The sequence below is a fragment of the Eubalaena glacialis genome, chromosome 16 (genome assembly GCF_028564815.1).
Source record: "Eubalaena glacialis isolate mEubGla1 chromosome 16, mEubGla1.1.hap2.+ XY, whole genome shotgun sequence".
Taxonomy (NCBI): domain Eukaryota; kingdom Metazoa; phylum Chordata; class Mammalia; order Artiodactyla; family Balaenidae; genus Eubalaena; species Eubalaena glacialis.
The window spans coordinates 27,692,051-27,836,229 of NC_083731.1; the positions used below are offsets into that span (position 1 = coordinate 27,692,051).

General features: G+C 36.5%; 1 protein-coding gene and 1 long non-coding RNA gene across 8 annotated transcripts; one reads left to right on the forward strand and one right to left on the reverse strand.

The window, feature by feature from the left end:
* Positions 1-16,242: 16,242 nt before the first annotated feature.
* Positions 16,243-21,538, reverse strand: LOC133076246 (uncharacterized). The gene is made up of 2 exons (XR_009697515.1): positions 21,292-21,538; positions 16,243-16,610 (listed from the first exon to the last, which is right to left on the reverse strand). It is a non-coding gene; the product is annotated as an uncharacterized LOC133076246 (long non-coding RNA).
* A 127-nt stretch (positions 21,539-21,665) lies between these two features.
* On the forward strand, positions 21,666-103,557 carry RBM26 (RNA binding motif protein 26). 7 transcript variants are annotated; one of them, XM_061170773.1, is made up of 22 exons: positions 21,666-22,167; positions 47,379-47,497; positions 48,112-48,248; positions 51,539-51,627; positions 52,307-52,524; positions 54,386-54,646; positions 55,352-55,591; positions 56,008-56,178; positions 56,527-56,682; positions 60,447-60,558; positions 61,620-61,779; positions 64,296-64,460; positions 65,130-65,261; positions 66,499-66,570; positions 81,986-82,111; positions 82,463-82,537; positions 83,991-84,158; positions 86,323-86,427; positions 90,548-90,748; positions 93,466-93,552; positions 101,233-101,346; positions 102,967-103,557. In XM_061170773.1, exons 1-22 carry the CDS (start codon positions 22,097-22,099, stop codon positions 103,054-103,056), a joined length of 3,069 nt encoding a protein of 1,022 aa, XP_061026756.1. In that variant the 5' UTR covers positions 21,666-22,096; the 3' UTR covers positions 103,057-103,557. The 7 variants fall into 7 exon arrangements, with proteins under 7 accessions (XP_061026756.1, XP_061026757.1, XP_061026758.1 ...); XM_061170774.1 differs by having other exon boundaries at positions 56,542-56,682; XM_061170775.1 differs by having other exon boundaries at positions 56,038-56,178.
* Positions 103,558-144,179: the final 40,622 nt, after the last annotated feature.

Below are 144,179 nucleotides of genomic sequence, written 5' to 3' on the forward strand. Positions count from 1 at the left end.
GAAAACAACTCAAAAGTTTATCAACTGGGGACAGGTAAATAAATTGTGATATATTCTTAAAATGCACTTGCTATCCACTATACAAATGTCGAAGAAAAAAAGGAGTAAGTTTTCTACAATAGATATATGGAAAGATTTCCAAGATATATTAATAATAAAAGCAAGATACAGAATAGGGCATATGATATGGTGCTTTTTGCATAAGAAAAAAAATAGATTAGAATGAGACACATATATATCTGTATATTCATAAAGAAATTCTGGAAGGATACATAAGAAATTAATAATGAATGTTTATCCATGAATGTGGAGGGGCTGAGCATTGAGCTGAGGGAAACATGTTTATATTATGTTTTATTACATATGCAAGAATTACATTTAAAATGTGTCATATTTCAAAGAATAAAACCCAAAAGATTGGGGAGGTGGCCAAAAGGGGATAGTGCTAATACCAACCTGGCTCCTTTGCTGGGAACTCTTGTTATCTTGTTCTGTATTTATCTAGCGCCATATTTAGAAAAGATTAAATCAAAACTGTGAAATTAAAAAAAAATACAATTGATAAGCCTCTATCCATATTGGTCAAGAAAAATAGAGAAAAAAAATAAAAAATAAAATGTGTCATATTTTACCTATCCTATTTTATATTTGCAACTGGAAGGTTTTCATTTTAGTTCAGTCTACCTTACCAGAACCATAAATCTTGGTAAGAAAAAAATTTTTTTTAAGTAAAGGCTATTGGAAAAATAAATGGACAGAATTAATTTTAATTGCCTGCCATTTCTAAGTAAAATAAATGATAATGATATCTTTTTTTGTTCGGGAATATATTTATTATTTTAACAAGAAATAGGATATTCTTTTTAGTAATACATTTATATTATTTAAATAATAACTACATCATTTTTCAGAATCCAGCAGCTTTTAAAAGAGAAAATGAGTTTCTTTAGTTAAAAAACAAAACAAAAATGTTTGAGCTCCCTCTGCTGGCTCTGTAGTAGCATATCAGAGTAAATTTTGGTTTTATTTAGAAACAAACTTGCACATGATTAATGCCATTAATTCATTTGCCAATATTTAAGAGAGTAATTCTAAACTGTGTTTTCCAAAATTTTATAAATGTTAAGTTCTGCTAATATGTCACTAATATTGCCAAGTAAAATGAGCATTTCAATACAAATCTTAAAACGTTATTCAGTATGTGCCTTTAATACATCCTTAAATACGGTACCACATAATTGGATTGTACAGGAATGAATTCTACATACACCACAATACGTAAAGGAGAATTTTAGTTTTTAAATTTATTATGGCTTTCAAGCTACAGTAATCATAAAACCTACCTGTTGGGTTAGTATATTAACATTTAATTGATTTTAAATATCATATGCATATTTTGAAGTTAGAAGGAATATAAAATATTTGCATAGTTAAACAATGATTAACACGACAATTTAGAGTAACTGTAAATATTGTTTTGTTCTTTGTCATGATAGCATAATCTATGATTATGATGTGCCGTGCAAAACTACTAGCTACTTCTCTTCTCTTTTTATTTCTATATTCCAGATCATTGATTAGTGTCTCAGTGGTGACTTTTATCCTTCTATTTATCTACTAAATTATTTAATTATTTTCTGTTTTACTTAAATTTCTTTAAGGATGCCTTTAAAAAGCAATTCAGGTTTTCATCTTTCTGTTTTATCAGTTGTATTTTCCAGTTGTTTGTTCTACTGACATTCCTCTTTCAAACTACTCATGCTTCTTACATAAGATGTTGTTTTTGTTGGTTGGTTCATGGGTTCAATTCCGATTGTTGAAATGTTGGGAATTCCCCATGTGGTGGAAGATAAAGGTGTTTCTAGTCAATGGTGTGCTGGAGTCAGCTGTTAGCAGCTTATGAAACGTGATTGTTAATTTTTCAAGAATTTTGCAAGCTAGTTGTTAAAAACAGCTTCTATTAAAAATGAAATTATCTAAACTTAGAATAACATTAATTCTATTAAAAAGGCAAAAAAGTACTCAAAACTCATTTCCTAATTATTCTACTTTATTATTATTTATGCTACTCAGGTTACTTATATCTATTGTATCTGTATAGTGAAAATACTGTATAATGGTGTGTTACTGCAAATTTCTTTCCAACTCTGCATTCAGTGATATCATGTCAGTAACTTGAAATTGGCTATGGTGGGAGCATTTGGAAATGGCAAGTGCTACAGAGCTGGGCTTGATTTATTGTTTTGTTGATGGTCTAGATGTAAGAAAGTGATGCAGAAAATGTTACACATATAAGCACTTGGCAAAAATCAACTAAAACGTTTTGTGAGAACCAATTTGTTGTACGGAATTTATAATAAAGAGTATTGTATATTTCATTATTTGTAAATTGTGTGCTACACACCTTTTATATCAGTACAACTTATATACATACATATGTATCTATACATTTTGATTTCTAGAAAGGCAGTTGATAAACATTGACCAACATATCATTAAAGTCTCTATCCCCAAAGGCAGTATAGGCAGGCAAACAGCCAATTCTCTGCTGAGGCTGCTGAAGGAATCACTGATGTGGTATTCACCCAGCCTCAAGGGTAGTGCCATGGCTTTAAAATACGTCCACAAATTCTTTCATACATCTCATTTCTGAAGGTGAGTACTAATTCCTTCCCCCTTGAATGTGGGCTGTACTTGACTCTAATGAGTAAAATGTGGTGAAAGTGAAAGTATTAGACTTCCAAGGCTAATTCATAAAAGATATTGTGGTTTCCTACTTGCTCTCTCTTGGATTGCTTGCTTTGGGGGATGCCAGCTGCAATGTCATGAGGTACAAACAAACATCCTCATGAAGAGGCCCACGTGGTGTGGAACTAAGGACTCCTGCCAACAGCTATTTTGGAAGAAGATTCTCTAGCTCCAGGCAAGGCTTCAAAGACTGTGGCCCCAGCAGACATCTTTACTGCAACTTCATGAGAGACCCTGATCCAGAACCTCTCAGCTAAGCAGCTCTCATAGATCATTATTGTTTCTTCAATTCCCGGTAAGTCTTTCACAATGATAATTTCCACTGGTTTTGTTTGGGCTATACGGGTGCTTGTGTGTTTTACTTGTGATTTGAACTTGCCTTTTGGACATACAGTTCCCAAATTAACTTAAATTAATATCCATCTTCTGGAAAATTACATGCAAATAAGGTAATTATTGAAGAAAAAGAATCAGAATTTGATTCCCATTAAAGTGTTATCTGTGATTACATGCCCTGTCCTCCAATTTACGTTGGTAGTAAATCCCTCTTCCTTGGTGAAGAGATAGGCATAGACTCAAGCTCAATCGATTAGCTTCTCTATCCTGATCATTTGTATCTTGAACAGAGAAGCCCAGGGTAGGTGGTTGCTATTGTGTCATTGGAATGCAGGAGCACTCTATAGAAAAAGTCCATGAAGGAACAAACATTGGCTGCTCTGATTCTTAGAGGTGTGCTGGTTCTTGTTGCCTAGGAGGCTTGCTGTTCAGCACTCTTTGATGCCATAAGTTACCTTAATTTCATTCAAAACATGAATCTCCTTTTATAAAAGTAAATCAGCTATGAATATTGGCTGAATGAATGATAGAATGAAAGTTAGAGCTGTGTCATAAGAAAAATACATGTTGATAGAGACCACAAGCCTCAGCACGTGTTTGTTGGGCTTTGTGTCAGTTAGCGTTCACTACATAACTAACCACCTCAAATTAATGGCTTAAAAGCATTTATTATTTCTCATCACTCTGTGAGTTGCTGGGACATCATAGTTTGGGCTGGCTGGGCAGAAGCTGAGTGGTTTAGGATGGTCTTTCTCACACGTCTGGTGGTTCGCAGCCTGGATCTAGTTGGGACTTCTTCACATGGTGGTCTGGGGTTCTCAGGGTTCAAAAGGATGTGCAAGTACTTTTCAAGTTGTTGACTTGTATCACATTTATCTCAGCATATTTGCTTTAATCTCATTTAGTCAAAGCAAATCACATGGCCAAGTCCAAAATTGCTGTGGGAGGAAACTGTGAAAGTGGATATGGAAAGTGTGAACAAATTGCAGGGCCATTACTGTAGTAATTTACCATGGGCTTGAAAATATGAGTAGCGATAGCCTTTAAACTCCTTTGACTTTCTAGCTCCTTAAAATACAAGACAAACCCCAAAAACCTTTGTTAATTCTTTTTTAAACCAGTTCATTTTATTTTTTCCCCTTTTTCTGGGAGAATGACAAATATCAAAGAAAGGCCATTAAAAAAAAACCAAACAATCTCTCTTGTGACTACTGTTTCATTTTCTGGTACCCTGAGAGATAGACAAGTGTCAGTTACCATCATGAGCACAATACCATCACAATTACTATACAGAACAGCCCCCCCCGCCAATGATAAATGACAATTTAAAAAAATGTATTATCTTCTTATTCCCATTTTAGAAATGAAAAAATTAATGTGCAGAAAGTTTAAATAACTTGTCCAAGATAAATCAAGGCATCAGGATTCAGACCCTGCTGGCCTAACTACAGCTTAGGCTCTCATTGGCCACACGCCTACCATTGCCCCTGGTAGGGACAAACACAGGGCCAAAGGAACAAGTCAACCTTAGGTTAAGTTAACCAGTTAATACAATTAATCCATGAGCATACTCTACAGAAAAAAATAACAATAAATAATTTCCTTCATCTCCAGAATGTACAGTTAGGGCTCACTAGCTGCTGCCATTACCTTTTCCATGACGCTGTGAAGCAGTGGAATGCCATACCCAAAATTAACAAAGATCATCACTTGTCCAGAGACAACGAAGATTTCTCTGTGCCCACAGCTCCTAATGAGGCTACCTGTCATTAGTCAAATAAGAAACACTAGGTTGGTAACAGAAAGGTCAACACTAACACATCTGCTAATTGTCTAATGAGCCCATGTCCCAGAAAATCTGAGGGAAGCTCCATTGCCCAAGGGGGATCAGAATTTTATGTCTTAGTTTTTTTGGACTATTTCTTGCTGTCCAAGGAGTAACACTGGGTTACTATTTTACTGGACACTATTTAATCGATACCAGTAAATCCCAATGATGTATGCAAAGAGGGGTGGGTCTGATACAGAATGCGTGTGGATTAAGGTCCAACAAGTCCCCTCCTCTTGGTCCCACCACTGCTCTTCCCTCTCCTGACTACTAGCTCTCCATGGCATTTGACTGCCTGCTGTGTTTGGAATATTCTGCACTTTCACAAGCTAAAAGAACACAGACTTCTTGGGGCTGTATGGCAGAACAGGCTCTGGAATCGGACAAACCAGGTTGAAATCTTGGCTCTACCAGCTCCCACTGTGTGACCTGCCCAAACTCCTGAGTCCTCTGAGCCTCAATTCTCTCATCTATACAGTTGGGTCATGAACGATACCTACCTTATGGGATTGACGTAAAGAGTAAATGCGTGTCAGCTCCCAGAACTCCATAAATAAAAGCTACTATTCAAGAATCTGGATTGATTGAAAGCGGTGACATAAGAATATCTCTAAGCAGCACTTTTCCCCTAAAGTCTCCTTGCTTAACCCACTTCTGGACCTTCTCTTTTGTAACTGCCTCCAGCATGAGTACCTTTGGTAATGACGTTATCTGTTTCCTTTGGGGATGCATTATGACCAGAACTGTTTTTCAGAGCCAACAGTGGTACTGAGAAGAGGAGCATCCTTTTAGTCAAATGTGAGGGGTGACTGTGAAGTCCAAATCTGGTCCCAATACACAAGTCTATCAGCTGTCACCACTCCCCATCCTATGCATTCAGAGTTCCTCAAACCTCACCATTCCCCAAGTGAGCAGAGACTTTCCTGCTCCCAGGGCTTCTCACAGGGCTCCTCCTCTGAATAGAATGGCACAGCCTTGTCTCTCTGACCCATTCAGAAATATCCTACTTATCCACCACACCAGCCCACTCAACCCTTCTGTAAAGCTTCTTCTCTGCCAGGGAGGCACAATGGCACAGCGGTTAAGAACAAAGATGTAACAGCCCAATAACAGGGCTCAAGAGAAGCATCAGAAAAGGTGGTGATGTGCATGGACCACGAAGCCAGGCTGCCTGGGTCTGAATCCTGCCTCTACAACGTGGTCATGAGCTCTGTGATCTTAGATGAGTTACTTTATGTCCCCATGTCTCAGTTTCCTCAATAGTTAAGATAAAGAATGGTGGTTACTTCAAAAGTCTATTTTGGAGATGAGATAAAGCACCTAGAATAGTACCCACCAAATGTTTGTCTAATAAAGTCCTCAATCTATCACTTCTTAGCTGGGTGACCTTCAACAGTTTATTTAACCTTTCTGTATCTCAATTTCTTGACTTTAAAATGAGGATAAGAAAAATAGCACCAATTTCATAGGATTGTTGAGACTTAAATAAAATAATATATGTAACTTGCATATATTTGTTGCAGGATTTCAACAAAATGGTAGTTTAAAAAAAAAGTTAGTTATTTTTCCTGAACTCTGTAATGCCTTACTCATATATCTATTAAGGCACATATCAGATTATATTGTAATAGCCTAGACTGGGAACTCCTTGAGGACAGGAAGTTTGTCATTATTCTTCTGATAAAGGGAAAGCCAGTTCAGCTGGCAACTAGGATGTAAGGGGGGAACTGAAAATTGAAACAGAAACCACAACTTGCAAAACTATATAATGAGTCACAAAATAGAAAAACTGTACAAAACCATGATATACAAGACAAACTAAGTTCAGACCCTTAACAACACCTCATGGTGTTCTAAATAAGACAACAGACAAACTAACCTAACAATAACTCCACACAAAGGCATGTCTTCTAAAGATAAGACCGCTGATTGTTCCAACAACTTCCTAGTTTACGAATTCTGACCTATCTCTGCCAAGGCCATCCAATGACTAACTACAGTCCTGCAAACTCTGTAGATAATCGTCCTTAACTTCCACCTGTTAAAATGTTGAACTCTCCATTATGTGTGCACCTCCTTGCTGCAGCAAGCTAATAAGCCTTTGTTTGAAAAAAAAAAAATACTACCTATTGTATGTTGGACACTGGGAATAAAACTGTGAATGGAAAAAAGCTTTTGCCTTCAAGGAACCTAATCTTTTAATGTGGTAATAGACAAATATTAACAATACAGTGTGATATAATTATAAGCAAGGTAAGCACTGTGAACACTTGGCTTAGTCAGGGAAGTCTTTCTGGAGGAAGTGATTTTTAGGATAAATCCTGAAGGGTGATTAGGAGTTAGGTAAAGAATATAGGGTTGGGCATGGTAAACATTCTAAACAGCAAGGGCTCCTTGTGCGAAGAACAGAATAAAGGACAGCATGCTTGGAATAGAATAAAGGACAGCTAGGAATAGATTAAGGACTTTATAGGCCCCATGCATCAAAAATATTGCTATGTTCTTCCATTTGAAATTCAAAATAAAAATTAATGCTAATTATAAAACACATGCAGGGAAAAAGGCACACAAGGCCCAGGGCGCCACCTCCAGGCACTTGGAGGAAGGAGGGTCGGTGCAGAGCCGGAAGAGCACGCAGCCAGGTGGGGGGTCGTGGCTCCTACAAAGGCGCAGAGAATGTCAGTAAGAGGATACTCTGTGGCTGAGACCGCTGGTAAGAGGCTTCTGGCACTTATAATATCAGAGCCATGTGGCTGACAGGGTCTTGGTGCTCCGGCCGGGTGTCAGGCCTGTGCCTCTGAAGTGGGAGTGCTGAGTTCAGGACATTGGTCCACCAAAGACCTCCTGGCTCCGTGTAATATCAAACGGCGAAAGCTCTCCCAGAGATCTCCATCTCAACGCTAAGACCCAGCTCCACTCGACGACCAGCAAGCTACACTGCTGGACGCCCTATGCCAAACAACTAGCAAGACAGGAACTCAACCCCACCTATTAGCAGAGAGGCTGCCTAAGATCATACTAAGTTCACAGACACCTCAAAACACACCAACGGATGCAGCCCTGCCCATGAGAAAGACAAGATCCAGCCTCATCCACCAGAACACAGGTACCAGTCCCCTCCACCAGGAAGGCTACCCAACCCACTGAACCAACCTTAGCCACTGGGGGTAGACACCAAAAACAACGGGAACTATGAACCTGCAGCCAGCAAAAAGGAGACCCCAAACTCAGTAAGTTAAGCAAAATGGGAAGACAGAGAAATATGCAACAGATGAAGGAGCAAGGTAAAAACCCACCAGACCAAACAGATGAAGAGGAAATAGGCAGTCTACCTGAAAAAGAATTCAGAGTAATGATAGTAAAGATGATCCAAAATCTTGGAAATAGAATGGAGAAAATACAAGAAACGTTTAACAAGGACCTAGAAGAACTAAAGAGCAAACAAACAATGATGAACAACACAATAAATGAAATTAAAAATTCTCTAGAAGGAATCAAAAGCAGAATAACTGAGGCAGAAGAACGGATAAGTGACCTGGAAGATAAAACAGTGGAAATGACTACCACAGAGCAGAATAAAGAAAAAAGAATGAAAAGAATTAAGGACAGTCTCAGAGACCTCTGGGACAACATTAAATGCACCAACATTCGAATTATAGGGGCCCCAGAAGAAGAAGAGAAAAAGAAAGGGACTGAGAAAATACTTGAAGAGATTAAAGTTGAAAACTTCCCTAACAAGGGAAAGGAAATAGTCAATCAAGTCCAGGAAACGCAGAGAGTTCCATACAGGATAAATTCAAGGAGAAGCATGCCAAGACACATATTAATCAACCTATCAAAAATTAAATACAAAGAAAAAATATTAACAGCAGCAAGGGAAAAGCAACAAATAACACACAAGGGAATCCCCATAATGTTAACAGCTGATCTTTCAGCAGAAACTCTGCAAGCCAGAAGGGAGTGGCAGGACATATTTAAAGTGATGAAAGGGAAGAAACTACAACCAAGATTACTCTACCCAGCAAGGATCTCATTCAGATTCAATGGAGAAATTAAAATCTTTACAGACAAGCAAAAGCTAAGAGAATTCAGCACCACCAAACCAGCTTTACAACAAATGCTAAAGGAACTTCTCTAGGCAGGAAACACAAGAGAAGGAAAAGACCTACAATAATAAACCCAAAACAATTAAGAAAATGGTAATAGGAACATATATATTGATAACCACCTTAAATGTAAAAGGATTAAATGCTCCAGCCAAAAAGACACAGACTGGCTGAATGGATACAAAAACAAGACCCTTATATATGCTGTCTACAAGAGACCCACTTCAGACCTAGGGACACATACAGACTGAAAGTGAAGGGATGGAAAAAGATATTCCATGCAAATGGAAATCACAAGAAAGCTGGAGTAGCAATTCTCATATCAGACAAAATAGACTTTAAAATAAAGACTATTACAAGAGACAAAGAAGGACACCACATAATGATCAAGGGATCAATCCAAGAAGAAGATATAACAATTGTAAATATTTATGCACCCAACAGAGGAGCAGCTCAATACATAAGGCAAATGCTCACAGCCATAAAAGGGGAAATCAACAGTAACACAATCATAGTAGGGGACTTTAACACCCCACTTTCACCAATGGACAGATCATCCAAAATGAGAATAAATAAGGAAACACAGCTTTAAATGATACATTAAACAAGATGGACTTAATTGATATTTATAGGACATTCCATCCAAAAACAACAGAATACACTTTCTTCTCAAGTGCTCATGGAACATTCTCCAGGATAGATCATATCTTGGGTCACAAATCAAGCCTTGGTAAATTTAAGAAAATTGAAATCATATCAAGTATCTTTTCCGACCACAACGCTATGAGACTAGATATCAATTACAGAAAAAATCTGTAAAAAATACAAACACATGGAGGCTAAACAATACACTACTTAATAACCAAGAGATCACTGAAGAGATCAAAGAGGAAATCAAAAAATACCTAGAAACAAATGACAATGAAAAAATGACTACCCAAAACCTATGGGATGCAGCAAAAGCAGTTCTAAGTGGGAAGTTTATAGCAATACAATCCTACCCCAAGAAACAAGAAACATCTCAAATAAACAACCTAACCTTACACCTAAAGCAATTAGAAAAAGAAGAACAAAAACCCCCCAAAGTTAGCAGAAGGCAAGAAATCATAAAGATCAGATCACAAATAAATGAAAAAGAAATGAGGGAAACAATAGCAAAGATCAATAAAACTAAAACCTGGTTCTTTGAGAAGATAAACAAAATCGATAAACCATTAGCCAGACTCATCAAGAAAAAAAGGGAGAAGACTCAAATCAATAGAACTAGAAATGAAAAAGGAGAAATAACAACTGACATTGCAGAAATACAAAAGACCATGAGAGATTACTACAAGCAACTATATGCCAATAAAATGGATAACCTGGAAGAAATGGACAAATTCTTAGAAAAGCACAACCTTCCGAGACTGAACCAGGAAGAAATAGAAAACATAAACAGACCAATCACAAGCACTGAAATTGAGACTGTGATTAAAAATCTTCCAACAAACAAAAGTCCAGGACCAGATGGCTTCACAGGCAAATTCTATCAAACATTTAGAGAAGAGCTAACACCTATCCTTCTCAAACTCTTCCAAAATATAGCAGAGGGAGGAACACTCCCAAACTCATTCTATGAGGCCACCATCACCCTGATACCAAAACCAGACAGTGATGTCACAAAGAAAGAAAACTACAGGCCAATATCACTGATGAACATAGATGCAAAAATCCTCAACAAAACACTAGCAAACAGAATCCAACAGCATATTAAAAGGATCATACACCATGATCAAGTGGGGTTTATCCCAGAAATGCAAGGATTCTTCAATATATGCAAATCAATCAATGTGATAAACCATATTAACAAATTGAAGAATAAAAACCATATGATCATCTCAATAGATGCAGAAAAAACTTTTGACAAAATTCAACACCCATTTACGATAAAAACCCTCCAGAAAGTAGGTGTAGAGGGAACCTACCTCAACATAATAAAGGCCATATATGACAAACCCACAGCCAACATTGTTCTCAATGGTGAAAAACTGAAACCATTTACACTAAGATCAGGAACAAGACGAGGTTGTCCTCTCTCACCACTATTACTCAACATAGTTTTGGAAGTTTTAGTCACAGCAATCAGAGAAGAAAAAGAAAGAAAAGGAATCCAAATTGGAAAAGAAGAAGTAAAGCTGTCACTGTTTGCAGATGACATGATACTATACATATAGAATCCTAAAGATGCCACCAGAAAACTACTACAGTTAATCAATGAATTTGGTAAAGTAGCAGGATACAAAATTAATGCACAGAAATCTCTTGCATTCCTATACACTAAGGATGAAAAATCTGACACAGAAATTAAGGAAACACTCCCATTTACCACTGCAACAGAAAGAATAAAATACCTAGGAATAAACCTACCTAAGGAGACAAAAGACCTGTATGCAGAAAACTATAAGACACTGATGAAAGAAATTAAAGATGATACCAACAGATGGAGAGATATACCATGTTCTTGGATTGGAAGAATCAACATTGTGAAAATGACTATACTACCCCAAGCAATCTACAGAATCAGTGCAATCCCTATCAAACTACCAATGGCATTTTTCACAGAACTAGAACAAAAATTTCACAATTTGTATGCAAACACAAAAGACCCCGAATAGCCAAAGCAATCTTGAGAAAGAAAAACAGAGCTGGAGGAATCAGGCTCCCGGACTTCAATACTATGACACTACAGTAATCAAGACAGTATGGTACTGGCACAAAAACAGAAATATAGATCAATGGAACAGGATAGAAAGCCCAGAGATAAACCCATGCACATATGGTCACCTTATCTTTGATAAAGGAGGCAAGAATATACAATGGAGAAAAGACAGCCTCTTCAATAAGTGGTGCTGGGAAAACTGGACAGCTACATGTAAAAGAATGAAATTAGAACACTCCCTAACACCATACACAAAAATAAACTCAAAATGGATTAAAGACCGAAATGTAAGTCCAGACACTATAAAACTCTTAGAGGAAAACATAGGCGGAACCCTCTATGACATAAATCATAGCAAGATCCTTTTTGACCCACCTCCTAGAGAAATGGAAATAAAAACAAAAATAAACAAATGGGACCTACTGAAACTTAAAAGCTTTTGCACAGCAAAGGAAACCATAAACAAGACTAAAAGACAACCCTCAGAATGGGAGATAATATTTGCAAACAAAGCAACTGACAAAGGATTAATCTCCAAAATTTACAAGCAGCTCAATATCAAAAAAACAAACAACCCAATCCAAAAATGGGCAGACCTACATAGACATTTCTCCAAAGAAGATATACAGATTTCCAACAAACACATGAAAGAATGCTCAACGTCACTAATCATTAGAGAAATGCAAATCAAAACTACAATGAGGTATGCCCTCACACCGGTCAGAATGGCCATCATCAAAAAATCTACAAACAATAAATGCTGGAGAGGGTGTGGAGAAAAGCGAACCCTCTTGCACTGTTGGTGGAATGTAAATTGATACAGCCACTATGGAGAGCAGTATGGAGGTTCCTTAAAAAACTAAAAATAGACCTACCATACGACCTAGCAATCCCACTCCTGGGCATATACCCTGAGAAAACCATAATTCAAAAAGCTACATGCACCCCAACGTTCATTGCAGCACTATTTACAATAGCCAGGACATGGAAGCAACCTAAGTGTCCACTGACAGATGAATGGATAAAGAAGATGTGGCACATATATACAATGGAATATTACTCAACCATAAAAAGAAACGAAATTGAGTTATTTGTAGTGAGGTGGATGGACCTAGAGTCTGTCATACAGAGTGAATTAAGTCAGAAAGAAAATAGCAAATACCATATGTTAACACATATATATGGAACTAAAAAAAAAAAAGGTTCTGAAAAACCTAGGGGCAGGACAGGAATAAAGATACAGACGTAGAGAATGGACTTGAGGACACGGGGAGGTGGAAGGGTAAGCTGGGACGAAGTGAGGGAGTGGCATGGACATATATACACTACCAAATGTAAAATAGATAGCTAGTGGGAAGCAGCCACATAGCACAGGGAGATCAGCTCGGTGCTTTGTGTCCACCTAGAGGGGTGGGGTAGGGAGGGTGGGAGGGAGATGCAAGAGGGAGGAGATAGGGGGATATATGTATATGTATAGCTGATTCACTTTGTTATAAAGCAGAAACTAACACACCATTGTAAAGCAATTATACTCCAATAACGATGTTTTAAAAATAAATAAATAAATAAAATGAAATAAAATACATGTAGGAAAGTCCTTCTGGTTTTTCTCATCATGTGTAGTTTAATACTTTAAAAGAAATCTTGAATTCTCTGAAAAATATACTCATGTTCCTGCTTTGGCGCTTCAGCATTTATCAGTTTGTCTATTGCATTACGCACTACTGTTTCTTTAGGGAACTACAAATACTTTAGTGTGGCAGCATTGTAGAGTGTGAAAGGTAATGAAGTAAGAGATAAAGCTGGAGAACTAGGCAAGCACGAGTTAATGAAAGACCTAGTAAAGATGTAGTTAAAAGATGTGGTCTTTGTTGTCCTACTGACCTGGGTTCAATCTCTGCCATGCTTGGGCACTCACTGTATATGACTGGGCAACTCAAAGCCTTAATTTCCTCAGCAGTAAAATGAAAATGCTAAGCTGTGATGATTAACATAATAAATATAAAGCGCTTAGCACAGTGCTTAATATCGTGAAACACACTAAATTTCAGTTAGGTATTTTTGTTAATAAATTTGTTCTTCAGCCTGAGAAATGGGGAGTCAATAAAGGGTTTTAAGTAGTGATATGATTAGAATAGGATTTTATGGATTTCTTTGCTGCAGTGTATAGTCTAGGTTGAATGACAATGAGTAGATTCTAGGTGTACTTAAGAGGAAGACTCAATAGATAATAATGGGGCTTCCCTGGTGGCGCAGTGGTTAAAAATCTGCCTGTCAACGCAGGGGACTCAGGTTCGATCCCTGGTCCTGGAAGATCCCACATGCCGCGGAGCAACTAAGCCCATGCACCACAACTACTGAGCCTGCACTCTAGAGCCCCCGAGCCACAACTACTGAGCCCACGTGCCACAGCTACTGAAGCCCGCGTGCCTAGAGCCCGTGCTCCACAACAAGAGAAGCCACCGTAATGAGAAGCCCGCGCACCGCAACGAAGAGTAGCCCCCGCTCGCCGCAACTAGAGAAAGCCCACGTGCAGCAACGAAGACCCAATGCAGCCAAAAACAAACAAACAAATAAATAAATAAAGTTATTAAAAAAATAATGATTGGATGGAGGTTGAAGATATATATGCATATATCTATATGTTGCATATATACATATATTACATATTCATACATACACACATTTACAAAGTCTCCTATATAAACTGCCACAGATGATGATAGGTGTAAATCTCAGTTTCCAGAGGAATCAAATATGTAATATTATTAAAATCATCTCTCAGTGAAATGATGTGATAATCTGTCAAAATAATTTAAAATGGGCTAAGGAGAGAAGATGGAGTGTCAATGAAATAAAATTGACCAGGAGTTGATTACTGTTAAAACTGGATGACAGGAAAGATTATACTTTTTTCTGCTTTTGGATACATTAAAATTTTTTCATAACAAAAAACATTAAAAAAAATACACTAAGGTAGGGAGACCCAGGAAACAAAAAGATCCCTGGGGGGCCTAATAGAATGGCTAGAATACAAGTTCCATGAAGGCAAAGACCTTGCCTGTCTTGTTTACATCTGTATCTCCAGGGGCTAGAGCAGTTCATAGCCACACAGTAGTCTCTCAGTATGTATTTGTTGAAGGAATGAACACTGGAGAACAAAAACCATAACCTAAGTGAGTCTGACAGCTTAGACTGAGAGCCAAGATTCCTGGGGATCATCTTTTATGCTACATATGATATCTCCCTAGCTACTGTAAGGAAAAAGAGCTCGAGAAAACCATCCCAAGAGAGAGCAAAGCAGATTCACAAACTTCACTTTGGTATTCCATGAGAAGTAGGTATTTACAATGGTAATATGCATATGATCCCTAGAAAGCTTCTTCGGGGACTCTGTCGTATCATTTCATACCATTGCTTTTTAAAAAACAAATATTTATTGTGGAGATGTCTTTGTCTTGTCTTCAAGCCAAGAATCAGAAGAAAACTATGTATACCCTATCCTCTCCTTCCCTCTCTTATGGCTAATACTACTATGGCTAATAGAAGAGAGGGAAGGAATAAACAGTCTTTTGAAGAAGGTTCACCTCTACATTTTGTTCTCATTTCCTTAGTAGCCTTACGACAAAACTGTCTATTACAAAAGTAATGATGTAGAACCTTAAATAGGGCTTTTGAAATTCAAGCCCACTCTTATGGGGGGCAGAACCTGAGCAGAGGAAAACGACCAATAACACTGAAACAACAGGCATCAGGTACAATTAAATGCCCACATGAGGCACCCTCTAAAGTTTTAAAGCTGCACTGTCCAGTACCATAGCCACTAGCAATGTGTAGCTATTGAGCATTTGTGATGCAGCTTGTCTGAATTGAGATGACCTGAAAGTATAAAAATACACACCAGATTTCAAAGACTTAGTAACAACAACAAAGTAAAATATCTCAATTATTTTTATATTAATTGCACAGTGAAGTGAAAATATTGTGGATAAGTTAGACAAAATATATCATTAAAATTAATTTCACTTTTTTTTACTTTTTGAAAAAGTAGCCACTAGAAAACTTAAAATTACATATGTGGCTCACACTATATTTTTATTGGACAGCATTTTTTTGTTTTTTTAGTACTTTTCCTCTCCTTATGTGGAATAAAATAAAGAGCTCAGGGTATTAATAGCACAACTCCTAGTCTTCTTACTCTATACTGTTTTGGGTCCCTTCTATAAAAGTACTGCTATACGGAGTCATTATAAGCAATTATAGGTATAAATGGAGTGCCCACTGAAGAACTGGTGATTGTCCCACAAACTCTTTTTTTACTAGAAGTGCTCTGAACTTATTAAGGGGGAAATGATAGAATGTCCTCTGATTCCAATTTACACTATTAGCAATTGCTGAAGTGTTTCCTCTTAAATTACCTAAGGATATACCTTACCACAGCAAGCATTATTTTTCTTTCCAAGTCATCAGTGCCTAGTCTCAGATGAGAAAACTGTATTCCCTTTATTAACATGCTCTTGATTCACTTTTTTTAAAAAATAAATTTATTTATTTATTTTTTGGCTGTTGGGTCTTCTTTGCTGCGCGCAGGCTTTCTCCAGTTGCGGTGAGCGGGGGCTACTCTTCGTTGCGGTGTGCATGCTTCTCGTTGCGGGGGCTTCTCGTTGCAGAGCACGGGCTCTAGGCGCACAGGCTTCAGTAGTTGCGGCACATGGGCTCGGTAGTTGTGGCTCACGGGCTCTAGAGCGCAGGCTCAGTAGTTGTGGCGCACGGGCTTAGTTGCTCTGTGGCATGTGGGATCTTCCCGGACCAGGGCTCGAACCTGTGTCCCCTGCATTGGCAGGCGGATTCTTAACCACTGCGCCACCAGGGAAGTCCAGCTCTTGATTCACTTCTAGCGAAATAAAAATCCTGGCATTATTATGTTAAAAGTGATTTGCCTCCCTTCTGTTTTTATTTAAAAATTCCCAAATATAATTAAACTTTTTCTTTTAAAAGAAGTATGTACGTATGTTCATGTTTTCAATTCATCCTGTCATGCTGAAAAACTTTCAATGGTTGTGTATCATATTTTAAATAAAATCTAGTTCAAAAATCTTAATGTGGCTCTTGTTTACCTTATTTGACCTACAGCCATGTTTCCCCCTAACTTGATACACTCCCACCTCTCTGGCTTTAAGAGCCTAGCTCTTCCTTACCTCTGGAACATCCCACAAGCTATTATGTCTGCCTTGAATGTTCCTGTCTCTATTTTGTTTCACATGGCTAACTTCTACTCATTACTCCCTTTCTTAACCATTTAAACACTGTATTCTAAGAGAAGACATGCTTGAGTCTTTCCAGTCTAAATTGTTATAATGGTTCATATTTCTATTTTCTTTCATAATACCTAATATAATTTGTATTAAAATTTAAAAATTTAATTATAAAAATTAAAAATTTTTTCCTATATGATTTTCCGTTAAATGTCTCCCTTTCTAAATTAGGCTATAAGCTCCATAGGGCAGATACCATGCCTTGTTTGTCCATCACTGTATTCTCAGCAAGTAGTAGTATATCTGAAACAGAGCCGACCTTTAGTAAACATTTGTTGAATGATGAATTGGAAAGACCCAACAGAGTACAAGAGTTGCAAACATGAGATAAGGAAGTAACTGATGAAACAAGGTACTAAAGAGGCCACAGGGGATAAAGTATATGTGCATTAAAAAATAAAACAATAGGGGCTAAATCAATGATGGCCATAGAAAGTCAAAGGTTTGTTAGAATGTATGTCCTGAGAGACATCATATTAAATGAAGGTGGCTAGGGATGGTTTCAAAGAAGTAATTGGGCCAGAAGGGACGGTTAGATTTTATTAACTATAATTAAAAAAAAAAATTTATAAAAATAGAATGAATCAGATGACTTGTGTCATAGGTTAGGTTCTCTGGGAAGTAGATGTTGAGGTGGAGTTAGAAGCACAAAAGGTTTACTGGAGGATAGCATTTGTGAAAGAGAAGGGAGAAAGTAGGATTAGGCAGGGGGAGCCATCAGACTGCCATGCAGGCCTGAAAAAGCCTCTGTCATCCTAATGTTGACATTAGGTCCTTATACTATGCCTTACTCAGTCTTTAGTTGAGGATGGGCATGGGAGAGAGGGGTAGCCCTGAAAATAGTGTAACTTCAGTTTGGAAGATGAGGTGAACCCAGAAGTTAATGACTGAAGGCTGTCAGCTAACTACATGCCTTGCAGTTGGGCAGTGAGTCCTTTCTCGAAGGTAGATCTGAGCAAAGTACCTCTGTGACCGCCAATTCAACCCAAATTAATCTATAAATTCAATAAAGGATCTTTTTTTTTTTTTTTTTTTTGCTAAGCTCAACAATCTTGTTCTAGGAAGTATTTAGACCAAGGGTTCACAGTTAGCTAAGTCAAATTTGAAAGACAAGAGCAAAGCGGAGGGATTTTTCACTATGACATATTAAGACAGTCTATAAGACAATGGTAAATAAAAACAACATGGTACTGGCGTCATCATGGACAAAGAGACCAACTGAAAAAGAGGTCAGAACCAGAGCCATACATAAATGGAAATATGAATATATGACAAAGGTGGCATTGAAAATCAATGGGGAAGGGAGAGACTGTTCAGTAGAATTATAGAGAAGAATTGCCCTGCTGTTTGGAGAAAAAATAGGCTAGATCCCCACCTTACACCAAATAAAGGTATGTATTCCAGAGAGAATAAAGACCTAAACGTGATTCTCGGGACAGAGTACTGACTATAAAACAGAAGAAAAAATACAGAATATGTTTGTGATGTTGAAATACAGGCTAAGTGTTTAATCAAGACCCCCAAAGCACCACTGAGAGTAATAAGATTGTCTCCATCAGCTAGGTGAGAGAACTGAAGAACCTAAGGAGTTAAGTATACTCTAGAGAATATTCCTAGGATCAGGGCAGCTAAGTAAACTATAAGGAGACGTAGGCCTATTGGGAGATATATCATTATGACTTGCCTATCGAAAATATTTCCCCTGCCTCTACTTCCTTCTTATATCCTTCAACAAACATTTTTGAGTTCCAGACACTATGCTACGTGCAGAAAGAACAAAGAGGAATAAACTTGAGTCCTAGTCCTTAAAGAGCTCATAATCTAGTTAGACAGACAGATGAAAAACTAAATAAGACGTTTTAACTCCTATTCTACAGGTAAGAACCAAGAGGCAACAACCTTTGCTTTGAAGGAACATGGTATGTTGGAAAATGTTAAGGAGGTAACCTAATAATGGACATTCTGAAATGTTTGTTACTGAATACATAAAGTAGTCTATGGGGGTTGTTTTAGTCTTTTCTTAGTTGCACTGCTTATCACATTAGCTAATTATCACCTCTGAAGACAAAGCCAAAGAAGATGCAGCACTGAAGCGATGAGGGATAAATGATAATAGTTAAGAAAGAGAATCATGCTAGGAAGCACTGATGACTAGTCGTGGAGTGATAACAAGCACTGTAACTAAGGATTTAGAGGAGGAAGAGATTGCTATCAGCTACATCGTTCAGGGAAGATTTCGTGGAAGTGGCAGGGCTTGATTTGATTATGCAAAAAATTGAGAATTGAGAATTAACTGTATATATCAGGGGCTGTGCATGGAACAGGAGATTCAAAACCATAGTCTACTAATGAACAGATAATCAGATAATTGCAAAAATAAAGCAATGAGTGTTATAATAGATGCAAGCACAGGCTGATGTGATAAAACCTCAGAGGGACTCCTGCTTTAGAGCAGGGAGGTCAAGGATGGTTTTCTAAAGGTGATGCTGTATGCACTGAATTTAATGGATGGGTAGGATTCAAGTGCAAGGGAGGGAAACACATTTTGCAATGGATCAGTTTAGTGAGAGAACACACCTCTTTCAAGGAGCATGAAATAGTTCAGGGTGGCTGAAGCGAAGGCTGAAAGGCAGTGAAAGAAGTTTCTAAGGCATATAGGAAGAGTCTGATTTTAAAAGGTCCTTTATAGATGTTAAAGAATGTAGATTTTTATCCTGAAGACAACGTGGAAGTTGATGAAGATTTTAAGCAGGGAACTAACATGATTAGATCCAAATTTTACAATAACTGCTATTAAAGGCAATGATGATGAAGGAAACTGAAGATGAACTGATAAGGCGGCAGCTAAGAGGCAGAGAAATTAAAAGGCTGCTACTATTGTTTAGGAAAAATAAGGAAGGATTAAAAAATACAGTAGCAGTGGTACTGAGAGAGAAGGATGGGCAAGGTTTGAATAGCCAGAGAAAGAAGTAAGTGGAAGCATTCCCTGTGGAAATGATGTGAATAAATGTTTGGAGGAGGGAAAGGTGAGCAAATCTGTTTCCCCGGATTATATAGCATTTAACAGAAGAATGATGATTAGCTGGAGTGGAGAGCCAGAGTTACCCAACAGTTGGTGAGTCAGTCTGTGGCAAGGCTATTAAACAGACAGGCTGAACAATTAGGATTTTACATTTTCCCTAGCAATATTAAATTTATAAATCATTTTTTTATTGTGGCAAAATATACAAAAATTTTAACCATTTTTAAGTGTACAGTTCACAACACTCACATTGTCATGCAACCATCAACACCGCCTATCTCTAGAACTTTTTTCATCATTCCAAACTGAAATTCTTTACTCATTAAAAAATAGCTCCCCATTCTCCCCTACCCCTCTTGCCCCTGGCAACTAACATTCTATTTTTTCTGTCTCTAGGGGTTTGGCCACTCTAGGTACCTCACATAAGTGGAAACACAGAATAGTTGCCCTTTTGCATCCAGCTTATTTCACTTAGCTAAATCACTTGTTAATCAACACCCTGGTTAATCAGTAGCAGGCTTCTAATTTGCATACTACTTTATATGCTATATTTTAAAACAAATGTCAAGCTTTTCTGACTTTATCAAATCTTTTCCACTTATTGCTTAAGGACACTTCACTCTAGCAAATTATAAACTCAGATTTCTTAACAATTTAGTCTACCACTGTGTCTGCCATAAAAAGCTTTTTATTGGTCTACTTTAAGTGTCTATATTGTGAATTATTTTCATTTCATTACCGTTAACAGGCACTAGACTTTTTGTAAAATTCCACCTAGTACCTTAATGGAAGTAAATAATAGCAAATAGAACAACTGAGGCAGGAATCAAACTTATTTGACCACCCAGGAGAAAGGAAGTTACTTTATTTAGGATGCTGATATGAAGGCTCTCTCTTTTGATATTATGTAATTTCCCTATCTGGGGCTGAATCGGCTCTAAACGGATAGAATTAAAAACACAAACACTTATTTCTAGCTGGGGAAAAGTCCGGAAGTTTCAGATGTTTGGAAACTATTTCAGAACTGTCAAGGGTTGGAGGAATCCCTAGGTCATTAGTGCTCTGCCCATGCACGAAGTCGAGTAATTCTGGACAAGACTTAACTATGCTTCTGGAGGTCTCAGTGCGTTACATGAGACCAGCCCGTTCTTCCCAATCTTGTCCACAGCACAGCACATGCAGAATATAGTACTGCAGGACCCTGAGGTAAACGGAGGAGGCAGCACAGCGCAGCACACCTGTAACCCCCAGGTCGCCTGCATCCCGCCACATCCGAGTGGACGCTCTCAGTGGAGCGCTCCCGTCGCAGGGTCGTTCCAGCCGATGCGCCACGCCGTCTGTTACAGAGGACGGGCTGGGGTTCCCGCTGATCCTGAAATCAGCGGACTTTCCCTCCTTGCAAAAAAAATAAAGTCTTTATTCCTTAAGAGAATCAAGGTGTGAAAAAGCACAGGGCCCACAAGCCACGGAAAGACGCAAAACTCGCCGTACTTGCCTAGCGCGCTCTCCGCTGATCTTACGTCTCTTCCCAGCAGGCTCCGGGAGTCACCGCGACACTTCAACAATTCTCGCGAGATTTATCGGCAGCCATCTTCTTGGGGGTGCTGGGAGCCGGGAAGACCCCCCGAACCGTTCCCATTCAGCTGCCCTTCGTCTTCGCTTTCTTCACTTTTGCCTCTTCTGCGTTGCCAACCAGCACCTGGTCTCAAAGCTGAGAGAAAGCCCGGGTCTAGGAGCGTGTCGCTCTCTGGTCCAGGAAGATTCGCTGGCGTGGAGAGAAGGGGGAGGGCCCGGGCAAACCGTTGCTGCCTCAGCCGGGGTCGGGTTCCGGAGAGGGGGAGCTCCTGGCACCCCGTGGACTCGCGGCCTGTGGCCGTCTCCCCGGAACTGTTGGCCCATCGGGGCTCGCGGGAGCCTGCCACCGGCGCCTCCCACCGCGGCCCACGCGGGCGGCGCGCGGAGGAGGGGGCGGGGGCAGCGGCGGCTGTAGCGGCCGCGACCTGGGCGGGCGGAGTAGTGTGACGGGCCTCTGGGCCGCTGTGGATGGTTTCTAAAATGATAATTGAAAACTTCGAGGCCCTCAAATCCTGGCTCAGCAAGACTCTCGAGCCCATGTGAGTATCCGGGTGCTATTTCCTTGCAGGGGTGGAAGTGGGAGATAGGTGGACTCACGGTTGCCTCAAGTGCCTGCCGTGGAGGCCGAAGCGGTGAACGGAGGTCCCAGGGCTCTGTGTTTTCTCCTCCTCTACCACCCTCGTTCCCAGGTTCAGAATACGCCTGGGAGCCTGAGCTGACCTTTACCTTATCGCTGAGTTGGTTCTTAAACCAATGTCTCTTCCTCTTGTTTTCCCGTTATTTGTAGACCGACCCCAACAACCTACACACACAACTCGTATTTGCCGAGGGCCCCCAGATCGGTTTCTTCTGGTGAATCCGAGCATAATCCGCTGTCCACTAGACTATTTTTGTTTCTTTAAATGAGGTGAATAGCCCTTATTACGGATTAGAACAGTTCTCGTCTCAGCCACTCACGTTTTACCTACATACAGTCCCTGAAAGAAAGGCCATGTCTCCCATGTGCTGTCTGGCTCATCAGCACCTCTGTTAGCTGAAGATGTAACAGGTGCTAAGGTGCCCAGTAAAATTCCCCTTTCTCACCTACACGTTTGTTAGCTTGGAGGAAGAAAATGCAATCTATCCATATGGACTATTTAGCAGTTTTAAGTAGGTTTCTATAGGTGACTCTGTGTGCGTGTGTGTGCTTGAGGGGGTTCAGAGTGCTGAAATGTATTAGATTGGAAAAATTGAGTGTTTTAAGGATTTATCTTTTAATACACGCAAAATGGGCCAAGTGTTTTATCAAAATTGGTTGATTTACAATAAACAGCTTAAAATACAACGGGGAATATCCACTCATTTAATAAATTTATTAAGCTCCTTCTACGTACTGTGGGAGGGTCGGGGCTAGAGTTTTTAAATTCCAAAATCAGCAAGACGTAATAAACAAGTAAATAAGCTAATTTCAGGTAATAAGAGTAATGACGATTGTAACAGTAGAGGATCATGTAAAAGAGTGACTAGAAGGCCTCTCAGAGGAGGTGACATTTGAGCAACACCTAAGGAGCAGAAGGAAGTCTGCATAAAAGTCTGGAGAGAGAGTGCTCCTTACAGAAGGAACAGCGAGTGCAGAGGCTCTGTAGTGGAGATGATCACGGTGTGATCCAGGAAGAGAAAGCAGGCAGTTGTGGCTGCAGGGAACCTTGTGATGGGGGAGAGGATGGAAGGTTGTGAAGTTTGAGAAGTAGGCAGGGGCCAAATCATGTAGCATCTTCTAGGCTGTGATCAAGAGCTAGGATTTAATTTAAACTATAATGGGAAGACATTAGATGATTTAAAGCAGGCAGGGATTGATTTGATTTTGTTTTAACTCTGCCTGCTTTGTGGAGGTTAAGGGGTCAAGAAGGGAAGTAAGGAGACCATTCTGAAGGACGTTGTAGGCAGAGCTGTAGATAGTTTGCATTAGAGTGAGAGTGGAGACAGAACTAAATATGTTTAATGAATAGATCTGGTAGAACTTGCTGATGGATTGGGTGTGAGAGATAAGGGAAAGGTAAGTCAAGGGTGATAACTAAGAAGTTAGCCTAAGCAACTGAATCCGTGTTGGTAGAGAAGGCTTGGAGAGAACAGGTTGAGGGGAGAAGGGTAGGGTGGTTGGTTTTGATCATTAAGTATAAGGTGTTATATATCTAAGTGAGATGTCAAATAAGTAGTTGGGTATGAGTCTAGAACTCAGGCCAGGACTAGAAATATTTGGAGTCATGCAGATAGTGTTTAAAGCCATGAGACTGGGAAGTTTCTGAGGAAGAATGTGTAGATAGGGAAGAGAAGAGAGTCCAGGTCTGAGGTGGGAAGAAAATTGGGATACATGTCACTAATAAAACAAATGTATGACAAAAGAGGAGGGTTGTCAACTTGATGGGATACTGCATAATAGATGAAAAAGGTGGAGGCAGATTAGTGGCCCTTAGGTTTGGCAAGGTAGAAGTCATTGGTGAACTTTGTGAAAAGTTTCACTGGAGTAGGGTGGTACGGATAGAAGCCCTGTTTAAGTGGATTGGAGAGAGAGAGTAGGCAGGAGTGTAGTAATAGTGGTTGAGAGGGAGAACCCTGGAGCCAGAATGGCTGCCTTTGAATTCTGCCTCTGCCACTTACCAGCTGTATGATATTAGGTAAGTTACTTAGCTCAGTGCCTCCTTCCTCATGTCTCAAATGGGGAAAATAATGAATATGTATTAAGAAAATCTTTGAACACTGCCTGGTTTGTAATTAGCACTCAATAAGTGTTAGGTGAACAGAAAACTAGAAGAATGTTTTGAGTTAAAATAGCATTCCCTTTTTTAAGCATTCAGTTCTCAAATTACTTATCAGCTTTATTACCATTTCCTTTTTTTTTTTCCCACTAATTGAAGATTATAGCTACTTTGCTTGTCATCTTTCTTGAGTTTTAATAAAGCATCTTCGGGTATCATATAGCCTACTCAGATGACTGTAGCAGTGCAGTCATTACTGCTGGAATAAAGCACTACTTGTAGAACCTAGACAGTGATGGGAGCTGGGATTGGTCCTTTTACAATGCACACTACTGTGGTAAAAATGTGCCCTTATCCAAGTTGCTGTCCCTTTAATTGCATTTCAGGTGAATTCTTTTAGATGACTTTTAAAGCTGATTCCAGTTATTTAAGACCTATGGTTTCTAACCTTGGTTTTGTGAAACTTGAAGACGTGTTTGTTATCTAAAGAGATTTTTTTGCTTTACTTCGTAATTGCCATATAGCACCTATTTGAGGCAGGACCATATGAAGGACCAAGGAAAAGACAGAACTCGAAACGTGTATAGAACTTTTTTAGCTATTTGTGCTAGTAAAGTATCTGATGGTTTTGGACTTGCCTCGTAGTTTAAATGTATTAATTCAGCACATATTTATTGAGCACTTAATCTACTCTGTGCTAAGCACTGTGTTAGATATTGGGGAAATAGTAGGAAACACGACATGAAATGACCATCTTCATATTGTTTACCGCTTAGCACGGAAGACAGATGGTGAACAAGTAACCATAAGACTAGTGAGTGTTATAAATCCAGAATGCTGTCAAAATATATGTCTGGGAGGTCAGGAAAGGCTTTCCTGGCACGATAATACTTCATCTCAACCGGGATGGATGAAGAGCAGTTTGCTGGGGCAAAAGGATGGGAATGGAGAGCTGTGACAGCAAGGTTTTGGAGGGCAGATGGTATGAAGGCCCTAAAATAAAGGGAAAAAAAGGTGTCTTGGAGGAATTGAAAGAAACTGAAAAAAGAGCCAGTGGATAGCTCCAGAGAGAGGAGCCAGATCGCACGAGACTGTTGAGTCATGTTAAGGATTTGGGATCTCATTGAAGGGTAGTGGGAAGCCAGTGAAGGGTTTTAGGGGAGGAAAGTTTTCAGATGGACATTAAGAAAAAAAAAAAAGTCAACCTGGTTGCAGTTTCAACATGAAATAAAAGTTGGTAAATCTGTATTTTATTTGATTATAAGGTCTGTAGGTATATCAAGATTCTGAGTTTTTCATAATTATTGAAAATATAGGTGTTAAAATTGTCATCTTGAAATACTTGATGTTTTTGTTCTCCCAAACATTTGCTTAGTCATGCATGCTAATAATAAAATTAGATGTTGGTCTTCCCTTTAACATTGATTTCTTTTTCATAATGTGCAGTCCTGGAAAAAAATTAAGCTATCTTCTTTCGATGTTTTTTTAAACAGAAGAGGTTTTCTGCTGTATTTTAAAACTCGTTCTGAGTTTACACATCACTAAATGTGGTGATTTAATAAAATCATGGATTTTTTTTAGTTTAAGGGAAACCTCAAGATCTAATCAAACCCCTTAATTTTTCAGAAAATAAAATTGAGAGACAGATGGATTTAATGATGTGCCCAGATTTTGTTGAGTTTAGTAGTAAAGAACAAAACGCCTAGTTTTGTGCTCCTGCTACTATGTACTGCTGTGGAGGTAGCATTGTGTAGTGGAAAGAAAACATTTTTGTGTCCCCATAGACCAGTGTTCAAATCTCAGCTCTGCCACTTATTAACTGAGTAATCTAGGCAAATGAACCTCCCTTTTCCTTGTTGGTGTGATAGGGAGAATTATACTTGGTTCTTTCTGTAGTTGAAAGGATTAAATGAGACATATTTTAAAGAGCCTAGCCCTTCCCTCCTTTCTTAAATACTGGGTTGATTAAACACAAATAGGTTACATTACTATTATTGCTACCATTAACATTTATACGCATTGTTAAAGTTTTGTATTACTTTCAAGTTCTGTGAGGTAAATACTGTTACCTCCATTTTGCAAGTGATGACCCGGAGGCACTGAAGCATGAAGTTGAGATACTTGCCCAGAGCCACAGCTTTTACATGTGACTAAACAGTGATTTAAACTCAAGTTTTTGACTCTGGAGCCTTCTTCTTAATTTACTACAACACAATACAGTGTATTCTTTCCTATTACTCTGCGTGTGTGTGTATACACTTTTTTACTATTACATTTTTGGAGTAGTAGCTGCTATTGTAAAGTAACAAAGTTCTAAAGCATCATGGTTATCAGTGCTTTAGAGTTTAAGAAAGAAACCTAGAGTTTTTGTAGTCTTTTCTCCTTCACCCACACTTGTTATTAAACCTTTCTTACCACATTAAAATTTATTTTTGTTCCTGTTTTACAGGAAGAGCTGAAAGGTGATCTTTTTATTTCTGAACTTTATACCTGTTTACCTCCCTTGATCTTTTCTTTTCTACAGACTCCTTTGGGCACAGAGTCAGTCTCCCATTCCTTAAGGAAGAAAAGCTTAGCAACAATAGCAAAAAATAAAACAAAAAATTAAATCATACTTCTAGTCACTTTCATGCTAGCTTTCTTTTCCTGTCACTGTTAAATCTTGAAACAGTAGTCAGCCTTTAATTTTTCACTCATTTGCCCCAGCCATTTACTTCTTAATGCCTTACAATATAGTTTCTTGCTACTTGTATTCAACCAGAATTGCTTACCTCAATGTTACCAATGAATTTGTTTATTAAATGTAAATACTTTATATAGATTTTAATTCTTTGACCTCTGTGTATAACATTAGACAGTGTTGATAGCTGCCTTTTTTTTTTTTTTAAAAACTTCTCATGTCTTGGATCTATAATATTTTGGTTCTCTTCTCAAATCAGTCCTATCTCCTTAAGTTCTTTTTCTTGCCTTTGAATTGTATTATTCTTAGTTCTGTTCCCAAGACTTTTAAATCATTTCTACTCCTGCTCCCTCATTCACATTCATTCCTGTGGATGGTTTCTATTGTAATACATGCCTGTGGTTTTTAAAAACTTTGTGTGTGTGTTGTAGATGCTTTGAAAGTTTGATTAAAGACTGTTTTCCCCAGGATATTGCATATACACATTTGCATTTGAATCTTAGAGCTTTTCCAAGAGTACCTGTATGCATTTATTTTTCACACAATTATGTTTAGGCTTAACCACTTCAAAGTTTTAAGCTCTTAACTCCGATTACTAGCTCTGTACCTGATCCTCTCATCTGAACTTCAAACTACTGTATGTTTCTGAAAATAAAATGTTCATTTATTTCCATTTCATTTCTCCAAATTATCTGGGCTTGAAGTTTCATTTTTTTGGCTTCTCCTCCCTTCATTTCTTTTCTCCCATTCAAGTTGGTCATTGGGTTCTGTCTCTTTCTTTTAATAATTCTTACTAATGACAGTGCTCAGTAGGGGACTCTTCACTCCTTATCTAAACCATTGCAGTTTGTTTCCTAACAGACCTCCCTATCTCCAGTCTTTTTCTCTCTTCCAGTTCTTCTGGCCTGGTTGCCTGACTTGTTTATATCCTATTGTTAGATCAAAATCTTCAGGACTCCTAAGTAATTAATTGCATACTTTTTAACTTGGTTTTCAGAACTCTAACGTCTGTTTCAAATTATCTTTCCAGTTTATATCTTCCTACTTTTTATGTAAGTCTTAAATTTCAGCAAAACTGAACTTTACATTCTGATTCTCTATCACATTGGTCATACTGTCCTTTTCCCCCCAACTTTAAGTAGAAGGTAACATTCATTGAGTGCTATTTGCTAATCCTTGTGCATTCATTGTATGTGAGCTAGGTTCTGTTATACCAATTTTAAGGATGAAGAAATTGACTCTTAGGAAGATTAAGTAATACATTTCATTCATAGCTTATAAATGATAGAGACAGGATTAAAAACAAGACATTTCTATTCCAGAGCTTTGTTGTGCATTATGATGTACTGCCTTTCTCCGTTTCTTTTTTATATGTTGAAATCAAAGGTCAAGTGTGATTTCAGTTCTTCCAGAAAGCCATTTATCATCTATCCAGTTGGAAGCAGTGACTCTCCTCCATGACTCTCCTCTCCTAGCTCTAGTTTGTACTCATCACTCGCAAAGTTGTTCAGTAGTTAATTCTTACTTGTTTTAGGGTTACTGTTAGAGTCTAAGGTCCTTGAAAGTAAACTCCAAATCTTAAGGTTAAGTGTTCTCCTGTTCTGGGTGAGCACCCAGCACAATGCCATGTGTGGGGTGTACATCTGAGTTTCAAATGCATTAGTTGAAATTTCTATTTTGTGCACCCATGACTTAAGAGAGAAGAGGCATTTGTGTAAAACTTTTATTTCAGAGAAGCAGATAAGTGAGCAATTTGAAGATTTACTAATCTCAGGGTCTGTTTTGCTTTATTTTTACCTTTCAGCACTTTCAAATAAACTAAAGCTTAAGTGATTTTTTTAAGGGGGAAAGGACACTGAAGAGTATTAACATTTACTCATTAAAGTATTAGTGAATGCTGCTATATGCAAGATTGTGCACCTCCATGGAGCTGCACAAAAAATTATGTATGGTAATTCTAGTCTGATGAATTTTACAGCTGGTAGAAGAGTTTTTCTATAATTATTGGCTAAAATATTTTTCATGACCTTCATTACCACATTTTACTGCTGCAACCTTAGTTGGGTTTTCCATCTGAGTGATGAGTAGTTAAAATGCATTTAGCAATTTCTATCTGTTTTAGCAATTCCTTTTCTTTGGCTTACAGTTCTTTTCAAATGAATTATTTTACATGCATAAATCAAGATACAGGGATAGTATTATGAACAAAATGGAAAGTAAGATATTCCGGTGTTTGGTGTGTACATATTGAGAATGACTAACTCAAACTTGAGCTAAATGTAGCCTTCTAGGAATTTTTTTTCTTCCTCCTGCTTCCTTAGTCCCAGAGAATAGAGAATGAGTGAAATGAGTGGATGGTAAATGCTTCCTACTAGACTTACTCACTACCCTCCTACCACCTTGTTTCTGTGGAAAAATCCTTTTCAGTTTACAGATAGTAACTTCTGAAATAGGTAAAAGTTTATTTTTAACTTGGGGTTATATTTAGTATTTTGTGTGTGTATGAAACAATGGAGTATGTTGGAGATACGTTACTCATTGGTTCTCACTGCGATATTTTGCTTATATACAAGCAAATATGTTTATATATTTTTCATTCTCTTTTTTTATATAACTGGTATCATACTTGGAGGTCATTTGATATAATACATAAGAGACTTGCCCCCTTTTTAATGGTTGCATAGCATTTTAATGTAACAGGTGTACCATAATTTATTTAACCAGCCTTTATTGATTTACTGAACAAATAGTACTATGGTGTATATATCTATCATGTGTCAGTTTATACTTAACATAAACATTAGTTGCATAAGTTTTGACAGTTATATACGCCTATGTAATCACCATATAAAACAGGATCTAGAACATTCTCTGGAAAATTCTCTTGTGCCTCTTTCTGGGTTTTTCTTTCCCTCTCCAACAAAGGCATCTACTTTCTAACTTTGGCATTATGAATGTGGCTGCTATGAATATTCTTATTCAAGTCTTTGTGGAAATATCTTTTTTTGGGTAAATACCTAGGAGGATATTTGCTAGATCATAGGGTAGATAGATGTATGTTTTGTATTATAAGAAACTGCCAAATTGTTGCTACCTGTGACTTATGAGAGTTCCAGTTGCTCCATATCCTCAGCAATATTTAGTATTGCCAAGGTTTTTTTTGTTTGTTTGTTTTTAAACCTTTAGAGTGAGTATAAAATGGCATCTTTCCTTTTTTGGACTGACAGTTTAATTCTCTTTATGGTTTTAATTTGTATTTTCCTGATGACTAATGCTATTGAGGACCTTTCCATGTGCTTATTGACTATCATATCTTTTGTAAAGTATCTAAGTCTTGCTTATTTTTAAAATTGGGCTGTCTTTTATTGTTGACTTATAGGAGCTCTTTATTCATATACAGTACATGTACTGCAGATTTTTTCCCCACTCTGTGACTTTTATACAGTAGTCCCCCCTTATCTGTGCTTTTGCTTTCTGTGGTTTCAGTTACCTGTGATGAGCTGCGGTTTGAAAATATTAAATGGAAAATTCCAGAAGTAAACAGTTTATAAGTTTTAAATTGCATGCTGTTCTGAGTAACATGATGAAATCTTGCACTGTCCTGCCCGTGATGTGAATTATTCCTTTGTCCAGCATATCCCACCTGTTAGTCACTTAGTAGCTGTCCTGGTTATCAGGTCAGCTCTCATGGTATTGCAGTGCTTGTGTTCAAGTAACCCTTATTTTACTTAACAATGACCGCAACACGCGGGAGTAGTGACGCTGGCAGTGTGGATATACCAAAGAGAAGCCATAAAGTGCTTCCTTTAAGCGAAAAGGTGAAAATTCTCGACTTAATAAGGAAAGAAAAAATTCAGTACTGAAGTTGCTGAGATTTACAGTAAGAATGAATCTTCTATCTGTGAAATTGTGAAGAAGGAAAAAAATTCTTGCTGGTTTTGCTGTCACACTTCAAACTGCAAAAGTTGCAGCAACAGTGTGTGATAAGTGCTTAAGATGGAAAAGGCATTCAATTTGTACAATAAAATATTTTGAAAGGAGGAGAGAGAGACTACACTCACATAACTTTTATTACAGTATATTGTTATAATTGTTTTATTTTATTATTGTTGTTATTGTTGTTAATCTCTTACTGTGACTAATTTATATATTAAACTTTATCATAGGTATGTCTGTATGGGAAAAAAATGTAGTGTATATAGGGTGTGTTTGTGGTTTCACTGGTTTCACACCTCCCCCCCCCCCAGTGGGTGTCTTGAAACATATTCCCCCCATGGATAAGGGGGGACTATTGTATAATGATGTCATTTCGTGAGCAGAAATTTTTAATTTTTATTAAGTCCAATTTATTTTTCTTTTATGGTTAGTGCTCTTTGTGTCTAAGAAGCCTTTATCTTCTCCAACATCATAAAGATATTCTATGTTCTAGAAATTTTCTGCCTCTTTCTTTTATGTTTAGGTCTGTTCATCTCAAATGAATTTAAAAAAATGCATATGGAGGAGTTTGGGTTTTTTGAGCACAAGCCACCTGTTCTTCTTACTTGGCCCTGCAGTAATAATTTCTCAGTGCCAAACTCCGACATTTTGGTTTGTTTGGCCTAACTGTGTGTCTCTCAGGCACACGAACTTGCGTTTGGTATCAGTTTTGGCGAGCCAGCCCAGTAGTCCATTCCTGTGGCAGGTTGACCCTGGCCAGGAGCAGCCTCTTCCCTGAGTCCCCAGCAGCTGCCAAAGCTCATTTCGTTCTGGGGCACTCAGAAGGACTCTCCCGGACAAGCACTGGCTGCCCTGGCTCAAGGCTGTTTGGAGTCGAGAAACGAAAAACAAACAAAGAAAAATGCATGTGGAATGAGATAGGGCTAAATGGCTCCTTTTTTTTTCTTTAATAAGTATATTAAGTTTTCCAGAAATGGTTCCTAAAAAGACTTTCCTTTTCCCATGGGATGACTTGGCATGCTGGTTGATAATTAACTGTATGTATAAGTCTATTTCTGGATTCTGTCTTGGTCCAATGATATTTGGCATGTTGGTTGATGATTAACTATATATGAGTCTATTTCTGGACTCTGTCTTTGTCCAGTGATATTTATTTATTCTGATGCTTATACCACACTGTCTAAAGCCAACTACCTTTATAATAAGTTTTTTTTTTTTTTTTTTAAATCAATGCTTTAACTTTTTTTTGGGGGCTGGATTTTAAAATTTTATTTATTTATTTTATTTTTTTGGCTGTGTTGGGTCTTCATGTCTATGGGAGGGCTTTCTCTAGTTGTGGCAAGCGGGGGCCACTCTTCATTGCGGTGCACGGGCTTTTCACTGTCGCGGCCTCTCTTGTTGCGGGGCACAGGCTCCAGACATGCAGGCTCGGTAGTTGTGGCTCATGGGCCTAGTTGCTCTGCGGCATGTGGGATCTTCCCAGACCAGGGCTCGAACCCGTGTCCCCTGCATTGGCAGGCAGATTCTCAACCACTGCGCCACCAGGGAAGCCCTATAATAAGTTTTAAAATCAGGTTATGTAAGTCCTCCTAGTTTGTCCTTTTAAAAGATTGAGTTATGCTGGATTCTTGGCATTTCCCTATAAAGATGAGAATCAGCCTTTCAGTTTCTGCAAGAAAGCCTGTGTGATTGTTGATAGGGATTGTGTTGAACGTAGAGATCAATTTTAGAAGAAAGAGCATCTTCATAATATTTAGTCTTCCAGTTCATGAATGTGGTAATCTCTCCATTTATTCAAGTTTAATTTCTTCTGGCAATGTTTTGTAGCTCTCCGTGTGGAGTCCTTGTAAACCTTTTGTTAGATTTTTTTCCGTGGGTATGTGATGTTTTATAAAATCATTTTAAAATTTAACTTTTCAATTTTCTTTGTTATTTATAGAAATATGATTGATGTTTGCATATTGACCTTATTCTGCAGCTTTCTAAGTACACTTATTAGTTATAGTAGCTATTTTATAGATTCTTTGGAATTTCTTATACCAGTCATGCCATCTGTGATTAATGACAGTTTTACTTTCTGATTTTTTATGCCTTCATTTCTTACTGAACTGGTTAGGAACGACAGACAGTACAAGTTAAACTGAAGTGGTAAGAGTGGACATTCTTGTTTTGTCTCAGTCTTAGGGGAAAGAGACTTAATGTTTCAATATTAACTGATGTTAGTGCTAGATTTTTTTTTTTTTTTTTTTGGCCGTGTCGGGTCTTAGTTGCAGCATGCAGGATCTTCGTTGAGGCATGCGGGATCTTTCGTTTTGGCGCGCAGGCTTCTCTCTAGTTGTGGTGTGTGGGTTTTCTCTCTCTAGTTGTGTCGTGTGGGTTCCAGGGCGCATGGGCTCTCTAGTTGTGGCGCGTGAGCTCAGTAGTTGTGGTGTGCAGGCTTAGTTGCCCTGCAGCATGTGGGGTCTTAGTTCCCCGACCAGGGATCGAACCTGCGTCCCCTGCATTGGAAGGCAGATTCTTTACCACTGGACCACCAGGGAAGTCCCCAGTGCTAGATTTTTTTTTATAACTTCCTTTTAAATACCAGATTGAGGAAATTCTCTTTTATTCTTACTTTGCACAGTGTTTTTGTCATGAAAAGGTATTGAATTTGTCAAATTCTTTTGTCTGCATTTATTGAGATGATCATAGGGGTTTTCTCTCTTTCTCTGTTAATATTGTGTATTACATGGATTGGTTTTCAAATGTTAAGCCAGACTTGCATTCCTGAGATAAACCCTGCTTGGTCATGATGTATTATCGTTTTTATACATATTACTGGATTTGATTTGCTAATATTTTGTTAAGAAGTTTTGGTTTTGCTTATGAGGGCTATCTGCATTTTATTTTTTCTTTAAAATGTTTGGTAGACTTCACTGATGAAGCTATCTGAAACTGAAGATTTTGTTGTGAAATGGATTTTTTATTACGAAATCAGTTTCTTTAATAGGTATAGGTCTATTTAGGTATTCTGTTTCTTCTTGTGTCACTTTTGGTAATTTATGTTTTTCAAGGATTTTTCTCTTAAGTTGCCAGATTTATTGACATAGAGTTGTTTCTGTTGTCGCCTTACTATTCATATAATGACTATAGAATCTATTGTGATGCTCCCCCTCCCCTTTTAAAAATTATACTTGATGTTGGTAATATTACTCTTATTTTCTTGACCAGTTTGGCTAAGTTTATCAATTTTATTCATCATTTCCAAGAACAGTATTAGCTTTGTTGATTGTTTTCTGTGTCAATATTATATTTTTATTATTTCCTTTTTTCCTACTTTGAATTTAGTTTGCTGGCCTTTTCCTCTTTCTTATGTCATTGGTTTTATATTTTTCTTTTAGTTTCAAAAGCTGGGAGCCTGGAGGTAAAGCACAGGCAGGTATCCAGAGTCTTGTTAATGCTGAGATTCCAGTTTTTATGAAAGGGAAAATCCTGATCATGCCCTCAAAACATTTGAAGCCAGTGGTGAACTGAATCACACTAAAGCTTCTTACAAAGCCCAAACCATGTCAATTACAGAACAAGGGACTCCACTCTAGTGGCCTGACGAAAGGGCATGGCATTTACTGAAGATAAATCTTATTTACCTCAGTCTCCATCCACCTCAGTGTTCTTTTACACAAAACATTCAACATAAGATCAAATAACAAGGAACACAAAATAGTAAGAAAATAAGATCCACATGAGAAGAAATAGTCAATGGAAACATACCCAGAGATGACTCAAATAATAGGATTATTAGACAAGGACTTTAAAATAACTATGACAAAAATGCTAAAGAATTTATTTGAACATGTGGACAGCATGCATAAAGATATGGGGAACTTCAGCTAATACATAAAAGCTATTAAAAAGAGCTTAATGGAAAAACCTAGAAACGAAAACTATAACAGAAATAAAGAATTCTGCTTTGCAACAGACTGGACACCACAGAGGAAAAAAACAGCAGTGAACTTGAATGTAGGAAAATAGAAAATATCCAAACCGAAAACAAAGGGACAAAAGTAATTTTAAAAGATACATCTGAGATCTGTAGGATAGTAGCAAGTAATCTAAAATACAAGTTACTGAAGTCTTAGAAAAAGGAAAGAAAAATGAGGCAGAAAAAATGTTGGAAGACATAACTACCAAGGACTTTCCAAAACTGATGAAAGACATCAAAACATAGATCCAAATTGGCAAAACCAAACAGGATAGAATACACACACACACACACACACACACACACACACACACACACACACATACACAGCCTTAAGCATATTGTAGTCAAACTGCTGACCAAATAAAAAGAATCTTAAAAGTAGTCAAAGGGAGAAAAAAAGACAGATACATACAGGAAAACAAAGACTCAAATGGTGGCTGATTTCTCATCATAATCAGTGGAGGACAGTGGCAGTAGAACAATATCATAAAACAACTAAGTGTACAACCACTCAACACTTACCAATTAAAAACACAGGAGTAGTTCTGCAAGCAAGGAAGGAGAAGTAGAAGGGATCTACCAAGGCACTCCCAGCTTTCAGCTAGCAAATTCTGAGAGTAGAACAGGAGGGATGAGCAAAACTCCTCTTAGGCATTCCAGGCCTTCACAGAGAATTGGCTGGTTACCCTACAAAAGAAAAGGGAAGGAGCAACAAAACAACTGCTCTGCCTATATTCTCCATTTATTAATTTTCCACCACTTACTGGCAGTATAAAAGTTGATACGGAAAAAAACCCCCAAAATCTTGAAGTCAGTTATTATAAATAAAAAACATTTGATTTCAAGTCCTACATATAAGCACTAATAGCAGTTCAGCAGATCATTTGTTGCTCTTTTTAATATAGTTTAAGTGCAAGAAGTATTTTGAAACCTATAACTTAACCTTTTTAGGGCATTTTAAAAACAAATTGTCAGTGTGACTCTTGTTATTTTTATATATTTAATGAGAGCTAAAGTACTTATTTTACATTTTCAAAAAGTTTAATTTTTTATAACAACAGACTGTGAAAGAGATAGATCTTATTTTGAAAACTGTTTTATAAACTTGTACTTACCAGGCTGTGAAAGTTTTTCAAGCACTTTCTCAAATTGGATTGTGTTAAAGTTTTGTTTTGTTTTTTTAAAATAAATTTATTTATTTATTTATGGCTGTGTTGGGTCTTTGTTGCTGTGGGCGGCTTCCTCTAATTGCGTTGAGTGGGGGCTACTCTTCGCTGCGGTGTGCAAGCTTCTTATTGCAGTGGCTTCTCTTGTTGCGGAGCATGGGCTCTAGGCGCGTGGGCTTCAGTAGTTGTGGCACACGGGCTCAGTAGTTGTGGCTCGTGGGCTCTAGAGCACAGGCTCAGTAGTTGTGGTACACGGGCTTAGTTGCTCCGTGGCATGTGGGATCTTCCCGGACCAGGGCTTGAACCTCTGTCCCCTGCATTGGCAGGCGAATTCTTAACCACTGTGCCACCAGGGAAGTCCCTGTGTTAAAGTTTTGAAGCTTCTGATGACATTGCCCCAAATTGGATGAATAGTTATGTTCTATGAGGAATTATAACCGTTCATTATGGGTAGGAAAAGGTTTTTGACTCCAGCTAGCCTTTGTGGGTTTCAAATTAAAAAGGTTTTATTACCATGTTGAAGTGTTTGGACATTTTGGGGACTAGGTTATGGGATACTGGGAAGGTTAATTAAAGTAGCAGAGTAACTTGGTCACATCTCTTTTTAAGAATGAAACTATGGTGTTTAGAGATTTGATTAAGTTGTAACATTTTGGAGACAAGGAAGACTAAATAGTTTTTTAATTCTAGTTTTAAGAGTGAGTTGTAAAATGCCTAAATTTGGGCTTTGGCAGGATGTAGGAAGAGAGAGGTAATATACTAAGAACATATGTACTGGATATATATGAGGGCCATTGCAGCAGTCAGAATATGGAAGAAAAAGCAACTAGGAAGGGCTTGTCAGAATGCTTGTGGGCTTTTTTATTGACCTTTTTTGGTATCTGTGACAGCTTTTTAAACTTGTTGGCACACCTTTGTATTTGTAATAATTGGATTTGACCTAAACTGAGAATTGTTTTTTTGTGAATTTTGGTTGATATGCCCCTGACTTAGTATGCTATTGCATACTGTGATAATTAGTAGATACTTCTCAACCAATGTGATTGGTTCTAGGGAAAAGGTAGACATAGTTACCTAGTCTGAAACAGACAAGCACACCAGTAGTAACATTTTAACAGTGGTAGAAATATGTGCAGATCTTAAGGTCTGGCAATTCAGAAAAATTATGTAAAGTGTTTCTACCTAGTAGAATTTAGTTATTCTTTATCCTTCCCAGAGGCTCAGACTTTGCTCATGAGTGTTCAGAAAAGGGAATTCTATGGCTTTTGAAAAAGACCTAGAGGACAAAAAATTTTTTCAAAAAATTTTTTTTCAGATTACATACTGAATTATTTTTAAGTTCAGTTAAAGTTCCTGGGAATGAGAGTAGGGGAGTGCAATGACGGTGAAAGCTTTGCACCTTATTCCTAAAAAAATGACCCACTTTGTCAGATTGTATGGTTCAGCACCTTTGTTTTAAAAATGAGAAAACTGAAGCCTAGAGAAATAAAATGCTAACCCAGGATTATGTAACTAATGAATAAAGTAAGATGACATCAGACTAGAAATCTGAAAACCCCTGGGTTTTTGGAGTTCATTTCTGTGCTTTTTTTTTTTATAATACCAGACTGCTTCAAGGAAAAGCTGTTAGTTTGGCTTAGAAGACAACATAGATTTGAAAGGGAATAGTGCTTAAAATATAGTAACTAGATTTTAACACCTATTCTAAGGGGGTGGCAATAATAGGCATCTTATTACTTCAAATTTTTATTTTATTTCATTCTTTAGTGGTCCATTTGTTTTGGTGTTTGGCAGGTTAATAAAATGCTTTCTTATTTGCAGTCATATTTATTTGTAATTATTTCTAATTTGGCAGAGCAGCTGTTCTCAGATAAGGAAACTGAAGCTTAGTTTCTTTAGTCCTGAGATTTGTGAGGTGAAAAGTATCCCCTTTTTAATGAAAAAATTTCAGCGTGATTTGATAGCAGTATTAGAAAACTGTTGTGGCAATATTAGAAAAAACCCAGAAGTATGCCATACAGCCACAGAGCATTAGCCCGAATTTTTTTTTTTTTTTAATATATGAGGGAACAGTTTGTAAGAATTTAGTTGAAAACAGAATGACAGAACTAGGTTTTTCACATTTCTAGTCTTAGTGCTATTTCTTTTGTGTAATTCTGCCCCTTCTTGGTCAAGAGAGAAAATGTTCCCTAGCCTCTCCTGTCTCTTAGTAACTGAAGGGGTGAAGCGCTTCAAATCTGTTTTGTAACTAGGTAAATGTGAATCCACATATAAGTAACTGAAGGGGTGGCCTTTGGAAGCCCCAGAGCCCTTTCCCAGAGAATGTGATTCTTCCTCAGCTGTGAATTAGAATGTAAAACGTACAAGAAATAATGGAGTTTTGTTGTGGACTGCCATATCAGCATTTCACCTGCAGTTCCACTTTTCTTTTAAGAGAGAATTCTATGACATGATTCTATAACCACACCTATCTGTGCTCAATTTGCTATTTGGGCTACTGCTTTTTGCACTGAGCAGTATACAGTCTGATTATTGGGCCTTTGGGAGTGTGAAGACTGACTTTGTCTTTGAATTAGATGCTTAACACATACTTTCTGAATCACTTCTAAAGCAGCGATTCTCAAATGTGGTGTGAGGACTCCTAGGGCTTCCTGAGACCCTTTCATGGAGTCTGTGAGGTCCCCACTTTCCCAGCTGTATACCTGTGTGAGGCCAGATTTTATATTTCAACCAAAACAGGGTATCACAACAGATTGAATATAAAAGTAGATGTAAGTATCAGTCTGCTATTTAAGGCAGACATTAATGGTATTTGCAAAAAAAAAAGAAAAAAAAGAAACATTGTCAATCTTCTTACTAAATTTTTGTTTTGGTGTGGGAATATAACTTTATTCACAAAAAAATATAGGGTACAGGTTTCCCCTGATATGTGAAAGTAGAGTGTTCCTATGAAACTTTTCGTAAGCTGAAATGGCGTAAAGTGAAGAAGCAGTTACTTTAGGACACATCTTGTCAATGGATGCACAAAATAAATTGAGATAAAACATAGATGCTTACAGACACAGTTCAAAGCTATGGCAGCTTGATGCTGAGGTGCCCAGTGTAGTTCTTGGGGAAGGATCTGGGCAGTGCCACTCTGGCTGCTCATGATATGGGCTACCTCTATACAACTTGCTACAAAACAAATGCTGGACACTATTTTTGTTTTTCGCCTTTTCTCATAAAAGTGAAAATCCTTTCTGAATTTCTTGTGGTTAGTAGTTACCAATGTAGGTCTTCTGTAAAAGCTTCACAAAGTGGCATAAAGCAGACTTTTGAAAAGCAGGGGATTCCTGTGTTTAGTTTCAGGTGAGGCTATTAGTTATCGAGCTCTGCCCATCCCTGCCTTGCAGTGGGGGTATAGCTCAAACTGGAGAAGGTCAGTCATTTTCAAGGACCAATATGATGCTCTGGGAGAGAGGGGAGGCTATTTTCTCTGGCTTCACTAGCTGTCAGAATAATGTAAGCCCAGAACTGCTCAGGGCTATTTTTGTTGCCATATGTGCCTGCCTCAAAATAAAGCAAGTTCAAAGGAAAGCAGAATAGAAGGGGAGTGTCCTGGTAACATCATTTGAACTCCTGGATCCAGCTATGCCTAAAGTCAATCCTACTATTGGACTTCCCATTTATTTATATCAATAAGTTCCTCCTTTTGATTACTCCTCCTGCCCCCCGCCCCCAAGTATTTATGTTAAATCATAATGGATTTATTTAGTTATTTTAAACTAAATAATTTAGAATTTTCTCATTTTTAAATTTTAATATGGTAAATACTGGCAGATATAACCCTTTTAAATAAAAGCTTTTCCGGGTTCTCTGTCATTTTTAAAGTGTAAAAAGATTCTGAGACCAAAAAGTTTGAGAACCACTGCTCTCAAGGTAAGGAGGAACTCCTGCCATTTCTTGGGGGGTAATATAAGGGAATGAAGGAACTAACTGAATAGTTTTCAGCATTATAATTACATGTTTTGTGCTAAGTTTGTGCAGTGATAAGAAGTGGTTCATGTGATGCTCATGGATGTATCACGTTGACATATGCTTATTTTGTGGTGGTCATTTTATTTTGTAGAATAAAGTGGGTATGTAATCAGTAATTCTTAATGAGTAACCTTTGCTGTAACTAATTACTACATACAAATAATCTATGTTTTACTCTTTTTGAATTGGATGAAACTGTATAATAAACTATGGTAATTGAATTTTTCAATGTATATAGTATGTTTGTTGCAATGGAATTTGGGTTTTTAAAAGAGTAATTATGTACAGAATATAATTGCATGACTTTGATGTAAATTAGATATTTTTCTTGAATATAAAGTGAAAATTTGGTAGGAACAGACGTGGGTGTATATCCGTGTTCTAAAGTGACTGAGTTAACATATTTAAATTTAATTTTTAATTCCCACTGCCACCTCCAGCTCCTCCTTCTCAAGATTACTGAAAATGGAAGCTTGGGTAAAATTTCATCAGTCATCTTCCACTGAATTTCTCAAGCCTCCAAAAAACTTGGGCAATACAAAACAAACTTCTTTTTAAAATATTGTACTGGCGTGTTAGCTTTTTGTTTTTTGCTTCACTGTCTCGTTACTATTTTGAAAGTACTAAATTAAGAAGTAAAAACTAATATAATGAGTGTGTTAGGAAGATTAATTAGAACCTTTATATCTTGGGGTGATTCTTTTTTTTAATTGAGGTATAGTTGATTTACAGTGTTGTGCCGATCTCTGCTGTACAGCAAAGTGACTCAGTTATTTGATTCATGTTTTTTGAAGTCTTTCTTAAGAAAATTAAGTTCTTTTGGGAGATTTTATTAAAACATTTGATTTTCTGCATTGCTTTGGGTTTTCTAACTTATTTAGTGCATGTGCTCTCCTCCCCAGATACAGCTGGAGGAGAATGACCCTCTTAGATATTCACCCGTGCTTTTCAGGGGTATTATTATTAGTTGTATGCTTAACTGAGTATATTCAGAGATTGATCAAATTTTATTTTTATGCCTTTAAAATCATTGGTTTGAATGACTTCATAGTGATATGATGTAAATTTTAAATCCTTACAAAGGTGAGAGATTAGAAATCCAAATGTGCATGACGTATTTGGATGGAATGGAGCACTTTGCTCCATTCCACTGTACTCCTATCCCTCATGAGTCAAGTATCAGTAGATACCCACCTCAGCCCTTTTCTGTTGGTTCCCTCTGCCTGGGCTGACCTTTTTCCAGAAAGCCAAAAAGCTTGCTTGCACTACATTCTGTTCCCTATTTAAATTCTGACCCTGTTTAAATATCCTTACCTGATAATCTTATCTAGGATCTACTCATTCATTCCTTTTCCTCCCTCCCTTTTCTTTCTTCCTCTTTTTTCCCCTTCATTCCTCTTCTTCTATACTTTATCCCATTACCTGGCATTTTTTCTCTTCAGAGCACTTGTTTATATGAGAATGCCTTCTGTGTGTGTATTGTCTGGCTCCTTCCTACACAAGAATCCCTAGCAAGTTATCTGATAATGATATGCGTTTACCATTCTGGTCATTTTCTAAGAATGTTTGACTTTGTTTATATATTTATAAAAGGTGGCACCTAGAAGTGAAAGCAGTGGCACTCCCTACTGCACGGGAGAGCTGCACTGTTTCCTCACTGGTTATGATTTGTTTTCTTCCATATCTCATTTGACTTTTGTAAGTTGAGATACTTAGTTGCTTCCCCTTCACCCCACCTTCCACAGTGCTATTGGTAAGCCATGTCTTCTTTATTTTGTAGTTTCTGGTTTTCTTTGTGTTTTCCTTGCTCCCCTCCTTCTATCCCCTCGCTGCTCCCACCCTCCTACCCCCAGCACACACACAGAAGGGTAATTGAAGTTGGAGCACTCTGTGGTCAGAGTTGTACTTTATTGGCAGATTATGTTTTTGCTGGGCTTAGAAGTACTATGGAACAGAGACTTAGTGTGAATTCAGCCTGTTTTCTAAGGTAGGAGTGAAGTTTGTCACTCTTTCAGTATTATTTCTTTGTCCTTAACATTTTCAAAATCTGATTCTTTTTTTCTCTTTCCCTGATCTGAAAGAAGATTTCAGCCCCACTTTTCTTTCACATGTTTCTAGAATGCTGGCAGTGTAGCAGAGGGTAAAGACTAGCTTTGACAAGATAATGTGTCATTCAGATCACAAACTTATTATCAGCAGTACCAACTGGTATAGTAAAGTACCTCGTGAACAATCTTGCTTACCTTGGAGACAGTTTTTAAAAATAACCCCTTACTATCAGAATATAGTTTTCTTTTGATTCAGTAATTTAAACATTTTTGCTTCATTAATTTTGCATAGCAGGTTATTATTGCTAGATGTTCAGATGAAGTAGCATTGGTACTTTTAATTAAGATAAATAGAAAAGAGAACACACAGTTTGCCTTTTGTCCCTGATCCATAACATTTTGGTATATTATTAAACTTCTGTGGTTCAGATTATTTTTTACTTAGCTATAATTTGTAACTACATACCTTTTTTTGTTTTCAAAAGTTATTAAAATAAAAATGAAGTGGCTTCCTGTAGGACTTAAGAAAAATTACCTCCCAAATGCATATTTACCTGTTCTGTTGTTAAATGTGAAATTGTAAACCTTGCTTCTACTATGTAATTTGCAGTCTAACAAATTTTAAAAAGTAATCTGCCTTTCAGACTATTTTAAGTATTTAACATTTTTTTGTATGGTAGTTAATTCATTATGATTGTTGTGGCTTTTATTGGTCCTTGATTTGGTTTGAATTGCTTCTAATAGAAGATGTTGAGCAAAGATTGTTCAGGAATTCTATCTTGCTGTTTTATAAAACTGTATTCTAGGCCACAATAATTTTTAAAAAATCGCAAGAGTCTTTCTCCACATTTTTAGCTGCTAACATTTTAATTCACTTTTAAAGTGTCTTGTTTAAAAAGTAATGGAGGGAATGGAATAGATTTGGTGTTTAGCTAAGAGAAATGTAAAGTGACAGTTATTAGAAAGGCTGTTATTAAGTTGAAAATTCACCACAACAGTCAAACCAATACTCAGTCAAACTATAGCATTTGGACTCAATGTAGAGATTCTGAATTTGTTCATTAACAGTAGTTGCAATAAAACTGTATAACACAGTGATAGTATTATGTATCACAGTGATTTCCAGTAAACTGAAGTATGTTCAGCTTGGTGTCTAGTTAGGTTAATGTTTAGTTGATTGTGCTTATTCAGGTTACCTAACATGAAAAAGTACTGTTTCATGGTCTCTCATGCAGTGTTACCAGATTGCCAGATATAAGTGTATCTGTAGATACATCATGAGGTTATTGTCCCATTTCTTCATGCTTATTTCATCATGGAGGTTGACCCCAGCCTCTCCAGTTTCTATGAATTCGTTGTCCAGCTCTTTCCTATATCCTTATCTGTGGACTTTTTGCTAAAGGAAATTCCTTGTTTAATCGGTGTTTCAGAAAAATGGGAAAATTCATGGCCCGTTGTCTCTGGAGTCATATCATCATCTTCACTAGCAATTAAGTGAAAAGCAGGCTCTAAAATTTTTCTCACAAAATTACCAACATGAATATTATCTTTAATATTGTGCATTTAATATTAATGCACAATATTAACATTAGCATTATTAATATTAGCATTATTTAATAATGCTCATTGTGATAAACATGAAAAAATTAACTTACCACAAATCACTTTGCATTTAAAAAATTGTTGGTATAAATAAATATATTGAAATAAATTTCGAAGAGAAAGTGTTTAAAAATCTCATGTACCATTGAAATGAATTTTTTTTTTCTTGTTTAGGTTATAACCCACTTCAGGTCTTTGTAAGTAAATGGAAATAGATCTATGAGAAAAGTTGATATACAATTACTAACAGATTACCCTGAAACTAAGTAGCCCAGCAGACATTTATCATCTCATGACATATATCATTCCTGTGGGTCAGAAATTTGGAGCAGGTTAGCTAGGTATTTCTGGCTCTGAGTCTTTCATGAGATTGTGGTCAAGCTTTTGGTCAGTGCTGCAGTCTTTTCAAGGTTCCACTAGGTCTGTAGAATCGGCTTCCATGTTCATTCACGTATGGTTCTTGGCAAGAGACCTTAGTCCTCCCTGGAGCCTTCATTTCATAGCCACATGGTGCTCTCTGTAAGGCTGCTTGAGTGTCCTTGAAACATAGCAGCTGATTTCTCTAGAATATATAATTCCAAATGACCTAGATGGTGTCTGACCGTAAACGTCAGACACCATCACTTCTGCTGTATTCTATTTGTTTAGAAGCAAGGCACTAAATTGAGCCTACTCTCAAAGAATGGGGAATTGGGCTCTGCCTTTTGAAGGGAAGATTGAAGAGTTTGAAGACACAGTCACCACAAAGATGTACACTAAGGAGTCTCAACATTATATAATAAATGCTGTACTAGTTCCTTAATAGAGTAATTCTCAACTCTGATACTGTATCAGACTTATCTGTACAGCTCTTATAAAATAAACAAAGCAAAATGCAGATGGTTGTATTAGACCTGTTGATTCACTTGCAGTCAGATTTTCCATAGGTGCTTCTACTGTGCAGCCAAAGCTGTCCATTGTCTTTAAGATGTACTTTTTGATTCAGTGACATGTTACTGCTATAATTCTGTAAAACTGTTACATTCCAGATATGTATAGGAATTAAGACTTTTTGGTATATGTCTTAAAGTATTTTCTAGCTTTAATGTGTATAAGTTCCTTATTAATATTCTAGCATTTGAACTTTTGGTAGAACATGTGGAATTTCTATTTTGTGTTTAGTATTGTTAGAGTTAAAATTGCTAATAGTTGTTAGAATAAAGAGCGATAAAAATGAATGGAAGGATGTCATGTGTCATGTATGTATCTGTTTTTCCTCAAATGAACTATTAGGTTATCCTATCTCTCCCCCTCATTTGTAGTCATCTCTCCCTACTGTAATTCCCTAATGTATTTGTCTTTTTTTTTTAAACCGTGATTGGTAAGTCTTTTTGTGTCATCAGTATCCTTTGAAAATTTAATTTACTGAGCATTATTTGTGTTACTGGCATGAAACTAAGACAAGCTAGGAAGTTAAATCTAAGCTGGGGGTGGATTCTAAGTTGGGATTTTGCCAAGTTGGTGGCATAGAAGAAGAGTAGAAAGAAAGTGAGGCAAACGTGGCTGAGGAATTTAGAGGTTGTTTGAAATAGTGGACTCTGAGGGGAGAGTACAGGAGGAAGTAAATTAGAGGAACTGTGCCTTGGACGGCAACTAAGGGAGGTATTGTAGGGGGCTTTTACTAGGATGGATAGGGAGTTGGTGGCTGTAACTAGATGTTTGTAGCAGTAAGTTAATTGGAGGTCTGGTTTTTGGGTAGCTCGTTGTAAGAAGCAATTTGGTGTAGTGGTTAAGAGAGCGGACTTTAGAGTAAGAAATTTAGGTTTCAATCTTGGTTCTGTTACTAATTTACATGTAGTCTTGGGCAGTTTGCTTAGCTTTTTCCTGAGCCTCAGTTTCATCAGTAAAGTGAGAACTAAATATAGAAGGTAAAGTGTGGAGCACTGTTCATGGCGCAAATGAGGGTTCAGTAAATGTTAGTGCTTAGCTATTGCTATTATTTTATTATTATTTACCCTAACTTGTAAAATGATCTTTAATTAAATAGGTAGCAACTTTAGCTTAGTTGAAAAACAATTATCTGCTTTTTAGCAATTGGATGGGCATGGTTTGGGCATCAAAAACTTTCCCTCTTCCCTCCTGACCCTGTTTCTTTTTCACTTCCTACTCCCTACCTGCATCAACAAATAACCATAGTTACTTGTTTATACTTATACCTATTCATTATTCAGACATAAGCCAACCCAAATATATAATCTCCTTTTCTCCCCACACAAATGGTAATACACTATACAAGTTTTTTCTCTATCTCGCTTTTTAAACTTAACAAATTGATAGGAAAATTTCTCCATGATATGAAAACTTCCTCATTCTTTTTTGTCCTTTTGTTGTATGCCATTCCCTTGTGTAGATTTAGTATATTTTCTTTTTCCAGTCCTCTGTAAATGGACAGTTGCAGATTTTTGATTTTACAATCAGTGTGGCACTGAATGACTTGTACACATGTCATTTTGAACATGTAAGTATATCTGTAAAGTTAATTCATTGAAGTAGAATTGCTGGGTCAGTTGCATTTGTGATCTTTTTACTGCCATACCCTAGGAGCTACCAGTTTACTCTCAGCAGCAATAATGTATGAAAACTGATTGTTTCCCTATAGTCTTGCCTCCAGAATATGTTTCCATATATTTAGATTTTATCAACTTTATAACAGAAAAATGATATTTCAGTATAGCTTAAGTTTGAATTTCTCTTATGGATGATGTTGTACTTTTACTCATATTTAAGAATCATTTTTATTTCTTTTTCTGTTTAGTATTTCATTTGACTTTTAAGTCTTTTTTACATTCTTAAGTTTTTGCTTCTTTTTGTATAATCAAATTACTCTTTTGCAGTATGTGGATTTTCTGTCATAATTCAAAAGGTCTTCATTACTCCAGAGTTGTAAAATAACTTTTTCTTGTTTTCTTCTAATACTTTAATGGTTTCATGTTTTTGCTGTGGTATGTGGAATAAGTTATGGGTCTAACTTAATTTTTTAGAAAGGCAGCTGCCAAGTTTTCTCGATACCATTTATTTTGTAGTTCATCCCTTCTTCCTTGACTTGGATGTCACCTTTATAAAATTTATGTTTCTATATATATTTGGGTCTATTTCTAAACTTGCTTTTCTTTCGTTAAAATTCTGTATTGTGTGGTATGTTTTCAAGTTTCCCTTTATTGTCCTCTTTTTCAGGGATTTTCTGACCATTATTTACCTTGTTCTGGGGGAGAATAGCCTCTTGGTATTTTTATTGGTACCACACTAATTATTATTAGTTTTTGATGTTTTGGCATTGTTTATAATTTGTTATAACTTCTTTTTTTAATAATAGAGCCTACTGAATCTTTAATACATGTATTAGTGTGTATTTGGCAGAATACTGAATGATGACTACATATACCATGTAAAGCATATTAAGATAAGGGAGAGAAACTTATATTTCTTCATTGCTTTCTATGAACCAGATGCTTTTTTACATATATTAACTCATTTGACTATCATACTGTTAGTTTGTAACTGGAATTCATAGACTGTGCAATTGTTTATGGTTAAATTTCCTTCAACATTGCTTTTTTCTTCAGCTGTGATGCAGATCCATCAGCCCTGGCAAAATATGTTCTCGCTTTGGTAAAGAAAGACAAAAGTGAAAAAGAGTTAAAGGCGTTATGTATTGATCAACTGGATGTATTTCTTCAGAAAGGTAAGATCTTTGGTTTAAAAATACTACTTTAAAAAGTTATTTAAAATAAGATTCAGAGAGTGTTAAAGGAGTTCAGTAAGAGACAGACTCTGACTGTAACAAAGTTGAACAAATAGTGTCATTACTGATTATATTCATAGCTTATTTATAATGGAAATCTTTTCTTTCATGAACATCCATATGCTCATTCTTAAAGAATCTTAAAGAATCTCTTAAGAGATTAAGAAAATCACTGAAAGGTAGTACTGCTTAGGAACCTACTTTGGATGTTGTCTAGCACAGTGCTTCTCAACTTTTTTCACCTTGCCAGTATCTAGGTAATGATAATATTTCTGTTTGGCACACTAGGCAGGGTACATGGAGACTAGTGATGGCTGGGAGCGACTGACCCAGAGGCTCTAGCCATTCTAGCCCTCAGCATCCTGAGAACTGAATGGATCAGTATTACCATGGGACTTGTGCCATAGCACACTGGTTGGGAAGCTGTTGATCTTAGTATAATTTTTAGATTTATAAAAATCAAGGCATATTTCATCATACTGATGTGGAGAAGTAGAGAATAAATATCTTAGCAAATGTTTTTTAATCTATGCTGGTTTTGGTTTTATTTTTAGAGACACAGATATTTGTGGAAAAACTTTTTGATGCTGTGAATACAAAGAGTTATCTACCTCCTCCAGAGCAGCCATCATCAGGAAGCTTAAAGGTAGAATTTTTTCAGCACCAAGAAAAAGATATAAAAAAAGAAGAGGTAAGAATTTGTGTTAAACTTTACATGTTCTTTAAAAACATATTTGGAGTAATTAAACTGAGTTTTATTTTTTGTATCTGTGTTGGGAGTCCTCCAGACCACCTCCAGGTTTGACTATTTCACTAGGAGTACTCACAGAACTCAGAGCATATAGTCATACTCATGGCTATGATTTCTTACAGTGAAAGGATACAAAGCAAAATCAGCAAAGGGAAAAAAGTGTATGGTGCAAAATCTGGGGAGAAACAGGAACAAATTTCCAGAGGTTTCTTCCAGTGGAGTCAAAGAAGATGCACTTAACAAGTAGTGACAACATGTGTGAACCAGGGACGCTCATTAGAGACACAGTGCCCAGGGTTTTTGTTTAGGGCTGGGTACATAGGCATCTTCAGCCTAGTATGTACCAAAATTCCAGACTCTGAGGAGGAAAGCAGATGTTCAGCATAGACCATATTGTTTATCCAGACAGTTTAGGCATAGTGAGCTGTTGTTATCAGAGAATGATGGGAACCTTCGAGAAATCAGTGTTTGCGGATGCCAGCCAAGGGCTTACCTTATCAGCAGGTCTTTCGAAAGATAACAGTCTCAGGAGTCCTTTTAACTCTTTTCTGCACAGTATCTTATAGGTATGGACTCTTATTATCTGTGTTCTATGAAAATAGTTAGATTGTCAGTAGATCTGTTTGCTTCTGCCTACATGCATTTTGTAGGGGACTTTTTTTTTTTTTAACAAGTTTTCTTTCTTTTTTTAAAATTTTATTTATTTATTTATTTTTGGCTGTGTTGGGTCTTTGTTTCTGTGCGAGGGCTTTCTCTAGTTGCAGCGAGCAGGGGCCACTCTTCATCGCAGTGCGCGGGCCTCTCACTGTCGTGGCCTCTCTTGTTGCGGAGCACAAGCTCCAGACGCACAGGCTCAGCTCATGGGCCTAGTTGCTCCGCAGCATGTGGGATCTTCCCAGACCAGGGCTCGAACCCATGTCCCCTGCATTGGCAGGCAGATTCTCAACCACTGCGCCACCAGGGAAGCCCATAGGGGACTATTTTTAAGGTAGTCAAATAAAAGGACCTTCACAGGGCAATGGAAATGACTTCATACTTTAAGAGGTGTTTACCTTTTATACAAGATTACCACTCTTGTTTAATAATCATATAATAATTCAAATTTCCTCAGTTTGATGTTTAAAGATTGTAATTTTAACAAAAATAATTGTTGACAATTAAGCTATTAATATAATATATCCATGGTTAGCCTAGTTTTAGGTCAAACAAATCTTGGTTAAAATTTTGCCACCATTTTGTGACCTTGAAATTACTGCTTTTCCAACCCTTAGTTTACTCAGCTGTGAAATGGAAATATTATAGGGCTGTTGTGAGGAATAGTAAAATAAGGTCTGTGAAGCACTTGGCAGAGTGTGTGGCACAAAGTAGGTTCTCAGTAAATGATAGTTGCTATTATTGTTGAGGCATTGTTGTGTGGTGGCTGATGTGGTTGTGGTTGTGGCCTTTGGTTTTTTTTCACCTGATACTCTGTTTTTTTCCAGATTATGTAAGTAATATATGTTTGTTATGTTTACATATGTATTATATAATAATATTTACGTATGTATGATATGTATTGTGATTTACATATGTATTTACATATGTATTATATAATTCTCAAATGTATTTTTGTCTCTGTATATCTGAACATATTTGCACACATGTATGTGTATATAGTTACACGCACTTATACATAAGACACCCCCATCACGTCTGTCTTCAGAGGAAGACCAGAAATAATTTTATAACTGCATGTTTTGTACCTAACGGTATAGGGGTTCTGTTAGTAAGGAAGAATGGGATAGTGGATATTGTCTTGGCAACTGCTTGTGCAGCATAGAGATATACAATAATTTATTTAAATTTTACCCATTGATGGAAGTCTGGGTTGGTTCCAGAATTTTTTCCAGATAATTGCAAATTATATTTTAATTCTTGGAAATCTTGAGTAAATCATGGGCTCTTTGTTTGAGAAGCAGTAAGCCTTAGTCTTACATCTGTTGATACAATAATATTTCACCACAGTTGTCTTGAGCAGTTGTGAAGGATATTTATCCCTCATCTTTCAGAACCGAAATGTCAGATGGCAGTCTGGATTTTAAATGCTGTGGGTGTTGTGAAAGTTCGCAGTTGGGCAGGTACCATGGAATGTGACAGTCTGTCAACCTAACTTACTTACAAGACTGCATGGAAGCAAACTGAAGGGAAAAAGTGCATCAGGAGGGTTTTTTGTTTTGTTTTGTTTTTGCAGGGGGGAAGGTTGAAATGGGTAGGAAGAATAGAACAAAAAAAGTACTTACAAGAAAGAAAAAAAAAAGCAAACTGTTAAAAGAAGGCTTTTAAGTATTGTTTCTCAGAGTTTGGTCTGTTGATAGGATTTCCATTTAATTTATCATCCAGTGTGGGACACTTGACAGTGAGAGGCTTTTACCCAAAGGAATGCTGAAACAACTGGCATAAGCTGGGACATGTTTATACTATCTGTAGACTATGTGCATCAGAATATCTTAGGGTTTTTATTAAACATGCAAAATCTTGAGCCCTATCATATTTACAGAAGCTCATGTTCAGTATTTTCTCAATTTGTTTATTCTCTGAATCCTTTTTTCTCTAATAACACCTCTTAATGTCCTGTGGAACCAGTTTTTTGGGCAGCATGGAAAACTGGTCTAGAGAAAGTAGCACTGATCAAGGGAATGTTTTTCAGGGCTGCATTCTATTAATTATATAATATGAATTGTAGGAAAGAGGAATATATAGCTGTCATACTGCTGTGAGAAACTAGAGAACTGTTTTCACTTGTTTGTTTATTTTCACAGGTATTGTTTTCTCAAATGTTTTCTTTTTCTATGACTTGGTTAGTTCTAATGCATTCCCCTTTAGTCCCTAATGTGTTTGGTGCCAGATCAGATCCATGAAACCAAAACTTGAATGGACTTTTGAAAGAAGGAATAAAATTGGCTTTCCATTAATGATGTGTAAAATGAGGACACTTGCTTAAAATGTTTTTCTCGCTACTGTTATCTAAGATAAGCATTTATGAATTTCTTTACCATTCACTTTAACTTTCAGCAAGCCTGTCTTTTATTGTTAAATTAAATGATTGTACTTAGAACACAAATTTATTTTGTTCAGTGCTTTCACAAGAAGACCCTATTGCTCATATTTTAATATCAGTTAAGTGATTGAAACAGTAACATGGCAAGGAATAACTGTTGTTAAACTTGCACACATTTTTCTTTGTATATCAGATCACAAAAGAGGAAGAGCGAGAGAAGAAGTTTTCCAGAAGGCTAAATCACAGTCCTCCTCAGTCAAGCTCCCGATACAGAGAAAATAGGTGATTGATTCTTTGAACCATGTTCAATGTTTAGACATTGCTTTTATTTTATATGAATATTTAGACTTGATTTTCTTTTACATAGGGGTAAGTAATGTCTACTCTTTTATTGGTCTAGGAAAGTGGTAACTCGATCCTTTTCTACCAAAAATATCTAGGTGAGATTTGTTGGTCCTGGAAGTGAGATTTAGAACAGTGCTCAGCAGATGTTAGTTATTGTTATTATTTTTATTCCTAACTGCAAATTCCAATGAAGTCTTAATGTGAGACCTTTTTTGCCCAAAGTTTCCCTTTAGAGTGAAAACATTATTTTTCCCATTAAGGCTTCAAAAGCATTTAGAGTGCAGTGTGTGTAATATATGCCTATAAGTATGAGACTGTGTACAAGACAATATTTGCTATAGGACATATGTACAGATCCCTTAATGTATAGATGCATTTGTGTATAAAATGAAGACTTCAAAAGAGTTTTGTTTTTTTTTTTCCTTAGAAGGAGTTTTAGAGTACTTCAGCAGATCATGTTCAGTTTTTCAGTTTTTTGAGTTTCCTGTGTTTGTATTCTGATGGTGGGATAAAGAATCATGATGGTACAAGAATAAAATAGACCTTTTGCATTTAATTGGAGTTTTTCATGTATCCACTTAAATATTTTCATAAAAGTGATCATATATTTCTTTAGAAGTCGTGATGAGAGGAAAAAAGATGATCGTTCTCGCAAAAGAGATTATGATCGAAACCCTCCTCGAAGAGATTCATACAGAGACCGGTACAATAGAAGACGAGGGCGAAGTCGCAGTTACAGCAGGAGTCGGAGTCGAAGTTGGAGTAAAGAGCGGCTTCGTGACAGGGATAGAGACAGAAGCAGGACTAGAAGCAGAAGCAGGACGCGGAGCAGGGGTAAGTGATCCACGTCCACGTACGTGTTGGCTGCCACTTGCATTGGGAAAGCAATTCTGTATTTGAGGGCTTTAAAAATTGTTGTAGTTTTGTTAGTGTTATCTTTATTTTTTTCTATTTTGATGTATTTTATGTGTCTAAGTGAATACTTTTTAAAAATTTCTTTAAAAATTTTTATTTTATACAAATTAAAGCCACAGTGAATTACCACTGTACACCCATCAGAATGATTGAAATTAAAAAGACTTGCTCTACCCAGTGTTGGTGAGGATGAAGATAAGCTGGAACTCTTTGGAAAACACTTGAACAGTATCTTAAAAACGTTAAGCCTATACCTACCAAATGACCCAGTCAGCCATTCCACTCCTAGGTGTTTACTTAAAAGAAATGAAAGTGTATTTCCACACAAAGACATATACAGATGATCATGGCAGCTTCATTTGTTATAGCCAAAAGCTAGAAACAATCCAAACGTCCATCAACAGGTGAATGGATGAACAAATTATGGTATATCCATAGAATGGATAAAAAGGAAAGAACTATTGATACATGCAGGAATATGCATGAATCTCAAAATAATTATGCTGATTGAAAGAAGCCACACAAAAAAATGTGTGTGTTTGTGTGTGTGAGAGAGAGAGAGAGGGAGAGAGACATAGAGACATAGAATTTTAGAAAATGCAGACTAATCTATGATGACAGAAAACAACTCAGTGGTTGCCTGGGATAAAGTAAAGGAGGGATGGATCATAAAAGGGAACAAGGATACTTTTGGGGGGTGATGAGTATGTACAGTATATACCTTATTTTGATTGAGATGTTTGGTTTCACAGGTGTATACATAGATCAAAATTCATAAATTGTACATTTTAAGTATGTTGAGTTTATCATATATCAGACCTCAAAACTATGAAAACAGTTAAAAATTTTCATTTCAGATGTGTGAGTTTACAAGAGCGTCTCATTTCCAACATGCATATTTTTCTTTCAATGTGTATTATTGAAAGGAATATATTGCAGGCAGTAAAACAACTAAACACCTTAAGAGTAAAATACCTTTACTCAACTTAGATTTTTACTACCCTTGCGACCTTTATTGTATAGTTACTTTTAGTCTTTAGGAAATAATATTTATGGCTTTTGTATAAGCCCTGTATTTCTCTGTTACTTTTAGAGTTTTTCCCCCCCGTGATCTAGGTGTATTAGGCCTTTCTGCACATTGCTTCACTTAACTGATCTCCTTAATGTCTTTTCTCTTTCCTTGGTAAATTTTCTTTTCTTGACCCAATTAATTTCTTTGTGTTTATTATGTACTCCTTTTTCTTCCTCTTTACACATCCATTCTCATCTTCAACAAATAGTGTTCAGTGTATAAAGCCATGCTAGGACCTTTGAATGGATGACAACTAAATGTTCATCACAGAAAAAATAACCATACTTATATTGTATATTTTGTTTTGTTGGCTAAAGTTATGCATACTAAGATTGCAGTGAAGAAAATTAAAAAATTCTCTGCTATAACTAAAACTCAAAGAAAAATCTCGTTAGGTACAGCAAGTTTATGTGTGGTTTTTTAGTTTAGGTCATATTGAAAAGAAATAGCTTATCTTGCAACATTGTATATACATTGAATAGTTTTTAAAAGGAGGATTGTGTAAAATTTGAACTTTTTCTCTATGTTTAGCAAAAATATTGGGTTGGCCAAAAGGTTCGTTGGGGTTTTTCCATAACGTCTTATGGAAAAACCCAAACGAACCTTTTGGCGAACCCAATATCTGTGTCTTAGATTTGGGACATGTGTGTTTTTTGTTTTTTTTTTAAATAGAGTGTAGTTTTATAAGTCATTTATATTTTGTTGCAGAAAGGGATCTGGTAAAACCTAAATATGACCTGGATAGAGCAGATGCATTAGAAAACAATTATACTCCAGTCTCTTCGGTACCTAATATTTCATCTGGCCACTACCCTGTACCTACTTTGAGCAGCACTATTACAGTAATTGCTCCTACTCATCATGGTAATAATACTACCGAAAGTTGGTCTGAATTTCATGAAGACCAAGTGGACCATAACTCGTATGTAAGACCACCAATGCCAAAGAAACGGTGTAGAGACTATGATGGTAAGCCTGTCAACTATTTCATGAGGTATCGAATTAATATTTCCAGCTGAGTAAATTCTGTAAATTTAGGTTGTACGCAGTTACTCAAAGGCTTAACCTATTGGAAATAGTGGGAAATTAGTTTTAAGCACTTCATGAATTCCTCAGTATATTACTGAAGTCTTCATTAGTCACCACTGACTATTGAATATCAATTTAAAGATAGTGTTTATTTGCACCAAGTCTTAACATATTTTTGGAATTTGCCAAACAAGAGTAATATCTACTGAGTTACCTAGCAGGGAATTGGCTACTGAAACATTCTTGACAAAACTTACTTCTTTAGAAATCAGTGGTTATTAGCATGTAAGTAAAACCTAGAAATGTGAATATCACCTATGTAATCATTTTATAAATGAATTGAAGACTCTTTAAGATTTTACTGTAAAAGTTTTGTAAACTGTATTAAAGCTGTATCATGTTGCTAGCTGGGTATACTCATTTTAATTTGGTGATACATTTTTTAGTGGGTATGTTAGCTATATTTTCACTTAATATGTATTTTATATTACTGGAAATGAGTAGGTAGCTCTTGTGATATGGTTACTTATACTTGCCCAGTGTTAAAAATATTCCTATTTTTAAATATCTCCACTTCTGTTAACTTAGAGAAAATGTATATGTCCAGCACTTTTCATATTTCTTTCTAATTGTTCTTCCTCACAGAAAAGGGTTTCTGTATGAGAGGAGACATGTGCCCTTTTGATCATGGAAGTGACCCGGTAGTTGTAGAAGATGTCAATCTTCCTGGTATGCTGCCTTTCCCAGCACAGCCTCCTGTTGTTGAAGGACCACCTCCTCCTGGACTCCCTCCACCACCACCAATTCTTACACCCCCACCTGTGAATCTGAGACCCCCAGTGCCACCGCCAGGCCCATTACCACCCAGTCTACCACCTGTCACAGGTAAGTAAATATGTTTGCCTGTACTTACTATCTATTCATTCATAGTCTTTTATTAAAGTTAATAGTTTGATGCTTGCTTTTGTTAAAAGTATCTAAAGTAATCCTGTAGATGCCTGCTAGAAACTAAGAATAAGATGCTGCCATCTGGAGTATACTCCTTATTTTTCAGGCTGTGCCAAACCTATGGTTTACTGTGGTTTAGGGTGGCCCTGAATTATGCATGTTACTGATGAATCCCAGCTATCTGTAGTCCTTTATAGCTTAAGACAAACCTGTTTTGGAATGCATTAAATGAACATTTTACCCTGAAAAACTCATATAGTTGTAAGAGCTTGGTGTTTGTAGATATTATAATTTGCTAAAGGAGAATATCACATTTGGATATACAATAACTTATTTTATTTGTTTGCTTTCAGATGATATTTCTTATTCTTTGGTTTTGACAGGACCACCACCTCCACTTCCTCCTTTGCAACCATCTGGCATGGATGCTCCCCCAAACTCTGCAACCAGCTCTGTTCCTACTGTGGTAACAACTGGCATCCATCACCAGCCTCCTCCTGCTCCACCCTCCCTTTTTACTGCAGGTGCAGTTTTGGCCCTTTCTATATTAATAATGTAATATAGTTTAGAGAAGAGTTTTAGGTGAGGAATTTAAAAATGTCTAGAGAGTGAATTGCTCTATCAAGTCTCTTTTTCTTACTAAAATTATATGGAATAAAATGTAGACATGGTGAATGCACATTAAATATAAGTTCTCAGTTACACTTTTTTAAAAACTAAGTTTTTAATAACATTTAATTTTTATAAGACTATTTTAAAAAATACATATACATGTTAGTTATGAATTAGTAATATGTTATGTGGTTGACTTTTTCTGTTATCAATATAAAAAAATTACCAAGCGGAGTTTTATAATTGTTTTTTAATTGCAGTTTTTGTATTACCAGATACATATGACACAGATGGCTACAATCCTGAAGCCCCAAGCATAACAAACACTTCCAGACCAATGTATCGACACAGAGTGCATGCACAAAGGCCTAACTTGATAGGACTAACATCAGGGGATATGGATTTGCCACCCAGAGGTACTATGATGAATCTTTTCTTCTTATCATTTTCATAATATCAGGAGTGGCAAAGCATTTAAAAAGAACAGTAGGTCCTGTGTTTATTGGGGTTGAGTAAGGGATGATGATTATGTTTGTTCCTTGGATCCTTTGGTCTCACATGAGAGAAAAGGTAATGTGTGGTACCCTATTTGTGGTGTTGGTGACATTTTATTCTGTCATCCAAGGGGAAAGGAATGTCCCCAAAGTCCTTATTTTCTAGCTTTTTGGGGGCATATGCTATCATTTGCAGTCTTAATTGGTTCATTTAAACTCAAGAATAATGCTTTAATTCCTAAAGATAAATTATTTTGTAGTTTAGATAATGAAATTAGCTGTACAAATTTAATGCTTGATACATATTTTATTTTTGTTTGCTTTTGACATGTTAGAATTTGATACTGGTTTGCTTATAATATTTTAAGCAAAAAGAATTATATTTTAGAAGGTGACTTGTTAGCTTTTAAAATTTTCTTAGAGGAGACAGACTTTTTGGTATAATTTCTAAATGGGAGAAGAAGATAGAATTTAGACTGGTCCACAAGCCAGGGCAGGGAAAGTGCTATACAGAGGTGCAAACTGATACAAAGGTTCAGAGGAGGGAGAGTTCACATTAATTTGAAAGATGGAGCAATGTTGTCAGACATTATAGAAAATATTACACAGGCCAATAAAAATATATCTTTTTTCCTAACTACTTCAACTAACTTTTAAATCCCATTTTCTTTCCAGTCTTTCCTTGCCATCTTTTATTTCTAGTAATAAAAAAGAAAAAAAAAGGTCATGCATTGTCAGTTGTGTATAAAAGTCCAACTTGTTTAAATAAGTAACAGTCTGTACCTAATGTGGTTTAGTAAACTTGTGTTTACTTACACTTTGTACTTTTTTTGTTTGTTCATTAGAAACTGTCAGATTCTGAGCATCTACCTTGAGTGTTCAGAGAACTTTCTGTGGTGGAGGAGTGAGGAACATTTTAATTGATATCCTGTGAGATCACAGGACAACATTTCATGTGGATGTCCCTTTCCCCCCACACCTTTTAAAGTCTCCCTGAGGCATTCTAATGACTTTCATTAATAGCAATAGAAAAAAGGTTTCTTAACAATTTTTATGTAAGGGAAATAAGATTGCTTGTAATTGAAAAGTAGCCACTTAAGATTATGGCTGTTCATGGTATTTACTCATCCCTTGAGTGTCTCCTACCTGACTAGTTCAGAGAAAACCCCTTCCTTCTTTGGGTTACTACTTAGCACTCATTTTCTTTTCATTATACCAGTATTCCTTGCTCTTACTGGAACCTCTGACATCAAATCATCTCTTTCTTACCTTGCTGCTTTGGAGTGGCATAAATGTATGCCACTATAGATCAACATTTATTAGACCCATCCCAAATCTAGGACAGTTTTTTGCTGGTGATTGAGAGAAGACAGAAGGATCAAACCCCTTGCACATAAATCTTACCATATAGAAGTTGGAATTATGGTAATTTCAGCTCCACATGCATGTAGTTACAAGTTATAGGAAATGGCTCTATTGAGATATAAATGTCTGGTATGCCTACTTAGAAATTTGAATGCCTTTTCTCATAGAATCATTATACATAATGATTATTTTAGTACTTTTTAAAGTTCTTTAGATATATCATGTACTATTTCTGTAAGCTGGTTTAGGAATATATTTTCCATTAATAACATTGTTTTTATGTACCAGACAACTGATTTAGCAAACCATTTAAATTGAGGATTACCTATACTTCATTGCCTTATCTTTTTTCAGTCCTCCTCCCCTCAAAATGTTCTCATCTATTGCCCATTTGGTTTGAAATTTACTGGCCTGGATTGTGACATATACATAATTAAAAGTTTATAATGTTGTTCATTATATAATTATTATACATTTCTAATAGCCTATAGATGGCCTCATTTACCTTTGTCACAGACTATTATGTGATAACTATATTTTTATGCTTCATACTTTCAACTTCATAGGAAATTATTGTTACTAAACAAATGAAAAAACTTTAGGCCTTTTGATGCCTTGGAATCAAAAAAGTGACCTAGAGGTCCTGATAATTGTACTTTCTAGATTCCTAAGGCAGTGGAGAACTTGGTAGACACTCCCTTGACTGGATACAGATAGGTAGGAAGAAGGGCTAAGTGGTTTTTCATTTGCCATCAACAAAACCAGTGCTGAAAACGTTAAGCAGAAAAACAATTTATTAAAAAGATATCAGGGGAAAACACAGTAAATACAACTAATAGACACATTTACTAATTGTATATCAAGAGGAACTTGCTTCTGTGTGTTTAACACTCCTTCTTTTAAATAAATAACAATGAAAGAGAATATGAGTGAGAGAATACAGATGAGTTGGAGCAAACACATCACTGCCTTTCTTGGTGAACCTTCAGATAAAGAACATATTAAAGTACAAAAGGATATTGGATAGCTCAAAGACTCTTTAAAAGGGCTAGTGAACATGTTTGGGAGGCAGGAATAAGGCCAGAAATTCTGTTGCAGAACTGGTCCTGTGAAGATACCACTCGGCAAAGAAACTACAACTTGCACTGTGAATGCCTGCAATGTTAGTTACTGGATGTTTCCACCTGATCTGCTGTAGAGATGTGGGATAAGTCAGAGTTAGCCAGAAAAAGGGGGTCGATAAAGCACATATATCCTGTGCTACTTTTGTGAAACTGGAAGATCTTTTTGATTAGAAACAGAGGGAGTAAGGGATATGGGGGCGGGGAGATAGGAGGCCAATTAAAGGCGTTTGAAAAATTCTAGAAAAGAGATGATAAGCAGCTAGACTAGGGTAGTAACAGTGGGAAGTAAGATTTAAGTTTAGTGGAAAGAGTTGACAACACCTTTAACTTATTGAATTTGGGGACTTAGAATGGGGGTAATGGAGAAGGTGAAATGAAAGACACCAGGTTTCTGTTTTGGATAATTGGGCAGATGATAATATCATTCATTGAGAGGAAGAACAGATTTGGTAGGAGGATCTCCTGCATGGAGATTATAGTGGTAGCCATGAGAGAGATTGTGCTGAAACAGATCCTAAGTTCTTTTGGTTAGTTATATGTTTAGAAATACTCAGAATAGGAGTTATATAACCAATTTATCCATCTTTTAAGAAAGGAATTTTAAAATATATTTTTTCCGTGTGGACTAAGGTTAGCATGTTTTAAACTTTGGCGTCATTTGGGAATAACAGGTTAAATGTAGTTTTGTGTTTGTCAAACTCCATCTAAGTGTATGTAAAATGTTGAAAGTAGCACATATTTACAGCTCTTTGGCACTGCATTTCAATGTTGAATCTTTACCTTTTTAAATTTAACATGATTTTATTATGTTAATATGCTGATGTTTAAATAAGCAACTCATTTCAGTCACAACTCCAGGTTATTGAGTCTTAAGGTTACTAGACTAGTGTTAAATTTTAAATCTTGTAGATTGTGCATTTAATTTCAAAACTATAAACTCAGAGCCCCAAGATGATTTATTTATTATTAATTTGACATATGAGAATTACTGATTATTCTTCAGTTAAGTGTGAAAGGAATTCAAAGTAAGTTAAAATCCCTTAGATGACTATATTTAGATGTACATATATTTCTATTTCTTCTAAAATGTATATTTGGACAAAAATTCAGAACTTTGTTTTTAATGCAGATTTAAGGAGGTGGCTATGATTAACAGAAAATATTAATCTATGCTTTCTTTTCTTTTGTTTCAAACAGAAAAGCCTCCTAATAAAAGCAGTATGAGGATAGTAGTGGATTCAGAGTCAAGGAAAAGAACCATTGGTTCTGGGGAGCCTGGAGTTCCTACAAAGAAGACTTGGTTTGATAAGTAAGCTGGCAGGGGAAATTGAGGAATTTTATTATGCAGTGATCTTTAGGATCATTGCAGTATTATTGTGACAGTATAGTGGTCTCTTTCAAAATAAAATTTATTCTGTAGGCAGTCCCCAACTAAAGTGTATAGTATTTGTTTTCTAAAAATGTGTAAGTTAGTTGTCTGGTACTTGGAAGGTACTTTCTTATAGAAATGGTGTGGTGGTTGAGCACATAATTTTTCCTATTTGTACCTCCCCCTACCTTCACAAAAAAAACAACAACCCACCCCTTAACTTAGCGATGTTGTTGAATACTAGCTGCTTAAAGGATAGTCATGAGCCTACTCTCAGGGAAGGAAGGAAGGGTTAGGTATGAAAGGAGGCTTTACATGTGGGCAATTCCTGTTAGGAGTTAGAAAGCAGCCTTTGTGGGGGTAGGGGAGGCTGTGTGTTTGATGATTCATTTACAAATTTGTATGTTTGAGGAAAGACTGGGATCACACTTTTAGAGCTTTAACATATGTTTAATAATGGATAATTTCTAGTTCTGTCTCTGCCTTTAATTCTGTGATTTAGGGCAAGCAAGGTAACCTCCCTGGGCCACAGTTTTGCCCCCCTTTCTTCAAGTGTCAAACGTATGGTCGACAATTCTGACTTTTTTTTTTAATTGGAAGGAGGTCGAGACAGTCATTTCTTGCTTTTAATCAATGTTTTGAAGTAGGAAATATTTCAATAAGTTAGCCTTTGCAGAAACGGCAAAGGTTATATAGGCAAATTGACTGAAAGAGGGTGCTAAGACCTTTCCTGCTAAGAATTTTAAGTAGGAGTGGAATAGAAGTGGAAAGGAACAAATGATACGGGAGAACCCTTCTCACTTGGCTTCCATGAAAGATAGTGAACACTACGCATTTGGAAACTTCATTTTTTGAGGAAAAAAAATAAATTCCCTTTATCAACTAGCAATTTCAATTTTGAAAAAAAAAATGAACTTAAGTTGCAAAACTTTATTCCTTTGTACTTGATAGGGATCAGGATTTATAAATGAATGTATTAATTAACTTGATTTTTGTTACAGACCAAATTTTAATAGAACAAACAGCCCAGGCTTCCAGAAAAAGGTTCAGTTTGGAAATGAAAATACCAAACTTGAACTTAGAAAAGTTCCTCCAGAATTAAATAATATCAGCAAACTTAATGAGCATTTTAGTCGATTTGGAACCTTGGTTAACTTACAGGTAAGAGCTTTAAAGTGATTCTGTTGTCTCTGCTTAATTATTTACAGAGGGAACCTTAATATAGTAAGAAAAATAGTTTTATAAGAAAATATTATAGAAACTTTGGTAATATTCTAAGTTTAGAAAATTGGATATGAAGTGAAACTTTTTATTTTAGGAAAATGTGTGATTTTGAATAACATATTTACTTTCAAAAGGCAGGAGACTTGATTGATCTTATTATACACTTTTTACCTAATAGAGATTATCATAAAATTACAGCAAAGTTAAATAACCACAGTGGTAAAATCTAATCTTACAGTAGTTTTCATTTCCTTGGTTTCACGTTAGCAGAATGCTTCAGTAAGATTTATTTTTGCTGCCCCTATGGTGGGACACATTTAATAGATACTTTGGGGGCCCAAATACCAGGTAATCCATAATCAGTTTAAACATTTACTTTTTTCTCTTCCACTTTTGAACATCTTTTAAGATAAATATCAGTGTAATTTGTATTTGATTTCACCTTAAATTAGACCTTGGCTTAGGTATATGTTACTTGTGAGGTTATTTAGTATTGAGTTTACATTATGTAATATGTTGAAACTGTTCAAATAATGTTGGGCTTCTTTTCCAGTTTGTGCCACATTCTTTTGAACTAAATTATTTCCCATAATCTGATAAAAATAAGAGTAAATGTTAGAGAGTACAGCTTAAGTTGATATTTTGGAAAAATTTGTTTTCTTTCCATTTAAAAAATAATACTATAAAAGTAATAGATGAGGGACTTCCCTGGTGGCGCAGTGGTTAAGAATCCACCTGCCAATGCAGGGAACACGGGTTTGATCCCTGGTCCAGGAAGATCCCACATGCCGCGGAGCAACTAAGCCCGTGCGCCACAGCTACTGAGCCTGCGCTCTAGAGCCCGCGAGCCACAACTACTGAAGCCCATGTGCCACAACTACTGAAGCCCGCGCGCCTAGAGCCCGTGCTCCACAACAAGAGAAGCCACCGCAATGAGAAGCCTGCGCACCTCAACGAAGAGTAGCCCCTGCTCGCTGCAGCTAGAGAAAGCCCTCAGGCAGCAACGAAGACCCAATGCAGCCAAATCAATCAGTCAGTCAATCCCTAAAATGAAAAGAAAGTTCAACAAAAAAGGGTGGGGCGGTAGAGATTTATATAGAATTTAAAGAAAATGTGTTCAGCTCTCTGTCTCTTCCATTCTTCTCCTCATACATACCCATAATATTATTACGTTATTGGTAACAATTTACCATGTGTTATTTTGGATTTTTTGTTTCGTATTTCTGTGAGTACGTATCTAACTATAAATCAGTATGCAAACTTAAAAATATGTACGTATTTAAAAGTATGTGGGTCCCTAGTATACATATTACCCTGTAGTTATTTACTGTATCTTGAATATCTCTAAATATCTTTTTATGGCAATTCGATTTACCACGTTTAGATAGACTTTAAAAAGTTCTTTTCCTTACACAGTTAACTACATTAGTAATATTAAATTTAAAGAAGTTTAAAGCTGAGGGTTAAAACATGGTATCTCACTATTGTTTCAACTTGTATTTCCTCAGTTACTGGTAAGATTGGTATCTTATCTCTGTATAGGTCCTATTGCTGTATCTGTATACTACCTGCATTATTATTTATAAAATACATATATTTGAAAGTTAGTTTAAAGAAACCCTTTAGCTTTATCCTAATAGAACTCCCCTCCCCCCACCCCGCTCTGTTTTACATGAATTACTATTTAATTCTTAACAACTACTGAGTGGGTATTGTTATCTGGAGCGAGGTCGCTTGATTCAGGGTCTGTGTGCTTAATGCCTATTTTGTATTGCTTTGCATCACCAGCAGTTTATATAACACACTTTGGAAAGTAGTGGTGTTATTGAAAGAACAGGAAATTGAACACTAAAAAGCCCTGGATCTACTACTTATTCGTTGTATGGATCTACAGAATCACGTACTCTTTGAATCTTAGTTTCCTTATGTGTAAAATGTGATTGTTGCTTTTGTTTTGTAGATCTTACTCCCCCCCGCCCGCCTTAAATTTTCTTATGCTCTTGGAAATATTTTTGTGAGAGTTACCAATTTGGAAAATTTTACAGATGGATTTTTCTGTAATTTTCAATTAGAGATCACTCCTTTCAAAGTAGTTTACTGCCTTTTTCTGACTCTGGGGATCTAAGTCATGTCACTCAGTGACATAAGGATTATTTCTCATAGCCTTAATATTGGGGGTAGAAAGTGAAACATTCTAATGTTTGTATATAACATTTGTGCAGTGAGCATCCTCTACTAAGTGTTATATAGAGGAGGCTCTGATTCCACTCTGAACGGCCCTCAGTTACCATTTCTTCTGGAGTGAAAGTAGGCTACGGTAATAATCTAGATATAAGGAAGTGTAAAGATAGACTCTTACTTGGAGGACCAATATTTCATTTCTTGGGGAATTTTACTGTATGAAGCAATAGATTCATTTGCAAATTCAATGTGCTTAATATTTTAAATCTTAGGTTGCCTATAATGGTGATCCTGAAGGTGCCCTTATCCAATTTGCAACATATGAAGAAGCAAAGAAAGCAATATCAAGTACAGAGGCAGTGCTAAATAATCGCTTTATTAAGGTTTATTGGCACAGAGAAGGAAGCACCCAGCAGTTACAAACTACTTCTCCAAAAGTAAGAGAGAAATTTCTGTGAAATTAAATGCTTTTCTTGGAACGCTCTTGGCACAGTGTTTTTTAAAAGCAGAGGTATTGCAATCAGGTAGACTTGAATTCAGATCCTGCCTCTACCACTGTTAACTGTATGCAGACTTAAGGAAGTTACTTAACTTCTCTAACCTGTTCTCTCATTTTATTATGACATTAATCCCTAGTTTAGATAATTATAAGATGATATGTGCAAAGCATATAGAACAGTTCCTGGTACATGGGAGATATTCCAGTACATGGTAGCTGTGTGTATTCTAGAAACTCAGACTGTGGGTTCATATTGGAAATCCTTCCTTCCTCTCTTTTTCTTTCAATCAGTGAGTCAATGAATATGTAAAGTTTAATTGTTTACAGAGGTGTACTACAGCAGTTTGTTTTTCTGTTTAACTTTCTTCTGTTAATTAAAAAAAGACAGAAGATAGTGAAGGTTAGATTTTGATTTTCTCCTCTACTTTATAAATATTTTATGCATCTATATACATGCATGAAGGAATTTGGGAGGTGGTTAGGTTTTGATTATAAGCTGCACTTTTAAAACTTTCTCTGCATGGGCAACTTAGTAACAAAATAACAAAGGTTACCTTCCATGCTCATGAACTAATCAACTTGTTTAACATGTTTTTCTTGTTCTGAGGTAATGCAGCCTTTAGTCCAGCAGCCCATTTTGCCTGTTGTGAAGCAGTCAGTCAAAGAGCGGTTGGGTCCGGTACCTTCAAGTACTATTGAACCAGCAGAAGCCCAGAGTGCCAGTTCAGAACTTCCTCAGGTAAATGAAAAGTCTTACTGTGCCTGTCATGTAATAGGTTCTCAGTCAATTAGTTTCCCTTGGTGATTTGAATTATAATTGTGTGTGTGTCTGTATATATATATATATATATATATATATATATATATAGTGTATTATATATACGTTTTATACAGAAATATGATGGTCTATTCATATTTGAACACCACTTGTAAAATTTTTTTTTTTACCATTACCATAACGTTTTCACAGTCTACTTTTCCTATAGTATTTGAATCTTAAATTCTTTTCTGTAGCTAATACTTATTTATGAGAATAAATACTTTTTCACTTTGTAGAGGAGACATTTTCCAGCAAAACTGTCTAAAATGTAAAGTTTTAGTACGTTAAATCTTACTTTTCCCATCATCTTTTACTTAACTAGAATGCTGTTCCAGAGATAATTATGCAGTAGACTGAACTGAAAGCTTTTGGGAAGGGAAGGCTTAAACCTTGAAGTTACTTATGCAGCTCTCTCAGAACTTTGCATCACTTATTCCTGACTTTCAAATTCTCTTCTCCATATGCTATTCCCTTCCCTCCCTTCCACACTTGAGTGGCACTTTCTTGTTTCTGCACCCTCAGTCTCTTATGTTTCAATATTTGCTGTGTGAAATAGTTAGGATGTAGTATCCTACTTAGCTAATGGATGCCACCTTGTTAAAATAGTCTTTGTAGATAATTCCTGAAGAGTAAGATATTGAGATTTTATAAAAACATGCAGGATGTAAATTAGTAAATTATTAGGTACTAAAAAAACCCCCTCCAATCCTGCTATCCCAAATCATCACCAAATACAGTGTATTTGGCTATAAAACAAACATACTTTAGGAAAGAATGGCATTTGTTTTAAGCTCACAAAGCAGGCACGTATTTTAACTACTCAAATCTAATATTTAGAATGTACAAACTTTCTACTTGTCAACATAGGATTCTAAGAATGTATGGTTCTGTATCACTGGAGGGGACTTTAGCAACCACCTGGTTCAAACCTCTTATTTTACATCATAATTTTCCATGATTGAGTAATACTGTATACTGTTTGTTTTTCCAGACATTCTCTTTCTGTTTCTGTCTTTGCAGAAGGCCCAAGGTTTTGTTATTAACATCAGTATACTTACAGAGTCAATATATGTTAGTAGAATCAGAATGTTCAAAGTCCCTACAGACTTATATATGTTTGGGGAAACACTGAATATGTCCATTTTAATTTTTTTAGAATGTAACTAAGTTATCTGTGAAGGACAGGTTGGGTTTTGTATCAAAGCCATCTGTTTCAGCAACTGAAAAGGTAAGAAGAATAGCATGATGTGTGTGTCTTGGCTTCATAAATGTTTTCAGGTGGCATCTTAATTTTTTTCATAGTTCCAAACTCTTGCTTCTTAATTGTATCTTTTATTCCTACCTTTTTGCTTTCCATTTGCTGAAAAAAGAAAAATATTTGCCTACCTCTTTTTACTTTTTGCATCAGCATTTTAATACTTGCTGCTCACTGTATTTCCTTATGCTCCATTCTTTTTGTTTTTAGTTTTTATTTACTATTTTTTCTTTAGAGAGATCATACATTTTAATTTGAAAACTCTGACAACCTTATAGAGAGGGCCATGAATTAGGAATTTTACCTGAGTTTGAGCTCTGGCTCTTCACTTACTAACTGCATGACTTTGGGCAGTGCTCTTAACCTTTCTGAACCCTTTTCCTCATCAATAAAATGGTGATGGTAATATTTGTCTTATGGGGTTTTATGATGATTAAATAAAATCAGTTATTTAAAGAGTATTTTGTAAATTAGAAAGAATGATGTAAATAAGTTTTTTATTTATTACAAACAGCTATTGTGTATAGCCTGACAATATAGTTAGTCATTTCTTTTTTTAAATGAGGGGAGCAAATGCTGATTAAATTGAGAACATTTTTGGACCTGTCTTATAGTTCTGTGTAGATGTGTTATTTTTTTCTGTTTAGGTATGAGTGAATGGCCCTGATCTTTAGTCTTTTTTGAGGTATGTCGAATCACAGAATATTAGAATTAGATAATCTTTCTCATTTCTTTATCCTCACCTTAAGGAAGGTAACCCCCAAATAGCTTTATGGTTGACCTATACACTATGAGTTACTGAGCTAGGACTTGAATCTGGGTCTTTGATTTCTTTCTAGTCCATGGCTCCTTCCATTATGAAGATTACGTGGGAAATTGACATTATAGATAATTAGAGCATGCCATGAAATAGCTGACCTGCTCTCTTCACTGGTTCTTCAGTATATTATTTTCCTTACTTACTGTGTTAAACTTTGGCAATTCTAGAAATTTGAGTATGAATCTCATTTTGTATATCACATTTTCTTCTTGGGTACCTCAGCATTACTTTAGGCATAAAATGCCTAAAATGATTCATTATTTCCCCTATAAATTAATTTCTCCTCCTAGCCACCCACCTCTGGAAGTGATGCCACCATTTTCCTTGTTGTGCAGTCTAGAAGCCTTAGAGTCATTCACTTGTGTTTGTAGTCCAGTTGTCTCCTTCAGTTCCCTGGCCTCTGGGCTGGCATCCCCCTCCTCTAGTTTACACTGCCACCATTCTACTCTCAGACTTATTTTAATGTTAACTTCGTACAGAAACGTTCATTTCCTCAGCTAAATTTGCTTGATTCATAACTCATCATACCTCAATTATTGTGGTTCTGTTACCTCTGCTTTAGTTGTTCCTTTCTACCCTAATGAGCCCTTTTCTGTTCATTGTCTCTTGCTATTTCCTGCCTCTTTTTTCTTTTTTTTGATGGTGGTTTTTCTGGAGTGATTTCCTTCTGCCTAACAGATTTCTAGTCACTCTTTTAAAGATTGAAAATCTCTCTAACCTCTATTATGAAACCTCCAGATTTTTCCATATATGCCCCCCCACCCCGAATTTGTGTGGCTTAGTCTATGCCACTAAATTTAGCAGCATCTAAACATTTACTTTGATTATTTTTATCCTCCTTGATAATAAGTAACTAAGGAATAAAATAACAATGTAAGGGCTGTTACACTTAGTATAGTACTGAGCAATTCTGGTGAGGTCTACAACCCTGATTATGTTTAGGATCTGTTTATGTCAGGATTTGGATTCTGAAATTGAAGTGTACTAATTATAGCTTTTACAAAACTTTTCTAGCGTGTTTTGCTACTTGTTCTCATTATTGTTTTTTAACGTGTTTTGTATAGCTTTAAATGAAAGGCGTCCAAATTTGGAATTGATAGTATAAATTTGCTAATATAGTTAGCATTAAGTATATTTGTGAAAAATCACTAATGGTGGTGGGCTATTTATTAAAAAAAATTACTCAGTAAATATTGTAAAGAATCTTCTAAGGAAAGCAATTATTTACAAGTATGTAACTTCCTGTCATCTTCAGGGAACCTGTTTACAGAATAGCATTTGGTTTTTGCTTATTCTTGGTTATTTCTGTTCCCCTAGTCCATAGGGGTTTTTACTGCATAATCCTTAGAGCTCAGTGATTCAGAGAAGTCTTAGGAAGAGTAGGAGAATGTTCCCCATCATCAAATGTTATTTAAATTTTTTTTTAAATTGAAGGCTGGAGAAAACTCAAACCTTGCATCTAAACAATATCTTTTGTCATTGTTAAAGCAAACAAGTATACAAATGTAAAATTTTATCCCCTTCCTGTAAATAGCACCCACTAAACCCTCTAGTGATTCTTTGTTATTCTAAGATTGCATGTGAGAGGGCTAAGAAAGAGGAAACTTAAAACCTAATTTTTACTGCTAAATATTAAGATACTGTAATAGCTGTTAAATAGGTATTGTTTGAGTAGAGTGATCAGTAAAATGATGTTTGAGTGCCTCAGCTTACTCTAGAGAGATTTATGAAGAATAAAGGTGGCATCTGCATATACCATCCTGGTTAGTTTTTTTTTGTTTTTTTTTTTAAATTTTCTTTATTTATTTTCGGCTGCGTTGGGTCTTTGTTGCTGCATGCGGGCTTTCTCTAGTTGTGGCGAGCAGGGGCTACTTTTCATTGCGGTGCACGGGCTTCTCATTGCGGTGGCTTCTCTTGTGGAGCACGGGCTTTAGGCGCACAGGCTTCAGTAGTTGTGGCATGCAAGCTCAATAGTTGTGACTTGCAGGCTCTAGAGCACAGGCTCAGTAGTTGCGGCGCACGGGCTTAGTTGCTCTGCGGCATGTGGGATCTTTCCAGACCAGGGATCGAACCCGTGTCCCCTGCATTGGCAGGCAGATTCTTAACCACTGTGCCACCAGGGAAGTCCATCCTGGTTAGTTTTTTAAAAAAAGTTTAGACTGTCCAAATTATCCCCGTAAAGCTCTTCTAAATTCTAAGAAGGTAAACTGACTAATCAGTTGAATATTTAATGTTCTTATATCAGTTTCAGGTATATCAGACTTATGGTACAGGATGTTATTGTTCCTTAGCAGGGTTTTTTTTTGGTAATCTAAAAATATATCCTGGTCCCCTTGCATGATGATAAGCTGACATCTGTACCATGGAACTTTTTTTTTTTTTTTTTTTTTATTTTATTTTATTTTTTTCTTTTTTTTTTTTTTAAACATCTTTATTGAAGTATAATTGCTTTACAATGGTGTGCTAGCTTCTGCTTTACAACAAAGTGAATCAGTTACACATATACATATGTTGCCATATCTCTTCCCTCTTGCATCTCCCTCCCTCCCACCCTCCCTATCCCACCCCTCTAGGTGGTCACAAAGCACCGAGCTGATCTCCCTGTGCTATGCGGCTGCTTCCCACTAGTTATCTATTTTACATTTGGTAGTGTATATATGTCCATGACACTCTCTCACCCTGTCACATCTCACCCCTCCCCCTCCCCATATCCTCAAGTCCATTCTCTAGTAGGTCTGTGTCTTTATTCCCATCTTGCCACTAGGTTCTTCATGACCTCTTTTTTTTTTTTTTTCCCTTAGATTCCACATATATGTGTTAGCATACTGTATTTGTTTTTCTCTTTCTGACTTACTTCACTCTGTATGACAGACTCTAACTCCATCCACCTCATTACAAACACCTCCATTTCATTTCTTTTTATGGCTGAGTAATATTCCATTGTATATATGTGCCACATCTTCTTTATCCATTCATCCGATGATGGACACCTAGGTTGCTTCCATGTCCTGGCTATTGTAAACAGAGCTGCAATGAATATTTTGGTACATGACTCTTTCTGAATTATGGTTTTCTCAGGGTATATGCCCAGTAGTGGGATTGCTGGGTCATATGGTAGTTCTAATTTTAGTTTTTTAAGGAACCTCCATACTGTTCTCCATAGTGGCTGTATCAATTTACATTCCCACCAACAGTGCAAGAGTGTTCCCTTTTCTCCACACCCTCTCCAGCATTTATTGTTTCTAGATTTTTTGATGATGGCCATTCTGACCGGTGTGAGATGATACCTCATTGTAGTTTTGATTTGCATTTCTCTGATGATTAATGATGTTGAGCATTCTTTCATGTGTCTGTTGGCAATCTGTATCTCTTCTTTGGAGAAATGTCTATTTAGGTCTTCTGCCCATTTTTGGATTGGGTTGTTTGTTTTTTTGTTATTGAGCTGCATGAGCTGCTTGTAAATCTTGGAGATTAATCCTTTGTCCGTTGCTTCATTTGCAAATATTTTCTCCCATTCTGAGGGTTGTCTTTTGGTCTTCTTTATGGTTTCCTTTGCTGTGCAAAAGCTTTTAAGTTTCATTAGGTCCCATTTGTTTATTTGTGTTTTTATTTCCATTTCTCTAGGACCTGGGTCAAAAAGGATCTTGCTGTGACTTATGTCATACAGTGTTCTGCCTATGTTTTCCTCTAAGAGTTTGATAGTGTCTGGCCTTACACTTAGGTCTTTAATCCATTTTGAGCTTATTTTTGTGTATGGTGTTAGGGAGTGTTCTAATTTCATACTTTTACATGTACCTGTCCAATTTTCCCAGCACCACTTATTGAAGAGGCTGTCTTTTCTCCACTGTATATGCTTGCCTCCTTTATCAAAGATAAGGTGACCATATGTGCGTGGGCTTATCTCTGGGCTTTCTATCCTGTTCCATTGATCTATATTTCTGTTTTTGTGCCAGTACCAAACTGTCTTGATTACTGTAGCTTTGTAATATAGTCTGAAGTCAGGGAGCCTGATTCCTCCAGCTCCATTTTTCGTTCTCAAGATTGCTTTGGCTATTCGGGGTCTTTTGTGTTTCCATACAAATTGTGAAATTTTTTGTTCTAGTTCTGTGAAAAATGCCAGTGGTAGTTTGATAGGGATTGCATTGAATCTGTAGATTGCTTTGGGTAGCAGAGTCATTTTCACAATGTTTATTCTTCCAATCCAAGAACATGGTATATCTCTCCATCTATTTGTATCATCTTTAATTTCTTTCATCAGTGTCCTATAATTTTCTGCATACAGGTCTTTTGTCTCCTTAGGTAGGTTTATTCCTAGGTATTTTATTCTTTTTGTTGCAATGGTAAACGGGAGTGTTTTCTTAATTTCACTTTCAGATTTTTCATCATTAGTATACAGGAATGCAAGAGATTTCTGTGCATTAATTTTGTATCCTGCTACTTTACCAAATTCATTGATTAGCTCTAGTAGTTTTCTGGTAGCATCTTTTGGATTCTCTATGTATAGTATCATGTCATCTGCAAACAGTGACAGCTTTACTTCTTCTTTTCCGATTTGGATTCCTTTTATTTCTTTTTCGTCTCTGATTGCTGTGGCTAACACTTCCAAAACTATGTTGAATAATAGTGGTGAGAGTGGGCAACCTTGTCTTGTTCCTGATCTTAGTGGAAATGGTTTCAGTTTTTCACCATTGAGGACAATGTTGGCTGTGGGTTTGTCATATACGGCCTTTATTATGTTGAGGAAAGTTCCCTCTATGCCTACTTTCTGCAGGACTTTTATCATAAATGGGTGTTGAATTTTGTCGAAAGCTTTCTCTGCATCTATTGAGATGATCATATGGTTTTTCTCCTTCAATTTGTTAATATGATGTATCACGTTGATTGATTTCCGTATATTGAAGAATCCTTGCATTCCTGGAATAAACCCCACTTGATCATGGTGTATGATCCTTTTAATGTGCTGTTGGATTCTGTTTGCTAGTATTTTGTTGAGGATTTTTGCATCTATGTTCATCAGTGATATTGGCCTGTAGTTTTCTTTCTTTGTGACATCTTTGTCTGGTTTTGGTATCAGGGTGATGGTGGCCTCGTAGAATGAGTTGGGGAGTGTTCCTCCCTCTGCAATATTTTGGAAGAGTTTGAGAAGGATAGGTGTTAGCTCTTCTCTAAATGTTTGATAGAATTCGCCTGTGAAGCCATCTGGTCCTGGGCTTTTGTGTGTTGGAAGATTTTTAATCACAGTTTCAATTTCAGTGCTTGTGATTGGTCTGTTCATATTTTCAATTTCTTCCTGGTTCAGTCTCGGCAGGTTGTGCATTTCTAAGAATCTGTCCATTTCTTCCAGGTTGTCCATTTTATTAGCATAGAGTTGCTTGTAGTAATCTCTTATGATCGTTTGTATTTCTGCAGTGTCAGTGGTTACTTCTCCTTTTTCATTTCTAATTCTATTAATTTGAGTCTTCTCCTTTTTTCTCTTGATGAGTCTGGCTAATGGTTTATCAATTTTGTTTATCTTCTCAAAGAACCAGCTTTTAGTTTCATTGATTTTTGCTATTGTTTCCTTCATTTCTTTTTCATTTATTTCTGATCTGATCTTTATGATTTCTTTCCTTCTGCTAGCTTTGGGGTTTTTTTGTTCTTCTTTCTCTAATTGCTTTAGGTGCAAGGTTAGGTTGTTTATTCGAGATGTTTCCTGTTTCTTGATGTAGGCTTGTATTGCTATAAACTTCCCTCTTAGAACTGCTTTTGCTGCATCCCATAGGTTTTGGATCGTCGTGTCTCCATTGTCATTTGTTTCTAGGTATTTTTTGATTTCCCCTTTGATTTCTTCAGTGATCACTTCGTTATTAAGTAGTGTATTGTGTAGCCTCCATGTGTTTGTATTTTTTACAGATCTTTTCCTGTAATTGATATCTAGTCTCATAGCGTTGTGGTCGGAAAAGATACTTGATACGATTTCAATTTTTTTAAATTTACCAAGGCTTGATTTGTGACCCAAGATATGATCTATCCTGGAGAATGTTCCATGAGCACTTGAGAAAAATGTGTATTCTGTTGTTTTTGGGTGGAATGTCCTATAAATATCAATTAAGTCCATCTTGTTTAATGTATCATTTAAAGCTTGTGTTTCCTTATTTATTTTCATTTTGGATGATCTGTCCATTGGTGAAAGTGGGGTGTTAAAGTCCCCTACTATGATTGTGTTACTGTCGATTTCCCCTTTTATGGCTGTTAGTATTTGCCTTATGTATTGAGGTGCTCCTATGTTGGGTGCATAAATATTTACAATTGTTATACCTTCCTCTTGGATCGATCCCTTGATCATTATATAGTGTCCGTCTTTGTCTCTTGTAATTGTCTTTATTTTAAAGTCTATTTTGTCTGATATGAGAATTGCTACTCCAGCTTTCTTTTGATTTCCATTTGCATGGAATATCTTTTTCCATCCCCTCACTTTCAGTCTGTATGTGTCTCTAGGTCTGAAGTGGGTCTCTTGTAGACAGCATATATATGGGTCTTGTTTTTGTATCCATTCAGCCAGTCTGTGTCTTTTGGTGGGAGCATTTAATCCATTTACATTTAAGGTAATTATCGATATGTATGTTCCTATTCCCATTTTCTTAAATGTTTTGGGTTTGTTATTGTAGGTGTTTTCCTTCTCTTGTGTTTCTTGCCTAGAGAAGTTCCTTTAGCATTTGTTGTAAAGCTGGTTTGGTGGTGCTGAACTCTCTCAGCTTTTGCTTGTCTGTAAAGGTTTTAATTTCTCCATCAAATCTGAATGAGATCCTTGCTGGGTAGAGTAATCTTGGTTGTAGGTTTTTCTCCTTCATCACTTTAAGTATATCCTGCCACTCCCTTCTGGCTTGCAGCGTTTCTGCTGAAAGATCAGCTGTTAACCTTATGGGGATGCCCTTGTGTGTTATCTGTTGTTTTTCCCTTGCTGCTTTTAATATGTTTTCTTTATATTTAATTTTTGATAGTTTGATTAATATGTGTCTTGGTGTGTTTCTCCTTGGATTTATCCTGTATGGGACTCTCTGTGCTTCCAGGACTTGATTAACTATTTCCTTTCCCATATTAGGGAAGTTTTCAACTATAATCTCTTCAAATATTTTCTCAGTCCCTTTCTTTTTCTCTTCTTCTTCTGGGACCCCTATAATTCGAATGTTGGTGCGTTTAATGTTGTCCCAGAGGTCTCTGAGACTGTCCTCAGTTCTTTTCATTCTTTTTTCTTTATTCTGGTCTGCAGTAGTTATTTCCACCATTTTATCTTCCAGGTCACTTATCCGTTCTTCTGCCTCAGTTATTCTGCTATTGATCCCATCTAGAGTATTTTTAATTTCATTTATTGTGCTTGTCATCGTTTCTTGGTTCCTCTTTAGTTCTTCTACGTCCTTGTTAAATGTTTCTTGCATTTTGTCTATTCTATTTCCAAGACTTTGGATCATCCTTACTATCATTATTCTGAATTCTTTTTCAGGTAGACTACCTATTTCCTCTTCATTTGTTAGGTCTGGTGTGTTTTGACCCTGCTCCTTCATCTGCTGTGTGTTTTTCTGTCTTCTCATTTTGCTTATCTTACTGTGTTTGGGGTCTCCTTTTCACAGGCTGCAGGTTCGTAGTTCCCGTTGTTTTTGGTATCTGTCCCCAGTGGCTAAGGTTGGTTCAGTGGGTTGTGTAGGTTTCCTGGTGGAGGGAACTAGTGCCTGTGTTCTGGTGGATGAGGCTGGATGTTGTCTTTCTGGTGGGTTCGTCCACGTCTGGTGGTGTGTTTTGGGGTGTCTGTGGCCTTATTATGATTTTAGGCAGCCTCTCTGTTAATGGATGGGGCTGTGTTCCTCTCTTGCTAGTTGTTTGGCATAGGGTGTCCAGCACTGTAGCTTGCTGGTCGTTGAGTGAAGCTGGGTCTTGATGTTGAGATGGAGATCTGTGAGAGATTTTCGCCGTTTGGTATTACTTGGAGCTGGGAGGTCTCTTGTGGACCAGTGTCCTGAAGTTGGCTCTCCCACCTCAGAGGCACAGCCCTGATGCCTGGCTGGAGCACCAAGAGCCTTTCATCCACACGGCTCAGAATAAAAGAGAGAAAAAATGGAAAGAAAGAAAAAAAGAGGATAAAATAAAATAAAATAAAGCAATTATAATAAAAAATAAGAAAAAAAAATTATTAAGAGTAAATTTATTAAGAAAAAATTTTTTTTTAATTTTTAAAAATAGATTTATTAATTTTTTATACTAAAAATAAGAAAAAAATTATTTAGAAAAAATTTATTAAGAAAAAAAATTTTTTTAAATAAAAAATATGAAAAAACTTATTAAAAATTTTTTTAAAAATAGAAAATAAGGAAAAAATTATTAAGAAAACATTTATTAGGGAAAAGAAAAAAAAAATTTTTAAGCCAAAAAAAAAAAAAAAAACGGACGGACCTAACCCTAGGACTAACGGTGAGAGCAAAGCTATACAGACAAAATCTCACCCAGAAGCATACACATCTACACTCACAAAAAAAAGGAAAAGGGGAAAAGTTAATATATCCTGCTCCCAAAGTCCATCTCCTAAATTTGGGATGATTCGTTGTCTATTCAGGTATTCAACAGATGCAGGCACATCAAGTTGTTTGTGGAGCTTTAATCCGCTGCTTCTGAGGCTGCTGGGAGAGATTTCCCTTTCTCTTCTTTGTTCGTACAGCTCCCGGGGTTCAGCTTTGGATTTGGACCCGCCTCTGCATGTAGGTCCCCTGAGGGCGTCTGTTCCCCGCCCAGACAGAACGGGGTTAAAGGAGCAGCTGATTCGGGGACTCCGGCTCAGTCAGGCCAGGGGGAGGGAGCGGTACGGAGGAGGCGGGGCAAGCCTGCGGCGGCAGAAGCCGGCGTGACGTTGCAGCAGCCTGAGGCGCGCCGTGCGCTCTCCCGGGGAAGTTGTCCCCGGATTACGGGAGCCTGGCCGTGGCGGGCTGCACAGGCTCCCGGGAGGGGCGGTGTGGAGAATGACCTGTGCTCGCCCACAGGCTGTTTGGTGGCGGCAGCAGCAGCCTTAGCGTCTCATGCCCGTCTCTGGGGTCCGCGCTGATAGCCGCGGCTCGCGCCCGTCTCTGGAGTTCGTTTAAGTGGCGCTCTGAATCCCCTCTCCTTGCACGCCGCGAAACAAAGAGGCAAGAAAAAGTCTCCTGCCTCTTCGGCAGCTGCAGACTTTTTCTCGTGCACCCTCCCGGCTAGTTGTGGTGCGCTAGACCCTTCAGGCTGTGTTCACGCAGCCAACCCCAGTCCTCTCCCTGGGATCCGACCGAAGCCCGCGCCTCAGCTCCCAGCCCCCGCCCGCCCCGGCGGGTGAGCAGACAAGCCCCTCGGGCTGGTGAGTGCTGCTCGGCGCCGAGCCTCTGTGCGGGAATCTCTCCGTTTTTCCCTCTGCGTCCCTGTTGCTGTGGGATCCGCGCTGATAGCCGCGGCTCGCGCCCGTCTCTGGAGCTCGTTTAGGCGGCGCTCTGAATCCCCTCTCCTTGCGCGCCGCGAAACAAAGAGGCAAGAAAAATTCTCTTGCCTCTTTGGCAGCCGCAGTCTTTTTCCCAGACTCCCTCCCGGCTAGCACCGAAGCCCGAGCCCCAGCTCCCAGGCCCCGCCCGCCCCGGCGGCTGAGCAGACAAGCCTCTCAGGCTGGTGAGTGCTGGTCGGCACCGCTCCTCTGTGCGGGAATCTCCGCTTTGCCCTCCGCACCAATGTGGCTGCGCTCTCCTCCGTGGCTCCGAAGCTTCCCCCCTCTACTACCCGCAGTCTCTGCCCACGAAGGGGCTTCCTAGTGTGTGGAAACCTTTCCTCCTTCACAGCTCCCTCCCACTGGTGCAGGTCCCGTCCCTATTCTTTTGTCTCTGTTATTTCTTTTTTCTTTTGCCCTACCCAAGTACGTGGGGATTTTCTTGCCTTTTGGGAGGTCTGACGTCTTCTGCCAGCGTTCAGTGGGTGTTCTGTAGGAGCAGTTCCACGTGTAGATGTATTTCTCATGTATCTGTGGGAAGGAAGGTGATCTCCGCGTCTTACTCTTCCGCCATCTTGCCCCTCCCCCCCATGGAACTTTTAAAAGGGAAATTGTGTGGCATATTTGAAGGAACATTGCATGTCATATAGAGAATTTGGCTGTTAGGATTTAGCAGCTGACATTCTGGATGATCCTGGATAAGTCTTACTGTCTCTGTTTCCTTAACGATAAAATACAGTCATTTAAGTAACCCTTTGATTTTTAAAATTTGTATTTGTTGTGTAATTTTGCTACTTTATTATAAAGATTAAGGAAATGTATGATCATTTCTTTTCATAACTGTTATTGACTAATTTTAATTTTAAAAAATGGATTGGCCTCTGTCAGGATTATTCTGTGGATTACTCAGTCAGGATTATTTTTCTTCCAGAGAAATATGATTTATATAAAATTATTTGCTATGCTGAATTTTCTGGGAACCAAGCTGTTGTAGCAAAAATTGATTACTGACTTAAACATTTTTTTCTTTGATGTTAAAATATTTCTCTGCAAGATCTTCAATCCCTTTGTCTCTTTTAAGCTACTTGGTATTCTTGTAAGAAATAAAATCATTAATTCCTGAAAATATTTGATAAACTTAATTTTAAAGTAAATTCCTGTTGTCCTCACTAGAATTCCCAGTTAAGTTTTGCTACAGAAAACACATCTGTATGCTGCTTTAAGGGAATATCATTAAGTGAACATTGAGATTTATTGAAAGGCTGATTATTTACTTAATATGAAAGTTGACTATATGGTAATTATATATTAATAAGTTTCCTACACATAACTCCTCAGAATACTGTCTTTTTATTGCATTTAAGCAAAGCACTTCTGCTTTAGACACCTGTGAGAACTAGCTTATTGGGAGTGTTGCTTTGAGGCATACTAACTATGTTTCTTTTGTATTTGATTTTAACTTGGGTACTTGTTATTAAAAAATGATACTTGGATGACTTAATTTGTAATAACCTTCTTTTGCAGTAGGTAATTTTTACAAAATACTTTTTTATTCCGCTTTTATCCACGAGAAAAATCTATTTTTCTTTTTTTACAAGTACTAGTAATATTCATGGCTTGTAATATTTTATATAGGAAGTAAGATAAGGTGTTAATGGATTATAACCTCTATTTTATTGGAGAATTGGCTTTTATCTTGGGAAGTAAGAAGTATTAGTGATGTATATTTTAACAACAAAGCATGTGATACTTTTCAGCTCATCTTATGAATTGAAGAGAGCTTTGATACCAGACCTGACAAGTGTACTACAAGAAATGAAAATTACAAGCCAATATCTCATGAACATAAACGCAAAAATCCTAAGTAAAATGTTAGCAAATGTACAGTGATATGAGAAAGATAATACATCCTGACCAGGTAGAGTTTATTCCAGAAATGCAAGGTTGATTTAACATTTGAAAATCATTTATTTCACCATATTAACAAAATAAAGGGTTCGGAGGAGGGATGGGGTAGATGTTGGAGGGAGGGAGAAGGACCCCATGTGATTATCTCAGTAGAAAAAAAAAATGTGGTAAAATTCTTTATTTAGTCACATTAAACATTCTGCAAACTAGGAATATAAAGAAACTTCCTTAATTTTGACAAAGTATATTTGCAAAATAACAAACCCCTACAGCTAACATCTTCAATGGTGAAATATTGAATACTTTCCCCCTGAGATCAGGAACAGCAAAGGATGTCCACTCTCGTCACTTTTTCCAGTAGTATAGGGCCTAACCACTACAATAAGGAAATAAAATAAACTAAATGGCATAAACGTTGGAAAGGGAGAAACAGAACTATGTTTACTCACAGATATGATTGTATATGTAGAAAATCCAAAAGAATTCACAGACGATTGGAATTAATAAGTGAATACAATAAGGTCACTGGAAATAAGGTCAATATGTAAAAATACAGCACATACAGAAACCCTTTTGGAAAATAGAGGTGTGGTTGTTTAGAAAGACCACTATGTTTTTATTATATTCTTAGAATCGTAGCATCATCTTTTCTGTTGGGTTCGTTACTTCCCTCCACTGGTTTCATTTTTAACAGATTTTCTTCTCTTTTGTGACAACTCTATCCTCATCTTTTGAAAAATACAGATATTTCTTGTTATTCAAACTTACTGTCTAAACTCTGGAACCTAATAGATTCAGATAGTGAGCAATATTTGTAATCATATAGTTCACTGTTTCTAAGACATTTTATTTTCACACCTCTGAAATTGGGCTACATCTTATAGTTGTTGGTATTTATGATTATAATTGGCACCCTTTTCCTTTAGTAGGGTTATATTAAATGACAGTGTGTCTCCTAGGCAGTGATATCTTAAGCTCAATGAAATATGTTAGCTGATGTTCTGTTTTTACAGAAGGAAGTTCCTGGAAAAAACAAGGAAGTGAGATGCTTGTAGCAATAAAGGAGTCTTCTTACTGTTATCAGATACTTTTATTCACCTTGCAACAGCAATCCTTAGTGTGATATCTGGTATTAATAACAGTACTTGGAAAGGGAGTGTTCCCTACTCACTGAAATTGGAGAAATGCTGAATTAAACAAATTATATGGGTTTCTTTGCTTCTGGCTTTCTCACAGCTCTTATGATAATGTACATTTTGAAACTAGAAAGTAGGGTTATGATATTGTTTCCAACTTTATTTGAGTATAGAAATCCTTTTTGGGTCACAGCTGTTCAACTTGTTATGGAACCATCATGGCGAAAACAGTTTATGAACACTCAGTCTCTTTCTTCAGCAGATTATCTTGTGTTTCTCCCATTATAAAGTTATTATCTCAGCCTGTATAATCATACAGTTTGACATTGTATGGTGTGGTAAAGTAGCATGGAGTAACTTTTTCTCTAGAATTACAGAGAATGTGACAAGTTAGACTATGAACTAAAATCTGTGTCTACTTTATATTTTACTGAATGCAACCGTTTCATACTTGTTAGTGATACCTTGAGTATTTTCATTATTGAAGAAAATTATCAAAGTTTGATATACATCAACTATTGTAAAGAACCTTTATTTTTAAACATCAGTTGTGCTGTATGGAACTAGTGTAATTACAGTATTCTAGGTTTTTATTTCATTTAGAGGCTAAGACATTCTTGGATACTTAGAATAGTGATGAGTTGCCTAAGCTTTGTGATGTTCCCTAATCTAATTTCATGATAAAAGATTAGAAAGTAGTGTCCAGATTGCTACTTCTCTGATATACCCAGTTATTTACATTTTAGTAGCGAGAAAGTAGGGCTCTTTTTCTCATTGATACTCTTGTATTTATGTAGTTCTTCTAACCTCTTTTAGGTCATGAACTCCTTTAAGACTTTGGAAACTATGTTTTTTCCTCTGGGAAGTTACACTCTTCACACATATGGTTTCATGTTTAGATTTTATAGCATTCATAGCTCTCTTTGAAGGGATCTCTAAACTCCTTTCCAAGAACCAGTAACCAACCACTCTGTGGAACCTAGAACTTTCTGCTTTCGGAGGATAAAAAAGGCAGCCTATACACTTTAATTTTCTTAAATTGACCTTTGTGTGGAAAAGATTATCCACTCTGATCTACCATCATTTCATTTTAACTTGGTGCAAAAGTGTTTATTGAGTATTTGCTGGGTGCCCCGGTGCTGTTCTAGGCACTGAAGATAAAGCAGTGAACCAAGCAAAAAAATCCCTACCCTCATGGAATGAATTTTTGGGTTTGTGAGGACATTAGACACCATCAGGTTGAACTTCTTATTTAATGAGCAAACTGAGGCCCAAGAAGGTACCTGAATTTACCCATTGTCTCATAATTAGTTGGTAGTAAGGTTTAGGTACTAGAAGCAGCACAGAGGAGAAAGACATGTTTTTTTTGTTTCAGGACTCTTACAGTGAAGATAGGGAGAGAGATATAAAATAAATTAATATGTCATCAGGTCATTTTTACTAAATATTTTAATAGGAATAATATTTCATCGAAGGACCTAGGTAGAAGAAATAAATGATTAGAGCTTTGTGGAGGTCTGGAGTGGTTGTGCTGAACCTGAGCTGAGTTTAAGGGAATAAGGTCACTTAAAGTAGGAGCAGTGCTAGCAAAGGAATGGAGAGAGAAAGCAATAAGGTTAATTTCAGAAATGTAAATTACAAATGATCATTTAAAATTGTTTGCAAGACAGCGTCTGATTTCCTCCTGTGCTGTGTTCTTGTGTACAGTTTTTGCTTTAGTCACTAGGAATACTAGTAATGTATTCAACAACTAATATTTTCTCAGTGATATAGTAATGGCAGTGTTTTTTATTGATTTGAAGTTTTTGTATGTTTGCTTTTTGCTTTTCTTCTAAAGGTATATGGTGTTAATTAAAAATTTTTTCACTTTATAGTTTATCCCTCACTCATACCCTTTCTTTCAAATCACTAATGTGACTTAGTTATTACAAATATATAATACTTTTAGTTCAGTGTGCTAGATTTTGACAGGAGTGCTTTAGAGTTTTGAAGGAAATAGTACTCAAGAAATCATGAATGCTTGATACATTTTTTGAGAAATTGAATTTGTATTGGTAGGTGTTGTCTACATCTACTGGCCTAACAAAAACGGTGTATAATCCAGCTGCTTTGAAGGCTGCACAAAAAACCTTACTTGTTTCCACCTCTGCAGTTGATAATAATGAAGCACAGAAAAAAAAACAGGTAAGTATAGTAGTGTACAGAATTTGCAGGTCGGGAAGCTTTTCTGCATGTATGTGTTTTTTCAATGCTTATCATAAAATAGAGCTAAAAGAAAGGTATATGTTGGCTGCCACTGAACTTTTATTTTCCCTAGTATATTAGTAAATATTAATTTTCTTCTTGGAATGAAAGGCTCTCCTGATTGATTTTTGAAACTTGTGTACTTATTTAAGCTTTACATAGGAAAACTTTGCATTTCATTTTTGTTGCCAAGCTTCTTCAGTTACAACCAGTTCTGTCTTCTTGGGTAATTCCATTTATCGGAAAGGTAAATGGTAAATATCCTAATAATGTTTTTGATCCCTTCTCTAGGAGGCACTGAAACTTCAGCAGGATGTAAGGAAAAGAAAACAAGAAATTTTAGAAAAGCACATTGAAACACAGAAGGTAAAATATTAAAGTTAGATTTGGCAAAATATATTTATAAGTGTCATAATTTTTAGTGAATTTAATCTTACACTCTATAGATAGTCCTGAAAAACATATTTACTGTAATTGATAATGGTAAAACTGAAATATTTATCAATAATAATGTATATATTAATTGATAAAATGTTGGGGATGAAGTGTATTACATTGTGTAATATACATTACACAGTGGACTGGGAAATGGATTAGTTTAAACTGAGCTATGACTATCAACTTGAAATGAAAATAAGGAATATTTATCCAGGTATGTTGCTGCACAGTAGTTCAATAGATAGTAAATGGAACCTTTTTCTCATTGTTGACATATGTACCTTTCTTTAATTGGCTTGGGATCCTCTAGTCCTATGTTGTCTGGTACAGCAGCTAAGAGCCACATCTGACTATCAGGTACTTGAAATGTGTCTAATCCAAATTGAGATGTGCTGTAAGTGTGAAATACATACCAGATTTCAAACACGTAGTATGAAGAAAAATGGTAAAACATCCCAGTAATTTTTGTTGAAATGTTACTTTTGATAAAATGAGTTAAATAGAATATGTATTTAATTAACTTTAATGTATCTCTTTTATCTTTGTAAGGTGGCTGCTAGAAAATTAAAAATTATGTGGCTTGCAGTATTTCTTTTGTACAGTGTTGCTCTAGTTATGACATTTAATTAGTGTCAATTCTTGATTATGTCTGGTAATAAAAGTTATGACACTTGAAAATATTGAAAATACACAAACTTTTACCTTTTGGTTTAAAATGTATGTCTTTTCTAATTTAAATCTGTATGTACTTGATAAAGAGACATCACAATGCTTTACACCCAAAACTGAAACCATCTTGACTCAGAGAACCTATAATACTTTGTGATGTCTTCTCCATATTACCATGTTTATCTTCTTACTTCCTATCTATGTTGGGCATATTGTTCTTAGCCTAGCCAGTTACTGTTCCCTCTGACAAAGAAAGTAGGTAACTAAATATGCCATTTTTCTAATATCTCATATGAAGGGAAACCGTAAAACTTTTCCTCTGATTCTTTCTGGGTTGCGGACTATGTTTGGAGTGGGAATACTTAGAATCAGTAATATCAGCAAGTGGATTAGAAAGTAAGATTGTTGCTATTTCAAAATGACAGCTTTTCAGGGATTGAATTAAATTTCTTGTGGTTGTATGCTTTGAACTTATGTTCTAAGAGACTTAAATAGTAATATAGTTCTTCACAGCGTAAACCAAGATTAAGACTTGAATTGAGATAGTTAGCATCACCAATCTGCTATTCTGCTATCTCAGTGATTGTAAGCCTTGTCATGAATACATAAACTAAAAGTAGCAGTTATTTATTTTTATATTTACTTTGCCCTGTTTGCTTTTTAAATAATAGTAGGAATGTGTCTTATATATTTGTTTTAAAAAATTTGCCAGATGTTAATTTCAAAACTGGAGAAAAACAAAGCAATGAAGTCTGAAGATAAAGCAGAAATAATGAAAACTTTAGAGGTTTTGACAAAAAATATTACCAAGTTGAAAGATGAGGTCAAAGCTGCTTCTCCGGGACGCTGTCTTCCAAAAAGTATAAAAACCAAGACTCAGGTATTTCAGTTTGTGTTGTTATTCATATTACTACTTGTTAAAAAAAACATTAAAACACTACATTATTTAAGATTCAGTTTTCCTTTAGCTAATATTCTTTGTTTAAAATTTGATCATTATATACTACCATTCTTCTCCTTCTCTAGTAATTAATAAGTAAATAAACACAAACAAGCAAACTCTACTCATCTTTTGAACCCTGCACATTGTAGTTAGAAAGTCAATTGTAGTTAGAAAGTCAGTAATTAGACAAATAGTTTCGGATAATCTTGAAAAGGTAGCTAGAGGACAAAACGATATAGGTACTGGAATGCTTGACTGAGGAGTTTGAGCTTTATTTTTGTAAGTAATTGGTGGTATAAAATATTAATGAACAGAGAGGTAACAATCTGATGTCACTGTACAGAATGAATGATTTTTTCTTTTAATAAATTTATTTATTTATTTTTATTTTTTGGCTGCATTGGGTCTTCATTGCTGCACACGGGCTTTCTCTAGTTGCGGCGAGCGGGAGATACTCTTCGTTGTGGTGCACGGGCTTCTCGTTGCAGTGGCTTCTCTTGTTGCAGAGCATGGGCTCTAGGCACGCAGGCTTCAGTAGTTGTGGCACGCGGGCTCAGTAGTTGTGGCTCGTGGGCTCTGGAGCGCAGGCTCAGTAGTTGTGGCACATGGGCTTCGTTGCTATGCGGCATGTGGGATCTTCCTGGACCAGGGCTCGAACCCATGTCCCCTGCTTTGGCAGGCAGATTCTTTAACCACTGCACCACCAGTGAAGTCTCCAGAATGAATGATTGAAAGGGAGAAAATTCAGGTAGATTAACTGATTAGATACAAAAAAATGAGCAAGTTAATTTCAGATGACAATAAGTGATTTAAAAAAAAACCCATGGAGTTATACAATACTTATACTTAGTGTGTGTGTATGTGTGTATTTGGGGTGTGTGTATGTATGTATATATGTGTGTATGTATATATATAAAATCATGAGTTTATATTGATATTTCTCATTCTAATCTAATACCACAGGGTTCTTCTTTTCTTTCTCTTATGCCATATCTCCGTGTTCCCATGATGACAACTTGGTTCCCACTAACATCAATACAGTATACGTTTGCACAGTCCTGTAATCCATTCAAATAGTTCCAGAATTGCTAAAACAATACCACTTCCAACAACTAACTAAATATAAAATTAAGAATTTGTTTGCATTCTTTACAACCTCATAATATACTCCACTAAGAGTGTCGAGTCAAACCTGTGGTGTAGGATCATGTGTTTTTCCGTTCGTGTGGTTATGTTATTAATTTGATAAAGTTAGGTTTATTTCTGTCTGTATTCAGTTTTGGATCCCCCTCCCTGTCATTCTTGCTGACTTAATTTTATTTTTTGAATAAGTAAAACATTAACATGATTCAAAAGTTATATACTATATAAAAAGGTTTATATAAACGACCATTCCCCTTTGAGCCCTGACACTCTGTTCCCCACTCTTCCCTCCCTCTTGGTGTGTGTGTGTGTATTCTTTCCTACGTAAAAGCATACTGTATATTCCTCATTAACACCTTGGTGTTTTTTTCTTTTCAGTTATTTCCTGAAAATTACTCCATATCAGTCCATAGAAATCTCACTCTGGCTTCTGTATGGAAAATGAATTATAGGGAAATCAGTGGACGTAGGAACAAGTTAGGAAGCTGTTGCAGTAGTGTAGACCAGAGGTGACTGGTGGCTTGAACTAGGATGGTAGGACTGGAGATAGAGAAGAAATGTACGGATTAAATGGGAATGTGTAAAAAATTCTTTGTAAAAAGTTTTGTATAGGGCTTCCCTGGTGGCGCAATGGTTGAGAATCTGCCTGCCAATGCAGGGGACACGGGTTCGAGCCCTGGTCTGGGAAGATCCCATATGCCGCGGAGCAACTAAGCCCGTGTGCCACAACTACTGAGCCTGCGCGTCTGGAGCCTGTGCTCCGCAACGGGAGAGGCCGCGACAGTGAGAGGCCCGCGCACCGCGATGAAGAGTGGCCCCTGCTCGCCGCAACTGGAGAAAGCCCTCGCACAGAAACGAAGACCCAACACAGCCATAAATAAATAAATTTATTTAAAAAAAGTTTTGTATAAATGCAGGATATTGTCATCACCTAAAATATTTCATTACTATTTTCTAGATGCAGAAAGAATTACTTGACACAGAACTGGATTTATATAAGAAGATGCAAGCTGGAGAAGAAGTCACTGAACTTAGGAGAAAGTATACCGAATTACAGCTGGAGGTATGTTTCATGATAGCCACACAGTACGCTAAAGAGAAGTAGTTGTAGTCTTGATGGTTTATTTGAAAATATATTCTTCTCATTCTGGTCAACAGTCGTTGGCAGTCTCTGGCAAACATATTGGGAGTTGATGTAGAAAAGAGGGAAGAGGTTAGCAAATCTTTCAGAACCAATAGAAAATCTCTTAGTATTTAATGAGGGATGATAGCCATTCTACTTTTATACACAAGGCCCTCTACTTCTAGTGAATTTTGTTCCTTTTCTATTTTTGGTTTGTTTTTCTTCCTAGGACCAAAATCTATTAAAGTCTTTTCAGATATACTTAGGGAGATATTCTGTGCACATATAGGCATGTTATGTTGAGTTCCTATAAGGATCAGACTTCTGGTGGTAGAATTATATTGAAGAACATGCTTACTTAAGTTTTGCCTATAGATGGTGCTGTGGATGTTAAAGAGAAAAAAACTAACTTCTTATAATTTAGTTATATGATTATTTATATAAGAAAAATCTAGTAAAATTGATCTCTATATGTGAGAATTTTTAACATTTAGCAAAAAGATGTTTTAGAATCAGAATTACATTTTGAAGTACAGGGACATTTATGTCATTAGTGTAGTTGGTACTTGTCTGTATTTATCGTTGCCACAATTTAATTTTTTGTATTTTAGCTTATTCCTTTTGCTTAATCTGAAAATAATGCTTTTTTTCCAAATTTGTTAGCAACTTGATTTTCTTTTTCCAACATAGTAGAAATCTGTATTGAGTACTGGTATCCAGCTATTAAAGACTTTAACATTTAGCAGCCATTGTTCTTGTCTTAAGGCTCTGTCTTGTCTGTCATAGGAAGCCATAGGATGGTGTATTAAACCTGCATATATTTTGCATTCTCTGGAAAACTGATATGGTTGTCTGTGTGTCCTGCCTAAGATAACAAGTTTTGGAAAAGATAGGTTCCTTTTATGTTAATATAGAAATTGTGTTTTCACCATTCTGGAGATTTCATGCCTGTGTTGATGCGACTTTAAAAAAATACATTATCATTTTAAAAATTTTGGCCCATAATTTTAGCAAATAAATAATAGCATTACTAATAGCCTTTATATTATTAGTCCATGTTTTCATTCTTTATCATGATATAGCTAAACACTGAATGACATCTTCTGTTTTTCTTTTATGATGGCCAAACTTTAGTTTGCAATTAATATTAGTATATGCAGTAATGCAGTGTTTGCCAGAGTGTGTTCATTCACCACACCAATTCCATATTTTGTTAATAGGTATTAGTGAAAAAAGCTTTTGAGGCCAAATAAGTTTGGAAGAGGTTATAGTAAACATGGGTTTTGTTTTGATTTTTTTTCCACATTCTATTTTCTATTTTTTTATTTTTTTAACATCTTTATTGGAGTATAATTGCTTTACAGTGGTGTGTTAGTTTCTGCTGTATAACAAAGTGAATCAGCTATACATATACATACATTCCCATATCTCCTCCCTCTTGTGTCTCCCTCCCACCCTCCCTATCCCACCCCTCTAGGTGGACACAAAGCACCGAGCTGATCTCCCTGTGCTATGCAGCTGCTTCCCACTAGCTATCTATTTCACATTTGGTAGTGTATATATAAACATGTGTTTTGTATATGGTTTTCTAGAGGCTTGTAATTTGTGAATCTCCAAAAACACATGTTTAAATACTCAGTATTGCTCAAACTTACTTGTCCAGGGACCCCTTTTTTAAGGAGCATTTTGAAGTTCCTAAGAGTATACTTTTGTATATGCTGTGCTGTTGTTGACATTAATCCTTGACCTTTGAAGTTTATTATTTGGATTTTAGATGATTACTTTAGCTAATGTTAAAATTTACTGTCTTGAGATGAATAAACTAAAATATTTATACTTGCAGAGATTTTGGCAGTGGTGCCTGCTTGACATTTCCACTTGGATGTCTCACATCCTCAGGCTCAACATGTTCAAAATTGTGCTTATTTTGTCCCTAAACTCATCTACACAGTTACCCAAACCAGAAATCTGGGAGTCATCATTGATTTCTCCCTTTCCTTCAGTATTCATACACATTTAATTACCAAGTTTTATACATATTACTCCCCAGTGTATCTTTTTTTCCCTTAGTTAATTAATTAATTAATCTTTGGCTGTACTGGGTCTTCGGTGCTGCGCGCGGGCTTTCTCTAGTTGCGGCGAGCGGGGGCTACTCTTCATTGCGGTGTGCAGGCTTCTCATTTCAGTGGCTTCTCTTGTTGCAGAGCACGGGCTCTAGGCACGCGGGCTTCAGTAGTTGTGGCTCGTAGGCTGAGTAGTTGTGGCTCACAGGCTCTAGAGTGCAGGCTCAGTAGTTGTGGAGGATGGGCTTAGTTGCTCCGCGGCATGTGGGTTCTTCCCAGACCAGGGCTTGAACCCATGTCCCCTGCATTGGCAGGCGGATTCTTAACCACTGCGCCACCAGGGAAACCCCCTCAGTATATCGTAAATGTGTTTATTTTACTTCTCTCTATCTCCGTGGCCACCATTGTAGACTAAGCTTCTGTCTTCAGTTGTTGGCGCTATTGTAGTAGCCTGACTGGTTTCCCAGCTTGTTCTCTTTTCCTTTTACCAGAATAATATTTTAAACACTGATTTGATTACATCACCCTACTTCTGAACTTTAGATGTTTTAATTGATTTTCATGGCTCTTGGGATAAAATCAAAATCTTTAACGTGGTCCTTAAAGTTGTTCATGATCTGGCTCTGCCTGTCTCTCTAGCCTCATCTCTTCATCCCGTGTGGTCCAGCTGTACTGGATTTTATTCCTTCTTAGAAGTACCATGTTCCTTTCAGCCTTGGTTCCTTTGTTCATGCTCTAACCCCCACCCCTCACTCTTGCCTTGCTTGTTCTTTGTACCTTCTTTGATTCATTGAACAAATATTAAGTTTCTGCAGTCTGCTAGCTGCTATTGTAGGTGCTGGGGATAAAGTAGAGAATAAAACAAGGAAAAAAATTCCTCATGGAACTTTTATTCTAGTAGTTTATTCATTGCAGATCTTTAATATTCTATTCAAATCTTTAAGTAGAGCATTTCCTCATTTTTTGAGTCACTTCTCATTAATATAATCAAATAACTTGATTGCTTAATGTCTCTACTCTTCTAGGATTTGAGCTTCATGAGGGTAAAGACTAGACCATAGGAAGTGCTCATTAAATATTTGTGGAATGAAGGAATGGTGTGCTATTCATATAGAGTGATAAAGTGGAATATAAGTTACTATGCTACATTGGTTGTATGATGGTGTTAGTGTAAATGATCAAAATGATGAATTTGAAATAACTGTACATACTGAAGTCAACAGGCAAACAAATGGAAACACTGTATTCGAAAGTCATAACTGGAAAAAATACACTTATGTATATATATAGGTATCTTGTATGTGTACATTATGCTAACTTCTTTTTTTTTTAATAGATTTATTTATTTGTTTATTTTTGTCTGCATTGGGTCTTTGTTGCTGTGCCCGGGCTTTCTCTAGTTGCAGCGAGCAGGGGCTACTCTTCATTGTGGTGCGCGGGCTTCTCATTGCGGTGGCTTCTCTTGTTGTGGAGCACAGGCTGTAGGCACGTGGGCTTCAGTAGTTTTGGCACACGGGCTCAGTAGTTGTTGCTCGTGGGCTCGAGAGTGCAGGCTCTGTAGTCGTGGCTCAAGGGCTTAGTTGCTCCATGGCATGTAGGATCTTCCCAGACCAGGGCTCACACCTGTGTCCCCTGCATTAGCAGGAGGTTTCTTAACCACTGCACCACCAGGGAAGTCCCTATACTAACTTTTGAAGTAACATTCAGCACTGTGCCTTATTTGGAACTCAAGAATTGCTGGTCTTTAATTTCAAAACATTGCTTAAGTTAATGTTATTTTGTTTTCTAAATTCATTAGCTACCTAAATTTGCTTTCACTTTAAAAACTAAAACCCTAACTTAAATTATGAAATCCTTTTGTAGGGCATTATTTGAATATGTAAATATGTATCAAATTGTATAACTCATATCAGATTGTATGGCTCATCTGACTGAGTATAACACTTGGCTCGTGTTAGTAATTGTGATGTTTAACCTATTTGTCTAATCTCTTCTAGGCTGCGAAACGAGGGATTCTTTCATCTGGTCGTGGTAGAGGAATTCATTCAAGAGGTCGAGGGGCAGCTCACGGCCGAGGCAGGGGTCGAGGTCGAGGTCGAGGTGTGCCTGGTCATGCTGTGGTGGATCACCGTCCCAGGGCATTGGAGATTTCTGCATTTACAGAGAGTGATAGAGAAGATCTTCTTCCTCATTTTGCGGTACTTTCTTACTGTCCAACAAAACAAATACTGATAATCATTGTTGGGGATAATGGATATTAAAGGGGAAAGTATGAAAATGAAATGAATAATTTAAACCCATTAATCTCACCAAAGATTTTGATTAATCTATAATAATCCTTTGTTAATTACTTAAAAAACAAGCGCTAGGGGTTTTTTGTTTAATCATTGTCTGGAAGAAATGTTACTATTCTTACACTTAGTAGGCCTTCACATTATGAAAGGAATGATTTAGACCTTATTGTTTCAGAGAGGGAAGTCCTATAGTTTAGTTTCATTTGATATTTACTTTTAGGAAAAATTTAGCATATTGCATGGGCCATCCAGATTTTTAAAAATTAAGATAGAATTTTATTTGTTAATACTGTATTCTTGACCTAGCTAACCTAGAAATGACACAAGACAAAATTTTGGAATACGATCTTGACGTTGCCTTAGTTGGTGCCAGGGTATAATTAAAGGGAGTCAGTCTAATGGCAATGGACTTCCTTCTACGAGGAAGGAGAATAAGATTCTAGTCCCTGCTAATCCATTATTTTACTTGGATTTCCTGGGATCTGTTGGGTTCATGTGCAGAATGGAGATTATATCTGCCTAAAGCCCTTTTCAACTTAAATGTTATGATTCTTAGTGGTATCCCAAAGGTTAGTTACTAAGCATTGGTCTTGCCTGCAGCATTAGAGTAATTGCTCTGGAGATATCAAGTAAATAACCAGTTCTTTACCCTCAAGGATTTTACATATAATGGTTTAACACAAACCAGTTAAAGTAAACTACAAATAATTTATAATCAAGTTAAATTTATTAAAAACTGTAAATAGTTCAGTAACTTAGAGAAGTATTTTTCACACAGGCATATGATGGTGAAAGAACAGTAGAGGAAAGTTTCAAGAGGTAGTAAAGCTGGAGCTTAGGTCTTGTGGGATAGGTAAGCTTATAGATAGGTACACAAGTAATTTAACGTTTTGAATATTCAGATTTAAATGTTTGACAGTTATATTCCAGACTGTTAACTGCAGTTACAAATGTGAAACTATACTTTTTCAGGACATAGAGAGGTATTGAAAGAAATGGTATATGTTTAAGAAATAACTAAAATGATTAATATTTAAGGATGGTGAGTCTGGAAAGTCTTATGCTTTATGGCTTCAAAGGGAGAAAATAAGGAATCAGCTTTCTAGCTTGGAAATACTGTAGCTCGATTCTTCCCTACTACACGCCCTGTTTGTGCACCTTCCCAAGGGGAAGAAGATCCAGATAACTTAGGTGTATTACATATAGTTATACAGCTAATCAGGAAATTATCAAAGGATATGCTAAAATAATCCAGACAAACAAGGTGAGTTTAGGAATGTGTTTTGATGAGACTAAAACGGTTTTGGTTTTAGAAACATTCAGAGCCTCTAAATGTATATTCTTGGATGTATTTGGAGATTCGAACTCTTCTCAAAGTTAGTAGTGGTAACGCACATTTAAAAAATTGTCAGTCTTTAAATAAGATAGCTTCTCTATCTCAACCTGTGATTTGAACATATGACAGGTATCAGAAAAAAAATCTACATTACTAAAGGACCATTGACGGTTACAAATTGTGATTAACAAAATGCTTTCTTTAATTTATCCATTGGAACCAGTAGCAGTAATAAACATTACAGCTAAAACTTACAGAGCACTTACTTTGTGGCAGGTATTTTTCTGAATGCTTTATATAACTCACCATATTATGAGTTATTTTGACAACTCTATGAGGTAGGTACCTTTATTATGCTTATTTTAGAGATCGGGAAAATGAAGCATGAAGAGATTAAGTAACTTGTTCAAGTTTACACAGCTAGTACTAACAGAGCTGGGATCTGATTCTGCGGTCGTTTTCTTTACTATGCCCTACAGAATTTTTCTGTGTGGAGTGTGTATATTTAATGAGATTGTGGTTATAATTTTATTTGGGGGTAAGAAAGAAGGAGGTATTAGTAATGATATATAAAGGCCTAAAGTTTTATGTGATAAAGGTGCTGTTTTCTGCTGTTTGCAGAAAAATCTTCCTACACAGGGAAAAATAAAATCTAGCACACCCAAAACCAGCATAATTTAATATGTTTAGCTTTTAAATGTCCTAAAAGAGTGTGGTCTAGAGGAGGGTAAAGTAAGAGTAAAAGCACAGTCAGTTCAAGTTTTGAATCAAAAACTTTTGAATGGAAAACTGGACTCTCATCCTGGTAGTTAACTAAGTTACTTTGGAAAAATTACTTAAATTCTCTGAACCTCCCCCCCCCCCCCCGCCATCTTTAAATTGGGAATGATAAAAAAAACTCACAGAATATTCTGAGGATTAAATATTCTGCTTTAGAAAGAATTTAACATACTCTGGAATTGGAATAATGAGTATAGAAGGAATGGCAATAAGGAAGCTCAATCTTTCACCATTGTTTCCCTATTTAAAGAATAGTTCAATCAAGTGTAAGTTACCCTGGTTCTAGGAAGTATAGAATTGTAAATAATATTGGAAAATAGGAACACCCTTTATCATACAATATTACGTACTAAAATGAATTATTCATAATTTCTTTCTGCTAATCACCCTGAATTGTTATGCATTCTGGGTTATATTTATTGGTATTTTAATATTTTAAAAACCATTAGGATTTTGGATGTTTCAAAATATTTATTTGGAGGAAATACTTTTTTTTAATTTAAAGCAATATGGTGAAATTGAAGATTGTCAGATTGATGACTCTTCACTTCATGCAGTAATTACATTCAAGACGCGAGCAGAAGCTGAAGCAGTAAGTATTATAAATATTCTAATTTATTGAAATTCAGATTTAAATGTTTTATAAATATTGCCTCTAAGTTTTAATATAAATGAATTTTTTTTGACTTACTAAAGAACTACACTGTGACAGTAGATAGACCATAGGAAGTGGAATTCATGGCTACAAAGAATGTCCTAAAGCAGTTAGGCAGTTTTATATATAACATGAATATTTAGAATATATAGTTAATCACCAAGTTGAATGTCAAGTTGTACTCTCTTGAGACATTAGGAATTCTTCCATTCTCTTTCACAGGAGATAGGGCCACTCCACTTTCCATTATCCCTTTCTCAGCTGGCCCAGAACAAGTCTGCTTTGGCAGAATGAGTGGTGAGGGGTAAGGTACAAGCGGAGCTAGAATCCTGATGGCTGCTCTTCTTAACCATCCCTCATCTGCTGCTCCCTAGTCCCAGTTGGCTGAACCCTACAGTGTCCGTAGCTCAACATACCCGCAACTAGGCCTCTACAACTTTTTGCCCAAGACAGGAATATATAGCGCTAGCTTTTAGGGTCCTTTTAGTATAGTTGTCTTAAAATGTGTATCTTGAATTATCTTTCTAAAGAATGACCAGAAGTATATGCAGCCTTGTCTTTCTTCTGGGTTTAAAAGATTTAAAAAAGGAAAATGAGTGCGACGTGTAACAGGTTCATCGGAACATTTTTAGCCCTGTGTATTCTTTGTTCAAGATTGCAGAGAAATAGATGTACCATTTTGACCTTGGAAAAATGCATTAAACGTTCCAAACAGTTAACCTCATGTGAATGGAAGAGTAGGATGGTTTTCAGAAGTTTTAAGATGATTGTGGTCTAACTAAGTTTTGAAAATCTTCTAAATTGATTTATTCTCTTTGTAGTGAATACTCCCTGCCGGTACATTGCTGGGAACTTACCTGGTAGGAGTTGCTCTTGGCGCATTGCAGCCTATAAAAAAGACTGTTGGTCTGATTAAGTCTCAGAAAAGTGTTTAACTGGGCCCTAGAATAACATAGTTTCAGGGTTAGGCGGGTGGGTAGTGGATAGTTTTATAGAATAGGAATTCCTCATCCTAGAGTTCTATTAAGTTTTAAGAAATCTTCTATTTAAAGGTCTTTTGTGAAAATAAAAGGTAAATCTATAATTGATGAGAGTTTAAAACTTTCTTATAAGCTTATATGTATACATGTTATATTGAAAAAGTAGATTTTTGATCAAGTTTTCTCTGAGAGGTATTGTTGAATATAAGTTAAGAATGAGCCTCCTTTAAATGACAGCTTCAGTGACAGTTTTCAGTGTAATGTTGGATAGGTAGCTTGAGTACCATCTTTTTATGTTCTATTTATTTTCTAGGAAGTAGTCTTATTATAAAACAATGGTAATTGTTATGTTCAAATGGTTACAGTATTACAAGTTTGTGATTTAGTAACTACTTTAAAAATATATATTACTACTTGTCCCTGTTTACTTATGTGGCTGAGGAAAAAAAAAAAAAAACCCTCCTGCCTCTTAAATAATTTTTGGATGTTTTGCTTTTGATAAGTAGGACCTGTTGACGTATATCTTCTTGGGTTTTGCTTTTTCTATCTCAGATGTAAATTTTAATATATATTTTTATACTATGTATATATCTTCCAAATGAATAGCAGTCATTTCAAAGGCCAGGGGTTAATGTATAAAGAAAGATTTTAACAGTGAATTATATGAAGGTTGAATAAGTGGCAGAATAACTTAGCTTAAGTTAGATCTGATGAGAGTTAGCTTTTCAGGGTAAATACCATTTTAGTTGGATTTACTTAACAGACTAAAAGGAACAACTACCATTGCTAGGATAAACATTTGGAATTAGGTTATAGAAGTTGTTAAACATAAACATTTCCTTAAGCCAAAAAAATTTCTTAAAATTTTGTAACATTCTATTTTAGAAGAGGATAGAAAATTAAGTTGAAGCTAATCTTATACAAGCAGAATATAGGCTAAAATAGTGTTTTTCAAACTTCTGGATTTTAGGGAACAGTGAGGTTTAGGAATTTAAAAACTAGTGTGTTTGACATTAGGTTGCCAGTGTTTAATTTTGTCAAGGAAGAATGCTTAAAAAGTACAAAAAACATTGTACCATCACCATAATTATATAAAATAAAGAAAAATTTAATACCAAATGTAGGTGGATATAAACTCAAGGTAAAGGATAGTCCTTCCCAAGAAAAGAAAATTGTAAACCTTTGCTAATGTTTATTTCCAAATATTTCATTGTTCACAATTTCTGAATCATTGTATTAGATGACTGAATGTATGTCTATTTCCTTAAGTCAATAGATACATAATATTTCAAAGGAAAGTACAGGAATAAGATAATCAAGACATTCAAATATGACTGAAAAGTAAGAAATTTTCCTCAGAAAAGAGATTGAAGTATTTTAAGGAGTAATAATATAAACAGAACCTTTTTAGCTTTAAGTTAAGATGGTTAAGGTTTGACTCTGGTTAGTTAGAAGATGGATCCTGCTGCTTTATTTTCTGTTTTCCAATTTGTCTTTCACCACCCCTAATGTGCTAAAGGTGCATAAGTACCCAAACAGGACAGAAAAAAGTAACCTCTTCCCATGACTGGTTAGAATGTTAGTTTTCCTACTCTGACTTGTTCCTATACTTTTGTAAGAAACCAGGATCCAGTTTTAGAATAGGAATAGTTAAGTTCCTATTTTATAAGAATCAGTCCCAAAGATGAAACTCTACAGTCCCAGACTCAAAGAGGGTATATAGCTTTTTATATCAAAAAGAAAGAGAATCTTGTTCTACTGTTGCGTTTTTGACACCCATGCCTCAATTCCCAGTAGTTGTGTGGATTCACTGATTCAGAACTTGTAATACTTAGAACAGTGCCTGGAACATAGTAAATCCTCTTAATGTTAGCTATTTTTAATATTTGTGTGTGTGTGTGTGTGTGTGTGTTTAAGAATGAGAATTGATTGGTAAATCAGTGAAACTGAATACAAACAAGATAGAGTGATTTCAAAACTCTCATTCTTTAGACCTGAAGATAGAAGCACAAAATTGGATTCATAGAGGATAGTGCAACATGAAGAGTAGAAGTTATGGGGCTGACTGAGTAAATAGCAAATTTATAGCAAGAAGTAAATGTATAAGTGGATTCAGGCAAGAGAAATCAAATCATGTATCTCACAGTCTTTGTGTGTGTGTTCTTGCTGATTTACTTAATAGTTACTAAGTATTGCTATGTGATGGGCACTGTGCTATGAGAATTAGTAAATCTAAGTCTGAAGCTTGTGAGACAGTGGCCATGTAGTCTTTCCCTGTAAGTTCTAAAAATCAGATTTTACATGTTTTTGTGGTCCTTTAATGTAACTCCTACCTAAACATTGTATACTGTGGTTATTACAAACATTAATAAACTTGGTTTTAACCTTCTTTTATAGATAGTTTTATCGTTATGGTTACTAAAAAAAAGTTAGGTACACTAGGCTTGCAGCTTTAGCTCTTCTGGCCTTAGGTCAGATTTCCCCACAGTGTTATTAACAGAACACTGGTTCTATAGGAGCTCCTCTAGCAAAGGATTCTCTTGTCAGTAAATTTGTGAAGAGCTGCATTTTGTATATTCAATTTAGAATTATAATCTCAATGACTTGAAAAGGCAAAAGGCAAACACACCTGTTTAATTTTGCTTAATCCAGCCTTTTCCAAATGTTAATTGTTTCCAGAATCATTTTCCATGTAAGATATGGAACCTACCTCATAACTACTTTTCATACTTTTTTTTTCTTCCTTCATTTGTCAGGTCTTCAAAGCCTTTTTTAAAATTTTTTCTTCTGTCACTGTGTATGCCTGCTTTCCTTACGTCCTAATATGGTGCAAACTTTGAATGACTGTGCAAGACTAAATAGACAAATGTCTAGAGCAAGCCTATGAATAAAATGCTTCAGCTTTTAAACAGACTTTTTATTTACACTTCAAAGCATAGAAATGAGAGAAAATTGTAAAATGAACCTCTACACACTCATCATCAAGCTTCAGCAATTATCCACTTATGGCCAATCTTATTTTGTCTGTATTCCACCCACTAACAACCCTCTGCCTCCTTATTTTGGAGCCATTCCCAGTCATCATATCATTTCAGCTGTAAACCTTTCAGTGTTTATACTGAACCTGTTCTCTCAATATTAGAGCCTTAAAAAAATAAAACAATCCTATTATCGCACCTAAAAATGATTAATATTTCTTAAGTATTACCAAATACCAGCGTTTACATTTCTCTGGTTTTCTTATAAATATTTTACTTACTTCCTTTAAGGATCCAGAATAAGATTCATATTTTGATTTAACTTGATTGGTATTGTGGAATTATAAATTCATAGATTTAAACATTTCATGGGTATTGATCCATTGTTCTCAGTTATTGATGTCCCATCTTTGGCTAGTGGCTAGTATATAGGTTTGTTTCTGAGTTCTTTTGACAGGACTCTAGTGGGTTATGATACTTTCTCTGCTTTCTGGTATGAAAAGGTGTTCTAGGTTCATCTTATAAATTTTCTCTTCCAGACCAGGAACTGGCCATTTCTCTAAGGAGCTCTGGTTCTTTTTACTGGGAAAGGTATTTAAAGACCACAATCTGAGTACTAGGGGTGCTCATTACTACTGAGTTTGTTACTATAACTAATCTTTTTCAGTGGTAAGAGCTGGGAGTGGGGAAGAAAATGCATAGGTTCATATAGACACATGCACATATACATACACATCCTACTGATATTTCCCATTTAATTCTGTACTACATGGTTTTTAAACACACACGTATAGAGGTATACCTTGTTTTATTGTGCTTTGCTTTACTGCAATTTGCAGATATTGTTTGTTTTAACAAATTGAAGGTTTGTGGCAGTCCTGCATTATGCGAGTCTGTCAGCGCCATTTTTCCAATAGCATTTGCTCACTGTATGTATCACATTTGGTAATTTTTGCAATATTCCAAACTTTCTTCTTCTTATATTTGTTCTGGTGATCTGTGGTTATTTGGGGGCACCACAAACCATGCCCATATAAGACAGCAAATTTAATCAATCAATGTGTGTTCTGACTGCTCCCACTGACCAGTCATTCCCCATCTCTCTCCCTCTCCTCAGGCCTCCCTATTCCCTGAGATAAAACAACATTGAAAGGAGGCCAGTCGATGACCCTGCAGTGGCCTCTAAGCGTTCAAGCGAAAGGAAGAGTCACACATCTCTCACTTTAAATCAAAAGCTAGAAATGATTAAGCTTAGTGAGGAAGGCATGTCAAAAGCCAAGATAGGATGAAAGCTAGGCCTCTTGCACCAGTTACTCAAGTTGTGAATGCAAAGGAAAAGTTCTTGAAGGAAGTTGAAAGTGCTACTCCAGTGAACACATGAATGATAAGAAAATGAAATAGCCTTATTGCTGATATGGAGAAAGTTTTAGTGGTCTGGATAGAATATCAAACCAACCACAACATCCCCTTAAGCCAAAGTCTAATCCAGAGCGAAGCCTTAACTCTCTTCAATTTTGTGAAGGCTGAGAGAGATGAGGAAGCTTCAGAGGAAAAGTTTGAAGCTAGCAGAGGTTGGTTCATGAGTTTTAAGGAAAGAAGCTGTCACTGTAATATAAAAACGGAAGTGCCAATATAGAAGCTGCAGTGCGTTATCCAGAAGATCTTGCTAAGATAATGAAGGTGGCTACTGTAAACAACAGATTTTCAATGTAGATGAAACAGCCTTATATTGGAAGAAGGTGCCATCTAGGACATGCATAACTAGAGAGGAGAAGTCAATGCCTGGCTTCAAAGCTTCAAAGGTCAGGCTGACTCTCTTGTTAGGAGCTAATGTAGCTGATGACTTGAAGTTGAAACCAGAGCTCATTTAGCATTCTAAAAATCCTAGGACCCTTAGATTTATGCTAAATCTACTCTGCCTATGCTCTGTAAATGGAACAACACAGCCTGGATGATAGCATCCAGTAAATAATTTTAAAATTAAAACTTGAGAGAGTTGTAGATTCACCTTATAAATTTAAAGTGTGTGCTAAATATAGAGATTTACAAAATTAGGTCATTAGGAATTTTTTTTTTAATATATAAGTAAATAAACTTATGTATGTATGTATGTATGGCTGCGTTGGGTCTTCGTTGCTGCACGCGGGCTTTCTCTAGTTGTGGCGAGCAGGGGCTACTCTTTGTTGTGGTGCACAGGCTTCTCATTATGGTGGCTTCTCTTGTTGCGGAGCACGGCTCTAGGCGCGCAGGCTTCAGTAGTTGTGATTTGTGGGCTCTAGAGCACAGGCTCAGTAGTTGTGATGCATGGGCTTCATTGCTCCGCGGCATGTCGGTTGTTCCCAGACCAGGGCTCGAACCCGTGTTCCCTGCATTGTCAGGCGGATTCTTAACCACTGCACCACCAGGGAAGTCCCCATAAGAAATTTTGAAGAACTTACTACAAAAAAACATCACTTACATTTTTTGCCTTTTTTAGCTGGATGAAAACATGAGTTTTATGAGTAGACATTTTGCATGAGACAATTGGAATTCCTTAAAGGAATATATTTTTATGTAATAGTTATAGCTTCAAAAAAATTACAATTTGTTTCTGGCCTTAAATATTATATATAAGTACTTAAAAATTTTTAGTTATATGACATGATAGGGTCATGGACTAAAAACTCCTGAGCTGCATTTTAATAGGCATGAAATATTTTAGATTTATCATAAATTTATATGTGCAGGTTTAAAATTTATACCTGGGGACTTTAATATCACGCAACTCATAGTCAAATGTCATTGAACATGTAATTGTTTCTACATTTCACATTATGCTGTACTTTGAGATTGTGCTATAAATCTTTTGTGACTATGAGTTATTTTGGTATGTTGCTAACATTGATTTATGTTAGTTCACATTACTTTAATTTGAAAGCATTCTTTCTAAACCAGCCATTTAATGTAACAAGTACTTAGACTTGACTGTTTACTCAGTTACTTGACTGTTTACTCAGTTTTACCATATGCAGGTCTGAAAGCTTTGTAGGGAAGTGCTTTAGTTTTCAATAGAAAAAGTTCAGGGTTTTTGTTTGTTTTTTTCTTCTTCATTTTGCATTTTAACATATACAAAATATTTATATTTTGTAATAGTGATACATCAGACATTTTATGGTATTTTGTGATTATTTGATGTAATTTAAAAATAAATACACATGCAAAATTATTCTTACATTTGTTAAAGGTTTCTAGTTTATCATTATTATATGAGCCATTTGTGAATTAACAAGAATTAAGATCTACAGCCAGAATCTTGAAGTGCTTTGAGATTGTTGCCTTGAGTAGCAGTTATCCTTTTACTATAGACATGGAGACATAGTTCTTCTAGTCAGATATTGGCCAGTAGTGAAATAGCTCTACTCGATTATGAGAAATTGTTCCTGTTTTCTTTTTATAAAGGAATTTACAAACACTAGGCTGGTTTTAGAAGTAAATAACAATATAAAGTACATTATAAATTGCAATAATAAATAGTAAATAAAGAAGTAAACCACAAAGCAAAAATAGACAACTGTCTTTCACTTCTGTTTAGCTAATTTAAATATTAGGTACTATAACATTTCATTTTTTTCTTTACAAATTATTAATGTTCTATATTCCAATGTTCTTAATTGTTTTAGGCTGCAGTTCATGGAGCTCGTTTCAAAGGGCAGGATCTAAAACTGGCTTGGAATAAACCAATAACTAATATTTCAGCTGTTGAAACAGAAGAAGTTGAACCTGATGAAGAGGAAGTATGTTTTTTTTCCACTTGTTTTTACCCTTAAATGTTTACGTTTTTATATAAAATGTGATTTTATGGCTGTGATTTTAACATAAAACTTTTATTCCTGAGCCATCTCCAGGCAGGGGATATCAGATAAATGCAGACAACTTTAAATTTTATGTATTAATGAGAACTGTGGATTGTTAATCCAAAAAGAATATATGAAAATCATATATATACTCAGTTTTCATTTACTCTTAGAAAACATTAATTATTCATTAGATTTTTATCCACAGGAAATCTTGTGATATTTTAAGTTTTAGAGTATATATTCTATTCAGTTGCTTTATTAACATTTCAGGTTTCATTTTAATTCATATCATTTTAGTTCATTAGAATGAATGCCTGCTATATGGTAGATACTGTGATAGGCACAAAAATGAATAAGACACGGTCCCTGTTATCAAGGAGCTTATAATATGGAAAAGGGGGTGGTGACAGACACATAAGAAACTAATTATAATAAAAGGCAGACTGATATGGTAAATAAAGATTTGAACAATATGCTGTGGGAACCCAGAGGAAGGAGTGATTGTTTCTTTCCAGAAGAATCTTGAAGGAGGTGGTGGCAGTGGAGCTGAACTCTGAGTGATCAAAAAGCTTTTCATAACCAAGAGCTGGGACTGGGAGTATAGTTGAGAGAGGCATTTTAAATGGCAGAGGTATAGGTGTGGAAGAGTACATTTTTTCTTGGGTAACAGCAGGTAGTCTGATGGCTGAGAGGTGGGAGCATGAAGAACAGTGAAGTGGAGAGCCCTTTGAAACCAAAAACCTAAAGATAAGCAACTCTGTTTTGTTTAATCATGAAGTAAGCTGTAGGAAAAAGTTGAGGAAGTTAAGGAATGAAAGGTAAGGTGGGGAAACTAAATGGTTCCATGTTTTACCTTGGTTAGATTTTCATAATGGCACTTCATTTTGTTTGAAGAGCATTCAAGGCTGTTATACATATCCATAGTCAAATGCAAGAATAAAATGTGTATTTTGAAACTCATATACATGATTTGTCATTTTATATTTTAGATTATACCTTTGTCCTTCCATGAGTTTGAATTGAATGGGGAGAAAAGCAGGAGAGCTCCTGGTATTAGGTATTTTGAAAAGTTTGAAAAGTAGTCTGAGAAGCTTTTATGAAGGGAATGGGGAAAAGAAAAGAATGCTATAAAAGAAAATGTTTGTTACATACAGCAGAAAAGAAATATAAATATTGATAAACTTTATTCAAATTGTTGGTTGATTTAGTGTCAGAGAAGACTTATTGATGTTTTCTTTAAAAAAAAACGTGTGGAGCAATGTTTTGTAGGTATAGAAGATGGCATAATTTGATAAAGAGAGGCAGGAAAAACGGCATGTACAAAGGCATACTTTGATATTTTTTTAGTGTCTATTTGGTGCAAGCGATAGAATAGATAGTATTGAGAAACCATTGAGTGAAGATTGGTTTTCTTTGTTTCTTGAATGTTCTAGCTATAGAAATACCGTTTGTATTCGACTCTGTTGAGAGTAATCAGTGTTTAAAAGTGTCACCTTTTTTCTTTTCTTTTTTTTTTTTTTTTTTTGGGTAAATTCCTAAATGCATTTTAACCTAAAGTTTCAGGAAGAGTCTTTGGTGGATGACTCATTACTTCAAGATGATGATGAAGAAGAAGAGGACAATGAATCTCGCTCTTGGAGAAGATGATTTGACTGATCATTGATCTGCATATGATAGAACTCTACCTGTGTTTCATTAGTATTATCTAATGTACTTTTACATATTTGTAAAAACAATTTTTGGTAAACGTGATGAAGATGAATTTCACAAATAGACAAAAGAGAAGAAAACTACCTTCTGAATCCTGTATTTTGAAAGATTGATGTTTGCGTTTTATTTCAGTAAACAATTGGTAAAGACATCACACTAGAAACATATGCAATGTTTTTATTACATACTTCTACTGAACATTACAGAATTCTTTGGGTTCTTTGTAATTTAATGAATAGGTCTGAAGACTTAATGACCAATACTTGTTATAACTTAGAGGATTTTGTTTTACTCCAAATAAGGAATGAATTTGCATTTAAAATCTTAATGAATGTTTTCAAAAATGAGTAGGTAACATAGTACTCTAACTAAAGTCTCCAAGTTATGTATTCATAATATTACATAGTAGTATGCTTAGGCTTTACTATGTATTAGCCTTTTGTTGGACTTGTGTATGTATTTTACCATATGGGTTTTAATGATAACGGTGTATGACTGCTTTGCATTTGAGTCCTTATGCATTCAGATGTTAAAAATAAAGTGGAATGGTCTCTTGAAAAGAAAAGAAAAGAAAAAAGCAATGACAAAAAAAAAAAAGACAATGTTCCTTGATTTAAAAAAAGAAAAAAAAAAAAGAAAAGAAAAGAAAAAAAAAAGTTAAATAGACCATTCCAGATGGTGATCTACCCTTCCCCCCAATTATCACAAAAGGAGCTATAATCACTAACTTATTCTTAATAATAATAATGGTTACCAGTACCTTTACAATAATGTTCAATCCATTGTTTAAAATTTATACCACTTCAGTTTGGTTTGATCCTATAAACTTTCAACAGATGTCTTAAATTAAAAGCAGGCTGATTAGTTTGGAACCAGACTTCAAGTAGAGCTAACATTTGGTGAATAAGAAAACATCACATTACATTTTGGATGTATGAAAGAAAACTTGACCATTTGAAGATGTATGAATAAAGAAATGTACTATAGATACTACTTTAGGAAAACACTGTTTGGTAAGTGTTCCAGTCTGATATTTTAAGTGTGCATTTCCTATACTTGTATAAAAAATCTTTGACATTTGCAACAATATTGTGATTTTTAAGTGGCTTTCTCTGACAAGTGAACATGATCATTGAAAGTTGATACAGCAGTTTCCAGGAAATAAATGCATTCTTTGTAGAATGGAGGGTGGGAGATTACATATTTATCTTTTACAGTTTATCCTTTTGGTTGCAAGTGTTCTACCCCTCCTGAGAATATAGTGATTATATTAAAAGTCACATTAAAAAAAAATTACTTTCTTCCCATACTGGGGTCCTCACAATCACAGACTGTAATTTCACCACCATAGTCTTTTGCCAATGGAGTAGCTAGTGGATGCTGTTCCTCTTTTTCTTTTCTTCCCACACTTAGGGTTAAAGTTGTATATATATTCTTGATGGTAATAGTATTTCATAGGAATGTTTTGGCTTGCAGTTGATGCACATGTTTATATTTAAAATTTCACTATCAGATTTCTTTTGTCAAAATAGTGACTTTACTTGAAACTTCTTTACTCTACTTAGAGCTGTGATATATTTTGATGTAGACTCTTGTATGTTGACTATGTGCTATTCTGATTCATTAGGTAAGTTTGTTTTCTTTTCTTTTTAGTAGTCGTGAAAGATGCCAAATTGGCAGAGGCTCACGTTTCTTCTCTTTACACCAAACAGGTATTATAAAGAAAGAAAATCTTGCAAAGGCCAGTTAAATCTCCATGCTGATTTTTGGCTTTATAATATGATTAGTAAATTTTAGCATGATGTTTTGCAATTATTGTAAAATTCCCTTATAATGTAACTGAAATCACATACTATTTATTTAAACCCATAAATAGCTAATCACTTTCCCTAATCTTAAATTCTGTAGTAACCTAAAATTAAAATGTTTTACACCATGTTGCTTTGAATGAATCAGAAGACAAGTATGTTTTGATAGGGTCCTGCAGTATGGGGATTAAATATTAGCAACATTCATTAGGTCCATAATTATATTTTTATTATCATTAATATGATTTTAATTATAAATATTACGTAGTATGAAATTGCTATTGGATTTTTTCAAATTAATGAGTATGTTTATAAATACTAGTACTCTACATGTACTTTCATGTGTTCTCATTTAAAACTTAAGATATCCCTTTGAAGTAGTTGTTAATTCCCATTTTACAGATAAGGAAACTTAGGCTAATAGAGATGGAATGACTTGCCCAAAGTGACAGCTAGTAAGTAGAAGGACTAAATTTGAATGCAGGCATTCTGATTTCAGTGCCAACTTTTTTTTAAACCTCTACATTGCTACCTCCTTCCTAACTATTGATTGGGCATGAGATTGTGTTCACAATAAATGTGGTAGTTGTTACACAAAATTAGTAGACTTCTTGGTCATTAGCCAGTTCATACCTTAACCATCCCTTTTAACACAGCACTTTGTTCATATCTCTGTTACAGTACTTATGTTGTAATATAATTTATCTGGTTTATATGTCTGTCTTCCCCACTAGATTACAAGCTCCTCTAGGAAGGGGACCATGTCTTATTCATCTTGTTATCTCTAGTGATTATCATAAAGCCTGGCTCATAGTGGGCATTCAGTTGTTTGTTGGATGAATTAATGGATGAATGCATATTTAAATCTCCAACAATGGAGTGACAGTTACCTCCCTTGTTAATTCTTATCAATTTTCTAAAAATCTCTCTTGAAGGTCTTCTCAGTCATTGGGACCGTCTTAGTAAACAATTGATACTGTTAAGTATTGTACCAGTGGGAGTTACAGATACTGATGGAGGAATATACACGTAGTCTTAGTGGAATTTCCATAACAATTAGTAGGCTATTAAAATTTTGGAGTATTAAATGTTGTCCATTCAGGAGTAAAATCGCCTTTTGGTTTCTATCAGTGTGTAAGAATAGAGATGTCAAGAGCCACTAATCTAGTCCATCCCATTAATTTTTTATATCCGAAGATGAGCTAGTGTAGAGTACTGGACAAGGGTTAAGAGATTTAGCTTTTGGTCCCTAGCTCTGTAACTTGACTCTCTGGCCTTAGACAAGTCTCTTAACTTATCCAGAGTTGTTTCCTTGTCTGTAAAATGAAAGGGGTTGGACTAGATGATCTCTAAGGTCCGTTTCACGTTTTAGTTTCCCTGGTGGTGTATTAGTGTTTGATCTAAAACAATTTAACATATCTATGCCAATTCTCCCTACCTGTTGTTGCTGTTGCTGTTGCTGTTTCTATCATCTTATCAGTGGAAACAACTTAGATTTGGTTATGATAATTCATACAGTGTGTCTTGGTACAGTTTTGTATATAGTGTTCCCAAATGTTTGCCTTTGCTACCCAAATTCCTTTTAACCTAGGAAGTGTAGATTAACTTCTGTATTCACACTTTTTCTTCTTGCTTGTAACTTTTCCTTTCACTTCCAAACTTAAAGTTTAAAACTCTTTCTTATTACAGTATGCTACCTGAAACTTGATACACGCTTTTAAATTTTGCAGTTCTAACAAGTTCTTTGCTGTAGTATAGATCTGGGCTGAGGTGGGAGTGAAAAAGGGATTGAGATGTAGGTAGCTACTTTTTCCAGGAAAAAATTGAAGGAAATTATATATCATTGTTTTAAAAAATTGATTAGGATTACCTCAAGGGATGGTTGAGTTGTCATTTTACATATTTCACTCAATATTTTATGTCTCTACATAAGCAGAGTTGCTTTAACTGTTATTGGATAATTGTAACATTTAAAAATTAATTTTAGTATTTAACCAGTACTCAAGCATTTAATGAAACCATGTTGCATGAATGGGAGAGTATTCCATAGCTCTTGTTTTATTTTGTAATATGATCAAATGTATCAAACAGTAGTTTACTATAAAGATAAGACTTCACTGTTTTAGCTGATTACCTGTAGAAAGTATGGCTGAGCTTAATTGAAGGAAATTTCTTGTTACTAGAACTGTTTTATGGGGACTGTATTTTCAGTCTTACTTGGAATACTAATCACTGGCTCTAAGGGTTACAAAAAGAAGGCAAACAGTTGCTTGTTTGGTATGTTGAAACATCAATGGCTATTGTAGAGTATTATACAAACTTTATCAGTCTATATTTTCTTTCTTTTTTCCCCTTACCTATAGTGTGAACTAATTATAGAAAATCAGTTTTAGTCCTTCCAGAATTTATGTAAATATTTGTAAGATTTTCTTTTTTCTTCCCTTACAAGAAGTCTTTTAGCCTTTTAAAACAAAAATGTCCTGCATAAAGTTCTGGCTTATTAGGTTAGTTCACCTTTTGGTCTTTCGCAGGGCTTTTCTCATTCTTCCGAAACCCTATAATTAAAGCAGAAATTTAATCTAGGAATAAATCGTCAGCATACAGTATTTGTAAGGCAGAAAGAAAATTTCCTTTTCCCAGATCTCAGGAACTACCTTGTTCTTGTTAACTTCTTGAACTGGCTAGTTGCTCTGAGGTATGTATATAGCATACAGGCTTTTAGAGAAGAGTAGATTTTTTCTCTCTGATCATTGTATACCTATCAGATGACAGCAGATTATCTTCCAAAATAGCTATCTAAAAGATCTAAGAAAGGAAGAAACCTTGGTGAACATGACTGACATGCTCAGTAATTTCTAATGAAAACTTGTTCAAAGAAAAATTTCATACTTGTTCAGTAGAAAAATTCCTAATTTGGTTAATAACTTTCTTGCAGTTTATCAGTATTATGTACTCAGTATAATTAAAAGCATTTTTATTTTACTTTTTTGTATCAATTTATTATATTTGCTTCTTCCTCATCCCTCCCTCCCTGTCACTTTACTTCATCCATCCTCTCATCTTCCCAATCATCCAAGTTAGTCTTCCTTTGTATACGAACCACTGTCTCATTTTGATATGTTCCTTTTTATTTACTTTTGTTGTTAATCATTATGCTTAGTATAGTATTTTATGTCATATAGTGTGATTGAAGAATGAAATGGTCATCACATGGAGTTTAAGGAAATGAAGTCCTTGGGAAACTTAAGACAATTGTTCTTGCTTTTATTTTATATCAATATTTTGGAATTTGTTCGTGATTTCTTAAAATTACTACTTTGCCAACCCACACTGATAAAAATTTACTATGTGGTCAGTTATGACATTTCCTAATCAAAAGTTTTAGATCGTAATCATGTTGCAGAGCTGTGATCTTTGCAGCTTAATGTTTCAGTGAAGCATGATGCAGAGAGGTTTTGTTAAATCATTTTAACCCAAGGCTGATCTTTGTGAAATTTGTCTGCAACTTTCATTTTGATTGCTTTCTCAGATTTTATGTAATGTTTAAAAAAATTGGAGGTCAATGTATGGTATGATTCAGTTTTTAGATTTATTTACTGTTTTCACAGTTTTTTTTAATAGTCTTCTCTTTTTCCAGCAGAGAGAGATCATCGTTGCCTGAATTTAGCTTTGTGACTACAACAGCAAGACCTGTTCCTGTCTGGAGACGACTGTTATAATAATATGATACTATCGTTTTATGTTTGCCCTTTATCATTTTGAATAGATGTTTACATGTACCATAATTAGCATTTTATCTTTACAGTTCTTTTAGGGTACATCTGAGTCCAGAAGTAAATCTGACTGTGTGCTTTGTCTGACCTTATTCTTAAATGTTTTCTCCTCTTTATAGCCATTTATTTTTAAACAGTCTAAGAAGGATAAAAAAGAAAATCCCCTTGGTTTTCCTAACATGAGATAAGTTTTCAATCTCAGCCAAATTGAAATTGTGTCTAGGAAGTCTATAAAGCCATGATACTATGTTCATTAGCATGAACAATTTAGAATGATGAAAATGATTAAAAAGTTAAACCTTGGTTTGGCTTTAATTTTCCTGGGTTTTTAGGATACATTTCTGGAGTTAGGATAGTCACTTAAAATAATTTTGAACAATTAGTAAAATACTTTTTTCACATGGTGATAACTTGCCTGTTTCTTCTAAATATACTTATTGAAGTCACTGCCAAGGCCACTTACCCAAATAATTTTTTTTTTTCCAAATAATTAAAAAAAAAATTCTTAACTCTTCAAAATAAACAAGGAGAATAATTTTCTTTCTTTTCAAGTAGTATAAAATGATCTGTGGATTATAAATATTGAGAAATATCTATTAAATATCTGATTTACACAGTTTTTCCTTATTTTCCTCAGTTGCAACCAAGACATCAAAGACAATTTTAAAAGCAAGGGGAAATAGTGTTGTGTGTCTAGCATTGTTAAAACTATAGTTTTCCTGCCTTAAAAGGTGTATGTCCGTATTATTTATTTATAAGCAATATGGCTTGGAATTATTTATAAAGAGTGTGATTAAATTTTATTCTAAATATTCACCCAAAATACCCTCTTTATAATGGGCACCATAAAGTTTTCAGAAAATTAATTTCTTAGTATTCCTTCATAGATTCTCATTAGCATTTGAGAAGTCAGAAGTTACACTTGATAGCAACTCTTATTAGAAAAGTCCAGATTATACTTGATTCTTTTCTCCCTTGTTTTGTTTTGTTTTTTTTTTTTTAGTTCCATTCAGCCATGCTCATATTTTCACCTTTTTGTGCAAAGTTAACTATTCTGCAAGCACTTTTTCTTGAGTATGCATTGCATTTGTCTTCATGAAAAAAAGAATGAACCCGTCAGACATAATGTAAGTTATCTATTTTGATCCATGTTAGTTGGAGACAGCATGGGTAATGTAGGCTTGGTTTAAAGGAAGGTCTTAACATAATTATGACCTTACAGCCTACAGGGCATTTTAAAAATTGGACTTCTCTTTTAGTTCACATTTGCGAACAAACATATAGCTGCTGGGAGTTCACAAATATTTTCCCAGATTAGTTCAGTAGTTTTTTCTTTTTAAGGAGATTCTCTGCCTGTGTAATAGAATAGTTCTAACCTGCTGGGCTAAAAACCCAAAGAACATTCTCTGAAGAGACCATACTTGCTGTTAACAGTTTTGGTTGGTTAATAGATGTGGATCATATCCCACCACTCTCAATTTTATTTTCTCATCTTCCTCCCCTGCCGCCCCTTGCTTTTAAATTAAAAACAAAATAAATTGAACATGCCATTGGGAATCAGAAGTCGAGATGATTTAATTCTCATTGAGATCATTGTACTTTTTGAAAATTGCTGTGAGATCTGGTAGGTCAGGTACATATTTGAGTTCCCATATGTTTATTAATTAAAAATAGGGATTTTCATTATTTCATTTTCCTGAAGAGGATTCTTATGGAGCTATGTGTAGATAACTGTACAGAATCACTTTTGTGTAATTGAGTGAAGCAGTTTACCTCTGCATGATTGCATTATGGAAGCCTTTTATATATCTTTATATTTTTCAATATACTTAGATTTTACACTATTAGCTGCCCTAGTCATGCTATATTTGTTTTTTTTTTAATAGAGTTTATAAATATTTGTGCTCAAAATACAGATCAATTGAATATTTTTGGTCTTGTTTACAAGATAAGTAATACTTTAAAGTGATGCAGCCCCTCAAGTGTCTTAGGAAAAAGTCATTGGTGCTACAAAACCTTTCAATATCATTTTTCAACCTGTTATCTAGACTTTGCTAGGCTTAAATCTATGATTGCTTATAACTTAATCTAATCTAGCAGCATAATTATAAAAGTGGTCTGTGGTGAGTCGGGTAAAGAGCCCAGCCAATTAGAAACATCCCATAATTTAAAGATAAGATGGAGAATGACATTATACTAATTTGTGTCCAGCTTCCCCAAAAGAAAATAGTTTCTTCAGTTTTTCATTAGCTCTTTTGATAAAAGGAGTGGTATTAATATGACTAAAATAAAAAAAATGATACATTCAGCATGGCTCAGTTTTCCCACATTTCAAATGGAAAACTTTTCTAGTCCTAAAATACGGTGTAATCCTGTTCTTTAAATTCCCATCTGTCTTTTACTCAATAGGAGGCAGGGTAATTCTTAAATATTTATAGAACATATGATGAGTTCTAAAGAGATGTATTATTTACATTGTACAAGTTTTGTGTTAATGTGCAGATTGTTTTCTACATCTGCAAGACTTCATTCCAGCACCTTAGTGAATGTTCTTAAGATACAATTTTTAAGTATCAGCAAAGCATTCATAGATGTTTACTTTTGATTCTCAGAATCCTGAACCTGTTTTGAGTATGATGTTACTTCACAACATGTCTGGCACAAGATTTCCTTTAATAGTGGTTTAGTTTAACTCAATTTCTGTGGATTGTTGAACCGAAAAACACCAAAGGAGTTCTTTCTTGTCTGGAGACTGGATTGTTCCAGTTTTTAATACCTGTGCCCATAAGTATCCCATTTCACGAATGTGTGTTGGCATGGGGGAAATATTCCCTGCTCTTTGAGTGGAGCGAAAGTAATTGGTTAAGCTGTAGCAGCTTTTTTTGTTTATTTTTTAAAGTGATAATAAAACTTGAACTGAAAATGGTAAAACTTGAACTAGAAAACTACTCTTGTATGCTTAGAATGTTTATAGTATTATGTGTTTATGTGAGGTTGTCAACATTTTTATTATTTATAGTTGAATTATGTTGTTTTGTTAAATATCCATAATGTTTATTATTTTTATATTTTGAAAAATTTTAAAATAAAATAGTCTTACTAAAAGCAGTTGTTAACTTTTTAAAATTGTCTTGCATTTTGCATCAATTATAGTAATATAGAATAGAAAGGAAAACTTGCAGCCCTCGGGCACTGCACAAGTAGAAACATAAAGTGCTTATACTGTCAACTTCCAAGGCCAATGAAAGTTTTTGGAACTTCCCTCCATAATTTTCAGTTTTCATCTGAACATTTCTTCTCCTGATCTAATTTGATATACTTTTCCAGCATTCAGCATGTTCATTTCATATTTATTTTTATTGAATGATAAATATTGCAGTATTTGTTTTTTGTGTTTGTTTTTCATTGCAGATATCCCTTCCATCATCTATAACGTGGGTTAAATAAGTTTGGTAATAACCTGTCTTCCACTGCTTCTACAAGAAAATACATTATCATCTCAGTATATAAGTTTTGATAAAAATCTAGTTAAAGAGATCTGGTTATGAAATAGTAGAAGTCTCTGGCTTAAAATAGAGGACTTTGGTTAATAAATAATGATACTTGGTAAAATTATTAAAAAGAATTATATATATATAGATATATACCTATATATAGTACAAATTACACACAAAAAAGTAAGCCTTTAAAGTCTTTCACATTTTGAACCATTTTTTAATCTTAAAACGTTATTTGTCCCTAAGATCTCATTTAAATCAGAATTTTCAGGGACATTACCAACCTATTTTTTTAAAAGGTGATTTAAAACTTCGTGGACATCCTGTATTTTTTATTAGAAGTCAGTGTTAGGAAGAAATACTTAGAAGTTATAGCCGTCTGCAAGTTTGGAGTTGGATAGCTTTCAAATTTGTACTAAGTTTAATGCAGTATTTGTTGTTGTTTAGGGTTTTTTGGGGGATAAATAACTGGATAATATGCCAACTTCATATTTTACTTTTTTCTTATCAAGTTGATATTCAGAGTTAACAGAAATTAAAGAATGATGATAAAAAGGAAGATCTCTGGCATTTAACAATTGTCATGTCTGAATGAGGTAAGAATTTACATAAAAACCAAAAGGTAACTCTTGACAAAAATATTGAATACTGAGCTGATTATTAGTCATGACAGCCCTCACATACGTCATATTTATAATATTAAATGGATGAAAACTGCATATACTAAAAATGTAATATAATCCTAACCAACCATTTTTTGGTCAACCTAAAAGGAGTAGGTCTTTTAAATTTTGTTTTGTCAAGGTCTCCAGTGAAAAAGGAGAGAATCCCCAGATTGGGAGTGCTCACAAAAGAATAGAGCCATATAAGGTGCCAAGGATGGGAAGAGGAGGATGGATTATAGATTTAGTCCTGCATTTGTGAAAAGTTCTGACTGAAGCAGCCTGGAAGCAAGTAGTACATTTTTATTTTTATTTTTCTCCTCAACTGATAAGCTTTATGGAGCATCAAAAGACATGAAAATTTCATAGAAAAACATGTATCCAGGGCACATCTATTCAAGGTCCTGCTTGTGTTTCTCATGGGGAACCACTTAAGGAAGGGATGATGATAGCAACCTGAGCGAGTTACATTGCCCCCCCGCCAATAGCTCCCTTTTATCTGCCACAAGAGCACCTCAGCACAACTTATCACATAAAGCCATAAGCCACGCCACTCAGACCTAACATCCAGATTCAGTGTCCCAGGATTTTTACTGTGCTATGTATGTAACCTACCTGTGACTGCGCTTACCCGTTTGGACCTGGGAACGTTCCAAATGTGAACAGTTAGGGCCTTCCTGTGTGCATTTCTAACTATGGCGTACTGCAAACTATAAACAGAGAAAAATCAATTGCATTTCTGTATACTAGCTTTGAACACCTGGAGGCTGAAATTAAAAATACAGTGCCAATTATAATAAGCGAAAAAGTGACATACTTGGGTGTAAATCTAACAAACTGTGTACAGGACTTGTATGCTGAAAACTACAAAATGCTGATAAAAAAAAAGAAAAGGAGACCTAAGTAAATGGAGAGACTCATGGGTCGGAGAACCCAATGTAGTAAATGTGTCACTTCTCCCCAGACTGATACGCAGGTTTGACATAAGTAATTTTCTTTTTGGTAGATACAAGATCATACAAAAATTTATATGGAAAGGCAAAAAGGAACTAGAATAACTAAAATGATTTTTTTAAAAGAAGAATCAAGTGGGTGAAATTATCCAATTTCAAGACTTATAACTATAGTAATCAGGACTGTGTTCTTGATGGGAGGGATAGACATATAGAGATCACAGAAGTAGACCCACATGAGTGTGCCCAACTGATTTTTAACAATGTGCAAAAACAGTTGAATGGAGGAAATAATTGCCTTTTCAACAAACAATCCTGGAACGATTGGTCATCCCTCGGCAAAAACAAAATGAACCCTGACTTAAATCTCACACCTTACTCAACTGAAAATGGATCATGGACTTAAATATAAAACTATAAAACTTTCAGGAAGAAAAAAAAAATCCAGAAAAATCTTTGGAACCTAGGGCTAGGCAAAAAAGTTCTTAAGACTTGATACCAAAAGCTTAATCCATAGAAGTGTGATAGATTGAACTTCATCAAAATTTAAAACTTTTGCTCTGTGAAAGAATCTGTTAAAAGGACAAAGATAAGCTACAAAGTGGAAGAAAATACTTGCAAACCACATTTCTAGTATGTGTCAGGATTGGTATCTAGATTATATCAATAACTAAAAGCAAAACAAAAAAGCAAACAGTCCAATTGGAACATAGGCAAAAGACAGAGACATTTCCTCAAAGATGACATTCAGATGACAAATAAGCTCGTGAAAAGATATTCAACATTCTTTGCCATTAGGGAAATGAAAATTAAAACCACAATGTGACATCACTACATACCTATCGGAATGGCCAAAGTAAAACAGTGACAACACTAAATGCCGTCAAGGATGCAGAGAAACTGGATCACAAATACTCAGTACATTGCTGGTGGGAATTGGATAGCCACTCTGGGAAACAGTGTGGCAGTTTCTTAAATAGCTCAACATGCAACTGTCATATGAACTAGCAGTTATACTCCTGGGCATTTAACTTATTTTCACGCAAATACCTGTACACAAATGCTCATAGAAGCTTTATTCGTAATAGTAAAAAACTGGAAATAATCCACATCATTCAATGGGTGAATGGTTACTGATGCATCCGTTCCATGAAAATACTACTCAGCAGTAAAAAAAAAAAACTAATACATGCCACTCCTGGATGAATCTCCAGAGATTACACTGAATGAAATAAGCCAGCCCCAAAAAGCTACTGTGTGAATTCCATTTATATAATATTCTTGAAATGACACAATTATAGAGATGAGGAAAAGACTAGTAGTTGCCAGGGATTACGGAGGTGGTAGCGGAGAGAGGGAAGCGGATGTGGCTGTGAAAGGGAAACGAGGGATTCTTACGGTGATGCAAACTATCTCGTCCGTCTATCAACGTAAGTATACTGGTTGTGATAATTGTACTATAGTTTTGCAAGATACTACCATTGGATTAGCAGAAATTGGGTAAAGGGTAATGGGATCTCTCTGCATTATTTCTTACAACTGCATGTGAATTTTAATTATCTCAAAATCAAAAGTTTAACTTTAAAAACAGTAACGGCAGAATAACATCTAACTAGTCCCATTTTAGGGTGCAATCTAGGGAAATGTCTGGGATGTGTGCTCCCCATAAAGAATGAGGTTTGGGGAATTCTCTGGTGGTCCAATGGTTAGGACTCCGCACTTCCATTTCAGGGGGCACAGGTCCCCTGGTCGGGGAACTAAGATCCTGCATGCCATGTGGCGCGACCAAAAGAAAAAAAAAAAGGTCTTGAGAACAAGTATTTGAGGTATATAAAAGCAATGAATTGAGTTTGCACACTTGAGAACTTTTGGAATTACTGCAGACATTTCTCTCACTGGTTACACCACAACCAGTGCCAGTAAATGAAGCAGTTCTATATATATGTTGCATGTTAATTCTTCCCATCAGCATTGCTGCCTGAAAGGGACTTCAGACTGAGAAGTGGCACAGCTCACCTACGTATGAAAAGGTGGGTGAGGAGTAAAACAATTGATTCTTATCTCGCTCTTTCTGCCCTTTACATAGTTCAGGAGTGTTGAAATCATCCAAAAGGGGAAGGAAACAGAACAAAAGCAAAATTTTAAATGCTCTGAAGGAACAGAGTTTCATGAAAGTATAAAGCAAATGGATCTGACTTAGGAAAGGTTTCCCATAACAAGTGATCTTTCATTTGAGATGAGAGCTGAGCAGGAGTTTACTATGGGGGAGCATATTCTTGAGGGAGTGAACAGTTTTGTACAAAACTACTATAGAGGGACCAAATGTGCATTTGAAGAATGGGAGAAACCCAGTGTGGCTACAAGGCAGAGATGCACAATTTGAGAATTATTTACTACAGAAATCTTAATCTGTCAGTGAGCATGAAATTCCTAGAGATCAAGTATAGAGTGAGGAACTCTACATTTAATCCAGATAATGTGGACAGATTCTGCAAAGGAAAATTAGAAGGGGCAATGACAGAGGTAGAAGAAAACCCAGGAATGGGAGTTATAGAGGCCAAAATAAAAAATAAAAAAAGCCCACTTTGTTTTATAAGGAAATGATCAACAGTTTTAAATGTTGCAAGGTAAAGTAAGATGAAATGTGAAAATGTCCATTGGATTTTAGGATAAGGAAGTCATTGATAACCCTGGAATGTGTTTTTGTCTGTTTTTTTATTTTGTTTTGCTTATTTGCTTTTTAATAGTGGATATCGGAGACAAAATGGATAGGCTAAGGAGTGAAATGAGGGTAAGGATATGGAGACAGTATAGACAGGTTTTTTGAGAAGATTTTTAAGGATAGAAGAGAGATTAGTAGTTTGCAAGGCAGATGGGATAAAGGGAGGCCAGAGGCCTAATCATGTTTAAATCTGCAGAAAGGCGTCCCAATTAGAAGACAGAGTAGACAATAATGATAGTTTATGGTACCCAAAAGATGGGATGAGAAAAGATCCAAAGCACAATTAGAAGGACTGCCCCTAGGTAGTAATACACAAAAGTCGTCCACTGGAGGACTAACTGGAGACAAGGAGAGAAAGAAAATTTCATTATGATTTTAGGTTTGGTAATGGAATTAAAAGAGTTCCCATCAAATGACTTCAGTTTTCTTTACAAGTAGGAATATTATTTGCTGCATAGCCCTCACCTGTGTAACTGCTGTATATCATCCCCCTTTTACCATCTTTCCCAGTTATACCTGAGAATCTCCTAAATATCTAGTCTTAACTAGTCCCCTCACATTCTTCCTTACCAGATTCATCTGGACTCTTCACGAAGGCCTCTATCACTATGTGGCCTCTGTTAAAACACTGCTTTACTGGTAACCCTCATAGTGTCCTCCCCTACCCAGGACACCAAAGCTGCACTGAGGTGTGAGAAAGTCAATGACCCTTCTCCAACTCTGTCAATCTTTGTTCCTGGGATCCAGTGTATAGCATCTGCTCAGAGCCTGTCTCTCTTGAACACAGCTCTTCTATTTCCTGCCCTAAGCCTCTCATGCCAGTGGGTAAACAAACATCTTGCTATCTCATAATCCTTTTTTGCTCTTTCTACTCTCTTTTTTGATATTTAGGGGAAAAAGTTTCAATAAATATCAATTAATGAAAATAACCAGTTATTTTGTCACTTCCCAGGAGTGACAAATAACTAGTGACCAGTTATTTTGTCACTTCCCAGGAGTGACAAAAGCATGAAGTAGTTAGAATGTAAAGGGTTTTAAGGAAAATAGAAGCTAGGATAGAAGGAGTCTGAAAAGAAACAAGGTTTAGAGCATGGTAAGAACTTTGAACTTCATCTTGTGGTGTTGCCACTGAAAGGTTTGAAAGTTTATAAGAAAGAAGGTGATGGAATGAAAAGAAGACAGGAATGAGGGTAGGATAGTGTTAAATGATCATAATCGCAGTTTTGAAAGATCATTTTTGCAGTGGTAAGGAGGGTGAATTGGAGGCAGGGAGGACATTGAGCATAACAAGGGCAGAGAAACCCCAGGTTTCTGGGCTGAGCAGTAAAGCTGAATGGTTGTGAGGTGGGGCATGTGGGATTGGGAACTGGTTTGTAAAAAAGAAAAGAAGTTGAATTCATTTCTGACATGTTGAGCTTCAGGGCCTGTAGCATATCAAAATCGAAATAACCTGTGGGCAGATGTCTGCCATCTGAAGCCCAGGAGAGAAGTCTGGGATGCAGATATAGGGCTGGGAAACATATATAAGAATGAGATTCCCCAGTGAGGACACATAGCATTCAAAGAGGGAAGACTAAGGATGGTGAACTCCATTATTTGCAAGGACTGGCGGAGGAGGTAACCATGAAGTAGATGAAAAAAGTTGCTAGAAGAAGACCAAACTGAAGTGGTGTCACAAAAGCCAGTGAAGGAGAGAACTTCACAAATGGGAGCTTAATCAAATAAGAGGTCAAGTAAGGTCAAGATGGATTGAAAGTTCATAAGTCTGTACATGGTTTAATGGAAGGAAAAGACATACTGATGTGGAATGAAGAGTAACGGGGATGCTAGGTGGAGACAATGTAGGAAACTCAAAGTGGAAGGCAAAATTCAGTGTGGTAGCTTGCTGGGTAAAGGAAAGGTGGTGGTTGTTTCTTTTTAGAATGGCAGAAACATGAGCTCATTTTATAGACTGAAGGAAAAGAGTCAATGGAAGGAGGAGATTAAGAATGTAAGGGAATTTGTTTATAATTGATAAGACATTTCAGGGTACACCGTGGAAAGGGATGACAGCAGTTGTGAGAACAGTGATGAGAGTATGCTAGAATGTGGTCGCCAAGGCCCAAGTGGCATGTGGCAGAGAGAAATGCATGGAACTAGACAAATTCTGTATTTTAAATCAGTTTTGATAGTGCTTTTGGTCATTACTGAAGCAGGTGTCAGGTGCTAGGGGATGCTGGTTGTCATTTGCAACCAATCCCCACAAATCTAAACAACTGGAATATTGTAATTGTCCATTACAAAATGTAAGTACTTTGCTCATAATAAGCATCCAAAATATTTGTAAGATAAATGGATTAGACTGCTCTGGACTTTTCTGGAAAAGAGAGAAGGGAAATTATTAATAATAAACGTGTAGGAAGGGGTAATGAGGAGAGGGAAAATACCAGGGAAGAAAGATGAAATAACAAAGCCTGACACCAGAATTAAAAAGACCCTGTGTACCAAATGTAAAATAGATAGCTAGTGGGAAGGAGCCGCATAGCACAGGGAGATCAGCTCGGAGCTTTGTGACCACCTAGAGGGGTGGGATAGGGAGGGTGGGAGGGAGGGAGATGCAAGAGGGAAGAGATATGGGAACATATGTATATGTATAACTGATTCACTTTGTTATAAAGCAGAAACTAACACACCATTGTAAAGCAATTATACTTCAAAAAAGATGTTTAAAAAAAAAAAAAAAAGACCCTGTATAAGAAAAACGTGTTTGTCTATGCTTTCCAGGAATAAAAGACAGAAAATTTTGAGTTTTTCTTTTCTTTCTGTTTCTTTTTCTTTTTTTTAACTCTGAACTGTTTGTTTCTTTCAAGCTGTGTCTTGATGCCTGGAGTAATGAAAATCTTCCCAGGGCAAGAGTTGGTAACTTTGGCTCCTGCTACTGCTTCCTAGAAATGAGTAACGTAAGGTAAGTAGAGAGAGGAAGCGCCTGGGTTTAGTAATTGTGTGACCTCCAGCAAATGATTGGAGTAAAGATATCAGTCTCCTCATATGTAAAGTGGAGCTAAAAACAGCACCTTTCTCACCGAACTATTGAGAAAATCTGATGAAACCGCATAAAGTAAGGATTTATTTGGGACATAGCAATGACTCAATGGATTAGTAATTATTTATAAAGCCTTGGGGGTTGGAAAACACCGGCTATGAGCTCCCTGTCTTGGGGAAAGGAAGGCCCAGAGGAAGGTCCATGAGCTCCTTGTCTTGGGGAAAGGAAGGCCCAGAGGAAGGTCTATGAGCTCCTTGTCTTGGGGAAAGGAAGGCCCAGAGGAAGGTCTGTGAGCTCCTTGTCTTGGGGAAAGGAAGGCCCAGAGGAAGGTCTGTGAGCTCCTTGTCTTGGGGAAAGGAAGGCCCAGAGGAAGGTCCGTGAGCTCCTTGTCTTGGGGAAAGGAAGGCCCAGAGGAAGGTCATAATGAAAATGGATGTGGGATAGTTCCATCATCCACTCCCAGTGCCTCATCTGGGAAGGTGAATTGGATTTACCTTCTCATCTGGTCTGGTTTAGTTATAGGGAATCCTGGGAAAAGCCTCGGTATTTCCCCTTCTTTACTCCATCTGCTTCTAAATATTCTGGAGCCCTAAATTAAAGGGGCGTGGAGCCTGTGGAATAGTGACAGCTGAGCTTTTTGTATTGCAAGGAATTAAGGCTGCTTCAGGTACTCCCAATGAGCTCTGTGTCTTGGGGGAAACTGGCTTGAGAGGTATATATGGTGAGGAATTCGGAAATTATTCAAGGTTAAAAGATGTGCACAAATTTCCCTTACCACAGTTTACTTAAATAGCGCCAGTCCCCAAATGCCATGATTCAAAAATCAGTTATCACAGTATATTAGCATGTAGTTGTGTTGCCTTCTTGTCTCCCAGTGATAGACTCATGAAACAGTTTACAAAAATGGGTAATGAAGTGCTAGTTACAGCAGTTTTAAAGTGGCGGAGAGGGTCGTTGCTCTCTCAAGAGTGAAGAATAGAAGGGGACAGTTAACTGTCATGGAAGAGGGGCCGGCTCACAGGGGCTGCTTGGACTTCTGAGGAGTTCACACACGGCTGATTCTGAAAGTGATAAAAGATGCTGGAAGGATACACACAAGAGCTGGAAGTGGGAGCTTCTTTTCTTCCTTTCTTTCCCTGGTAGTCTCCTAACAGTGCCTCCCATTGGCAGTTAGTCTGGGAAATGTAGCTCGCAGACACCCAGCGTTACAAAGCCAAGTATAGAGGGGTTGGATTGCGTCTGAGAGGCAGTAGGTAAATAACAGCATAGCTGCCATCACCATTTCTCCCAGGGATTGTTGGAAAAATAGGATTGCTAATGCCTTGCTTTGACACCCCAGATCTTTGAAGAGGCATGTCCACAGAGCCACTGTCATATATTTGCAGCACTTGTAAGTCATGCATTGAAATAAATGGACACTTGTTGCCCAAATATCAACCAGAGGTCAGTTACAACTACTTTTTCTTGGTCTACAAAAATCAGACACTTTTTCCCAAAGGCAATCATTGTTATTGGTAATGGTTCATTTCATTTCTTATCCTCAAATGGCTAACCTTTGTGTGATTCCATGTCCAAGAACTTTGCTGGCCTTTTATCTATTCTCAGGCTGTGGGTTTGCTTTTTCTTTACACCCTTTCTCATTTGCCTCTCTACTTCTGGTAATGAGGTATCCTGGGTGTTCATTCTTTGAGAGGATTTTTCAGTATGCTACTCAAAGAAAAAGAGGCTAAGGAATCTGAGATTTTAATTCATTTCAACTTTCTTTGTTTCTTTGTTATACCCCTCCTGACCCACTGGGAAGAAACAAATCTATGCCTTTGGAGAATTTTGAGCTTATGCTCTGGAAATGAAAACAGAGGCTTGCACATACTTCTTAGTATATTTCTTGTTTTCTTTTACATACATTCCTTTACACATAAGCATTTGTGTGTGATAAAGATAGATAACCACAGCATTTGAGCGGTTTAAAAATACTGTTAAGACAGTTCTGGGATCCTACCTGATACCTGCTTGTACTGGTGGCAGTGACACCAGGATGGAAGAGAATAATGTGCATATACAGAGAAAGTTAATGAAAATTACTAAATGAACTATAGATGACAAGTCTTGCTTATATTCTAATTTTCATAGCTATTTTTTTCAAATACATCTTTGATATGCTAAGAAGCTATAAGAAGGATACCAAGCAGTTAAACTGATGAGTGCTTCTTTTTCACTGCATCATTTTGTGCTTTATAACTTTTTATGGAAACTTTTAGAGGAACCTCACTTTTTGACTTAAAAAATGGAATGTTTGTCTCAGAGAGCTAGACCTGGCTGCAGTCAGATTTTGAAAAATTATGCCTCTATGGCTTTAAGGGAAGACTGGCTTGATATAACATGCCAAGGAAGTCTTTATGATACATTGGTTTGCTAATAACACCATCGGCTAAGAAGTAGTAAGTGAAGGTTCTAAACTAGTATGTATCATACATAACATGCACATATGCATAAAGTGAACAAAACTAACATGTTCTATGAAGTATTCATTTTTATTAACTGACTACAGCAATAAAACGTGTATTCTAGTGGAAAGAGCCTTTGGTGACCAGGGTTCCATTCCAGTTCAGTCTCTACTACTAATTAACTCTGTGACCTAGGCAGTCATTTAACCTCTCTGGACCTGACTTTGCTTATCTGTGATAAAAGAAAATGAATCAGACCAGGAATGACAAGCAGGATACATCCTGACCACCAACTCCAGGAAGTAGCCTGTTAAGAGCTGAGTTGAAAATTCTAAGGCTGAGTCTGGGCTTAATGAGGAGTGCCATGATCGATTAGTGCTGTCTGCTGTGAGTTCAGGATGTGGAGAGCAGCAATGTGAGTGCCAGATATTAGCTGTCTCCCTAGACTAGCTTACCTCCAAGGCCACTTGTGCTATGCCATATAATTCAAGTTATTCATCATTTAAATTTAATTTACAAACATAAAGCAAACTGGAAAAACAAATCTTGAGGTTCCCTGACCTAAACATGGATTTTGGAAAAACACAATTTTTCCTTTTGGAAGTAGAAATAAAAAAGGAAGTTTCTGCCAGAACTTTTTTGAAAGCATTTTAAAATAATGTAAACTTATCTCCCTTCACGCTTTCATTATCACATGAAATATTAAGTACCAACTTTGAAATTGTCACAGTGTGGGTGTTGAATATTTGCTGAATTCAATTGAATTGGGGGATAGAAAGATGAATAGACACAGCCTTTGCTCTTGTAGAGTTCATGGCCCAGTGGGGAAAGCAGACATCCTAGCAGGTAATTCCAATACAATATGTTAAATGCTATAATGGTTTTGTGAAGCTTAAAAAATGAAATGACTAACTTTGTCTGAAGGAGTTCCTGCAGGTTCCACACAGAAGATGACATCTGAGCTGAGTGTTAAAGGACGAATAAAAATCTGTCTGGTGGAGCAGGGTAGCTTAGGTATTTTGGCACTATTGAAAAAGAATTCCTTCCCACAAATTATTTGTATTTTGGGGGTTTTTTTTGGTTAAGTTAGAGTCTAGAAAATTGAACTGTAATTGTTAGTGGTTATTCTTGTTTAAGAAAATATTGTCAAATGATGTAGGCCTGGAAATGCAATTTGGACTGCCTGGGAGAGGAGGGATGAAGCATTTAGGTGGAACTTTAAATATCTCTGGATGACAACTGCAGGGAACAATTTGGAAGGAGAGATGACAGAACCGTGCTGATCAAAACTGGAGACTCAGAGAGAAGGGTAGAGAGCACACTGGATGAGAAGGGGCTTGGGGGTTGGAGGGGTTCATCAGGGAATTTGTGTAAGGATTTGGAAAGGGATTGTCCTAAACCAAGGGCCTCCCAGGAAAGGACTTAGCATCTCCAGGAATACAGAGATGGAAGCAGTATCTCATGCTGCAGTATGACAGTGAAATAAAGTATTAAGTTATGAGAATGACCATCAAAAGTCAGGCGAACAAGAGAACTCAGTCACCAGAAGAAAGGTTATGTAGAACCCAGCATGGAGGGACATGCTGATTGTGTATTAGTAGGTGAAGCCTTCATTTTTAATACTTGCAAAAAACAATAGAAAAAACTTACTCTGTAGACTGTGATGGTTTCCAGGGTAAAGTGGGGAAATTCTCAGACCAGGTGCCGCCTTAGAGGGAATAGTTCGAGATCTCAGCTCCCTCTCCCTTGGAGCTATTGAAAACTGTTGGGAAAAGTGAGAGTGGACTAGACTGCAAATTTCCCCGAAATAGACTTAAGTGTTGCTCAGAGGGTTTGGTTGCTGATGCTCTGAGTTGTGACTATGTGTCGGCACGCCTGGTAAGTAGAGTTAGCAATTGGATTTGCTTTTTAAGCTGCATGTACGCATTTGGGCAGCAGATGAGCCTTATTCGTGCAATGATTGGCTAATAGTATTATCCAGGCCCTCTCCTGTGCAAGACGAGCTGTGACACTGAACAGTGAGGACTCTGTCCATTTACCCACTGAAAAAGCACATTTATAGATTGAAAGTGCAACAGGTCTTTTGTTGTTTTAAAAGGATAAAATCAGATGTGTTAGATGAATAAAAACGTGGCGCGTGGACTTCCCTGGTGGCGCAGTGGTTAAGAATCCACCTGCCAATGCAGGGGACACGGGTTCAATCCCTGGTCTGGGAAGATCCCACATGCCGCAGAGCAGCTAAGCCCGTGCGCCACAACTACTGAGCCTGCACTCTAGATCCCTCGAGCCACAACTACTGAGCCCACGTGCCACAACTACTGAGCCTGTGCACCTAGAGCTCGTGTTCCGCAACAAGAGAAGCCACTGCAATGAGAAGCCCGCCCACAGCAACGAAGAGTAGCCCCCGCTCGCCGCAACTAGAGAAAGCCCGTGCGCAGCACCGAAGACCCGGTGCAGCCAAAAATAAAAACAAAAAACAAAAAAATGCAGTTCATGTTCTGAACGATATAAAGTGGGTCCTGTGTCTGCAGCATAGAATTGGGATTTGTGGGCAGCTATATCTAACTTTAGTTGCATAGCACACTTTTGGGAAGTCACTCAACAAACTGATCACTTTCCAGTCCATTTAATGAATTCCTTAAGCAGATGGCATCAGAGTTGCAGCCTGGACTGCCACTCTTTCTTTTCACAGCAAGTCATATACGATATTGGCAGGGCTAGCAAATATCAGCATTCAGGTTTCAATTCAGGCACGTTATTTTCTGGCTGAGAATTACATGTGTGGCATGTGTATTTAATTTTAGTCAATTTTTTTTTTGGGTTTTTTTTTTTTTTTTGGTAACCTAAAAGAAAATTTCATAGGACATAGTGAAATTTCCTTACTATATAAAAAGGGCTTTGTTCTGCTTTAGAAAACTGTTAGGCAGGATCTACTAAAGCTATAGAGTCGTATTCAAATATATGTGTACACCCAGTGACCCAGGAATCCTGCTTCTAGGTATTAGACTCCATAGAAATGAAAATATATGTGCACCAAAGCAAATGTACAAGAATGTTCCTGGCAGCAATCCAAGTGGTCACCAATGGTAAGAATATGCTGTGCATACAACAGAATACTATGCAATGAGAAAGTATAAACTACTGTTACACAACAACACAGATAAATGCCACAAACATAATATTGAATAAAGTAGTCAGGCACTCCCACCTCCCCAAAAAAGAAGCCAGACCACAAAAAGTAGACTTTGTAAGATTCAATTTATATGAGTTTCAAAAACAGGCAAAACCGAGCTATGCTGACGAAATTCGGAAGAGTGGTTATATTTGAAGGGGTTAATTACTGAGAAGAGGTATATCGGGGGCTTCTGCGGCATTGTTAATGCTGCATTTTTTTTTTTTATCTGAATGGTGGTTACACAGGTGTGTTTACTTTGCTACATGTCATTGCTATATACACTTATGATTTGTGCACTTTTCTGTATATGTATATTTACTTCTATAAAAAATTTAAACGGGTTTTAGTAACAAGCATTTAAGTTGTAATATTATTCTAGCCTTGTAAAGTTAGGTTTAAAGATTTCTTTCTCATTAGCATAGTAGGCTCGAGTATTTTGCACAGGAATCAGTATTTTTATTTTGATTTTTCGTTAAATACATGTGTATACCAGTTAGTATTTTCTGAATTTTATGACATTTTCTGTAGTAGTTAATCCTGAGGTAAGCAATGATGATTTTAAGAGATAGACTAAGGTAACAAATTATGTCAGAGTTTCTTGCAGAGCAAAAAATGTCTATTAGCTAATAGTATCAGTTGCCTGTAACAAATTATATTTTAACATTTGTGTATTTATTTTCTTGAATATGAGTACTATATAACTCATTTAAACATGGTTTGCCTTTGTTACTATCTTTACTTTCTGCATCTCTTCATAAAGTATTGTTTGGTATCCTCCCTTTTTATGAAAAGAATTTAAGATTACATTGCCCCTATATATGTGTATATATACATATATATATATATATATATAGCCTCTCTCTCTATATATATATATATATATTTATCCATAAAGTACATACGTGTGGGCGTTTTTTTTTTTTAACATCTTTATTGGAGTATAATTGCTTTACAATGGTGTGATAGTTTCTGCTTTGTAACAAAGTGAATCAGCTATACATATACATATATCCCCATATCTCCTCCCTCTTCTGTCTCCTTCCCACCCTCCCTATCCCACCCCCCTAGTGGTCACAAAGCACCGAGCTGATCTCCCTGTGCTATGCGGCTTCTTCCCACTATCTATTTTACATTTGGTAGTGTATATATGTCCATGCCAGTCTCTCACTTTGTCCCAGCTTACTCTTCCCCGTCCCCATGTCCTCAAGGCTGCGTCTTTATTCCTGTCCTGCCCCTAGGTTCTTCAGAACCATTTTTTTTTTTTGATTCCCTATTTACATGTTAGCATACAGTATTTGTTTTTCTCTTTCTGACTTACCTCACTCCGTATGACAGTCTCTAGGTCCATCCACCTCACTACAAATAACTCAATTTTGTTTCTTTTTATGGCTGAGTAATATTCCATTGTATATATGTGCCACATCTTCTTTATCCATTCATCTGATGGACACTTAGGTTGCTTCCATGTCCTGGCTATTGCAAAGAGAGCTGCATTGAACATTGTGGTTCATGTCTCCTTTTGAATTATGGTTTTCTCAGGGTGTATGTCCAGTAGAGGGATTGCTGGGTCATATGGTAGTTCTATTTTTAGTTTTTTAAGGAACCTCCATACTGTTCTCCATAGTGGCTGTATCAATTTACATTCTCACCAACAGTGCAAGAGGGTTCTCTTTTCTCCACCCCCTCTCCAGCATTTATTGTTTGTAGATTTTTTGATGATGGCCATTCTGACCTGTGTGAGGTGATACTTCATTGTAGTTTTAATTTGCATTTCTCTAATGATTAGTGATGCTGAGCTAATAAAGTATTTTATTGTTTGGTATCCTCCCTTTTTATAAAAAGAATTTAAGATTACATTGCCCCTTTATATATATATTTTTATAAATATATATATATATATATATATATTTATCCATAAAGTACATATGTGTGGGCGTTTTCTGTCTTTTTTTTTTTTTTTTTTGGCTGCATTGGGTCTTCGTTGCTGTGCGCGGACTTTCTCTAGTTGTGGCGAGCGGGGGCTACTCTTCATTGTGGTGCGCAGGCTTCTCATTGCGGTGGCTTCTCTTGTTGCGGAGCATGGGCTCTAGGCGCCTAGACTTCAGTAGTTGCAGCATGCGGGCTCAGTAGTTGCAGCGCGTGGGCTCTAGAGCCCAGGCTCAGTAGTTGTGGCACATGGGCTTAGTTGCTCTGCGGCATGTGGGATCTTCCCAGACCAGGGATCAAACCCATGTCCCCTGCATTAGCAGGCAGATTCTTAACCACTGCAGCACCAGGGAGGTCCCCCATTTTCTGTCTTTTTGTCTAAAATCATTGGTGTCTTCCCAGAAAGGGGTGTGTGTGTGTGTGTGTGTGTGTGTGTGTGTGTGTGGTGATAATTAGAGAAATTGTAAAATCAGATATTAAAAGGAACTGAGGGCCATAGTTCATATTCCTGTTTTCAGACAGCAGACCCTACCCTCTAAGAAATTTGGTGTTGTAAAGCATTTTATTAAGAACTTTTAGAGACTACAGAATTATAAAGCCTCAGAGAAACAAACTAGGTAACAAGCTCTAGTGTTTTTTAACCCTTCTGGCTTCATAGAATCATAGACTGTTTGGGCTGGTTGGGACAGAGGTCAAACACCCTACACATTCATGGAAATTGTCCCTCAGAGTCTCCTGGTTGCTGGTGATTGTTCTCCAAGGTCCTGAGCACAAAGGAGATGCCACCCTGAACCTGAACCTCTTTGCAGAGACACACTTGAAGATGAACTGACTATATTAACTACAGAGAGGACCTCTGCCTTGTTGGAGATGGAAGCCTGTTAAGAGAAAAGCTGCGATGTCTCGGATTTCTTTCCATTGTGCTTCGCTTTAAAAATTTTAAACTTTGCTTCAGTCCTAAAGCCTGTGGTACAAGAACAAAGCTTTCCAATCTTATCTATTTTCCAATGTAGGATAAACATGTTGGGTTTAGTTAAATGATGAATGCTGATAATATTCATTTGGTACAATTTATATTCTTCTTTTACCTTTTTATTTTGGACAGTCTAGGCTGGGGCATAAAGCATTATTATATTCCTGGCATCCCCCCTTAGAAGTTTTAAATCAGTTCATGAGGCTTTCAGCGCGCTTCCTGTCGTTCATCCATCAGCATCCAGTCCATTTAATCCCGGCCTCTCAGCCGAGCTGCCCTGGCCCCTGTTGTGAGTGATTGGCCTGCCCCAGCGCTCCCAGCTTCTCCTGTCACATCGCATTTGCATAAAAGAGAACAGATAACCAAATTTGAGCACACAAATGAAAATGCTAAGCGCTAAACCTGTCACAGTTGTTGTTCAACTAATTGTGAAAAATTTGATTTGCTTGCCTTTCACTGTTTGTCATGTGGACCCCCGTCTCAAATGTGTCTTGGCTTCTGCCTCTGTACATGTAGCTTTTAAACTCTTGAGCACAAGCAGCCCACCCTGGGGATTACTTACCTCTCCTACCAGCTTTTAATGTTGGCTCATCTTCTCGACTAAATTAGGCCACCATGGCAAACAAACACATAATTAAAAACCCAGGAAAGACAACTGCAGTTGCACTTCTTAAATTGATTTTTACAATGCTGGTGGATGCCTCTGTGTGTTCTTCCATTTGATAATTTTATTTCTTTATATAACCTTTTGGTAGGAGAAAATTAAGAATGGGCGTTGTAGAAACCTTTATGTTATTTTAAAACCTATGTGTTATTTTGCTCCTTTCTGTTCCTCAAATAACAAAACTTGTATAATGGGTCTTAAAAAGCATATTTCTGTTCCGTAATACTTTACCTGCCATACCAGTATACATTTTTAATCAAGGTTTCAAATGATTCCATTTGAAATTGTATTAGAAACAATGGATAAAATTCCTTTGCTCACAATACTCAATCACATGAACTCTGTTTAAATGGTAGGTAGTATGAGTGTTTTGAAAATTTGTATGTGTACTATGTACAGTCTGGTTCAATATTTGTTATAAAGAGGCTTTAACTATTGTTTTTACAGGCATTAAGTTGGTAATTTCTTGATGCTCATTAAAACAATGCATAATGGTATCTCTATAAAGTCAAAAAACTTGTTTTCCAGGAGTCGCACGAGAAAATGTCTCTTTCATTTATAACAATACCTCTCATTGCTTTACTGCATTAATTTGTTTCTAATATTTTAGGTATGTGATGTTCAAGTAACAAAGAAGATGGCATTAAATAAAGTTGAAACCTTTTAGGGTTGAATACAGCTTAAATTACCTTGAAGAATTGGAGGGTTATATTCTTGAAATTGGGTTAAAATGAAATGTGACATTACAGTGACAGTTTGTGGTTTGCAAAAGTTGGATGTAACATCATTTATTGCAGTATTCCTTTGGGATTTATTTTTAGTAGGTCATATGAAATGGGTTAAAGAAATATTTGAACGGTATAATTTTATACAGTCTTATCCTAAAGAAAAGAAGGTCTTTCTTTTTGCTACAACCCCCTAAAATGCTGAGGGGTTAAACCTAATGTGAAAATTTGAATGCACACTCATCTCTTTACAATGTTTAATCCCATTTTAGTTCAAAGGAGTTAAATTATGGTATGAAATGCTCACCACTTTAACACTTACATGATAAACTTAAAGTTGAACTTTTTTTTTTGACAGAGCTAGAGGAATAATTTCATCCCTATTACATTTTGTTTATACTTCACTATTTTTATGTCATCGTAATTTCTTACCATGTGGGTGAAAGTCTCTATGACCCTGATGTATAAATTTCAACTAGATATGGCTAGTCACATATGAACAATATTGATTATAAGATATTTTAATATCTCTAAACCAAACATCTGGAAAAGACCACAGAAATTAATTTAACACTCTAGGAAGGGTTGAATGAAACTCTTACCAGAGAAATCTCTTATAGCATTTAGCACAGGACCTTTTACAGAGTAGAAACAAAATAAATTAATAAGTCTACACCATTGTCTACTTTCATTCTACTTCCGTGTTGTGCTGATTCCTCTTCAGTAATATTTATCCTTTATCCACATATATTTTCATTTTGCATTAGTTTAATTATGGATCATGTAATTATGGAGGTAGCATTAACACTGTGGTTAGTAATTTGGGTTTTAGAACCAGGCATGGGTTGGAGTCCTGTCTGATGCTCTCAGTAACTGTATGACCTTGGGAGAAACTCCCTGTTATCTCCAGATTTCTCTTTGACATACTGGAGATGATAATAACGCCATCCTCACAGATTAGTTATTAGGTTTAATGCATGTGATGCTTTTAGATCATAATTTGGCACATAGTAAGTGCTCAAAAGTAGTAGCTATTATTGTAGTGCATACAAAATTAATGCTTTACTTTTGCCTTTGACCTATTTTAAATACCTTTTAAAGGTTTCTGGGCAATCATATTTAGCATTTTAATGGTTTTATATAATATTCCATAGTTTACCCAATATTTCCCCAACTAGTGGATGTTCATATTATTACTAATCCTTTTTCTTTTATAAATAAACACTGTTATCTGTATCTCTGTTCATTCAAGCCCCCTACCCTACTACCCCCACCTTTTGTATTATTCCTCTGAGTTAAGTTTCCAAAGTGAGATTCCTGTTTCATATGTCATGAACTCTTTATGAATATTGAACTATATTGCAAAATTGTCATCCAAGAAGTTGAACCACTTTACAATGTCAACCACAATCTCTGCCCTCACTAGTGTTGGTCTTGCTCGCATTTCCTGCTTTGGTGTGTTCATCCCCTCAAAGTCGCATCCTAGCTCAAAACTACTGCATAGTTACCACTTATTCGTTTCACATTAGAATAATTCTTCTTAACCATTGTCTGTCTTTTGGCACCATTAGAATTATTCTTCTGTGGCTTCTTGAATAAAAAGTTTTTATTAGTTAAAATAAACCATTGAATCAATTGCCTACTAAGTCTACCATTTAAATTTTTTTTTTTCTATTAGGAAACTGCACAGCCTAGTTCCAAGAATACAGGCTTCAAGTCAGACAGATCCGGGTTTAAATCCTGATGTTATTATTTACCAAGTTGGGTAACCTCAGGCGAAATCTGTGAACTTCAATTCCTCATTTAGGATAAGAACAACCATACCAAACTTGTTTGGTTATTGTGATTTAAGGAATGTGAAATCTCGGCTGACTTTAGGCACTCAATAAATATTAGTTAATTTACTCTTTGAATTACTACCCTGTTCCTACTCTTGCTCTTTTCTCGGAATATTTCCTGGAAATATTTTTCCTCTCCCATTTCCAAACCATTGCAAATGCTGAGATTCTTTATTCTCTCTGCTGAATTTTGATATATTTTTCTTTGAAATCATCTTTACTCATTTCTCCATATTAGACTCACCTGCTTCAATGACTACTCTTGTTTGGGATTTGAAGAGCATATAGAATTTTTTAATTGAATATTAAGCTTATATTGGGATAAAATACTGAAGGAATCCATGAGTTCATATGAAAATAGAAGCTGTCATTTGGGTGGGGAAAGCAGAAAAGAGGAGAGAAGACTTTTATGAAATCACTTCTCTTCCCCAGTGAGTGAAACCATGTTGGTTCCTGAATGGCTCTAATATATCCTCCTGGTCTTGGAGCTAGCAGAACTTGAGATAAAAGAGACTCAACAGCTCTTTGGCTAATTATGTTTACAAAGTGCTTTCCACTCATCTTGGCCTATTTAAAATTTTAATTGTATAAAAACATTTCCCTGACCTTAGAAAACTTACAAGATGGTTGGAAATATAAACAAAACATATTTTAAAAAATCACAGATAAAGATTAGGAAATAAACACCACCAGCAGCATGACATGCGTAGACCAGGATTTTCAAACTTCAGCAGTATGGGAACTGAAGAGTGTATGTGGTCCCTGAAAGTATTAAAATTTAATCAATAGCAACAACAACACACCATGTTGACGAAACAAAATACATCTGAGTGACATTCTGTGGGATGCTGCTTTCTAACTACTTGCATGCAAATTATATTTACAGAACCAACCATGGTTCAGGAAGAGTTTATGAAGACATTGGTTCTAAGCTTTCAATGACAAGTGCGACTTGAAGATAGGAGGCCATATGCTAGGTAGAAGTGATGGAAGGGGAAAGGCAGAGAAAGAGAAAGTAGATGATCTTTCCTAAGATCAGTGAATGCTTTGATTTTATTTGAGAGGAAATTCATGCCCAAGACAAAAGCTCCAATGGTGAAAAGGAGTTGATGTTTATACTGTGTGCAAGGGCAAACTACAGAAGGGGATGCCTCCCCATGCCCTCCCCCTGGAGATTAACCTAATGAAAGTAATACTTGGTTTAGGATGATTGTGCAGGTGGTGTGCTGAAATTAGGGGACAGAGAAAAGCCTGGAGAAAAGGAGACCAGTTTGAAGATGATTTCAGTGGTCCGGGTACGAGGTACTAAGTATAAAGGTGAAACATGGAAATGGAAGAGCACGTAAAACGAAGGTTTCATAAAAAGAATTAATAGGTCTTGAGACCAGATAAAATTTGGAGCTAAGAAAGATAAAGAGATCAAAGTTCATTGATGTTTCAAACTTGGGCAGAATATTAACTAATGAAACAGAGCTGGCTTTGGGGGGAAGTTCTGAGTGTGATTCTAGATTTATAAAGTAAAATATTTAAGTGATGTAGTATATAGGTAGTTGTGGTGATTGAGATTGGAAGTGCAGGTGTGGAGATCAAATATGAAAGTTACATGGAAGGAGGAAATGAAAAATGATAAACTAGAGTCAGGGGATATAACTTGTTTCAGGACTTTGACAGTGAAAGAAAAGCTAGAGAGAGAGCTTGAGCAAGTAGGAGAACTGTAAGAAAGTTATTATTTTTCAAGAAAAAGGAGGAAAATTGGGAGGGACCAGTAAAGTAGGGACACCTCTTTCTCTGCCCAAAGCAAATCACATGATCATATTGTAAAAAAATTAATAAACAGAAACCTCAATTAAAACAGATTGGGGAAACGAGAGAGAAGTGGAGGGACTCTTACTTCTGTGATGATACTGGAGCCCAAGAGAAGAAGAAGGATTCCTCTTCTTTCCTGGTAACAATTCAGCCAATGAAAAGCCATTGGACTCTTTGTTTACTAGAGCCCTCTCAACTTCCTTTTCCCCTCTATAATAGAATTTCCCTTGTCTTGTCAAGTGGGGACTTGTACACGGCTCACAATGGTTGTAGACCATGAATTGCAATTCTTTGCTGATCATGAATAAATCCATTTTTGCTGGAGAAGTAACTGGCAGTCTGTTTGTTTTAGGTAAACAATATCAATGAAAGTCCAAATCCCACACTGGATTAGATTCAAGAATTAGGTTCCTTTTTTTGCTGCTCTGGGGACAGCAAAGAAAGGGAACTCCCTTTCTTGTAGCAAGAGGTAAGATCAGTGTTCAGAGTGGGAAACTACCATAAATTCCTGAAATTGTGTGTGAATTAAAAATGTTTTAGTAGGATTCTTTTTTCACGGCCTTTGATATCTGCTTTAGAATTTTGTTAAATGTTTTATTGGAGTTGTAAGATAATAATAGCTGTTTATTAAAAGCTTTGAGAAATTATAACTGCCAAGACCCAGCCACTGTAGTGAGTGACTACAGTAAGTGATTATTGTGATCATTCACAGCCACGGCAGGCATTACCACTCCTCTTCAATGTCTGGTTCTCCTTCACCTTTGGGCAGGCAGGTGGGTGGCAGCTTTTCCCCACCCTGCTGTTCTGGAGATAGGTATGCATGCTTTTCCCAGGGCGTGTGAGTGGAAGTACTATGTGTTAGTAATGACTCAACTCTTCAACCTGCTTGTCCCTCCCATTGTGATTGATCACGGACATGCATGTTGATGTGAAGATGCTGTAAGACTCAAGCAGGTGATAATGAAGCCAACATGTGAAGATAAGCTGCCCCAGAGTGCTATCTGTTGTCTGTTGTCTGGGAGAGTGAGAGAGAAGCTTTTGTTGAACTTTTTTTTTTTTAAACCGCAGCTTAATCTAGCTTATTCTGATAAATAAAATGACTGAATTGAAAAATTAAATATAAAAAAGGCAAGTTACAGAATACCTACATGTCTCCCTTCACTTACCTGAAATGTTTATAGTGGTTCCAAGTATAAATCCTTATACTTGGAATGTAAAATTTTATAACAATAACTAGGTATAAACAGGGTAGTAATAACAGCTAACATTTAATAAGCTCTTTCTGTATGCCAAGACCTGTTCTAAACCCATCTAAGCTCTGTACATTCTCTCATTTAACCCTCATGACAATCCTAAGAGGAGACTTTTATTAATACGGCCACATTACAAATAATAAAACTAAGGACAGAGAGGTCTGGGAACTTCTCTGTGGCAAATTCAATGTTCAAACCCACATATCTCTGTTTTTAGGTTCTTTGTGCTTCCAGATGTGTGCGTGAAAGGTGCATAGTAATTGACACTGATGTCTGAATGTCCTGAATCCTGTGTTGTCTGAATATAAAACCCAGCCTTTTCTTCTACTATAATTACATGCATCAGAATTTCAAACTTGAGATCCTTTCTGCTACTAATTAGTAACTAAATCTTTGAACTAAAAGACATGATACAGATTATTTTGAAGAATTTTAACAGTTTGACAAAATGAGAACCCTTGATTAGCCTATGGATGGAAATCAGGCAAAGCCTAGTCAAAATGATTTACATGCAAACCTTGAGAAGTAATTTAACTGATTAGTTGATTCTACACATACATGAAAAACACCACAGATAAGGTGAGAAATCTTTGATTATGCAGATGACTTCATTTATTTAGCACCTCTGATGTGCAATGGACAGTACTAGGTGTGATGAAGATTCAGAGATGGATAAACATAGCTTAGGGAGCTCACAACTAGGGATTATGTGACATCAATAATAACAATAATAACAACACTTAATAACTCTGAGCATTAAAAATGTGCCAATATACCAAAACCCATTGAATTTGCACTTAAAAATATGTGCTAGGCATTTCACATACATTTCTTATTTAATCTTCAAATTAATCTTATTTAATAGTTGTCCACATTATAAAATATCCATGGCTCAGTGAGGTCAGGTAACTTACGTGAGGATACACAGTAGGTGGTAAAGCTGGGATTCACATGGAATTTTCTTGGACATCAAGGCCTATGCCTTTCTTTTCTTTACTAGTATTTCTAAAGGTGTGTTAGATCTATACTGGTGGTAAATCAGAGATTTTAATGTGGTACAAAAATAAGCAGCTTATTTGAAAAGTTAAGGGTTTTACAGTTAATTTTCTACTTACTAAACAATAAGAATATATAGTTTTATTTTAAAGTAAATATTTTTAGGTAGATAAAATTGATTTAAATGAAAAATAGTATATAAGTTTGCAAAAAATTGTGAAGATAGCACTTGAGTGCTTAAATGTTGAAAATATTGCTCTAGGCCACACTGTAGTATGGCTGCAGGAGCGCTGAGGGTCAGGAAAGGCTATGCTGCTGTAACAAACAAGCCCTGAATTCAGGAGTGTAAGAAAAATGGCTTATTTATGGTTCACATTATATACCCAACATGACAGGAAGGGACAGTCAGGAGTGTGGAGGTGTCTCTTTTCCAGGTAGTCACTCAGGAACCTAGGTCCACTAGCTTATGTCACTCAATGGGAGTCTGGAGGATTAAGCAGGGACCATCCATGAAAGGTTAAAGAATTTGGACTTTATCCTGAGGGCAAGAGATTAGTGCTTTTAATGCCTTTTGCTCTATTCACTGCAAGCGCAGGCAGTGTCATGGCTAAGAAGATAATACAATATGTTGCCTGGGGACCCATCACTAAGATTTTTGTGATTCAAACCTAATATATGAAAATCCAGGCTTATACTGCAAATAAATATGGGGATTGCTCAAACTGCAAAAGGATTCTTTGCTTAAATAAAGGATTAATTGCAGGGTGCTCTTTAAGAGTAAATATTCCTTAGATGGGCTATTTGAAATGAATATTTATTTAATTCTGTGTAAACCCAGCTTTTTAGAAGCTCTTCTGTGATGCGGAGTTTTACCTGTTTCACAGTGAAGGTAACAATGTACATATTTAAAATATGTGAATATTGTTTCCATTAACATGAACAGCAGAATAGAGTTGTTGGGTTTTTTTCCCCACGTGAATGCAATGAAAGCAAGTGTAATTTAGATTCTAAGCATTGGAACAAATACAATTTTGAGAGGCAGGAACATTTCTTTAGTGATTATTTGAGCTCCCAAACTCTTGGTTTATGTTTCTATAATAGCCCTTATCAAGTAGAATTACAGGCTTACAGGGCTGTCTTCTTCACTAGCTCTGTCACTGAGGACAGGAGATGTTAGTTAACTTTGTCTTTCCAACACCTGACACAGGTCTGGGCTCTTAGTAGGTGCTCAGTAATATTTGCTGAGTGACTATATAAATACCTTGCATTTTTCAAACCAAATTCTAAAGCAGAAGGCTTTTCCAGTCAGTTTCGCCTCTGCCGACCATGACTTTATTCTTAATTCATCAGTCCTTACCTCTCTTTAGTTTGCTAGAGATAACAGCTAAATCTTTCCTCTAAGTAATCCAAGATAAATAAGAAATACACTTCAAGAGAGCCAATGAATTCTTAAATTGTTGATTCCTGTGACTAAGTGAGAAAAATGAATGTATCTGTGTAGTCAAGAAATAAATTCCAGGCAACCTTAGCATAGTTGTCTAGTTTTGAAACATTAAGGCCAATTTATCAGCCATTACACTCCAGTTATGTACTAATCAAGTTTATGTGTCCCCTCCAAGCTAATTAATAAGAACTCTGATTACAGGAGAACACTAAAACCATCTATTACGCAGTCTTAAAATGCTTGTGACTTTAATTTCCATGAAGAGCATATGCTTATTGTGTTTAAATGTCAGTTTCACAAAAAGCCATACATCACAAGTCGGACAGTCAAGTAACTGGAAAATAATTTGCAAAAACTTGAGTTCTTCCATTATCACCTCCCACTTTGCAATTATTTTTTTCCCTTTTGGGTAAATTTCTATTACATCTCTTTATGTCCTAAAGTGTATGTATTGATGCAGCTTCAGCTTTCAAATTCGTACCACTTGTGCTGTTGAGAGCTCTGATTCCCAGATGATCTCCATTCCCTCTATTCGAGCTTAAGCATCATTTGTTATCCTTGAAATTTATGTGACAAGCCAGAATTGTGGCCACTACGCATTTGCTTCTGAGAGCGCAAAACATACAAAGCGAAGAGGTAGAAAGCAGATGCACTCAGGGCTCAGATTAGCACTTGAGCTCAGTAATAAAGGACCTGCCAGTAATTAAACCACTTCAGAATAATGAAATGATTGTACACAGTATGGAGGGAGGCCCACCATTAGATTGCTCATCATAGCTAAAGGAAAGGAGGACCTGGGCTTCCAGGGAAGAGGTATTGACCTCCAGATGCTTTCTTTTGACACCTCCAAAACATGACATTGTTCAGAGGTATTAAATCAGTGCATCTTTGTTTAGATGAAATATAATGCTGGGCTGTTAATATATTGATACTTTCTCTATGTTTTAGAGCATCTAGGTCTAGAGACCAAATTTTTTGGAGTTCTTTGTTAATCAGAGAGGCACTATGTAAACTAGAACAAATTTCCTGTGGGTGGGGACCAGCCATTGTGTACAAGCAGGCAGAGTGAGTCTTCCTCCTGTTATTGTAGTTTCCATTCAGAAAGCAACACTTAAAGCTATTTAGATGGAGGGGAGTGAATAGGGATGAAGAGGCCAATTAACCAATTTTTCTTGGCCTTTCCTCACACATAGACACATTCTGTACAACACCCCAGTTTTGATGTATTATTTTAATTAATCCCAGTCTTTTGAATCCTGCAGAAAGAAGGTTAGCAAATATAACAATGCTCGGGAGTTTCTTTATCGTAAAAGACACATAATTTCAAGCATTTAATAAGGTAGATTTATTCTGGGTAGTTTAGCTTGCACATTCACTCAAACAGCCCTCCCCAAAGACAACATTAAAAATGTGATTAGTTAGCTGCCATCAATAACACAAAATAGGAAAATGCTCTCTGAAGGGACAGCTTTGTGGAAGGCACTGCACAGTGTGTAGTAAAAATATATGGCCTAATAAGTTTACATTTGCAGGCTCATTTGTTAAAACTCTTGAATTTCTAATTTGTGTCGGAAAGATAAATGGATGGAGCCAGAGTAAAGTGTGAGATTAATACTGATGGATGGGGATTCAGTTTTTTGCTAGCCTCTTAGTTCCACACAACCCAGTAGGCAGTTTATAGGAAAACCAAATGTAAATAAAAAGGACATAATTTACTCCGGTTGAGACCAATTACCAGTTATTTTGTTCCTTTCAACCTTACAGTTAAGGAAATTTCTATGTAATTTAATTATTATACTTCAGTAATCAGAAGGGCTACAATTTATAATTTGATGTTTCTAAGATTGGCCTCCAGAAGCTCTATTATGTGAGGAGCAATTAGGGATTGCCCGATTCGTTGTTTTTCATAAAATATTTCCCCAGATTGTCCCTAAAATTTTTTTTCTGGACACAACATGGGAAGAAGACATGGGTTCTGAGGAAAGGCAGAAGAATGGTAGGCTTTTTCACAGCCAAGGGTTTAGGAAAAACCAAATGTGATTTCTGTAGCTGAAATAAATTTAATGCCTCTTTTTGTTGTCTTAAACCACTCCCCTTCCTCTCCCACTCAAGGCCTTAAGCAGCCCCCGGCATGGAGTTTCCTAATGCCTCAGGAACTTCCTCCCTCTGTGTCACTGTTGGCCATCAGATCAGTAATGGCAACAGTGGTCAATGGCAGAGAGGGAGGGAAATCAATACCCCAAACACTTAGTTTGATAAAAATCACTCTAAAATCCTGAAATGGGTGCTCAACACATTTGTAAACTCTAGCTCCTTTGACTGAAGCTAGACGTATTTCTAATTAGGAGACATGTTCTACATCCTGTGCCAACATTTCATAGGATCTACTTGGAGGGGTGGGAATCAGCAAGTTAAATTCCCCTCCCCTCCTCTTCCCTTCATCCCCCTACTCGGTCTCTGTCCCCCTCCACCCTCCTCTCTATCAGGGCATCGTCACACACCTGAAAGCGGTCTCCAGGAGGGACTCTCCAATTGTCCCTGAGTTCCTCACTGATTCCACTTGCCTCAGCAAGTCCCAAGAGGGAGTGTAGCACAGATAAAAGAGCTTTGGCCAAGGGAACAGAACAATCTGAGAGGTGGCTCTGGTTCCACTACCTAAAAGCTGTGTGATGGGCAAGTCCCTTACCTTCTCAGAGTCTCATTTTCCTCATCTCTAGAATGGGAACAGTATTTATCATAAAGGCTATGTACGTTATATGCATGGAATAAACATATAGTAGTGCTTTAAACAGTAGTTTAACTCCCTATCTTTAATTAGGCTGAAAAATAACCTTTAAAATGTTAAAAATTGTAAAGGGGAATTTAAAAAAAAATCAATGTAGAATTAATTGTGTGGCCATGTCTGGAGGTGGTGATGTTCCCCAGAGAGCACCTCCGTCCACAGGATGCCGAGGGCACTGCCAACAGGTGCTGGCTGGCTCAGGGGGGCTGCATGGGGGATTCTGATGTGGGGTGGGAGCTGGGCTTCTGCTCCCTCTGCTTCTCTACAACATGAGAAGCCCAAGCTGTAAGTGTGATGTGCACTGGCCTCGGGCCAGTGGCCTCCAGGCCTGGACTGACCTCTCCTGAGCCCCAGTGGCAATTTTTAGCCTTGAGTTCTCTGGCGAGGTTTCTGAATAAACTACATCTGTCCATCTGGCGCTGTATGGTTCAGCTCTTCAAAGAACCATCTCCAGCCGGCATTCAGCTAAGGCTAATTTTAGTGCTGATGGTTTTGGTGTGCTCTAGTTAGATCTGCCCCGGGAACGTTGCCTTGTCCGGAGGTCCGCTGCTCCTCTAATCTGCTGAGAAATGAGCAGGAGGTGCTCACAAGTCCGGCAGTTAGCATTTGTTGAGCACTTACTATGTTTTTTAAAAGGGATCTCTTTTCACAGGAATGCAAGAAAATGACTTTCGTCTGTGTTTAGTATGTGACCTAGGGTCAAATGTTTGCATCTGAGGTGGAGTGTGAAGGAATGGAGGCATTGTCATGACACATAACCACAAATTGGATTGGTAAAAGGGCAAAAAATCCAAATGCACTGAAATTTTCTATTGGGAAACATCAGTCCTAGAGAAGGAAGCAGTATGTAGTCTGAAGATGAGAGGCTCCTGAAAGTTTTCTTTGGTGAAAGTTATTTGTAGAAGACTGAAGCTGTGGATTACTTTAGGAAATTCTAGGAATAGATTTAGCATGCACTTAAGGCTCCCTTGCTTAGGGCTAAGCGGAATTAGAGGGAGTATAAAGCACACAGAAGAGAAGCATCCTCTCCGTTTATGGGCCCTTGATCTTAGGCCACGACAGAAATTTGTGTTGGTGAGTGAATCCTCCTATCAACTCTAAAATGGAGAGAAGAGCCTTTTCAGAGTTTTCTTAGGTGAATTTGTGGTAAAACATGAAGAAGCAGATTAATCTTGAAACTTCTAGAACTATATTCTCTTACTTAAAAATTCTGAGTGGTTCCCTATTGCCTACAAGATAAAAATCCAAGCTCCTTAGCTCCACATAGCAGACTCTGTCATTTTTTTAATATATAAATTTATTTATTTATTTCTGGCTGCATTGGGTCTTTGTTGCTGCACGCAGGCTTTCTCTAGTTGCGGCGAGCGGGGGCTACTCTTCGTTGCGGTGCGCAGGCTTCTCATTGCGGTGGCTTCTCTTGTGGAGCACGGGCTCTAGGCACGCGGGCTTCAGTAGTTGTGGCGTGCGGGCTCAGTAGTTGTGGTTTGCGGGCTCTAGAGCGCAGGCTCAGTAGTTGTTGCCCACGGGCTTAGTTGCTCCGTGGCATGTGGGATCTTCCTGGACCAGGGCTCGAACCCGTGTCCCCTGCATTGGCAGGCGGATTCTTAACCACTGCACCACCAGGGAAGTCCAGACCCTTTGTCATTTATTCCTACAACTTTGCAGCCTCATCTCTTTCATTTTCTACCAATGCATTTTGGCCTCCGTTACACGAAACCCATTTATGGGTTCCTGAGAACCCTGTTCAGATGCTATTCCCCAGACTGGAATGTTGCCCTTGGCCTCTGCTGGCGCCCCTGCCTGCCCTGACCTTCAGGGCTGCCCTCAAATGCAGTCTCCACTGGAGCCCGAGTGAGCACCTTCCTCCCCTCTGCTCCTCCCTCACGCTTAGTCTCTTCTAGTCCTCAGCTATTACCCAGAAGTTGTCTGAATTGTTCGGCACATAAACGATGAACCCTTTAAAAAGAGGAACCTGTGCCATTGTCCTCACACATAGTGTAAGGACAAAGGCACAAGGAGTCTGAAGGAGAGCCATTGTTCCCAATTAGTGCCTTGTGTTTTGTGACTTGGGGCAAGACAAGACAGATTGAGGAGGGTGGTTGCCAGGAGAGATCGGTCACTTGTGTGTCATGGTTAAACACATTTACAGACACTTTTTAAAGTGTGTGTGTTTGGGGTAGGTTGGGGAGGTGGAGGGTTGGCTAAGCCACAAAGCAAAGGCGAATTTAAGTGTTTGGGTTGACTAATTGGCACAGAGGTCTGAGATAATGTTTCCCATCATTGCTCTAAAAGATTTATATGTTTTCAAGGGACTTTCAGACTCATTAATTAGCATGTCTGCGGCCTTTTGCTCTCTAATGTGATAAAAAGAAATACAGCTCTTCAGGTGACAGCTCTCTGTCTGTTATAGGTAGGAAGAGACTGTATAATGTTAGTTTGAATACAGCACACCCAAAACGAATGTCCTTTATCTAGAGGCCACACACTTTCAAATCTGAAGTTCCATTTGATCAGACCACGAGGAGCTCAAGTTCCTACGTCAGTAATCAATAACTCGAATCCCCCCAAATCCAGCAACCTGTCAGTTCCATGTTTAATCAGAATTTTAGGAAGGATTAGTTCTGCAATGAATTCTTGTGAATTTGCTTTCAATCTTCTCTACGTTGATGACATCCTTGCATATGTATATCCATATTTGCCTCTCAGTGGGAATGCATATTTGACATTTCAAAGACTACAAAATATGATCTGGAAAATAAACACTGCTGTAGTAATTTTGATGGTTGATCATCTGTTTAATGTAATGTCAGTTAACTTTGAGACTGAAAATTAGGCTGGCTTGATTTGTTATCAATTTTCAGTGCTGTTTTCATCCTGAACAAAAAACAAAACAAAACCTCCATAAGATCTAGGGAGGATGAAGAGTAAAGATGGATTTTAATCTTTATGGGAAGAACTGTCACGTATTTTCCAGTATCTAAATGTAGGTTACTTAGATTAATTCTAAGACACAAAAGGCATTTTATGCTTTCAGATTTAGGGAAATGATGTTCCAGACAATGGACCTATTGTTTCATTCTCTATTTTTATTTCATGGTATTGGTGAGCTTCCCTGCATGGAGAAAAACAAGGCCTTTCTTTTAGGTTGTACTAATTCATAAAAATAACCTTCTATGGAATTCTGTAAATAAGGGTTTGGTGAGTTTTGTGTTTTTGTTAAAATGTTTAGTCTTTTTTTTTTTTTTTTTTAACTGAATGGTTTAATGTCATACAGACCTAGTTTTAGAATTGAAGTTGTTATTCTATTTTAGATCCTGATCATGTGGAAAACTTACTTGGAACATAGAAACTTTTATGACTACCAAACTCCATTTTCTGAAAACAAAGATATGAATTTAAGAATCCCAGATGTGACAGATGATAGCATTAATCGAGATAGAAAGATTCCTAGACTGGAGTAGGAGAATGAAGCGCTTCAGGAGTGAGGATGGGGGTAGGGCAAGAAGAAGAAGGATTTGCTAGATGATCAGATATATTTGATCACTTTAAAAATTGTATTGAGACGATGTTGGTAGGATTGGGAAGAATTAATGAAAATAACACAGAAAAATTAGCAAGAGAAAAAACTAACAATCATTAATAACAGGAAAATAACTTTTATTGGAAAAGAAATTTAATCGTAATACACTATTTTGCTCAGCAATAAAAATTACATTGTCAGAATAATGTAAACAATAAAGTTTTTAATAAAAATTATGGCATAACTATATTGAAGATAGGTGATATAACTATATTGATGGGGGGAGAGGAGAGTGAAGAGAACTATATCCTCATCTACCACGGTAGCAGGTCAAGAGATGGTTCTAATAGTGTTAATCAATTTAAAGTTGATTAAATCAATTTAAGAAAATATAATAGCAATATGAGCATATTATCCAGAAATACAGAGGTAAGGACCATAAGGAACAACACAAAGGCTTGAAGGTAGTTGTCTCTGGGGAACAGGACAGAGGGGTAGATGGCTGTGGTTTTCATCAAAAACTTTGATATTTCAAATTATGTGTATTATTTTGATAAAAACGGAAATTAATTTTTTGAAATTAATTTTCTATTCCAACTATTCCACTCTCGTCTTCTTTCCTTTCCTAAAATTCTAAATACCCATAAACACATACCTTTATATTGAACCACACAGGGCAGGAAGGCAATAATCATACTGGTTATTCAGTAGCATACACCACAGGATTGTTGAACTGGATTGGGGATTATCTGCCCTTCTTAGATTTATGTTACATATGAGACTCTTAAATTCATCTTTATTTTCAAAAGATGGAGTTTGGTAGACACAAAAGTTTCTATGTGCCAAATAAGTTTTCCACATGGTCAGCATCTGAAATAGAATAACAACTTCAATTCTAAAACTAGGTCTGTATGACATTAAAGCATTTGGTTTTAAAAAATGAACATTTTAACAAAAGCAATAATGTCATATAAGCACAGAATTCACCAAACACCTATTTGTAGAGTAGAAACTTCATTATCAGAGATCTAGTGACCAAAGGGTTGAGGGTTTGCTGAAGGGCTGGGATCTTTCTGT

Coding starts and splice junctions, on each gene's coding strand:
- RBM26 (XM_061170773.1), top strand. CDS start 22,097: ATGGTTTCTAAAATGATAATTGAAAACTTCGAGGCCCTCAAATCCTGG. Junction 48,249..51,538: donor AAGATATAAAAAAAGAAGAG/GTAAGAATTTGT, acceptor TTTGTATATCAG/ATCACAAAAGAGGAAGAGCG. Junction 66,571..81,985: donor CTGTTTCAGCAACTGAAAAG/GTAAGAAGAATA, acceptor TTGTATTGGTAG/GTGTTGTCTACATCTACTGG.